The following is a 112,250-nucleotide window of genomic DNA, read 5'->3' on the forward strand; positions in this document are numbered from 1 at the left end:
ATGAAGGGAAATATTTGCTCAAGGATCTGCTGAGGTCAAATAGCAAAGGTAATTTGTGTTCATAAATGGTTAGTTTTGACTTAAAAATACTGAAAGGAACTGCAGGATAAATGTCACTGGAACTTCTTGTTTTTTTAATACACCTTAAGAAATTAAACAAAGCGAATGCATTCGGTGGCGCCCTCAGGAAAAGTCCAGTCACTTCCTGAACAGTAATCTGCCTGTGAGCAGCAGATAGATTCTCATTGTTTGCCATTTCCAGTTTCCAGTAATGGGAACGATTACTTGATCTAGCCAGTTTCTGTTGAAGATCTGGGAAAACTTACAAATTTTAATGGCAAAATTTTATCTGTTTCCATAAAACAACAGAAAAAACCCCATAACCTGTTTTTGGTACCTGAAGGCATCACCTCTGATAATGAATATTGTTTTATTTTGGAATTAAGTGTCTGTTCTTCAGGAACGAGATGTATCTAGCTCTTCTGGTGATTTTCTTGCAGTGTAAGTTTGATAACTAACTATCTGGGTGGGTACATGTATGTCTGGTTTGTTTGGGCTTTGTTGGGGCTTTTTACTGTTTCCCATTACTGTCTCTCAACCTGTAAGCTTTGAAAATAACATTTCTTTTAATTTTTTTTCCAGGTTCAGAACTTTACACTCAGCAGAGAGGTAGGTAATGATAGGGTTTTTTCACATACAAATTTAAAATAAGTAGTTTAACTAATTCCTCAGTTGTTGGTGTGCATCCGTAACAGTGTTTATCTGGATTTGCTCTACTATAGTGCAGTACAAAATTTGACCATGAAAAAAAAAAAAAAAGTATTACTTGGTTGTGTTTCTTGGTATAGTGTTTAAATGAGAGATGTGCTGCTCATACTTTAATAAATGTTTTGGCGAAATCTTTCCTACAGTAATTTGCTTTACTGAGGCATACAAGAGAAGAGATTGGAGAGGAAATTTAATTACTAGTGTTTTGTTTTGGTCTTTAAAAAACCCTTTCATGCCCATAAGCAAGGAGGTAGGATGAAATTACAGAATATATGTTAAGGGCACTCTTTCCTGCTCTTTTTCTTGCAAAAGAAAAGATCATATCTGAGTACAGAACTTGCGTTCTGAAAGGAATGCGTTTACTTTTTATGTTATCATCTTGCTGACTTCCAGCACGTACACTCTGCACACTTCCTTTTTTCCATCATTAGGGAGAAACGTTTGCTTCTTGTTGTGATGTAGTCCATTCACATGCAATAAAATTTACAATTTTTGCATTGATTTTATGCCCAAAAGTCTGTCTAGCAAGGACAATTTATAAATAGCTGGTGAGTGTCCATGGCAAGGGACTTCTTTAGATGCAGGAAAGTTTTCCTGTTCTAGTAGCAAATTTCTAATACAAATCCTGGCCAAAATGGGCATAAACAAAAGCTGTAAGTTCTAAAGGAAGGGAAAGTGAATGAACTCATAAATCTTTCTTTGTACTTGTTCCTCTAGCTGTGTGAATAAAAACATTAATTATACCAGGATTCTAATAATTATAAAATTTTAAGCTACAATTTATTTATCATTGCTGTGGTTATAAACACAGAAGCACTATAGATATATTAATGCTATTATAAGCTTTATTTCTTAAAGTGCTTATCAATTTTTATTTTTTTTTAATGGGAATATTGTATTCAGTATATTTTTTCAGCGACTAACATATCTAAATTCTGAACTAATTGAAAGCATTGCTTCTGCATATGATTCTGCATTTGAATGAATCAGGGTATGATTACTAAGGACTCTTGAGAGTGTGATTGCTGGACTGCCAATAATGTGAAGTTAGGCATGTACATGTTTGCTTGCAGAACTTGAACCCAAATATCTTCTGTTACGCTCTAGTTATCCTAAACTAGAGATTTAAGATTATCCCGAGCTTGTGAGTTACATGTTTAAAGTGGAATTTGCTGAATGACATAACCCTAACCTTACTTTCCGATAAAAAATACTGGGATAACTCCAGGGATTTCTGCTAATTGGGGATGAATTGGCTTGGGGTTTAATACAACTCTAAGCAGGGCTTTACTGTCATTTTTCAGTTTATTCAGACAAGTACAAATACAAAATTTTGTTCACCTCTCAGATCTCCTGCCAATTAGAGTTGAAGACAGCAAACCATGAGAAATAAGTAAAATCAAGTAGTTGCAAACCTATTCTGGCGTCCCCTGTGTCTTCTAGGGAATTTAGTAGATTTGGCCGTGAGCATGGCCAAATCAATGATTCTTTCAGTCCCTCAAGGCAAAGACTGAGCAGATGGACAGTGTGTGCTGTGACTATCAGTAGTTGCCTCTAGTATATCTGTGCAGCGGAAGGTAAAGCTGCTACCACTGTCAACATCTGTCAGATCTGACCACAAAAATTATAACACCTGCTACGAGGGTGCAATGAATTAATTTTTGTGATTAAAATGTAGCAGCTTGAGATAACAGTATTATGTTGGATGAATTGAAAATAAATATGCTTTTTTTTTTTCCATCAAGTTTTTACTTTCAACAGAGTTGAAATCAAGGTTCAGCCATCTGTCAAAGTAAAGAATGGAGCGCCTATGTCAATTGTCTGCCATGCTGATATTAGCAAAAGTACCGATTTCCAGCTGAAGCATAACTTTACAATTTTTAAGGATGGCAAGCTTGTGTTCATGACCGTATCGGACAAAGGAGATGCACAATATGAAATACCTGTGGCTAGATCTTCAGATACAGGAGACTATGAATGTACTGTGGAAGCAGATGGAAAGGCAAAATCTAGTAACTCCTTACACGTTTGGGTAACAGGTGGGTAACTCCTTCAAACACAGCAGTTTTCTAAAATACAAAAAGAGAACAACCTTCCAGGGGAAGTAATAATAGTCAGTGCTAAATAGGATATCTTGCAAAGTGTTTTTTATCCATGGACATCATAGTACTATGCAAGAGTTTAGTACTAAATCCTAATGTTAAGGCACAGAAAGGAAATCATGATTGCAAGGCTACATGGCAGATCAGTGATAATCAGAAATACAATCTGTGCCTCCTGTGCCACCATCCCCTCTGTCCTGAGCCTCTGTTTCCTAGACTAGAGAAAGTATTATTTGTGAAAGCTGTGCCTATAGATCATAAACATGATGGAGGGTGGGTAGATTACTGGAAAAGCTGGAAATAATGTATAGAGATTTTCACCTTGTGACAGCCATTGCCAAAGCTAGTATTAACTGAGGACTACTTTTGTAGACAATGTTATATCAGTCTTGTTCTTTCATCTCTTATGAGAACAGGGGCCACCTCCATCTATGCTCTTTCTAGCCATGTGTTCTTGACTGCAAGTGACATGTTTCCCCTTGGAGAAGCAACTTGGAAAGAGGTCATTCAGCATTAAATAGGTACAGGGTTGTGCAGGGCCTGTAATTTTTCTTCAGAGGCCTGCGCCCCTATCTAGGTACAGAAGTTGGGATGGCAATTAGTTTCTTTGCTTGCTCATTTCTGAGTGGCAATAGGAAACACCGGGGAGGAAGCGGTCTTACCTTGAAAACTGCAAGTTTCATACTTTACACATTGCATCAAGATTGTACTACCCTCTCGGGGGACATTTTGTTCTTCTGAAGGTGCCTTGGCATGCACCCACACATCAAAAGAACTGTCTTCAAAAACTCGGTTCTTGCAGGTTATTTGCATCTGTTCATTAGCATAAATAACTAACATAGTAATCAGAGATAGTGTTTATTTCGGGATTATGCAACATTCTATTTCTTTTCTTGTTTTCTGTTCTAAGGAATGACCAAGCCAATCCTGACTGCTGAGAAAAAAGAAGTTTTAGAGGGTGAAGTTGTGAAATTACGTTGTGAGCTGCCAGAAGAAGTACCTCCTTTACTTTTCTTTTTCCGGAAGATAAAGATGAATTCAACACCTAAAGAAAAAGCTGTATTTGAACCATACAGAAATTTTTCTGTAATGGAATTTTCTGTTGAAGAAGATGATAATATTTTACAATTTGATTGCTTTGGTCGGAGAAATGTAAAACTCGAATTTGAAAGCTCAAAACACAGCAACACAACACTTGTTACAGTCAGGGGTAAGTTGCTTAGCTTTTCTTTTTACATTTCTTTGCTTGCTATAATTAAAAAGTTGGGTCATGAGTTTATATGTATTCTCTTGCAGAACCATTTATAAAGCCTACTCTGAATGCCAAGCCCTCAAGTAATATCACAGAAGGAGACAGAATACAGTTTGAATGCTCAACTGTGGTAGCCCAAATGCGTGACATTGAAATCATACTCCAGAAAAACAAAACAATACTGAACAGTGTACGAGATGAGAAACTTTTGAAATACTCTGCAGTAGCTACTCTAGAGGACAGTGGTGAATACCTGTGTAAGGTGGAGCAAGGGAGAATATCTAAAACCACCAAACTGAACGTTATTGTGTCAGGTAACACCTCTGTTCATCTTAGATTTTACTCAACAGATTAATATTTAAATGTAAATTTGGTAGAACTCAAGATCCAAGTGTAACCTCCAGATCCAAGTGTAAATTTTTGCTAAGTTAAAGGCTATTAAGATTTAGATGTTGGTTTCTGATTTTTGCCTGCCAGTACTTTCCAACAAAATAATACTTTCAAATAATACACATGAGAAGTGGTTTCAAGTGATTGCTAAATTTCTGTTTTCCCTGAAAATATTATTATATTAAAATAACATGGTAGGGTTTTTTTTTTCTGATTGTAAACTTTCTGTATGTCCTTCATTCTGTAGACCTTGAGATAGGTAGTCGTATTTTAGGCTCAATTTGAATGAATTTGTTCTCTCTTTATCTTGCAGAGTTATTCCCCAGGCCAATATTGTCTCCTTCTATGAGTAAGCTGGATGAAAATAAAGAATTAACTTTGAATTGCAGCATTAGTGGTTTTCAGAAAGCTAACTTCTCTATATTGCGGAAAAATTCAAATGGAGACATCTGCTTGAAAAATTCTAGAAACTTAACAATAATAGTTAATGTGAATGATACTGGATCCTATATCTGTAAAGCTGAAGTAAAAGGAATAGTCAAGGAGAGCAAACCTGTGAGGATAAATGTTTATGGTGAGTTGATACAGAGGCTTCGAACCCAATGGTGGGGGGAAAAAATCAAAATCATAAGCTTATAAATAAGCACGTCCGTTTACAGAAACAGTCTCTAGTCCATGAACTGGCAGGGTGTCTATTAGTTCTTGCAATATTAATTTCTGTGAGATGTGCTTGTCATCTTTAGCTGTAGGGGATTTGGCCTACCATGATCTAATCAAGTCAGACTTTTCCAGGGCTGGCCCTAGGAGAAGGAAGTTAGCATGTCTTCCTTCTGTTCCCTTGATTCTGCTAGGTGCCAAGTAAACTCTCATTCATTACCATTTGCAGGAGCTGGGAATGTTCTGCAAACCTTTCACTCATCAGTTTGATCTGAAACTCTGTCAGTGTCTGCCTTGAATCCCTCCCCCTGACCCTCCAGGCAGAAAGCCATGACAGCCAGAGGTCATCTGGATAGCTCTACTCCAGAAAAGCCAGTTTTTTTGCTATCAATACAACCCCCTCACCAGCACACTAATTATAAACACCCTAGTTTCCTTCCCTCTCATGGAACAAACACAGTCGGTTCTCAAGTCTGTAAAGGGGGATTAACTGGGTTGTGACTCACTGTGCTGCAGAAACAGAGGTCCCTGATTAGGTGCTGCAGGATCCATCTCAGGTAATACATGCAATGGTACTTGCATATATTTTTGCTCTACAGAGTTACTCCTTGGGTCAGAGTTAGTTCTGGAGTTTGGATGATCCACGGCTGTGTCACTGATCCTTTTTTTGTTTTCCCTTACATTATCCTTGTATGCTATTTTATTCTAAGTCACATATGTCCTATTATCTATGGTTTTGTTTTGTTCAAGTCACCCCCTGCTTCCATTCTATCAATAAGGAAGAGCTTCCCAATATAGACTGTGCGTGCAAACTAGCTAAACATTGTATGTTTATATGTTTTCTACAAAATAATGTTGTGTCTTTCGGCCTTATGCAGTGTAATTTGCAAGAATTTCTTCTTTTATTCCCCTTTTAGCTCCAGTCTCCAAGCCAACTCTTTCCGTTGTCAGTGGTTTACCGGAGGTGGTATTAGGGAAGCCTCTACAGTTAATCTGTCGTTCAGTGATGGGAACACCGCCAATAACATTCACATTCTATAAAGGAAATGAAGTTAAGAAAATAGTAATTAATGATACATATGCTACATTCTTGGATGAAAATATTAGACAAAATGACAAAAGAGGATACAAATGTGATGCTAGAAATAATCACTCCAGTGGTATGAAAACTAGCAATATTCTAAACATCACAGTAATAGGTAAGTCTGTTTAATTCTTCTTCTTGTCTGATGTCATATTTTGATTTTTGAAACTGTAGCAGCAAATGATGGACTAAGCAAAATGGATGTGAAATGTTTAAAAATTTTTGCTCATTCGAATTAAAAATAGTTGGAGATCTGTATCACAGACTATTCGTCACTAAAGTAAAAATCCTGATAGTAATCCAAATCAAGTTAACTACAATTGAGTTTATTTTAACATTAAAAACAGATCTGACTTGAAATCTTACAGAAGCTGTTTTAGTAAAATGAATGATTAAAAATTTCAGGACCAGATCTGTTTTCTTCATGTTTGATTTTCGTAGGACTGGATTAAATGTATACATAATGATATTGGAGTTGGTCTATGATTTTACTCACTAAAATAATTGAGGTAGCTAGATTCCTGGTAAAAGATGTAAATCTGCGCTTTTAATAATTCCTCTAAATAGCTCTGTTATTAGTTGCAGTTTTCAGAGGCACTGAGCATATGCTCAACACCAGAAGCTGCAGTTGCTAAGTAGCTGTGAAAGTCAGTCTATTCTTATGCCTTATTAGCAACTAGGAGTTACTGTATATGAGCAAAGTCTCTGATCTACAAATATGTGTGAAGTAGAAAGGGAAAATTCCTCTGCCCCCGAGGGAAGTTGATAGTTGAAGCTTTAAAAAGAAGATGAACTGGCAGTCCACGGAAGAAAGCATGATGTCTGATATACGCTGGGAGTCTTAGCAGTACTCCAAGAAGGGGAATGCAAGTGAAAAAGCTGTGATTTGCAAATGTGCTATTGGCAGATATGAAGAGAAATTGAAGCAAATAATAATTCTGTAGTAGGCCACGTAAGATCGGTGTCAGGACTGGTCAGTCTTAAAACATCTGCATGTGGTTTTCCCTGTCATTACGCGTGTAAGGGAGCATCTTGTCTTGGTAGGATTTTTTAACCAGTGTACCGTGTTTCTGTAGGTTTATTTGGGGCACTCAGAGCAGATGGTAGTGAGATTTCACGTGACAGTTCCTGATGTAGATCCTAGTGGTTCAGAGGTTTGGCTCAAGAAAATTCTGGCGCTGCTTTAGATATGTTCTGTCCCCATCACAAGCAGTTCCCTGTGTGCCCAAAGAACTTATTTGTTAACAACAGGTTTTGCTACAGGCCTTAAGGAAGTTTCTTAGACATCCTGTGCCCAAGATAGGGATTGTACCTTGAATTTAATTTGAAAATCTAAAGACAAACAATTGTAGAGAACAGAGTAGCTGTTTGAGGAGGTATACTGAAGCCTTCTGCACTAGATGAAGGTCCCTAACAGTCACAGGCTTCATGTCGACAGATACTGTCTTGTTGGGGTTCATCTTTAATAGTGAACGAGGTAAGCAGAAATCATAGTCTCCTACCTAAGTGGAAATAAAGCATTGACTGTGGCTGCTGCTCCTGGAGGACCTGAGAATATTCTCAATCTACAGAAGGAACCAACTAATTGTAGGTATTAATCTGTAATAAAAGGAAATAATGATTTGCTTGTAACATCTTCAAAATGTTTGTCTGCTTAGTAGTGTCAGCTCTACCTTACTTGGTTCAGAGTTGGTCAGTTTCATCAGTCTGATGTTGTCAAAAAATTTTACTATCTTGGTAGTGGTTGGGCAATATGTAGTGGAAAATAAGTAAAGCTGTGTATCCTGTGCATATTGTTGACACCTATGTCGATATCATTTGACCAGGTAGTAACCACATACAGCTATTGGGACTGTAAGTAAGGGAATTGGTGATGGCGGATCCACTTGTAGAGCAATTTTAACCCATAATCTTGGCTCCTTGCTACTTTTCTTGAATGTATCAGCAGCATTTTAGATTTACCTAACTTGATTACAGCAAAGTAGTCCAAGACCAGAGCAGACGACTATTCTTGACCTATTGAAAAGAAGAGGGAATCTCTCTCTACCAAGGAGTCTTCAGTTTTGTGTCCTGGCTTGAACCCAAATTGTTTTGGTTTTAATAAGACAAATTTGTGGGTAACAGGCTGGTTTCTCTCTGAGTTTTTAGATTGAGTTGTATGTGACTAGAACAGATACATCCAGAATTGTTGCATTTCTTCTGAGTCAGCTGGATTATTGCACAGTTGAAGGACATGCTCCCCACTCTCTGAGCCCCCAAACAGGTCTTTTAATACAGTATTTGCATTTGCCTAGACTATAGAAGTAGGACTGCACCTTAAGTTCATCAGTTCCACCAGGGTATGCTTTGCTAACATTAGAGAGAAGCTGAATGATAAAACTCTGAAGAGGTTTATCCAGTAAGATTTAAAGTCAAGGTAATTTGAAATAACAAGTAACAAATAAACAAATACAAAGCATAATCTTAGTCTATTAACAAGTGGGTATTTCTTTGCTGGAACTAGTGTATCCCAGCTGTTAGAGCAGTGGTTCAGGATATATTGTGACACTGTTTGGAAGTTCTGAATAGAAAGTCACGTTTTGGAGCCTGGCGAGCCAATCTTCTGCAGGCCACCACTCCTGAGGTGGTGGCTTTGAATGCTCTGTATTCTGTCCTTTCTGTCTGTACCAGAACTGAAAAAAGATTTATGTTTTACAGAGCAATCCTCTCTATCATGGGATCAGTCATAGTAACCCACGTCTTGTATCTAAATCTGCTTCCTGCTTACTATCTAATGCACATACAGCTTTCATGAGTAGCATCTTTTCTTATCAGATTTGGTTTCCTCCTTCTGCTTCTGTACCAGTGTTGCCTTAATGACTCCTCCTTTGCATCTGCCTTGTGTTATCCATGACCCTGCCCCAAACACATTTGTAATATTTCCAGAGAAATTTTGTTTAGCGATTTTAGCAAAACAGATGCTTCATATCCCAAACTTTTTGTGAAGCTACTAACATTCTACGTGCCTTGCATCACAGAATGTATGTACATTTTTTCCCCATGTAACTGTAAGTGCTGCTGCTCCTATGCTAGCTCTGCATATGCTAATACGCTTAATTTGTAAAACAGCAAACTTAAAAACTGCATTTTGTCTATGCATATTCTTACAACTTGTTCAAATACAAACTAACTTCTGTCATTGTGTTTGCTATATTCTGTAACCATTAGAATTTGGGACTTGCTTATTCCTTGATCCAATATCTTCATTGATGATCTGGACGAGGGGATCGAGTGCACCCTCAGTAAGTTTGCAGATGACACCAAGCTGGGTGGAAGTGTTGATCTGCTAGAGGCTAGGAGGGCCCTACAGAGGGACCTGGCCAGGCTGGATTGTTGGGCTGGGGCCAACCGTATGAGATTCAACAAGGCTCAGTGCCGGGTCCTGCACTTCGGTCACAACAACCCCAGGCAACGCTTCAGGCGTGGGGAGGAGTGGCTGGGAGCTGCCTGGCTGAAAAGGACCTGGGGGTGTTGGTCAACAGCCACCTGAACATGAGCCATCAGTGTGCCCAGGTGGCCAAGAGGGCCAACGGCATCCGGGCTTGTTTCAGGAATAGTGTGGCCAACAGGACCAGGGAGGTGATAGTGCCCCTGTACTCAGCACTGGTGAGGCCGCACCTCGAGTACTGTGTTCAGTGTTGGGCCCCTCACCACAAGAAGGACATCGAGGTGCTGGAGCGTGTCCAAAGAAGGACAGCAAAGCTGGTGAAGGGTCTGGAGCACAAGTCTTGTGAGGAGCGGCTGAGGGAGCTGGGGTTGTTTAGTCTGGAGAAGAGGAGGCTGAGGGGAGACCTCATTGCTCTCTACAACTGCCTGAAAGGAGGCTGTAGCGAGGTGGGGGTCCGTCTCTTCTCCCTAGTAACAAGCAACAGGACGAGAGGAAACGGCCTCAAGCTGCGCCAGGGGAGGTTTAGGTTGGATATTAGGAAAAACTTCTTCACCGAAAGGGTAGTCAGGCATTGGAAGAGGCTGCCCAGGGAAGTGGCTGAGTCCCCATCCCTGGAGGTATTTAAAAGACGGGTAGACGTGGTGCTTGAGGACATGGTTTAGTGGTGGGCTTGGCAGTGCTGGGTTAACGGTTGGACTCGATGATCTTAAGGGTCTTTTCCAACCTTAATGATTCTATGATTCTATGATTATCTGCTGATATTCACTATTGTATATTAAATGTTACAAGAAAGATACAATACAGTTAGCATACAATAGCATAACTCTACATAACTATGAAAGCATAGCCACATATATTGAACTATAATTATTTATACTATTGAACTGCTGAGTGTATTATTTCTGAAAATTAAATAATTTGTAGGTTGGCGCCTGAGGGGCATCCAAAGGAGTTTAAGAAAAGAGGCTGACTGACTTCTGTGGAATGGATATAGTTTCCTTCTGTGTCTGCGTTGTTTCTTTATAGTGCCCTCTCTATTTCTGGGTGTATGAAAATATTTACTAGAGGATGCTGTCTGGCAGAGACTGTTCAGAAAGATTAATACTGTGCATTCAGTCTCTGTTTAACTAAGCATTGTGATTTAACCCCAGTCAGCAACTGAGCACCACACAGCCGCTCGCTCACCCTTCCCCGTCCCACAGTGGGATGGGGGAGAGAATCGTGGGGGAAAAAAAGTAAAACCCATGGGTTGAGATAAAGACAGTTTAATAGGACTGCAGAGGATGAGCAAATAATAATAGTAATAATAATGGTAAAAGAATATACAAAGCAAGTGATGCACAATGCAATTGCTCACCACCCACCGAGCAATGCCCAGCCCGTCCCCGAGAAGCGGTCCCTCCCTCCCAGCCAACTCCCCCAGTATAAACTGAGCATGACGCCATACGGTACGGAGTAGCCCTTGGGCCAGTTGGTGTCAGCTGTCCTGGCTGTGCCCCCTCCCAGCCTCTTGTGCACCGGGCAGAGCACGGGAAGCTGAAAAGTCCTTGCCTGGTGTAAGCACTACTGAGCAACGACTAAAACATCAGTGTGTTATCAACATTATTCTCATACTAAATCCAAAACACAGCACTATACCAGCTACTAGGAAGAAAATTAACTGTATCCCAACTGAAACCAGGACACTAAGCATTAAAGCAAGTATCTCTACAATACAACATTTTATCATCAAAGTTATTTCTGATAGTGCTAATATTTATTTTCTTTGTGCCTTCCTCTGTAGTACCAATCAGGAATGCCAGCTTGGGCAGTATTCCATATGGAGAAGTGGAAGATGGCAGTGAGACTGTTTTTCTCTGCTCTGTGAAAGAAGGATCTTGGCCAATCCGCTTCAGGATTTTTAGAAAAACTGATCGTGAAGTTCTTCTATTTGAAAAAAATGAAAATGCAGACAGAGTCGTGTGGCGCAAGGAAGCAATGAACAGGCAGGACACGGGGACATATTACTGCGTGGCTTCTAATCGAGCTAATGTGGATGTGAAAAGCCATCCAATAAGCATCAGTGGTAAGATAACTTTTATGATAAGGTGCATGCTACGTCATCATGACAGGTGACATCATTTTATCATCTGGGATGTTACTAAGTGTAACTCCCTTACTTGTTTTTGTTCCACCATTGTCAGAAGTTAAACAAAGACATCCATTTATAAACATATAAATTTATATGTCTAACTTACACAGAAAAATTTAAGGCTTGCTCAAAAGCCAAAGGAGCCAGATGCAAGCTAAAAGCAACCCGTTGTTGTACTGAGTTTTCAGTCACAAAGGAGAGGCTCACTAGTGAACTTTGCATGCAAGTTTCCTTAAAGTTCTTCCCCAGTGTGCAAGAAGGCCACTTTGTAGTAAAATGAAAGGTCAGGAACTGCAGAAGTTGGTAATGATGACCTGTCACTGTACATGCTCTCTTAAACATGTTTGTCTTATTTCCAGTCGTCTTAGCGGCTTGGCAGAAAGGAGTCATTGCTGCATTTGTCCTAATACTTATCGCAGGAGCAGCAACTCTCGCTTTATGGTGGTTTTTGTGTAAGAAGAAAAAAGGTAATGAATGGTTCCCTTCTATTTGTTTGGTGACAAATGTATTGCAGTTAAACTTGTATTTGTTTCAGGAGCAAAGGCTTGTGGGGTGAGGCTTCAGGAGATGACTAAATATGATTTTAAACAACAAAACATCTACTTAAAAATGCTGTGTGGCCCAAATTAAGCTGTGACTGTGTTGAAGCTTTCCAAGCATATTGGGCAAAATGGGAGCGTCTAACTAATGGTGCTGGGAAGGCACTAGTGAAGCAAAGGTTATTGGAGACAGGCCAGAATTACACTGTCCTGATGCAGTCCTAGGTCTGGAATTCAGTGCCATGCAATCTAGAGGCAGACAGGGCCTGAGGAGGTTTCTGATCCCTTACAGAGCTATGATAATTTGATTTGAGGTCCCAGCTCAGGTATAATTGAGGTACTTCTCTAGTCCTCATGAAACAAATTTAAGATTATTAGGTTGTGGGGCTGTTTTTTTTTCTCCTCACACTGTAATACAATTTCACTTAGGGATTTGTCTTTTGTCATTAAGGTATTCTTCCAGATCTTGTTCTTTCAGAAAATAAGTAAATAGGGTTTATCCTGTGATTTCCAGTACATGGCAAAATATTTGGGAAAAATTGGAGTATCTGAATGTCTCAGACTGCTTAAATTGGCCAGGCTAAAGTCTGGGATTTGGGATCTTAGGTTCTCTGTGAAAGAAACGTTTAAGGGACCTGGGTGATAAACAGGATGTAAGACACTAGGTAATTACTTTTGTGATAGCCAAGAGAAATTATTCTGACTTGGGTAGATAGATAATCACTATATTTTTGGTTTGATTTTTACTTTTAAATTCTTTTACTTGTGCAATTAATAGATACTTTTCTTTTTCTCTGTCAAGCTAAAGGACCATCCATGGAGATGTCTGGGTAAGATGGCTTGCTTTATGGTAATGGTGAAGTATTTCTGTTTAAAGGGCTGGAGGCCTTCCACCATATGAATATAGTTTATTATGGCACACACCTGCAGACAATAGATGGTTGTGTTTCATGTAGCACCTGCTAACACAACAACAGGATGAGGAAATAGTCTAAAAATAGAAAAAAAAAAAGGTCAGCTAAGAGAAATAGAAGAATGTCAGGCCTGCATTTGAGTGCATTTAGATATGGAATTAAAAATACAGAGGTCTTAAAGAAGAGTAATGCAAGAGGGAACATTTTTTACCTTAAAGTCTGTTTGCGCTTCTCTTAAAGACAAAAGCAAATTTTTCATTAACTTCAATAGTTAAGAATGTGTGGTAGTCAGCATAGACAACGACTGATCTTTGCATATCATGTTGTTTTTATTGGCTTGTTTTGGATAATTACATCAACTTTTGTTGATTTGCTTTTCAGTTCTGCCTTGGCTACAAACTTGACAAGTGAAAAACTGACAAGACAGCACAATGATGGAGACTACTATTCAGGTAGGATATTTTGCTGTAAGGCTATTAGTGAGTTGGCTTAATTAAACATTTATTTAACACGGTTGTTGTTTAGATAGGGCCCAGTGTTTTGGGAATACAGAAGAATACCAGTAACATCCTCCCAAGTATCTTCTATCATGTTGTCTTTGTACAGTTTTTTATGAGCACATTTCATACAAAGATTGGTGTATAAGTCTGCTCAGACACTTCTACGGGGCAATCAGTTAACAATATTACAGATGGAGAAATCATGGTAAAAGAAAATTATGTTCTGTTTTTGACAGTTTTGACACAGCTGCAAGAAAATTATTTCAGAGAGGAAATTTGAGTTGTGGCACATGGTCCTGTAATGTGCCCACAGTATAGCGATGTTAACTTGCCATGGCTGGGCACCTTTCATTCCAGGATCTTAATGCACTTTACAAAGATAAGTGGACATGTTGTTTAGAGCACCTGATAGAAACAAAGTTACCCCTTGGGTGTTTTTCAGCTGATCATTTAAAAACCCACATTCTTCCCCCTGTATTATATGAATGTCTTAGGTATAAATCTAAAAGTAGAATTTCTCATATGTAAATAAACATAATGACAATAGCAGCTGTGTAACTAATTTATTTGATTGGCTATAATAAATATTTTGTTAGCTCAACTTTTGCTTTAATATTTTAGGATCAGGTTACATTGAAGACACTGAAAATCACATGAAATCAACAGATGAGAATAAAGGTAACTTCATGCTTAAACAATAGATTTTAAAATTATTTTATGATTGAAAGTTGTGATGTTTTCTAATGGTAGCAATCAGAATTTGACAGGTCCAGTCCTTTTCTTTTTCTGTTTGATAGTGGGGAAGACTTTCCTTTGCTGAGCTTAGTTCTTTTTCCTTACATGAAAACTGACAATGATAGGACCCATTTACTAACTGCATTATGAAGTGTAATTAGTTGTGCTGGATTCCAGGCCATCTAATGAAGGATGGTATACAAATACAACTTAGACTCAAAATTTTAAGTTCTATACAACAAATATTCAGAAATTAAAAAAAAACATTCTACAGACTTCTACTTCTTTTACTTGTCTGTCCTTTCTTCATTTCTCGAAATATTTAAGCATTAAACCTAAAAATAATTTACTGTGAAATCTGAATAAAATAACCTGCCAAATACCTTGATACACTATGTGGGATATATATATATGTTCATTAAAACGTGTCATCAAATACTGCATCATCTAGCACATTGTATTCTTCAAGACCAGTGTTTTTAAGACGTTTAGTCAAAGAATAGTACTTAAATATGTGGGCATTGCTATCTGAAAGCATACTTTGTCCCGTATATTTTTGTTTTATATTGATGTGGAAGTATTCTCATGGGTTAGATGCAATTTCTGATGGTTTATAGTACATTTTGACTTGGTTGTCTATTGGACCATGAGTTGAAAGATAGTCGGAAAGGCATCTAGTGTAACTACAGAACAAAGTTAAGCTAAAATTAATCCAGAGCATGGAACTAGACTCCTGTGTAAGCCTGTATGCAACACAGGTGGCAGGAATTTCTAATCGATAATTCTTTGATGCAATTCTGAGTGTGCAGGGCAGCATTGTACCACAAAACTAAGAGAAAGGTGCTGCTCCGAGTTGATTTCACAGGAAAACTTGGAAACAACCTTTGGAAACTCTAGCTCAATGACTCTTGTTTTTTCCATTGTATCCTACCTGTTTCTTCTAAAATGAGCTCTGGTCTAACGATCTGCATGTGTGCCAGAAATAAACGGGTTCAATCCTTACCTACTGTGGACTGGGCAGCTTCATTAAAACCAACTAGGCTATTGCAGATCTCTCTACCAGAAGTGAAAAACAAGTCTATTATTCATATAGCTCTAAAAATAATAGTATCTGTTCTGCATTTGTGTGGCAATAGCTTTTACTTCAGCAAACAAAAGGAAGGAGCTTATAGTCAGTGCATGGAAGTTATTCCACTGTGGCCTGAATAAGTCAAATTAGAACTAGAGAGACACTCTCATGCAAAACAAACATACAGACAGCAGAAACATAGGAACATAAGGCTGTATTGATCATTCAGAATCACTGCTGTTGTAGGAAGCATGTCATTTAAACTCTGTAATTAACTAATATGCCACTTTAAACACTGTTTTTGTTTTGTTCAGCTTTCTTTTTTTCTTCTCTCATGAATGCTATTGGAAGGCTGCTGCAGAACTTTGCTGTTCTAATCATTAGATCTTTCTCTAATTTCTGTTCTGAAAAATCCACAAGCAGTTCTGCAGGATTCCAGTCTGGATGACTGTTGTTGTTCCTCCCAGCTTTTATGGAAATCTAGTAGAAAACCGTTTCCACCCTAAAGAAAAGGCAGAGTAGAAAGCAAGAGCTGATTCTTGTGTCTGTTGTATCCAGGTGGCCAGTATTTCTCAGCCAGTAGTCTTAGTAAATCAGGTGTCTAACAGTCGTCAGGCTTTCTGTGGGCATTGTGGCAGAGAAGCATTTTGAGGAGGAAGATGGGTTGCCATTGTAGATGTTCTAGGGAGAGCTTGAAGGGCAACATAAAAGTGCTGAAATTGCTTATTGGCAAAGCAGAAATTGAGAGTATGAGAGGTGATGAGGGAGGCCATGAAAGACTTAGAGAAGGCTTTAAATGTGAGGAAAGTGGAGAATGGGAAGTGTCCTGCCACAGCAGCCGTAGAAAAGGAGGAAAAGGTAATGGCAGGGAGAAAAGGAGAAGAAAGAGGAGCCAGAGCTGGAGCAGGAATTTGGGCAAATCTCAGATAATTCCCTGCTTCATTTGTGTTGTGCCACTTTTGAAGGTGTTAAATTGAAAGTAAGAGTTTGGGGCACAATTTGCACGTCCCACAGTTTCAGAAATCTGGCTTGAGTTGGTCTACTGCCTTTCAGATTGGGATGACCCTTAGGAATCGGTTGGCCTTACAACTCTTAGCAGAGTGACTCACATCTGCCATAAGTAGGGCCTGATCCTACACCTATCAAAGTCAATGAGGACTTGTCCATTAATTTCAGTGGCAGCAGGATCAGGCCCACAGTTCAAATGAAGTGTGCAGTCCTACAAAGAAACATCTTCTTGATATTTTTGGGGCAGGACCTGACCTTGAGAGTGCTGAGGTGGAGTACACTGAAGTTGAAGTATCAACGCTTGATCCTCACAGAGGTAATAAACTGTCTGGCCTCTATGGTTATGTTTTGGGAGCAACTCTGTGCACATTGCTGCTCCCTGAAACTGGTCTGATATTGGCACCTGTGAATGTAAGAGCAGGTTGTGTTTTGTGTGCATGACGGTTTCATGCCAGTAGTGCTCCTTAATCTAGATGATGCTGTGGCAAGCATGCTGTTGTTCATTGCAGCCCTTCTTCCCCTGGGATCCTCTCGTGCACTCGCCCTTCCCATCCACATGAGGTTTGCGCAGAGCAGGGCTCCCAGCTGGAGCTGTGGCTCTGAGCAGAAGGCAACCTGCTGTGAATCTTCACGTTACAGAGTCCAAATTCACTTAGAGCCATTTGAGGTTAGCTACAGGGTAGGATAATGGAGAGAACAAAGTAGTGGAATTTCCTCCTTTATAAAGGAACTGATTGAAGGGTCAAAGCTGTAATTCACTTGTGATAGGGAAGGAAGAGAGACCAGTGTAGATTTAGTCTCTCAGTCTGGAGAGACCTGGAGACCACCCTGGATTTTGTGGCATGTTAAACAGAGAAGTGAGAATATTAATACCCAGATAACTTTGGCCTTCTGCTTGTAGTTCTGCGGTAACAGTAACCAGACCTCATAGCATGAGGCTAAGGTACATGTCTCTGCAACCTTGAAGGAGAAATATCCACCAAAATTCATTCTTAATACCCAAATGTACACTTCAACCATTCTGTGTCATCTGGAGAACTGGGATATCATTATGCCCTTGTGTTGAAAGCTGTTAAATCTTTCAGAAATTTACAAAAAGTTTCAAGTAGCTAAGGGTGAATAAAACCCATGAGAGACATTTATGCTATGCCCTAGCTTCTTTGCCTTAGCTGAATGAGAAGCAGACTGAGGAAGAAATGGATAAATTTGCTTTTTCCTGGTAGGAAGGACCACTCGCTTATTTCAGAGACCAAAGACATGATTGTTTAGTTAGTAATACAGATGTTTGGGCAAAAGTGCTGACTCTTCAAGCTTGGCAGCAAAGCTGTCCCGGAACAGCTATTCTTCCTTTTCTTTCTCTGTTTTTACTTGCTGGTATCATTCATCACGGAGTTTTCCCTGTGTTCTAAGCATGCTATTTATCCACCTCTGCTAAATTCTGCGCTGAGATACCATAGTAGTTGTACTCTTTTTTGTAATAGGGCTAATACTTAATTATTCTAACTGTTTCTGGGCATGCACTACACAATACAACGGTGTAGAATGGTAAAGATATGCTACTGCATGATTATTTAAATTAAAATCCCTATTAAATGCAAGATTGGCATCTCTAAAAATAGCCTTTTCATCCCATTCCTGATATATAACACTATTCCAGTATACTAGACTGAGTAGTAAGATAGTATCCATGCTATGTAGACTGAACCCCATTAAACTGCAAACTGCAAAATAATGTTTAAAAGATAGTGTGTAAATGAGATCAGATTATTTTAACTGAATGCTGTCTCATGTTACAGACCTGTGTATGACATACAGAACATTAATTGATTCTGTAAGACTGAACTGTGCTGCAAGTATATTGAGATAGGATAGCTCCCCAATCTATTTCTTTTGTTGCACCCAGGACACAAGTGAATGCTTAGCAAATGCATGCTTTGGTTATGTGAACGGCAACTGCACTGCAAGCATTTAATGTGTTAATCTTTCAGAGCATCTTGAGGATGCTGCTTAAATGGAAGGAGTTGTATGAAACCAAGTTGCAAGATTAATTCTTTCAGCTCTGCACTGCCTATCACAATGAGAACAGGATGAGATTTATTCTTGGGAAAAGAGAGAAGCAAAGCCAAGTTTCTTTATATACCCTTGTAATAATCATGTACACCCACAAAAATAATTCAGCCATAGGACTGCCACTGGTACTTCTGCCACATTGATGTTATTGTACAAGTTGTGTTTCAAATCATAATATTCTTTCATATCTGTCTGTGGGCTATGGCCAGTCCTTTTAGGGAACAGGGCTTTCAGATTATCACCTAGCTCCAAATCCCTATCGCACCTCTTTTGATTCCACCTATTTTCTGAATGAAGACAAAGTATATCACGCTTACCTTTTCTCTGGGCACGCATATCTCATCCAGCAGGCTGCACATAGAGTCTGATTCCTTCTGCCTTTTGAGGAACTCCAGATTTCTTTGATCTCTCAGGACTACCTTCAAATTAATTTATCTTCTCAGTCGTTTGTTCCTCCTGCCACTGTTGTCAATGTCAATACTAATGTTCATCTCAGGAGCAGGAGAATCATATTTTGTGTATTGTGAAAGACTACTGCAATAAATGCTGCAGTATCTAAGATATAACACTAGCCTTTATGTCACTTTGGGGAATCAGGAATAATTGAATACAAGTTTACATAATTGTAGCAGGATGTACATCTTGTCTTTGACAGTAAAGAACAACTTACATTTGAAAGCAGTGGTTTCACCTGGTTTTCCAGCCATGTCTGCACTAGCTGTTCATTTCTGAAATATTTTTTAACACAGTATAATGGCGAATAGGCTAGTGCATCAAGAACTTGGTATGTACTATGTTGTGTATGAGGAGCAAAAAACAGGGTTCATTACAGTGTTACTGATAGTGAGTGGTAAGCTTGCTAGAAGCAAAGTTTCATTTTAAAACTGCTTTATTTTAAAACTTCCATGTGGGAATAGCTTGATACCTACTTTTTGAAGTAGGGGTAAAGAGGCTAGGCAAATACAAAGTAGAGCTGGGGCTACACAGTCCAGCTTTTACTTGGGGTAGTCACAGTGGAATGTTAATTTGATATTTAAAGAGGTGGTAATTCTAAAGAATGATTAAATTGAATACTTACAGTGATTATATGCTCCACAAAAATATAGTGCTTATCTTTTCTAAACCTTAGTTGTGCAAAAAGACGGCAAAAAGTGATTTAGACCCTTTATTGTTAATCTGAGCGAAAACAAAGGCCAGTGCTAAAGTAAGATCAGGAAATATCCCTAAAGTGAGAAGGGAGAAACCGCTAATCATGGCTGAGTAAGAACATGCTCCTTCTTTTACTTTTATAGTTGGTTGGTTATCTGCAGGGTGGCAACATCATAAAGTCAGTGGGAACAAAATGTCAAATCATCCAAGTAATTTCTCCTAGCACATTTTTTTCAGTGCTGAGATGACTTTTGGAAGATTAACAAAGAAAATAACATGGGCAGTGGCGTCATATCACAATTTAATGAAATGAGTCTAAAAAAAAAAGGCAAGCTAAGGAAATGGCTCCCACCAAGTCTTTCCACAGAGTCAACGGGAGTAGATTTAGTCTGTAATCGGCTAAAAAAAGTGTTCCAAAACAAATGAGCTACTTCTCATTAAAATTCTGAGAAGATTACTTCTTACTTCACGGGAAATTTAATTGATTATTAAGCAATAGTCCATAAGCATATGAAATGTGCTTCAAGATCTTCAGACTGTTTTGCAAAGAAAGTTCATGCCAAAACTGCAAGTTTGAAAGCTGTGAATAGGCACTCGGTGAAGTGTAACTCCTACTGTCATTGCAATTAATAGCAGTTTTGCAACTCAATTCTGATATGTTAGCTCCCAACATTTAAGGGATGCTTAACAGAATTTTTAAAAATGAAATTAGCTTTGGGAAATTAGGATGTGGTGCCAGAGACACTTAGGTTCTTTAGAGCGATGCAGAACAGTAACAGTCCTGATTCTGAGTCTGGCTGCAGGTCAATATGTCTGAATTCTTTAAATTTTTTTTATAGCTAAACTACAGGAGACTGTGTCCAGAAATGTGAATTTTCTTTCCAGTTTCTTGCAGAGAGGGAACAACCTTTTTTTTTTTTTTTTTTTTTTAACTTTAACTAGAAAAAATCTAACTTCTTGGTTTATTGAAGATCCACAGAAATTGGAAGTGATATTGATAGAATTCTGAGGTTTTCTAAGAGACAGAGTTTAACTGAAATGAATGAATGTTTCTAAACCACTTTGAGATCCTTGAACAGCAAGCATGTAGACCCTGCCTGCATAGGCCTTTATACCAAATGAAGAAAGTGGTTTTAAATGCACAGAATTCTGGAGCACTTTGCTTTACTATGGCTGCTCAGGGATTCTTAATCTACAACCATGCAAGAAATCAAGCAAATTGTTCTAATCTCCTACTAGCCAGAGCTGTGTTTACACTGACCATAGTGAAATTGAGTTCTTGCTGTTTTCAGGCCTTTAGATAAGGCTCTGCCCCTTCCCTACTGGGGTAAGTGCCTGTAGTTTGGTATCAAAACTCTGTGGATAGGTTTTCACAGGTGTCAGATAGCAAAAAAGGAAGAACTTTTTGTTTTCCATCTCAAACAAGAGCAGAGGCTGACAGGGGCTTATTTGTAAACCTTAGGGTCTGAAGAGTATGTGTCTAAGACTAATGTTGCATTTGTATCCCAGCTGTGTCCTAGGAGCTGTGTCTCTGTCTGCTTTTTCTCCTTGCTTTCTATCTTTCCGCAAGCCGCCTTAGCCGTTCACTCCTGCTATGCCCACCCATCTCAGTGCACTAATAGAAGAGTCCGCCACACGGAGGAACTGAGAGGAGACCTTTCCCAGATGGCACCTAAATAGAAGCTGTGCAGTGTGAAATCTGCAAATATTCTTCCGAGACATTTCACAAAGAACAGCAAATTAGATTATTTTTGTGCCTGTAAGATTTAATCAGGCTAGTTGCCAAAAGGGGGTGTAGTTAGTCTTCCAAATGATAGACCTCCTCAGGTCTAGGATCCCTAAATCCTTAGAACGAATCCAGAGAAACTCTTCTCTAGTGGTAGATGGCTCTGTAAAATTAAAGCAGTATCAATTCAAGCTGAGAAGGTTATTAGAATGTTAAAGTCAAATTTAGAAAGGGAAGCCTGTTTTCGTCATCATTTTTGTATAGAAGGAGAGACATCTTTCTCTAAGAACCTTACAGTCTGGGTTTGGGGAGGGGGTGTAGTTGCTTTTTCATACAGACTCCACAGGCTCATTGCTGCTTATGTAACTACTTCCTCTGAAAGTAAAACAGTGTGTTCTGTTTGTTTAAGGAGCTTTTCATAAGGCAAACAAACAAACAAAAAAAAAAAAAAAAAAGAAAAGAAATTGATTCTGTGCCAATACATTTTCCAGCTCCTGTACAGAAGGGGACTGAAACAGTTTATAGTGAAATCAGAAAAGCTAATAATGGTAAGTAAGCTAGTGAAAAATTAAACACATAAAGGAAGCATTTGTATAGAGATTAGGGATAAATTTGTGACTGAATAGTTTAGAAGATAAATGCCATAAAAAAAGAGATCCAAGTCACATGGGAACATACTGAAGGTCAGCTACGAAATCACAGGTGTTGATAAATTGTATAACATCTTCATGGTTTCTCATAAACCAATGATATTTAATGCAGTGAGATTAATATTTATAATGCCTACTTCATCACCCCATTTGTACTGTATCTGCTAAGTAGTTGGGCCGTACATCTGGATCTGAATCTGGAGCTGAACATGCCCTGTTAGGGATTAGGATGCTACCTTGCATTATCTCAAACTGCTCATGAACAACACTTTTCCTCTTAGTTGAGCACGTTTGCCATGCATTATAAAATATTACACTGGTTCTGGATATAACTCCAGCAAATATCTATAAAGCCTCCCACAACAAACTCTAAAAATCTTTAAAGCAATATGATCACTTCAGTAGGGGGGGTGGTTTGTTTTAAGCACCATCAAAAAGTGTCTCAGATTGTATGTGCCAGTCACTCTACCCTTCCACCTCCTGTAACACAGACTTTTAGCAGCTTACTGGCAATTACTGTCTATAAATGTTCTGGCAGTAATGAGTTCAGAGACAGTAGGTTAAAAGCAGTTTTTCATAGTTTGTCAAAGACTAAATCAGAAAGGATTTCCTTTCCTCTCTTTGTGTTAGGAAGTGTAGATTTGTAAATATTAGGGCTGTAAACTGTTCAGGTTTTTGTCCCCATCCATGTTACCAAGTGGCTTTGTTATGTGCCATTTTTAATTTTTGATAGTTGTGTTTTAATTTGCTATTTTTCTATTTTATAAGGGATTTCCCACCTGCTCTGACACAGTATTCTGTTTCTAGGGAATCTTTCATGTGAGGGTCTCCAAGTACTTTAGAAAACATTACTTAATTTTCCCCTGTGAGGACTTAGAAGGCAATTTTAATCTCCATTTTACAGCTGAATAAACAGAGAGATTAGGTCATTTGTTTAAGGCAACGTGTTTAGAGAGTGACAACACTGGGAACAGAATTTCAGAATCCTGACTCCTGGCTTGGTGCTGAGCCTGTACGTTGTACTCATTTTTCACAGCCTTTCACTTCATGTGGGATCACCTGGCAGCATCATGAGAAAAAAACCATCTCATTTTAGGGCTGAACCCGAAGGCCCCTAATGTGCTGAAACATTTTCCAGTGAGTGTGAATTGGACCTGTAACAAGCTGCAGAAGCTGATTGTATAACCCCTCGCTTGCTTTCTGCCAAGGTGTGAAGCTGATTATTACACCTTTCACTATTCCTATTTTTGACATAACGGAAAGTGTTATATACTGGAAGGATGTTTTGTGAGTTGTAGTGTAAACTCAAGGCTGGTACAGCAGAGCTATAATTCAAAGCCCTTTTAAGACTGTACTTGCCATGAAGTGGGAACTACAATAAAATGAGATATGATTGAAAGACTGAGCTGAATTAGCCAGATGATATGCAAACGCCCCTTAATCTTGCAGTCCACCTGCTCTTTTATGCATAACATTCTACAGTTTCAGTTATTCTTGGAAACATAGTAACAGTTTATTGTTTTAATCACGTCTGTTTTTCCTGACTGATACACAGGAAAAGTGTTTCAATTAGATAAGCAGTGCATCACAGCTATGCAGTTGCTTTGGACAGCTATATTACAGTCTATTTAAATGTAAAATTTACTTGGATTTTTGATAGGCTGTGTGACTGCAAGGTGGCAAAGTGTAAATCCAGTGGAGGATCCCTAGGAAATAGAACTATCTTCTTAAGTACTTTAATATGTGTTAATATAAGTGTATTAAAGGCCAGTTGTGAAAGATGTTGAACATTACTAGTGGGTGCAGAAGTTGGTTTACCATTGTGATCTTCACTATGTTTGAATATTCTTTGACATTTTTGAGCAAATGCCCAAGAGTACAATCTACTTCAGGAAGTTAATGGGACAGACAAACGTGGCCTCTGGGGAAACGGTGTGAATTTGGGAATTGATGTCAGCTACACAGCTTGACAAATTTAACACCTAAGACCTATGTAACATTTTACTATTATTTGTTTGTACGTAACTGTTGTGGTTTGGGTTTGTTTAATTAGAACTGAGTGCTTCATAAGCAATTTTGTCTTTTCAAGGAGTTGTCTGTGCATTCCAGAAATTGTGTCCACTAGAGAGGAAGCTGAAGAGCTGTCAGTAGTTGTTATGTCTGATGCAATTCTTTCTGACTGAGCTAAAATATTTTTCCTCTTAGTTCTTCTGAGGGCTCTCACTGCTGGCCCCAGTAAGGCAGATGCCATGTCAGTAGCCAGCTTCTCTTGTATTTTGAGTTCTACAGCTATTGCTTGTCCTTATCCCAAATCATGAATCCATAGTGCAGATAATACTCTGACCTTTCCCAAGCCCCAGGTCTTTGGCAGTGTGCTGAGCATCTGTCATTATTCCATTTCTTTTTATTTTCCTCATATTGGCTATGTTATCTCCTGTTACCATCATTTTAGTGTCTCCGTCACGCACTATGGTAAGACTTCCCATCCCATCTGCTGTGCTGCTTTTCTTATTCTGAGTACCAGGCCTAAAGAGGTGTTACATGAAAGACAGACAGACAGAAACAAACTGTCAAATGCACATTTCAAATCTCAGAAGACCTGCATGTGGTTAGCTACAGTTAACCCATTAAGAGTAGGAAAAGCAGGTCATTTGCAAAATTCAAGTCATCAGGTGTATTTTGATTGAAAGTCAAATAATAGTACTGTAGATAGAGAATAGCAGTCTCTTTAGTTGGATGCTAGATTTCCTCTGATATAATGAGAGGTTTCAGGAGGATGCTGATCACCAGCATTGTCTCTGGAAGCAACTCAAAGAGATGAAGTTGTCCTTGCACTGTTATTGAAAGGTTAGTTTAATTCAGAGAAAGAAGATATAGTGTTCAGGATGTTCACCCAGGTATTGATTTAAAACCTTTTCTAGAGCACTAGGCTGTTACTTTAGTATTTTACATAACATACCTAAAGCTTCAAGCCTCAGCTTTAAATCAAACCTTACATCCAAATGGCAGTTTGGGGAATGGTCACAATTAGTACCAGTCAGGTCAATAACACCTTTGTCTAAAAGTCCTTCACACATATCAGGATGAACTACTTTCCTTAAAATACTGCTTCCTCTGGTTGCTCTATGAAAAGACCAAAGTATATTGGGAGTCAGGAATATCCAGCCCAGTCCCAGAGCTGTTGGTTTTTGTTCAGAAGGAACTGAGACAGTCCGAAACTTAAGCAAAACAGGCAATGTCTAAATCAACAGACTGCCAAGAATGATAAAATGACTGTGACCCTGCTGCCTGCTTCTCCTGTGTGGAGTCCCAACAGGCTAGGCTGGCAGCTGATGCCCTTCCTGAGGGAGGGGTCAGGGTGTGTCAGATACTAAGTTCAGCTGGGTGGCTGGAGGCTCTGTTAGATGCATGGTTTACTTCCATCACACCTTTCATCTCCCCAAGAGGCAGTAGGGGCAGGAAGTCCAAGGATCTCCATACTGGTTCTTTATCTCAGCTCCACCCCTTCCCTCAACATTGATCCCAGTTCTTGGGGTAGCACAGTTCTGTTCATATTGCTGAGAAGACTAGAGCCAACTCCAGTTCACAGATTTCCTTATGTTTTTTCCTTACATTTTTTCAGGGCACTTCTTGTGAAAGACAATGTATTAGCACATTCTTGCTCCTTCAGTGAACTCTGTCTTTGCTGTGTATCAGATCCAAAGCTCACAGAAGACAGGCTTTGCACTGATCTTGGTGTGCACTGAACTGAACTCATAGCGGCTTATTGCAAGATAACTATTCCTAATTTATTAGGAAAATGCAAATCTAGTGAACAAAATGCGGAGCCAGCCTTTATGCTGCTAAGTCTGGAAAAATGAATTGGTCACTTGGAAGCAACTGCAGTGGTGAGACAGGAAATTCTAAGACTCCTATTGCAACCAACAATGTACTATGGAAAAATAAATATATCCCAGTGGAAAGAGGCATGAGAAATCCCCATTGCATTCAGTGGTTTGGAACAAACTATTAGAAATCAGTTCTAGCAATCAGGAAATCTGCTCAAATACTTTCCTGCTACTGAGCCTCAAGCTTAACACCTCTGTACTTAGCCAGAATTTCCCACTGAACACCTTTTCCAGCACAGAGAAAGCTCAGAGGGTCTGGAGATTGATTATGTTATCCAAAACTCGGGCCTTATGAGCACATGCTAGTTGCATGCAGTCCGAAATCATGCAAATAACCTGTCCCTTCTCCAAAATAAAAACTCTTTGGCTCTTTAGGTTTCAAGATGTGTTCTAGACCAAAGCCTGGATCTGTGAGACATTGATTCCAGAGCCAAATTCTTACAATAGCTTCAGCCAAAAATTAGGCAAAGCCAGATGGTTTCAGTAAGACACAAATATGCAGGGAGCTTCTGACCTTGCTTGAACCTAAAATGCAAAGCTGAATTGCGTGCATGCCCCTGTGTAAGAGCTGTTCCCAAGCTGCCTGCCAAGATTCTCTGTTAGAAGTTACTGCTCCAACAAAAGGCTTGGCAGAATGTAGTGTGTGTCTGCAGTTCAGCACCTTCAGTTGATAATCTAGCATCTTAGCTTTCACCAGTGTTGGAGGTGGGTTTGGGATGGATTATGAATTGCAACTGTTTAGGCATATATTCTCTTCCCCATAACCTCTAGCAATGAGAAAGGGCAGAGCAGGTGGGGATGACAGTGTCTTAAATTCCTGCCATTAATGTATTCCTTTGTAAAAATATGTTCTTTGAATTTAAAACCTCATCAACTAAAAGCAATAGCAAGAGTTTAAATCCATCAGAAATCCATAAAAACACCTACCTTTATTAGACTTTGGAATCTTTTTAGAAATCACCAGCACCAGACCTTCAGCTTTGATTCCTTTCATGAAATATGCAGCTTCTTGTTTGCCCTGCTATGGAAGCTTGACCAATTTTTCTGTATATGACTAGAATCCAGCATATCTCATTTCCCTGTTTTTGTTAGTAAGGGAAAACCAGGTGTCATTTGAAAATCTCTCTGTTCTCTTTCATCACAGTAAAACCAGTGTGTTTTAAGTAAAAAAGACCTCATATTTTTAACAGGAATGAAATAAAAAGTTTGTGAAAAGACTGACATTGCCAAGAATCAGCAAAAGCACCATATCATTGTGGTGTCATTAGAGGCTACATGCTGGCTTACGTGACTGGTACCTTTTAGAAATCATATAGCCTTCCAGTAGCACTTTCAAAGGACACAGATTATGACATTCTCCTGGTAGAGATATGATACGTAGCTAGAAAGCCACACTATTTTGAATCTGGGTGACAGATAACAAGGAGGCGGGATATCTGTTCTTGTGACCTAGTAGCATTGGGGTAGCAAACATCCCGTTGTGTGAAGTTTGGAATTTATACAAAATTTCTCATTTCCTCCTTCCTGTAAGCACAATACATTGTGACAGAGGACTAAACTACAGCTCGTTAATACTTCACTTCATAAACCTTACATACAGTTTTGTCCACTTAAAGTCAAGCTTTGATGTAGCACTGGGTCAGCAGTGTTTTTGTTCACTTCTGTCAGCTTTCAGGACATGAAAAGCTTTTAGGTGTTTTCCATGTAAGTTTTTATTTTGTTTCTTATCAAACTGGCTAAATATATAGGGATCAATCTTGCCAAATATTGCGATTAATTTTATACTGAAATTAAGTTTATGCACTGGTATAAGGCGCTGTAGTCACCTCAGTTTTTAATCCTTTTCCTAGGCTAAAAGTTCTGGGTAGAACTGTCTTGGAGAAAACTCGTAGTGTGCAGTGCCAGCGACATTCATGTAGTCTCTCTGTGTTTTAGGAATTGCAGCCTGACTGTATACTGTGTTCATGGTGCTGCTTTCAGTGAAGCAGAATCACAATTCTAATGTAATAAAAATGCAGATGGTAGAAACTGTACAAGCTTAACTGTACCACAAATGTACATGGATGTAATCATAAAGGAGAGAGAAAAAGAGACTTTAGCATTGTTATCTGCAAAGTTAGATTCACCTGTGTTCGGTTTTCTCATTACTTCTGCTGGCGGGCAAAGGAGTTTCTAAAAGACCTTTATTAAGGTCTCTTTATGGTAGTAGTACTTTTCATAATATCCTTCATTTAATGATTTCGGAGAGCTTTTCAAAATTTACGTAAGTGTTCTGCCTATGGGAGGATTGGTGTTGTTATTTGCTATTTAAAAAAATACAAGCTTAGAAAAAATATAGATTCAGAGACTATCCCACATTTATAGAAAAAATACTGGCAAGATTAACCAGAGCCCTAGTCCAAACCCTCTGCTTTCAGCCTTAGATGAATTTCCTTGACAAAACCTCTCTCCACTGAATTTTATATACTTTCCAAGAAAATGCCCTTCAAGATTCAGCACTTACTTTTGTCACATGTGAAATATCTTAACAGATCATACAAAAGAGCACTTTTAACAAGACTTGAAGTCCTCTTCTAAAAGAAGAGTTACTTTCCTCATGTCTCTAGATTGTCTCACTTTGAGGGCAAAGGAATATTTATATTTTAGTATTTGAAGGTATTCTGTGAAACTTCTGAACAGCTAAATCCACTTTTAAAAAAAAAAAGCCTAAGATCTAATCTTAAAGTTCACTGATCCTATATGGAAAGAGCCTGCTAGCTCTCAGGCTTTCCTTGGGAATGAGCATCTTTTTATTAATAAAATTTCAGGTGTCTTTGCAGGATCTAATTTGGCTCTGAAAATTGTATCCTATACCGGATTTCTGCAGTACGTTATTTTCCTGGCAAGGAATTGGAAGAGGAAGTATAATGCTCATGAGAACTTGCCTCTAAAAGGAAGATTCTTTTTTGTCCAGTAACAGCTTGTGCTCTCAGTAGAGACTTCTGCTGTAAACCATAATCAGGAAAGCTGTCAAACATGTACTGTTCAACATGGTCTTTGAAATTTCTGGTCCCACCCATGTACTTGAATTAACCTAGTGCTTGGATACTTCTTAGGACCAGAGCTTGAACCTTAGTTGTAGGTAGCAATTTTACATCATTGCAAAGTGAACAAAAAAAGTTAGATTAAACATAAAAGTCTGTTTTCCAGAACATAGAACTGGTTACTCTGCAATGTACCATTTCATAATTCATACATTGTATTTTATTTTGCAGATTCTGTGGAAAACAGGCATTCTGTAAGTATACTTTTTATGCAAGCAGTTAAATATAGGGAGATTGGATTGAGATTATTGTGTATCTAGTGAGACAGTGTTGCTACATAGCTACGTAGCGTTGCTACGTTTTAATTGTTTATTTGTTGTTCAGGACCTTTACTGGACAGCTATTGGGGCAATCCCTTCATACATATTCTTACTAATCAGGCTTTCGGTACTATCTTTATGGAATGGTCTGTTTTAAAAGTCCATGGAATGGACTGGTATTTGGTAGTGCTAGTAACAGGAGGTAGATGAAAAATAATGGTCTTCCAAGAAGTTGTGTTGAGCACCTGCACAGCTGCGGATATGTGTGTGACAAACACTCATGCTTACAGAATGGCACAAGGTTGGGGATGGTTGCTGCTTGCTTCAGGTTCCTGATGGACCTGAGGCACTCAAGATTTGCATGTGAAAACCTGCTAAGCTGGTTAATGTATCACCGGGGACAGAGCTGTTGTTCCATTCCCATCTGTAAAATCCATAGGGTGTTTAGTGCCAGTGAATCTCCTCGGGCGTGCCTGCTCACATGCACACACATACATTCTGTGATTGGAATACCCAGAGAAGCGAGGTCCTTCCTAAGACGTGAAATGAAGAGTTAAACTAAGGAGGAATGGCTGATCACCTGAACTTGCAGAAGTCACTTCTATTCACTGTCTGTGACTGTTTCCTTCTGGATTCAATTTCATCCACTGGTACAGCAAGCAGGATGACTCTAAGGGCTGGTGGTGAAAACTGAGACCTTGTAAGAAATTTTAAAGGCAAGCAATTTCTTACCTCAGAGTACATAGCTATGTCACAGTTATGCTGCTCTAACCAAGAGGTGAGAATAGTACCATCCATAGATGGAGGATCTCAGCTAAACAATTAGGAGTTTTGTGAAGGTTCTGCAGGTGGTAAACAGCTTTATAGGGCTAAGAAGCCAGTGAAAAAAATATGGATTTTTTTTTAAAAAGAATACATGTCTCGAATGAGCTGTTACTCTGCTCTCAAGAGATCTAAGAGGCAGGGAACTTACATTTCAGGAGTACTTTTATGAATGTTAGATAAGCTATGTGATCCAACCTCAAACCATGCAGACTGGGTGTCTTTTCTGCCGTCCACTTTGTGACTCTGGAACTTGTATTTTAAAAGAAAAAGAGAGAGAGAGACTCATAAATAAGAATCACAATAGCACAGTCTACGTCAGCTTATGGCATCCATTTGAGTTTTGAAAGGCTTCATCAGCACTCGCACCCCCATGGGATAAAAAAGCAGCCCATTGTATTATTTACAGACACTGGCAGTGCACTGAAGGTCACAGATTGTGTTACAATAAACAGACATGTATTAACAGGCCAGTAGGGTTTATAGTATCATTGTCTCTCTTAGTTTAAAGGTTTGCTTTTATTCTTTGCTCTCAATTTTCTAAAAATAAATGGAGCTGAACCCTCCTCTGGGTTATACCAGGCATTCCTTGGAAAGTCACGCAGAAGAAAGTTTGTCCCTGTCCAACACAAAAGGAAAAATTGTCAAGAGTGGCTGTGATGATAGACATCTGTGTAAGCTCAGGGAGGAGTTTTTACCTTTTTTTTTTTCCCCACACCCTACATAATTTACAATGGACATTGGATGAAAGACTAAAGTTTTATGAAGATTTTTTTGTTTTCTTTTCCTGTGGCCAAAAGTGAGTAAAAAGTCTCTCCTGGAAGTATAATGAGGCTGCTTCAATGAAAATACACTGACTACCCCATGTAAATTACTTTCATCATAATTAATTGGGCTATTAAAGCTTGCTAAACCAGACAATCTATGACGTAATTTTAGGTTCAAGGGAGAAAAGTGTCAGCTGAGGGCAGTGTTTTCTTTGTGTTGTCTGTACAAACTCCTGTTAACAGTAGGAAAATAATAAACTATTTACTCTGTAAAACTAATCCCATTTTCAGAAACACCCCAAAGAAAAGTCAGCTTTATAACACTTGCACATCTTACTTGAGTTTTCCTAGAAGTAGCCTTACTCAGTTCACATCTGTGACATTGTCCCCTGCTTAGATACTGTTCATGTACTTAAGATAGTAACTATTCCTTTTTTTGAATTATTAGTGCTTTAAAGGACATAGCAAAAAAAAACAGATTCCCCATCTTCTGCTGCTTAAATTCCCACTTCTATTTCCAATAAAGCCTGTGACAAAAAGCAGCACCATCGCTCTTTTGAACTCTCCAGAGGAGTGACCTAAAGTTGGACTGGTCAGATAAATTTCCTTATAGATTTTCCATCCCCTTATTTGCCTCTCAGCACTTTTCAGGCAACACAGATGAGTACAGAAGAGGCAGGGAGCCACTTAAGTGCTTTCTGTCATTATTTTCTTGCAACTGTTTTTTTTCTGTAGCTCATTTTCACACAGTGCTTAACTGTGAGGTACCTCAGAGGTTTGGTCCAAATGAGGAGTTGTTGATCCTACTCATGAAAAGGAAAATGCTTCTTATAAAGTGATCGAGTGGCTTAAACTTCCTCCCCAGCTGTTCTGCTTCTTTATAGCCAAATGAAGTATTTGGCTCAGAGGTGAAGTTGCTTTCCATCTGCTACTCCCTTAATTTGTGAGTGAAAGGAGGCCTTCAGGAGCTAGGCTGGTCAGCTGTCATCTTGATCGCATGAAATGCCAGATGGATTACTTAGCTATAGTGACCTGTCAAAAAGCTTGTAGCATTTGACTCTGCTTAGGAAGTAATAGGTATTCCAGAAGTGTGGGACAAAGGGCACCGCCGCAGAGAGAGTAGTGTTCTGCGAAAAACTGTGTTTTCAGAGACAGGACATGCAACCTTTCTGTTTCAGCAATGATGGCGGAGACTCAACATCAGATCCTGCTGTCCTTTCTACTCTCTAAATTCAAATAACTACGTGGGTTCCACTCCTCAGATATAAACTCTGTTAACTTACTCAGTTCTGCATTGATCTTCCAGAAGTCACAGGCAAAACAGAGTACTGCACTGTGGAAAAGAAAGATGAAGCAAATCATTTTAATGAGTGCTAGCCCTGCTCTTGTGCATTTGCCCCTACATAGTTTCTGTCAGAATAAATATAATCCAGCATGGAAATTTAGGAACTTTGCTTCATCTTCGCTGAGAGACCATTAAAAAATTGAGCTCAGGGCTTCAGTAAACACTATGTACTGACAATAAGTGTTGTGTTACACAGAGGCATTGAAAGTGTTTGTATTATGTCAAGAAACATGGTGCGTTAGAAAAACAGTCAGTTAAAGTTTGAATTATTTGAATTGTATAAAGGCCCAATTGCAGTACAGGTTCTGACTGATTTGCAGTCCAGAGTACCTTGAACCTGAATGTCTTGGACTTTTAGGTCATGTAGAAATGAACCTAAAGTTTTGGGTTGGGGGTTGCTTCCCTCTTTCCCTTCTGTTTCAGAAATTTATATCTTAAATGCCATCCATAGGAAGTATTTGCAAAAGAAATGAATTACTTAGAGAGGAACTGGGAGGAGGTTTCCTTCCTGAAATCAGTGCTGGCAATCTTTCCAAGTTATTTAATGGTCCCAGTTTCTGAAAACATATTGAAGGAAATATCTTAACAATGAGATAGCCACTTCGCCAAATACTAATTGGTATTGTGTCAAATTTACCTCAGCGGTACATTCTGACTTCATATCTCCTCCTCCCCTATTACCTCTTAGATGTGTGCGTGTGTTGGTTTGTTTGTTTGTTTGATTCTGTCCTAGGGCTACATGAGGACTGGCAGATTTAGTCGGGACGTGCTGTACTTTTAGCTGCCTATTTGTTCAACCTCAGAATGTACCCTCTGAGACAGAAACCTGTACAATTCAAATCTATTTGGAAAAATTTCGGGGGTTTTTTCAGCTACTTTCTCATCTTACTCAAGTGATCCCAAAAGTATTTGGTAAATTCTCAGTGGTAAAGGAATTGCTTCACATTGCCAGCACAACATAGCGAGCTCCGAAGGGGGACCTGGCATGTATCTAACTGTGCACGGTAACATGGCACAATAGTTTCAGACAGGAAATGAAGACGAAGGATGTGTCCATTTAAAATTGGGGGGGGGATTTCAGGCAGTCAGGATATGAAAAACAAGGTGATACTCTGAAATAAACATTGAATTATAAACCAGGAATTCCTGCCTCTGACTCATGGGGCAAATCCTTTGGGGGTAAGTCCACAAAAGGAATTAGGCGCCTCAGTGCTGACAGACTAAACTATTAGGTTAGAGGCCATCACGTACTCTTAGCAGATATTTGTTGGAGGAAGGCTTGCTTTGATAACTGATGTCAGGAAAGACCTGACCGTTGTGAATCCTCAGTGGACAGAATTATTTCTGTCATATAATGTAACGACAATGAAGTTCGGGATCTCTCTTTGCCCTTTCCCATTGGCTACCGTAGAGGACTCCTCTATCTGCGTGCTGCCTTTTGTGGTTCTCAGTGCCAGGTTTTTATGTCCCTGCTGTGTACTGAAGATAACCTATTCAAAGGAGCAGACTCTTGTAGAAACATGGTGTCTAAAAGTTGAACACTGCATTGCTCACTGTTGAGATACCCAGTGCTTCTTAGGAAGAGGTTTTCATTCTTGTGCGACTGAAGATGGGGGCCTAATTGTGGCAACTGGGCACCTACTAGTAAATAAGGGATCTGACTTTCAGATTTGTTGAGTGCCAGCAGCTCCCATAAGAATCCGACTTCTATCAGTAAGAGCCCAGTTGCAGATGTTGGTGATTAACAGTGTTGCAGTCTAGCCTGTGATTGTTAACCTAAATCTCCCACTGTCTTATTTCCTTTTTTATCTGATAAAGATAATACTAATATCTCCCCAGGGAACTGTGAGTATTTATTAGCTCATTGTAGAGTGCTCTAAGGAATATGTTACTATATTTAAAGTTTTTGTACTGATCAAAAAGGACAGGAGAGGGCAGGGGGACATTTATATTCATACTTTTTTTTTCTTTTTTGGTCTTATTGCCAACAGAGAATACAAGGGCATCCTGATGCTACTTAGAACAGTCATCTCAAACATCAGCTGGGAGAAGAAAACAAGCCAAGATGGAAGATGTTGCAAATGTTTCAAAAGCTCTGCAGCACTTATTTATGAGTTTGCCAGGCTCTTCTTTTCAAAGTTTATTTCCTCAGGGGGAACAATAGAGCTGTTCCTAAAGCATTTAATGGAAAAAATTACAAATAAAAATTCTCATAGGAAAGTGGCTCTAGAAACCACTGACCTAGGTTCCCATCTTTAATTTCTCCTGCTAATGCAATTTTGCCTTTCTAGCCTCCAATTCATCATGCTCTGAGGAAATAAAAGGGGAAGCTACAGCTGAGGAAGTACATTTCTACAGTGCAGTAACTACTGTGATGCTAGTAGGATGTAGAAATATCTAAGCTTGCTTTAAACTAGCTAACTTGGTCATCAATCAGTAACACTCTACTGTGGCAGATCAGAGCTCAGCACAGCTTGGCCACCCACGTAGGGACTTTGACACGATCTTGCAGCTTGCGCTGAACTCCCTGTGCTGCAGCAGCTGGACTGCTACCGGTCTTGGAGCCAGCTAATTTATAGCTCACTTGGATGCTACACTTCAATGAGGGCCTAACGGAAGAGCGAGCTCTGGGCTCTCTAAAAACTTGAATAACTGTTCAGAGATTCAGTATTTTACTAAGTGCTTCTATCAGTAGAGGCACAAATATTCTTTATTCTTTGCTAAATTGCTTTTCCCCTTTAAAAGTTCTGATGCTTGTTGGTTAGTTTGGTGTGATGGTTCTTCAAGGAATGATTGCCCATCACAGTTATTTTGGATGATGCAAAATATAGGTCTTGAGTGGGTGGATATACTACACCCAGGTCAGTGAGTTTGTACCTGAAAATCCTGTTATGTATAATCCTTATTCCTTTGATTTTAGGAGAAACCTGAAGTCGTACTTGTGTCCAGTTTGTCCCGTATGGAACTCCATACCTATCCTTTTTCTCTATAGTATGATAAACCACTAACATGGATCCAGTTTGGACCTGGATCTAATCTTTGCAGCCCATGTTTATCTCAGTTGCATTAGTTTAGAAAAAGAACACAAAACAAAACAGAAAAAGTGCTGTCCCCAACCCCTTAACCAGCTGGTCTTTGATACTGCAATTGCTCTCCTTTTCGTACTGCAGATTAACTTACTACAAGATCTGGGCCACAGGTAAGAAGGTTCTCATTTTAATTAGAAAATAGTGAAAGAGAGGACATGGATTTGTATATACATATATAGTTACTGCTTTAAGCATTGCATCAAAGGCGCAAAACCAGCAAGAAATACAAAAGGGTTTTATATCCTCATTCCAAACATTTAAATTTTCAAGCTCCAGTTACTGGCTAATATCTCTAATTTATTGTTCCCTATGCAAATGTTGTTTGTATCAAAAGCCTTTCACGAATGACTGACTTCACAGCACTCTTCTGTTGACAAATGTTCATTCTAGCATCCCATGAGCGTCCACACAAATGCATTAGTATAAGGAATGTGAAAAGGTATTTTAATAAAGAAAACTCTGAATTGAACTTTGCACTGGATCTCGCATGTTCATAGTAGGGACCACTTGCAAATGAATGCCTGTAAAATTTTTTATTAGCAATGAACCATATAGATACATTGTATAAATTTACATATGGAAGATGTCATCTCTGCAACAAGTAATTCCAGGCACTTAGATCTGTTGTTATGAACCAGTTTAGCAGCAGGTAAATGCACTTAATTGGTTTAAGAATGGAGCATGGGAGTGCTTGCGTTCATATAAGTCCTTTGCTAAATTACAAAGATAAAAGTTCCTCCACAAATGTTTCCACAGTCCCTGGCACAGCTCAGGAAAGCACTGGTTTCTGGGAAGTTCCAGAATGTCATCTGGGCATGATGGAGCAGCAGTGGGACAATTCACTGATCTATTTCAGCTTGTCTCTTGGCTGGAATAATCCTAAACTATTTTGGATTTAGCCTGTAATAATAGTTATTTGCTCTACTGAAACATACCTGAACTGTCCACTTAGAGTGCTGTGCACTGCTTTGAGCACTTCTGTTTTGTTTTACAGATATACCAAAAATATTTTAAAATATGGGACATTAGATCAGCACACATCTCCAGTGAAGACAAGGTTAATGGGCCCATGAAGTAAACTGCTACACAAGGAGTCCAAATGTCCTGTTATGAGCGTGTCTTCCGGATGCCAAGCAAGCCTCATTGTCCCATTGGAAACATTTGGGAAATAAGTCTTGAATCCGTTACTGAAATGGATTAAAGCTCAGATTAGAGCTCAAACAATACGTAATTGAAAAACAGCCACAAAAATTCAGATTTCTGTGTTGTCACCAAGTTGAGCTCAGCAAATATAAAATGAGGTGTGTTGCTAAATACTTTTTGAGAAGACAAAAGGGATGGAACATCCCCTGACAGCACCGCATCCTGCTTGCACTAAGCACGCTCAGGAAGAGGTTTACCCACTCCACTGCCTTACTTGGTTAACTTTATATTTTCGCTATTGCAGAGCAGGGGCTTTAGGGATGAGATACAGCAATGCTTTAAATCAACAGCCTCTCCTTCCTTGCCACTGATAATTTTTTCTCATTTTCAGCAAACTAGCAGCTGCTTATTGTCTTGTCTAATGTAAGTATGCTTCCGTGTGCCCTTTCGTGGGAAAATCAGTGGTGATGTGCTGCCCGGTTCGCGCTGGCAGCTACCGGCCAGGGCCGCCCGGCTGCCACCGCTTCGGTGTCACCGGGGCCCTGCCGCCGCCTTGCTGCTCCGCCCGCGGCACCCGGCGGCCTCCGGCGTTGATCCGGTGCTGACCCCTGGCGGCAAGGGACCTGCGGGGCGACCGGGGTGGCGACGGGTCCCTCCTGCCTCCGGGGTGGCCCCTGCCGTGCCTGAGGACTGCCTGCATCGGGCTGGAGGGGGCTCAGGCGGGGCAAGCAGGGTGCCGGTGTGCGGGGGGCTGCAGGTCCGACCCCGGTTTCTGGGCCAGGTTCTAACTTTCTTACGCCTACGTGCATAAACTGAGCCTTATGACTTTTATTCCTGCAGCGGTATGATCTCTTCATCTGGACCTCTGCCACTCTTAAAGAACAGTTTTCAAAACGCAGTGTAAACCTCCCAGCCATGGCCACCACCTACTCTCGCATAGGTTAGTGCATTGTTTGTAAATGCTGGGGCACTGCTTCTGCACAGAGTAAACACCCTGTCCATCGGTGGGTGAATAAACCCCAAATTTTATTTACTTTTCTGGGGTGTTACGTGCTTGTTCTAACTGCTTCTTTGTGAGCGTGGTTCAGTTCAAGTTCTTAATGTTGCAATGCATCACTAAGCTGTCTTGCATCATAAGCCCCCAGCTTTTGGGGGCAGGGGAAGTAATGCTGTCAGACTGGCTACAGCCGTTCTGTTGTGAGGGAGAGGACAGGTACAGAGAAAGGAAACAAAGTTTGAGAAAAACAGAGGTATCAAATGAAAAAAACCCACCAATTAAACTAGAAATCAAACTGAAGGTAATAAAGTATCAGTACAGATATAAAAAGCTAGCACATGTTGTTATTTAGAATTTCAAGGCCTTTCTGAATAGACTGCTGAAAGCAGAATAAACATCACTTTTACTGTTATTTGGAGGTAATAAAGCAAGTTGTCATGTCTAAAGAATCACAAAGAACGGGGCTTATTGTCTTCATGCTTTGAAATGCTCCACTCTGAATCACAGGTGCTCCCATGAAAAAAAGCTTAGAGAGTCTAGCAATCATGAGAATGTGGCTTGCATGGGAAGCTCCAATTAAATGCGAGCATTTATATTTATACAGGTAATTTGTTTTCTCACCAGCCACAGAGTGGGAAGGCTGAAAAAATTCTCACCATTGCAGGAAATAATCACTGTAGTTAAGTTTTAAATTTAATAGCAAAAGAAATCACGGTTTTCTCAGGGAGGGAGTCACCTGCAAAGTCTGATGACAAACAGAATAACAACATGAAACTGAAATGAAAGATTTAGCACAAATCAGCAAAGGTCTAGGCAGGCACTGCGAAGGCACTCAGAATATGCCCCGATCGCCCTGGGATCTGCAGTAGCACTGAACTGTGCCAGAAGCTGTAACGGTGATTGTTAGAAACGGACCTCACTCGGTATCCTGGGTCTGACCACATTGTCGAGGTTAAGAGGAATTCAGATCCAAAAGGTATTGTTTGAGGAGTAGTTCTGCAAATAAACTATCACTTACAGTAAAGATAGAACCTGGCACTGAAATTAATAGATTAGTAATATATTTCTGTGTAATCTTGAATGTGTAAGAGTACCAGATGAAATCAGGGCCTCCTTTTGCGTAATGAAAATGCGGCAATTTTTTCACGGAACAAAACCCAGGAGTGACCAGTGTGACAGCTCACCGTCCTCTGGTTACTGCCCTGATTTTTCTGTAGTTGTCTTTTTGTTTTAATGTTTTACTTGGGAGATAAAAGGAGATCTTGGCATGAAGGCTTATTACAGGGAAGAAAGAAAGTGAAAAGAAGATAAAAGGAAAGAGAGGGGGGAGTGAGCAGGGCTGGGGGAGAGAACTCCCCCAGACTGTGGCAGGTTTGGGAAGGAACAGCCCATCAGCCCAGTCACCTTAACGGCTCCACACTTCACGGTGTTGGCGATGCTCTGGGGAATGTGCTGTGGCAGAATCAGTGCTGTGGAGGTGGCTCGTCCCAAACATTCATGTGTTTATAGTAGTCCTGTGACCGCTAGGACACGTAGAAAATATACCTGTTAATAAAAAGTACTTTTGCAGGTAACAGCACCATTGATCCAAGAAGACAATAGGTTCATTTCAACTGCTGCTGTCGGTGTGTTAGTCCTGCACGGGGACGCGTAGCCACGAGGCACTGAGGGGCCTGTCGGATAGGCAGCTGCTCTAACAGATGATGATATTGACATTGCGAGTGTGTGCCTTCAAAAGAAAACATCATATTACACTGTTATTTAGCTGGCATAATCCAAGCCCCGTTCAGTGCTTGGAGAGGAACTGTGGCTGCTGAAATAGCCTGTTTCCACAAAGCTCTTATCAATACTTGCATAGGGAGAGCTTGGCTTTAAATCCTCTGCACTCGCTTTTTATTTATTCATTTTTTAACTACACGCAGAGCCAAGTGTCCACTGCAACTGACAGTTTCACTTTGCAAATCAATGAGACAGTGCTACAAGGGCAGAAGTCTCGCCTGTGAACTTCATATTGTTCAGAGCGGCCAAACCGATGTCCCTGACTGACTGCTGTCTTCATGGAACTAATCCGTGCCAAGTGCCTGAACTCCCCTGTGGCTCTCACCATCCACCCAGGCTGTTCCCTAGTGGGACCGTCTGCGGTAGTTCAGGCTCCAACCAGCAGTAAGTTGTGGAAATGTGTCCTCTCCCAAATGCAATCCCCACTTTCCAGCCCCAGCTTTTCCTTAGGGAACTCTGCTCTGTTTGGGGATAAGTGCTTCCAAGGCAGTGAAAACGTGAGCTGCTGGTCTGCCCTTAGGAGTGGAGGGGACAGAGAGGTTGACATCAATGGGACAAAGATGAGGGCTTCGGCTTAAGTGGGGTGAGTCATGGTATTACTGGAAGGAGTGAACTTGGCATTCCTGCTTGATAATAGACTGAGAGTCTAATGGAAGAAAAAATTGTCAAGTCTATGAAGATGTGGTCAGAGTGTAAGTCAATTAATGAAAATTACAGCCACGCAGGTTATTAAATTAACATGAGATTGTCAATAGGAAATATAGATCGCTTTTGAATAATTTTAAATTATTTAAAGCACGGTAATAATGAAAATCTCACAAAGTCTCCATAATGCAAAACTTAGTTTTGATTTTATTAGTTTGAGTTGTTTTTTATATTTTTTGTTTCAACTCCATGATCATTAAGGAACGGGAGATTTAAAGAGCAAGACATTCTTATTTAGGAATGCCCAAAGCTACAAAAGCTGTTATGAGGTAAAAGCTCAGAGGTGGCTGGAGATGAGCTGTGATTCTGCAGTGTGATCCATGGCAGAGCTGAAATCAGGTAAAGCCAACTGTGTCTAAAAGCAGTCCTTGCATGCAAAATGATAGATCAAATTTTCTAGCCACTGACTGTGCCCAGATCAGCCAGTCAGCTGATCAGGACTAGATGGCCCGTATTGTTTCAATTACTTTGGCCATTAATGACAATACTTCTCACAAGCACGTTGGACCTGCTGTGCCTGATACTCCTGTAATTCTCACCACATGTGGCCACTGCCACTGGAGCTGTGGCCTCCAGATAAGAATTTAGGATTTTGCACTGCCCTGGACTCCTGGAAATGCCTGCATATAGACAAAGAGAACAGGAGTGAACTACCTCCCTGGCTGCAATTTCCAGACAATTTTGGTGAACAGAGCTCAGCCCTGACTCAGGGTATTCCTCAGGGCTGGAAGAAGAAATCCAAATGTACTTATAGCATTCGTTGGCACTCTTGAAAAACTGGTTCCACCTGTGGGTGCTGAGCCTGTAACAGCCTCCAGACAATCTGTCCCCCCTGGCTGGAAGTCAGAGACCTTAAGGGAGCAGAGAGGGGAAATATGCAGACTTATGAAGAGAGGTTCATGTTCCTCCCAGGGACCTTGGGGACCAGTTGATCTCTACAGAGTGACGGTATGTTCAGCATGACTGAAAGTATTAGCTGGCTCAGCCCTGAAACCTCAGAACATTGTGTACGCTGCTTAAATCCAGTTTAGTCACTGCTGGAGGCAGGCAAGGCTGCCCTATTAGAAAACAACCCTGACACACACCTATGCTTTGTCAAACAAGAAACACTGAAAGGGTTTTCTTTAACTATCTTTATTTCCTTTTCCTTTCTTTTTCTTTTTCTTTTTTTTTTTTTTCTGAAGCTCATCTTTTCCCACTGACTTGATTTCTTTCTGACTGTTCCAGGATGAATCACACGGTCATAGAATCATAGAATCATAGAATAGTTTAGGTTGGAAAAGACCTTTAAGATCATTGAGTCCAACCGTTAACCCAGCACTGCCAAGCCCACCACTAAACCACGTCCCTAAGCGCCACATCTACCTGTCTTCTAAATTCCCCCAGGGATGGGGACTCAACCCCTTCCCTGGGCAGCCTGTTCCAATACTTGACAACCTTTTTGGTGAAGAATTTTTTCCTAATATGCAACCTAAACCTTTCCTGGCGCAATTTGAGGCCGTTTCCTCCCGTCCCATTGCTTGTTCCTGGGGAGAAGAGACCGACCCCCCCGGCTCCAGCCCCCTTTCAGGCCGTTGCAGAGAGCGATGAGGGCTCCCCTCAGCCTCCTCTTCTCCAGGCTGAGCCCCCCCAGCTCCCCCAGCCGCTCCTCCCCAGCCTTGGGCTCCAGCCCCTGCCCCAGCCTCGCTGCCCTGCCCTGGCCACGCTCCAGCCCCCCCGTGGCCTTCGCGGGGTGAGGGGCCCCAAACTGAACACAGGATTTGAGGTGCAGCCTCACCAGTGCTGAGTACAGGGGGACAATCACTGCCTTAGTTCTGCTGGCCACACTATTCCTGAAACAAGCCCGGATGCCGTTGGCCCTCTTGGCCACCTGGGCACACTGCTGGCTCATGTTCAGCCGGCTGTCAGCCAACACCCCCAGGTCCTTTTCCGCCAGGCAGCTCCCAGCCGCTCCTCCCCACGCCTGCAGCGGTGCCTGGGGTTGTTGGGACCCACGTGCAGGCCCCGGCACTGAGCCTTGTTGAACAGTCCTACCTGTCTCTCTGTATACCAAATGGGACTGTGGAAATTGGACCTGACTAATGCCCCCTACAAGGAGAAAATGATAATTGATGCTTTTTAATTACAAGTTTCCTGCATTATGGTCTAGTTTTTCAGCTTGTAATCATTAACAGTATAACAGAGACTTAAGTAAATTGTTGCCTTTTGCTCTTTTGTAGCATATATAGGTCAGATTTTCATGTTTAACCGTTATTATCTCTGACACTAATTAGTGCACTGACTGGCTGACAAAGGTCACATCTGTGTTTTCTTCATTGCATACAAACATGGATAGGGCTGTGTGCTCACACCAACTGATTCTCCTAATTGCTGGAGTCATTTCCACCAGGGCAAAATCACTAGTTTGACTTGGTAACTGCTTTACACCTACTTTGTACTTATGTCAGTGAAAGACAAGGTTGAGGGCAAAGCAGTGTCAGCAGTCATCTCGTCCACAGCACATGTCCCCTGTTCCGCACTTCATAAGTCATAGCAATCACGCTTCACGCATCCTTGGCTTTTCAAGCTCTGTGCAGTTGCAGTCAAAGGGATGAAGCTGTTGCCTTTGCATGAGGAAATGAATGGAGCTTTTATTCCCTGTCTTTGACCAAAGCACTTAGATGGTTTTAGGCCCAGCGGATTGTTTCTAATAGCAGGCAAAATTGATCACTCAGGTACTTTGATGCAGCCCTTTATTTACAAAGAAAGTACAAAATTCTGTTTCCTTGAACAGAAGAGGAATTAGACAATAGGAGACACTTTCTCTGCATGCAATTTCAATCCTTTCAGCCAGCACTTTATCCAGAAGCACTCCACCAGCTTTTTTTTCTCAAGGTCGTTCTTGTAGAGTTTATCTGGTTCTGCCTGGTTTTGAGAGAAGGCCGCTCCTGTCAGACCATAGGAGCACACAGCTGCTCCAAGCACTACCCTGCTCCCCGCACCTTCAAAGCCCAACATTTCAGTCAGGAGAAACCTCGAATGCATTAGCTTCTCCTCCAGGTTTGCCCTTTTGCCTTCTTTCTTAGGGTGGCTGTTCCTGTTTCAGCTGCCTGCTTCTGTATGAGAGCTTGTTTGTTTCTTATACAAAAGAATATCCAGTGAAAGGCAACATTAAACCCGTTGGGGTCATAAGCTTTTGCCTGAACCCTGTGTCTGGATGGCATAGGGTTAGATACGCAGCATGTGCCTTTGTGCTGATGAAGAGTACGACCTTTGCACACTTACTGTCAGTGGTGAGGAACAGGAATATGTGATGGAATTGGGGCAAGATGAGATTCTCACTGCCCAAGTGAAGTTTTTACTATATACTCCCCTTGCCACTAGAGAGAAATACCCTGTTGACCAATAAGCAGTATGCATTGCTAATACTGGGTTGAATTTCTCTGCGTTCTTGCCCTACTCATCATATTTAACCTTGGATTTATTTGTAGAGAACTGCACGGAAAATCCTGTTTAAGAAAGAAAGAAAGCCTGGACATCATGAGTTTTCTTGCAATATTGTCCTGGACAGCGTCCAATCTGTAAATGAATGAACACCGACATCTAAACCATCCCCAGGGGAGGTTCAAGATCCATGTGAGTTCAGTAAGAGGTTCCTAAATAGCTGTAACAAGCCCATACTTCAAAAGAAATACATTTTGCTATTTTTAAAACATGCGACTTTTGGAAGGCTTTGAGTATAAAGATTAATTCTCTGTCTAAATGCAGTAGAAGGCAGCACTGACTGGTGAGTCTCACTCAAATCTGGAAGGTTTTAATATTGTCTGGAATCTGGATTTGATGTTCTAAAAGCTTAAGGTATGACTGTGTTTACTTTTTTCCCCAGAGCAGACGGTGCACGTACTTACAGATTCCTTAGCATATCTCACTGGATTAATGTGAAAAAAATTTTATCTATATCAGACTCAGAGATGCTGGTTGGATAGATTACTGAGCAATGTTTAATTGAAAGATTTAATGATACTCTGAACAAGACATGACTCACTCTTGAACAACAGAGAACAGCTCCTACATATGAAAAAAACCCAAGGTCCTATGGAGCCAGGTGTTGCTGCACAGTGTGATGCTATTTGCAGTAGGTAGCAATAGAAGACGGCTGTGGAAGCTGAGCAGAAGGCTCAGGGCAGCTGGGCAGGTTTCAGGATTATGCACCAGGTCACTAAAATTACAAAGTGAAGCTGAGCGGAGTATTCTCAGTGCCTGGCATTAGACATCTACCCTGGATGTCTGAGCTACGAGGCTACTCTGCTCTCCAGTACAGTCACTGAGAGTCCTGTTCTGAACTGCTCTTTGGAGGTGCCTGTCCCTTTTCATTGCCTATAACAGGTAGTCTAAGGAGCACAGATTCCCTATCAAGCCACCTGAGCGATTAGCACAGTGAGATGTTATTTAATATGTCTCTGTGCCGAGGTCTTCCTCCTAAAGTGGTGTACAGTTAATATTATTGGAGAAAAGGAGAATGTGAAGTCCAGAACAAGAATTCAATTATGGAGGCACTGAGAACATTTGGCTTCGGAGCCTGGGTCCAAATCTGTTAGAGAAATGGGCTGTCACTGGTGTTTGGTTGTAGGGAGAGAAGGGAAGGATTGAATCTTGGCTGTGATTATTTTGGGTGAATGGACAAGTCCTGAATGCTTTGTCAGAGGCAGTTCTTTAACATGGGAAAATATCAGTCCTGTGTTTGCTTTCAAAGTTGTGCTTGTTTGTTCTGGGGTGTAACTGCACCTTTGTGTTCTCATTGTTTAAGCCCAGTCTCCTCAGCAAAAGTCAGTGTCTGACTTGCCCCGTTTAAAAGAAGACCTTGCCCCTATTTTATCCTAAAATGCTGGACTGACTGGCATAGACATTTGAGTTTATTCTATGATATGCAGATATGGGCCACAATGATGCTACTGCTCAGTTGAAGGTTACTAATTACTGTCACAGAGGTTGCAGTTCCTGAAAACTTGGCAAAGTTAATGTAAATAAAGGTTCTAGCAACATTCAGGTTTGAAATTACACTGTCTAGATCTGCACAACAGCCTAAATGATATCAGCCTTACGAAAACAATGCATGTTGTTTACGCCTTAGAACGTGGGAAGTGCCCTGACCAGGGGTCCACCTATGCCAGTTCCCCATCTCAGCTGGAGAAACCAAAGTCTCTTTGGTGTTTTATGCCTCTTTTGTAATGAAGAATTCACTTCATGCTGCAATTTCTGATTCCGTTTTACCAGGTATACATTCAGCTCTGGCTCAGATGTTAATGCTCTCAGAACAAAGACATCTGAGCAATATGTCGCTATTTTTATGATAGTGTTGATGTTTTGAGCTCACGCCAGCACGATCCAGGAACAATTCCCATTAAGTCTATTGATGTGAGTCTTTCCTCGAAGGGGACACTCAGGAAACCTTACCTGAATTATCTTTTAAAGTAGATTAGCTAAATTCTATTAAACCCTATGCAGATATTCATATTCAGAATTAAGTGACATTAATCTGATTTAGTGTACTTCACTCTGAAACTGAAGAAAGCTAAATCAAATGAAGGCCATTTTAATTCTGAGTAACAGCACTCCTGCCAGACTCCAGTGTAACTTCAGCAACCACTTTCAAGTCACACTTGTCATTAATTCAGATTAATTTTTCTGACTTTCCCTGTGAAGACAAGGGACAATAAAATCATCACAGGTGACCTGACCATATGTTCTGCTTCCCCCCTACCCCCGCCCCCCAAACACTATGGACCTAGCTCCTCCTGAATATTGGACAGTCGGTTTGGAGTTCTGGATCTGAAGGTTGCCGTTCATTTCTAGTCTATTGTCAATGCTCTTTTCTCTTTACTAACCGTTTATATTAAGTAGAACCTTAGCATCTGTCCAGCAAGAGGAGAAGGGTACTCACTGCTGGCTGGTGTTAATGTTCCTGCGGTAGAGCTGTGCATGTGGAAAAGTTGCAGTGTGTGTGCCTGGTTTAAATATGTAGCTTCAGCTGTTCTGTATCAGGAGTACTAAATTTACTTGTAGATTTAAAATAGGTGAATGATTTGGCAGCTAAAAGGTCAGGACACTTGCTGTTTACTTTGTGCTTTGCTTTTCCTGATTAACAGAAAATTGTCTGTAGCATCTGATGTTATTGTCAAGGATTTCTGGTGTAATGCCTGTGCAGACAAAATGTAGAATAGCGCCATTGTATCCCCTATACCTTCCCCCAGCTTTGTATTTTGTCACAGTTGCACTTTGAAGTACTCCAGCACTCAGGCAGCATATATTCTAACTCACAAAGGTCTCTGCGGAGGGAGTATTGACTTCTCCATCATGTGCAGATCAAATTTCAGGCTTTTAGAGTTTTGTGCATTTGCCAGGTACACTGAAATACAGATACCAGCTCTTGCAACCTTCATGTGACTTTGGCAGCACGCACGTGGCTATTCCGCATGGCACATGGACTCACCTCTTCCCCAGAGATGGATGGCACCACGGCTATAGGTATGCACCAGCCATTTTCCCTATCTGGATTCACTGTCAGGGGTGAGGTTAGCCTATGTGAGAAGCATCAAGAAGGTTTTGCAGGCCTGAGAGACACCAGTGCAAATTCACAGCATTCAAACTGTTTGCCCTCGGCTGCATGGCAAAGCACCTTCCCTGGGAACAGGCCTGCCCCTGGGGGTCACCTTGGCAGCACGGTTCTAGCTCCGCACGCCCTGCTGACCTTGTTTTAGCCTGTTCTGTGAATACACTTGACCCCCTGGCAGCCACGAGAGGCTGTGCTGTTGGCTCCTACCAGTACGTCAGCCCGCAGTTGCAGGGAGATAGGTGGAAGTTAGAACCTCCTCGGGCTCTGGAAATGTGTCTTCTCTGAGCGTGTGAAAGGACTTGATGTGAGGAGTAGTACAGACCTGTTTGTCCACAGATACTTGGCAATCTAAAAACCTTTAATAAATTTTACAAAAGAGAGAGAGAGGGAAAGAGGAAGATCACAAGGACAAATGAGAAGAGGATCGATCCTCAGCTCAGCTTTAAAAATGAAGCAACAATTAAAAAAAAACCCCACACAGAACAATGTTCTTTAGCACAGGAAGCAACAAGAGCTCCCAGCTTCTGCAGGTCCCAGGGGATTTCAGAAGCAGAGTTGGAGCTAGGCTCAGAGAGCTGGCAGGGGAGGCTTTCCGAGGAGGGTATGACCTGGCTCTGCTTCTTTGTGCCACCGAGAAGCCAGGCAGCAGCACTGCTGCTCAGGGGCTGGGATCGGGGCGGGGAGAAGTGACGGGCTGGAGGCCAAGATGGGCAGATTCGCAGCTTAGAGAATTCAGGTGCAAAGTGAAGCTCATACTCCCTTCCGCACAGTGCAGCCATTGGGCAGGGGAAGAACTGGGAGGTGCTGAGGATGCTATCGTTTCAGCGCTTGACAAGGAGAAGACGGGCGCACAAGCGCTGCGGAAGGAGCGTGGCATTCAGGAAGCTCATCCTCTCCTCCGTGCCCATAGTCAGAACCAGCTGAAGCCCACTGGGAAGCTTGGCCTTTTGAGTGCTTGTTGGGTTGCTGTACACATTGAGTGGGCTGGGGGGCTCGCTTGTTTTTTCCGTGCTAAGCCTCTTTCCATTGCGCTTACTATTGCACAGATAACGAACAAACAAAATAACAGTAAGGCTGTTCTCACACGTACACACAAAACCACATATGCCAAGATTCACATGTTCAGGCACAGCTGCTGCCTCATTCATTTTAAAGCTTCTCAGCATAAAATTGCGAGCAGGCCTGTGCTGCAGTTCTCGGGTCTTCCCCAGGAGATCCGATGGCAATGAGAGGTTTGTGAAAACCATGTGGAAACTCAAATCTCATGTAATGTTCTTTTCTCACAAAAGTACAAGCTTTAAACTGTCCTGAGCTGTGAAATTCTGGTGGGGACACTACAGAGAAATGAACTGAGCCTCACAGTAGCTCTTGGAGAGAAATATTACTTCTTATTTTACAGCCTGCTCAAGCACTGCTTTTAAAAGGCATTTAAATGTCTCCCTCACATATTCGGAAAGATTAAAGTAATTTTTTTCAAAAGCAGCTCCTGACTATATATACCTATTTCTAGAACCCGCAGGCCTGTTTTTTCTCAGAATGACTGCATATTTATACATAGGATACTGAAATATTAAAAATAAATAAGCATTACTTTATTCTCTTGTCTTTTTGTAGGATGGGGGGAAGATAGATAAATTATCCAACAAAAGGATTTACTCTTACAGCACTGAATGATTCAAAAAGTCAGAGATTCTTCCTTTTTCCCTCTTCCGTCTGACTGGGACTTGCCTTTAGAAGAGGATTCCCAAGAGGCCATACGCCCGATGAAGCTCAGAGGCAGGTAACCTGGTCAGACACAGCTTGTGCCTAGCTCTTCCCAGTGGCTGGCTCCAGCCTTTGCTCAGCACCTATCACTCTATGGAAGAAGCCTCTGCTGAGCACCTAACTTCAGGTGCAAAAATATTTCTCTCAAGGTCAGGCCTTTTAGGCCATATGTTGCCTAAGTTAGGTGCAAACAGAGGGCGGAAAAAGCTTCAGAAATTCTAGTGAATTGTTTATAGTTGAACAGAGCTAAAACCAACCCATCAGTCACAGTTCCAGCCATAGTCTCTGTTCCTGCAGGGAAAACCTGTTGTTAAGAAAACAACCATTATCTTATCTTCAGACTTTGGAAACATTAACATTAGCTTTGTATAATGATTCAAAGGTCTGCCTATATGCAATGACAGCTATGAAAAGAAACCTATCCTAGATGATTGAATACACTCGTACATATATTTAAAATATAATGTTGTCTTTTTAATTAAAAAAAGACTGCAGAATAAATAAAGGTGATGCAATGATGTTCACACAGTGCAGCCTTTTGCTGGATTCCTTCAGCTCAGGGAGACTTAAGAGTGCCGAGTTTACTGCTCGGACATCCAACAGCTTGAAGGATCTGGCCCTCCATTTCGTGAACTCAGGCCTCTCCTCACAGAAGCAGATTTTGCCGGGTGCTGACCACTCTCGGTCACCTCTGGTTTTACAGTTACATGCAGGAATCCTGGTTTTAAAAAGAGCTACTAAGAGCCTTGAAGAATCCAAAGATGCCTGGCGATAATTCACTTCCACAAGCATTGAATTGTCCCTGAAATTTAAAGAGAAAAGCAGGGTGCTACCTGCACCTGCTTTTGAACTAGACTACAAAACCTAGTACCTACCATATATATAATGCCTAGTGTAACAGGACCCCGAGCCTTGGCTGAGCCGTAGCTGTAGGTAAGGCAGTAAACTATTTGAAAATTAATATTGTATATTTAACTCTTCACATTAGCTAGTTTGGAGCAATTTGAATTCTGCTCACATATCCCACTAAATGTTGGCTAGTAAATAAATTAACTTTCACCTCATCCCCTCATAAAGCATCATAAATTTGAACACTGGTATGAAATAGAGTCTGAAAGATCTCGTAGGATTCTTCGTGTTTTATTTCCAACTGAAATTGTTAAAGAGAAGTGAGGAGAATTCACACAGCCAAATTAATCCATGGGGTGGCTAAAGAACCTGGGTAGCTAAGGCCAACATGAATCTGACCCAGTGTAAAGGTGTAATCTCATTATTAACTGTCTTCAGAAGCAAGAGCAATTAAGTGAAGGGTAAAAGCAGTGGTAAGGCTGTCATTTATTGCATGAGACCATTATTGGGAAAACAACCTTTTGACAGAGAGAATTAATTTTTTTTCTCAGTCTGCTGCAAATTGAGAAATATGAAAAGTAAATAAAATGACCTCTGACACGCTACGTTTCCTAGGATAACCGCCTAGCTGGTTGGGTAACAGATAATTTTTGGCCATTTGTATAACGTTTTGATACCAAGCAGCTTTATTTTGCCTGCTGGCATATACATCTCCCGACGGCAGCCGCTCCTTCTATGAAACGATTTGGTCAGAGGTGACAGCAGTCAACATTTGCCCGCAAAACCAATACACGGAGATTGTAAGAGAAACCCCGACCAACGGCAGCGCCTTCCCGGAACCGGCTGCTCACAAACGCGGTCACGGCAGAACGGCGGCACCGGGCGGTTTGGCACCAGCACCGGCGGCAGGGAGCGGCCTCGCCCGCCCGCCCTTCACCGGGGCACTTGGTTGTTATTCGTGGACGTTTCCCAAGCGACCGGGAGAGGACACAACCCCACAGCCCCCCGTTACCATCTCCCCGCGCGGCTCCTCGTTGTGGGGAGGCGCTTCCTCGCATCGCCTCTTACCGGCTGCCTGAAACTTTGGCAGCGGGCTGCCCGCCTGAGGGGAAGGGCCGGTTCCTCCCGCCCGGGGCCACCCCTCCGCCCCGGCCGCCCGCCCGGAGCGCCGCAGCCCCGCCGGCCGCCCCCGTCCCCTCACGCCCGCCGCGCCCCCTCCGCCCGGCCAGGCCGCGGCCCGCCTCACGCCGGCGGCGGCCCGGCCCCGCCCCGCCCCTCCGGCCGGCGCTGCGGCGGCTCCGGCAGGCCCGGCCCGGCCCACCGCGGGGCCCGGATTGGCGGCGCCGGGCAGCCCCGCCGCCACTCCTCCCACTGCTGCCGCCCGGCGCGGCGCTGGTGGCGCGGGCCGGGGGACGCCGGGGCCGCGCCGGGCAGTGCCATGAGCCGCGGATAAGGTAAGCGAGGCAGGGCGGGCCCCGCCGCGCCGCCTCGGCCCGCTCCGGGCAGCGCCCGCGCTCCTCGCCGCATCCGGCGGGGCGGGAAGCGCCGCCGCAGCAGCGCCCGGCGTGAGGCGCGGGAGCCCGGCGGGGTCCGCGGGGCTGGGGGCAGCGGGGGAGGAAGGGGCGCCCGGCGGCGAAGGGAGGCGGAGGCGGGCCGGGCCTAGGGCGGGGGGGCCGGCGGCTCCCGGGGCGCCCCGAGGGGCGGCCGGGCCGGGCAGGGGCCGATGGCGGCCGTGAGGGGCCGGCGGGCGCTGCTGCCGGTCCGGCCGCGGTGCCGGCCCGCGGGGAGCCCGGGCGCTGGGGCGGGTCCTGGGGCTGCGGGGCGGCTGCCTCCGGGCGAGCCCTGCCTGGGCCGGGGCGGCCGGGTCAGACGGGGCTGGATGCAGGATTGATTTGTGCTGTTGGGCAGGGTTCGGCGGGATGGAGTTACTTCCCCCTGCCATCAGTGTAACTGAGGTAAAGGGTTGGCCGAGGTAGGGTGTGCAGTTTGGCAGGAGCACTGCTGAAGTAGAAGTGATACCTTAAAAACAAGCAGCAGAGGGAACAGCGGTAGCGTTTATTCTTGCTGGAACTGGGTGAGGATTCCTAATTGGCTTTTAGTATCAAAGGAGAGAGGTTCTCTCCCTCCTAAAATTGTTTCCTTCTTTCGTGTCCTAGATATCGGCTCTTTAGCTTCCGCTTCTCTTTTAATTCTCAGTATCATTTGTATTTTACCTCTCTATTGCGGTGCAGTGTCTAAATCCGTTTACTGTGTCTCTTCAGCATGTGCTAAAGTTGCTTCTGAATGTCTGTGCTCAACTTCTTGATGATTTGTGTCTGTCAGCAAACGTTTTACGGAACTCCTGCCTATAATTTAGGGGAGTTAAGTATACCGCCGAGTTTAATTTAAACTTTCGTATGTAACTTTAATATTGTAACTGTAAGATAAATTAGTGTAAGACTTCAGTGCTGTAAGATTATCTTCTGTTAAGATGCTTTGTCATACTCCTCTGTCTTCACACAACTCCTCTTTCAAGATGATCTTGCCTGCATAACTCGGGAAAAACAAGGCAGGCTCACAGTCTCAGGGGCGTATTTTACAAGAAGATGTAGCTTTTTTTTTGAATTTTAAAATAACTTCATATTCTTAAACTCTGACTAAAATTCAGGCAGTGTGAGTGAGTACCCTGTTTCAATTTTCTCTGAATTGAAAATGTGCTAAATTAGAGGAAAAAGCACTTTAACTTAAGGAAAAGAAAGTAAACTAATGTTTTTGATGTTATAATTGACTTTTAAAGACTCTGACATCATGTTCTTTTATGATGTGTGAGAGGTTGCTGTTCTGATTGACTTCAAAGCTGAACCAACAAGCTGCTCTGTTGTGGGTGGCATATTATTAATACTCCAAGTAGGTGCTGAGGTTTGAGTTAGCGTTTCTAAGGCAGGGTTGGGCAAGGTGCTTTCTCTCTTGAGCAAAAGACCGAGAAGGTAATTTTGTGCTCAAAGACATCTTATACTGGACTCTCCTGGAGTGTGGTTTCCCCTGTGAGTTGCATTGGTAAGCTGAGTACTTCTCTTGTGAACTTTGCTTTTGGTCCATGCAAAGAACTTCTTTAAATGACCTATATTGCTTTTATTTCAGAGAAGAAAATCAGTTAATGAAATCCTAAGTGAAAACTCAAAGGACACAGCCCAATAAAGTACATATTAATTGTATACTTCTTTTTGCATGAAAACAACACTTAGTAGTTTCAGACACTAATAGCAAATGCTGAGTTGTTTGCAACTAGAGAACTTCTAAGACAACTGTATGACAAAGTAAAGAATGTGGAGCGGGAAACCTAGGCAGAATGTATAATGCCAGTGATTTCCCTGTTGTGGTAGATGTGTAAACAAAGTAATGGGAGATAGGAAACTTATCTAGTAAATAAAAGGATAATGTAATGGAAATAAGTTTAAAATCATGTAGCTAGAGGACTGAAGATGCCTTGTTGTATTCAAACAGCTTCTTAGTTGATAGATTTGGGATTGTGCTTCTCTAACCTCACCTTTCTATGTGAACTCAACCAAATCCATTAGATGGAATCAGAAGACATCTCTTCTAGCATGTCTGAAAGGCCACCAACCTTATACTGTGCGCGCGTGCAGGTGACTACTCACAAGAACTGCAGTGAACATACATAACGATATGTTTCATGTGCTGTTGTTCCCTTGTCCTGTTCTCTGTGTGATATTAAGGACGGAGCTTTAGCCTGTTACGGCCCGTGAGATGAGTCCCTTGTGGTACTGAGTGCCCAGCGTGTAGCTGATACCTGCCCAGGAGCTGAGGAAAAATAAAGCTTGTTTATTAGGATAAACTGTAGGTTTCAAAAGAATGGAGAAGAGGGTAAGTAAATTCTGATCTTAAACACAGTCTCAGAGCTTGGAAAAGTCCCCTCCAATCTCTGGATTTTTATTCTTTTCTTTTGACAAGCTAGAAATTGTGGTATCAGATGTCCGCAGTAAGTAGTAATGTTAATTCAGTGTGCTCTAAAACACTTATCCTTGAATAAAGGCATCATGTTGTAGAAGCCCTAACTGCTCTAAATGAAGCAATCGGATGACAATGTATGTTGGAAAATAAGAGCGTGATGTAGGCTTAGAGATAGAGAAATAAAGATAAGAGTTAATACTGTGAGCCTTCATGAGTGTGTACTTGGTATTGGAAGAGATGTAATGTATTCAGAGTATAAATCAACTCTGGAAATGCATCGGGATGCCACATGTGCCCAATAAAGGGGATGAACAATGACGTTTCTTACTCTAGGTAATGTAAAGTGGACACTAGAAAGAATGTGTTGTGATTTCAAGGGGGAGGATGGTAGAACAGTGGAATACTGAGAGAACAATACTATGTGTCAGGACTGCTGAAGAATGCAGTACTTAAGGGGCAAATGAGGGAGTTAAGTAAGGCAGTGTTGGCTTTGTGCCTGCTAGATAGTGAGAGACCTGTTCAAAGAAAAGCCTCGCAGAGAGCTGATGTACTGTCTTGCATTGATGGCCCAACATCTCTGACGGTCAGAACCAAACTTGCAATGCTGCATGCAACTGATCTTATTCCTGGTGTCCTCTCCTTGATATACGGCCAGAAGTTGACCCTGTTTTGAGCAAGAGGCTGGACCAGACTCGCTCCAGGGGTCTCTTTCAACATAAATTATGTTGTGATTCTACAACAGTAGTATAGAGGAGAAATGACAAGCAGAAATGTTAAGTCCCAGGTTACTTGTAGGGCAACATCTTTGTCAGATTTTAAAATTACAGGTAATAAGCAAATAAGTTGTTTATTGTATTTTAAACTTTCACTTATGTTTCTGGAGAAAACATCCACTTATTTGCACTGGCAGGTGACATCTAGGAACCTAGTTCATGAAAAACTTTTCATTTTCCAAGGTGCTGTGCAATGATGGGAAAAGATGCTCTCTTCTCTAAAGAGCTTATATTTCAAGAGGCAACAGATGACTAAATGAAGGAAACAGTGAGACAATATGAACAGGCAGTGATTTCAGTGCATTAATAATACAATTATTAAGCTTTTTTAAGGCATCATGACAAAGGAGAGACTTAAAAGAGAATTTGATGGAGAGCAGTTTAGTAGCTTTATGGATTTTTGTTAGACTTGTTTCCTGCAGTCTAATTCTCTTCTCCACTACTTTTTGTGTGCAGAAAAAACTTTTGTTCCAAGTTCCTTTTTTATTATTAGTGTGTTTCAGCTATTTTAACCTCTTCCTGGGTTTTACAAAGCTAAGTTGATGTGCAGGCTCCCACTGAGTAGTCTCTTCTTTCTTGCCCTGTGACAACATCTGCAGCTCATATGGCCATAGCTCATAACTCTGCGTACCTCACCAAAATTTTGCTAAGAAAACACAGTCTGCAGTTTTATATGAAAATTACCACGTTCACAGTGTGATGTAGTGCAATAGAAGTCTTCATGTGAAAAAAGTAGTACTCATGTGAACTAATTATGCTGAAGTATGTTGTTTGTAAAATAGCATTAGCCTTCATTATGTATGTGCAAGGCCTTGACATAGGTGTTTGTGTCTGTAGGTATCTACTCAAAAATCCCCTCAGTGGATTTACAGAAACCATGTTAATCAGCTCTTCAAGAAGAGTAGGTATTCTGTAAAGAAGGATCTTGTATGGGCTTTTAGTTTTGATTTTTAGCGGTGTACTTTGAAGATAGACAATGCTGGGCGTTCTCTGTACCAGATACATGCTATACTGTTAAAACCGGATATTTAATTACCTTAGTTCCATCTTAATCTCCTTTTTGTTTTATGATAAAGATTTGTCAGTTAGTATGCCATATACAAGTCCTTTAATGCTGGTGTTTAGGAGAATGAATTGGTCTGTGTGGTGGAAGAAAGGACTATAGCAAACTGCTGAAGCAAGCAGAGTGGTGCATCTTCATAGTTCTCAAACCATCCTGATGTGAAGGCATGGACATCTTGTGCTATTTCTTCCTAGTGGAAGGCTGGACCCGTGTTCTGAGAAATAAGCAAACAACTGTATATGCTGTGGAATTAAGCATTGATGTTGAGGGAAGGAAGGGATATGAAGGAGAGGAGGAAAAATGAGATTGCTCAACTAGGTTAGGCAGGAATTTTTTTTATTATTATTATTTTTTGAAGAGATCCTCTGGAGAACTCTTCTGAGACTTGACTGGTGGGAAACAATGCACAAACTCCAGGTCTACCAGGATTCTTCATGCTTGGGATCTTCTCATTGATGTCTCTTGCTGTCTCAGATACGCTGTTTGCTGTCTGGATGTTGTGTTTTTGAGAAATTGGTGAAATTAGTGACATGGAGACAGTTGTCTTAAGTATTTTCTATTGTTGCTTCACTATTTCTAAGTGTTTTCTATTGTTGCTTCATGCCTCTATTGCGCAGGTCTGTAGGGGAGGCAGCATCTTCATTAGCCTTACTGGAAAAGGGCATGTAATACAGAAATGAGCTTGTATTTGCAAAATCTTTTTCTTATTGCAGACTGGAATGGAAACTGCAAATTTGAAGATACGTGCAATCTGGGAATAATTTTTCTAAATTCAGCTGAGTAACACAACCATAGATAGCTTGAAGGAAAAGGAGTATTTAACATTTAGGGAGCAAAGGCAAAACTGCACAGTACAGTGTTGTCTGTCCCTCAGAAAAGTCTCTCTAGTGTAAGAGCAAGATGTAAGGCCTTCAGAGGCACTGTGGTAAATACTGAAAGCTTTAGGATTATCAGTTAGTATTCCCCATTCTGTGTTTATTCCTTCAGTGCCCTGATGCATATTGTTATGGTATGTATGAAGCTGCTGTTGATTGCTGATTTAAAAAAAAAAAAAAAAAAGCATACCACTTGTTTCATTATTGTAGAGGATTGTGGTAAATGGTTCAGATCCACAAAGTAAAGGGTTTGGTTGTTTTTTTTTTTTGGTACTACAAGTGGTTGAATTCAGCATCTTTTCTGGATGTGTGGGACAGAATCCCAATTATTGTGTTGTAAAAATATATGACCCTTTGTTCTTGTCAGAATTGTCAATTATCTGTTCTTGGACAGTTTAACTTTTTTTAAGCTTCTGTTGACATGGCGAGCCCAGAAGTTTGAAGGCAGAAAGTTAATAATTATTGGTCAAGATCCCATTTCCAGCCTGAGGCAACAAAACATGAAGATTGCACGTTGGCTAGGAACATTTAACTTCACCCAACGGCCTTAGCCTCTGTGTGCCTGTTCACTCGGGAGCGTTGTGAGGACTGAGATTGAACCACCTGGAGAGTTAGCACTCAAGTATCGTCTTCAGAACTGGAAGTGAATGGAGTTGCTTGGATTTGGGCTAAGCTTTGCACAGTGTAGGTCTGAAAGTACCTACTCACTTGGCAAATGAAATTTTAAGTCTTTTAAGGTAATATTTAGGTTCTTTCACACAAGTCCTTTACTGGATTAATTTTGCACTGGAGGCTGCCATATGCTAACTTAGTTTCGTGAGTTTTGAGTATACTTACAGAGCAAAATCCCCTCTCTTTGGCAAGCATAGTAACAACATGCCCGATGTAGCATAAGACTTCCAGTTCTGTAATGCAGTTACTTGCCTGTATTGTTGTTCCTGTGCTATCTGCCTTCTCTGTAGTTTCTTGCTGTGGAGCAAGGCTGTTACAGTAATGAATTATTTTGGATCCCCAGGGCTATGGAGGTATCCCTTTTAAGACCTGATTAACAGATGCATCGCCATTTCCTTTAATGGACTTCTTGATGACCGGTATCTCTGGAAAATAAAAAGCAAGTGCCTTAAGTTGAAATTGCTCAATTAAGGCATCTGAGAGGAGTTGCTTAAAAACTTCCTGTGTTAGCCAATGCTGGTCCTGCTCCTGTTGGAAATCCTTAGAGACTGGAAGCAAGTCCTGATAACAGCGTAGGTTAGAGTGGCTGAAATATCTGCAGCGTGCAGTAGTCCCCGTAAGTTTTGCACGTATTTTTTCTTCCTGCTTCACCCCCTGTGAGGAGAGGAGCTCTGAGGAGTTGGGGTATTTACCCATCATCTTTATTCTCTGGGTACTCAGAACTATTGTCTCTGATGAAGCCGATTGTTAGTGTTTTTGGAGAGACATGAGAATATAATGGTAAAAAAGGGTATATTCTCTGATCTTGCCTGTCTTGCCTTGCTGCTCCTCAAAATTCCTAGCTCTCTGTTCATTGTCTTTCTCTCCTCTTTATTTTAACTCTCTCCTTTCTGGACAGCAAGGTGTGTTATTCTGCTGTGCAAAGTCCAAATCAATACACAGCAGAGTGGTTAAGTTAGTGTTCTAAAAGACAAGACGACTGATGGACAAGGGATAACAGAAGATCAATAAAACATAGTCAACAGTGGTGTTTTCCCATAAAGGCCAGGAGGGGAGCGCAAATGAATCGTTGTATGAACTGGGCTTTAATATTCATTACCTAGTGTCTCTGTGGTTTATAAACTGTTATGCTCTCTGACCCCACTGGTGTTGGATGACAGCAACATTGCAGAAGAATGTCCCTCAGTGCTGGTGAACGTATTGCATGTCCTGGACCACTTATCGTGTCAATGCAGGATTGTTATCCTGAAGCTGTGAGAAGATAGATAGGATGGGCAAGCTTACAAGAGGATCTCTTAAAGAGTATGAAAAGGCATATTCAGGAATTGGGGTGCTCTTCTAAAGGACCAGTTTGAGTCCTAAAAATTGCTATATTGGGTTTTACTAGCTTATGAAGAGGACTGGGAGCTGTAAGACTCTAGATCTTACTCTGGATTTCATGCGTTTTGTTTAAATTGCACTTCAGTTGTGAAATCGGACTGCAAAATATATGCACAAACCAAGCTACTATCTCCTTCGATACTGGGAATTTCAAAGCAGATGACAGAGGACCAAAACGTAGATGCAACCTGTCATGAGCTGCAATTAAGTTCTGATCTGAAATTAAATAGAGAGCTGCAAAACTAATTTTGTTTCACTGGAAGTCAGGATTAAGACTGAGGAAATAAAAATGTCTGTTTTATGAGCCCAGACAGGCTCAAAGAATAAGGCTTCTTTGAGAGGAGGGGAGATAGTCATGCTTATACACTTGTGATTGTGGTAGCTTGATTAGGAAATATTGCTTAACATGTGATACTAAAAGCAGACAGTGAAAGCTGTCATCTAGGTTTGGTGCTCTCTGTCTCTTGGCTTGTAATTGCAGTGTGTTGTGTTACCTTCTCTTCTGAAACTTCCGAGTATCGAGAACCTGCCTGCGCAGGGCTCTGCCAGGTTTCCGAGAGCGTCCTCTAGCCGAGGCCAGGAATGATAAGCCCGAGACCAGAAATGATAATCCCGAGTCGCAACCGAGTTGCAGAATTCCCATAGCATTCCCATACCCCCTGCTCCCTGCCCGCCGGTCACCTCCCACCGCTTGTTCCTGTCTCCCTGCCCCAAAGTGCCCAGTGCAAGGTGAAGATTTCTGCTCTGGGTGCCTCCCAAGCTGGGTATTTCCACTGTACTTGCTTAATACGTATCTGTCATTTCTGTTGCCCGGAGGGGCTTCACGTTCTTTCCTAATACTCTTGTGTAATGTTTGGGGTTGAACGCATAAATAAATGTATTTTGGTGGTAAATGAAAGTGATCCATATGTTCCTTCTCTTGTTTGTAACTGCTGTGAAGTTTGATAAGGCTTATCTTTGTAAGACCTTCTCAGTAGCAGTTCTTTTTGTCTAATCGCTTTCACACTTCTTCCTTTTCAACTTGGCTTGAAGTATTAAACAAATGAATCAGGAGAAGGGGGAAGAACTAAGAGGGAGATAATCCGAAATGTCTGTCAACTCGAAAATGTGCTGGTTAATAAAAGCTTTGCCAGGTCTTTAATAAACCTTCTGAGCAAATGTGTGACGACTTTACAAAAGTATTTTCATGGAAAAAAAAATGGCTACTATTCTATTTCTCTGTTATTTTAGTGAATAATAAGAGATGTGGATGGAGAAAGGACCAGCTGTGCCAGCAAACTATCTCCTGTTTTGTAATTCCAGTTATCATTCCCTTTATGACAGCAGGCTGAGTTTTCCAAGATGCCGTAACACTGCCTAGAGGTTACAGGCAAGCTGAAGATCTGTGCCTAACAGTTGCAGAAAACTCTGTGAGTGTCTGAAAAGATTCATTTAGATGTGTGTTGTATTTAAGAGCATAAATATTTGGTTGTGTGGGTCTTCATTTCTTTTGTCATGCAGCTTTGAGGTGTGAATTGGTTAATTCTTTTTAAGTATTGAACAGGTCTTATGAACCCTTGCTTTTCTGATGAGCTGGGACAACTCTTCAGTTTCACTTTTATTGGCCAGATTTTAAAAATTCTATCTAGATATTTATTATTCTTTCTATCAAGCTAAAACTTCACAATTTAAATGACAAAAATGAGTAAATCACTGTGCTGCACCATAAGTGTCATTTTAGTACTTTACTTTCCCAGTATATATTTTGTTAAATCCGCTCCTTGCGTCCAGATGCCCTAAGTGGTGTATTTGCCAATGAAAACTGCTATGGGATGACTGTCCTGCAAATTTCTTTCTAGTCACAGAATGGGTATGGTGTGAACAGTGGCTTTTCAGGCCTCTTCCTCCAATACCCCAAGCCAAGTAAGTGCTGATTTGTGCAATCTGTTCAGATCTCAGACTATTAAAGAAGGCATTGTCTGCTGTGATCACACTTCTGACTCCTTCATGGAGTTCAGTACATTTGAGGGGGTATCAAGGCCGTTCCATGGTTTAACGGAGAGGAGTTTGTCTTGCGGTGTGGTGATGAGTGCAAGTTGAACAGATTTCCATCCCATGCCTAGATTTCCACTTGTACTGGTTTTTTTCAGTTTCCCCAAAAGAGCAACCAATCTTGTCTATAAAGCCTTAATTATATATAGCGTGGCAGAGACTGCTCCTTAGGGATGGGTGCAGCTTCCTCACGCTTCAGTCATCACTGTTTTGTCACCTTATCCTGGAAGACAACTGTAGCTGCCACCCGTGCTTGCCTTCTGACTTGACCTCTCTCGGCAATTAAAAGCCTGGCATAAACAGCCGCACCCCCGATGTATGGTGATGTATGAGGAAGTGAGTACGTATGTACTCACAAACTTATTAACAGTGTATGTAGTTTAGAGCTTGTGTAGCCGATTGACTCTGTTGATAAACAAATGCGAATTTATTAAGCATGTATATAAGAACGTTGCCATATGTCTGAAATTAGAATTGCCTGCATAGTACTGTAATTGAACAAGGCAGGATATGGCCCAAAGATGCTTATTTCCTTTTGCCCTTTTGAATCCATCTGGTGGCTTTTGCTGTTCTTTTATCTCCTAGCAAATCAAGACCTTAAAATTGATGACCTAAAATTCATTTCCTTGAAGCTACTTTAATGACACTTCTCTTTCTGTGCATGCACAAAATGTAACCCACATACAGTGGAGTGCATTTGTTCTTCCCTATTTTATCAAGTAGTTGAGACTATAGACATTATTTCTGTCAGCAATAGTAGAAACTTTTACAGTGCTGAAGGCATTTGCTGGACAAACATAACACTGGTAATACCTGGTTATTGAATAGCAAATATCATAAGATGAGAAAGGGAAGATTTTAGCCCTTTTTTACATGGAAGTAACTGCAAAGGAGAATGACAGTAGAGAGTTTGCATGAATACTGCTTGAATTTAAAGTAGAACTGGGATTCATCTTAATTTAATATTTTTTTAAGTTCTTTTCTTCTTATTGTGCTATGAATTCAGCAGGCAACTGGGGAATTGGGGTAGGTATTGCCACAAGACCCCCACCTTCTGACCTTTTCATTTTCAGCCTGTGGGGTTGTCGGATGAAATTCCTGGAGACGGCTACATGGATTAACGTTTGCAAAAGTGAGATCTGTGTGCGTGTTTTACAGCTCCATATGTAGTCGATCAGAATTTAGTATGTGCATCTCTGAAATAAAGAGGCCTGGAGGAATGGTTTCACTTACAGATGTTGTCCCATCATACTGGTCTACCTGAGGTCTACTTTCCATGAAGATGAGGACCTGTGTCTGTGTCTGCATGCTGTATGAGTGAATTATACCATATAGGAACAAATAATTGCTTTCTGAGCTGTGAGAGAGTAACGGCTGGCTGTGTTGCTTCCTGCACTATTGATCTTTGGAAACTACTTGTCGCCACTGAGAACACTTTTCAAGGAGTGCTGAAAATTTCAGTACACTGTTAACTAAGTTAAGCTTTTAGAGAGGTTTGTTTTGGTTTTGGGTTTGTGGGTTTTGTTTTGGTTTTCTTATGTTTGTGGCCTGATTCACACAATGAGAAACCATGTTGGGGTACATCCATACTGCTGAAAAAAAAAGAGAGGAGAGCACTGTTTGCGTTCTTCCCAATCTTATTTTGTTTATTTTATTTTGAGAGTATTCACATGACAAATTATCTTTCTAGGCGTGTTAACAGTACCCATATTTTGAGAGAGAAAAACAGGGTAGGAAGGATCCTCTCATATTCTTATTGCTGAGGGGTGTGAACAAAAGGGCTTTAAGGTGCGTAAGGACCTCCCTTTGTCATCACAGTATACTGACTTTCTTTTTCCTTAGGAGAAATACGGTGTCTTTATATCTACTTTTATGTAAAATGATCCTGTTAATCAACTTCGCTAGCAATCTGAATTTTCTTTCATGTATATACCTGCCATAGTTTCTTAGCAATTAGGATTAAAAAAATACGTTGTGGGAGGTGCTCATCATTTTCTGACTCAGTGGATTTCAATAAGTCAAGCCTGTAAAGCAGCTGTTAAGGTCAGGCAATCTGTAATTGACCTGTCATGTGTTGCAATTAAAATGTATCACAGCTTTTAGAAATAGGAGTTACCTCAGTCGCTCTCGGGGAAAAAAAGAAAAAAAAACCAAACCACCAGAAAGCTTTAATATATTAAACTGATCCATTAACTATTGCTCTCTTCTGTGTCTAATGCAAGAAATGGAGGGGAATGCAAATCAAGCTAGTGGCTTTGATTTTAGTAGCCTGTTTTTGGCACAGCTCTCTTTCATGTTCTGGATAACAAAGTCCAGGGAAGATTCTTGCCAACGTCTGTCAATGAATTAAGTTTATACCTTGAAACGTTTTGAGTTAGAAATACTATGTGAAAAATAAGAAAACACATATTTCAAGGAGAACACACATGTGGATGCTTTTGCCGCTTATTTCAACTTCTTTTGCCTTAGTGCTTTTGCGGATTTTGTAAAATATTTAAATGTACTGTAATAAAATGACTAGGAATTTTATGGTTGCTTCAGCCCTGTGCACTTGAGTGTGGTTTTTTTTGTGTCTGTCTGTCTCGCTTATAGTCTGGTATTTTTAACCATGGAATGCTTAAACCACTCTTCAATGCAAAATTAATCTTTGAGAGACTATACTGAAATGTATATGACAGTTGTAAGGCTCTAGAAGCTTTCTGACAAGCTGAAAAAAAACCCAAGACGCCTTATGTCTTGATAGCTAGTTGGGAAGCTGCGAAAGTCTGGGTTGTCTGTCCTAATGTTTTTAATTGAGCCTCACTTAATATTTCTTTGCTGATCGAGGTTTGACAGTGTTTCTGCACTGGTGTGTTTGGTCTGGTGGATATTTTTTTTTTTTTAGTAAGCAAAAACTTGGTCTTTAGCATGGGGAAAATTCGGATTTTTAGGGGCTATCTACGTTCCGTTTCAGTCTTGGGAAAATATTGGTATCTTGGATGTTCTGTCCTCATCGCTCTGCACTGCGTCCTCCAGTTGGAAAGCTACAATGCTGCTGAACTTTTGCATTTTAGTTCCTAAGTATTTGAGTTGAACATAAATCTGAATGAAATGAGATGAATGTTGCCTTAAGCAGAGAGAGATGTCTGGTACTCGCCAATTCTGAATTTGACATTTTGTTTTCTTGCTATTCTTAGGACAAGGTTTCTTCAGTCGACTTTGCATTTTGTTAACGTTCTATGGATCCTTCTATGAATTAGAAGTTAAAGAAATTTAAAGCATAGAAGCTATTATTGGTAGTTCATGATCTCTGCACGCTTATTGCTAGAATAAGATGGTTGTGTGATTCTTCAGCTGCTTGAACTTGGTTCTTAGTCTTTGCTATTGCCATTTTAAGAAGTTAGTGGTTCTGTATGATCTTACTTGTTCAAAGTGCTGTGTGAACACTGTTCTTCAGTGAGGTAAGTTAAAGCAAAATTTTTCTCACTGTCCTAATAACATTGAAACTCAAAATAACACGATTACATGCTCAGGGCTTTCAGACAAGTCTGGAAATCTGGTCCATAGCCCATTTCCTTCCAAAATCAGATCATGAAGAGCTTTTTTGTTCACGTGGTGCTGATTTATGTTTCTTGCCTTTGCAGTTTCCAGGTAGCATGAAATGCTGGTAATACCTTTCTCCATTAATTTTTCATGGAATCCAATGACAGGCAAGGCTACTCAATGAATGGCATAGAGCTGTTGGCAAGACTGCCTCTCAAAGTGCTAGGAACAATTTCTTTACAAAACCTTGCAGAACAGGCTGACTTTTGGGTTGAATTACTTCTGAATTACTTTTGTCTCACCACTTCTCAAACTCAATTGCAACTCTGAAAAGACTTGCATGTTATGAAGTCCTATTTATTGACCTTTTCCTAAGCTTTTCTGTCCTTTGGACCCTCTGGGGATTATGCTTTCAAAAAGTTGTGAGAAATCCTGTTCTGTTCTATCTGGAATGCATTTTCTGCATTTATCAAAGACACTTTTTGCTTTCCTTAGGTAGATGAGATGCAAAGAAGTAAGCCAATATAATCAACAGGCCCTCTAACAGTAGTTCCCTATGTTACTAGCTGTAGCTTGCTATGTATCTTCAGGTACCTTAGGTTAATTAATTTTCACGTGTTAAGTACAAACTGCCTTTCTAGTTAGGTATGAGTACTTTTTTATTTGTATTAAATGCAGACGTAGCCCTCCTCCTTCCCATGGACAACTTAAGCTTTCTGAAAGTAGCCTCGCTTTGATTAGTTGTTTTTGTTTTGTTTTGTTCTGTTGCCAACTGCCCGGGGATCCAAAAGTTGAAAAAGTACCACCAGAGCTGGAGGATGTGAAAGATCAGAAACCAGATAATCCTCAGATAACGGCTGCATTGTGCCTGGGGCATGCCAAGGTCCTAGGCATGTGAAGTCCTCTACATTTCTATAGGGCATTCTGTATTTCTTGCACTTCTCACAGTGTCAAGAGTGGTTGCAAAGGCAACAGCAATGACCTGGCTGTATGGGAAGAGCTGGAGATCGTGTGCTGCTTCTGGCTGAAGTGACCTTGGTAAAAACCCAACAGACGTCAGTGTAAGTGAGTAACCTTCTGTAGACAACAACGTGGATGTTTCTTTTAGCTGAGGCACGTTGACCCATCCATTCCTAATACCCGTGCAAAGGCACATGCACAGATGCATGGCAACACAGGATAGCAAAAAGTCGTGCTGACACTTGTGTATATGAAGTTGTGAGGACTTTGCTGGTAGAGAAGAGGGCTCATCGAGTGCATGCAGTGTTGCAAAGATACTCCACTTGTTTGACTTGGTCTGTGAGAGGTTGAGTGGAAAGATTCCTGCCCCCCCACCCCCTGTGCCTTTTTCCTGCTCTGCTGTTAGAACTTTCTGGAATATGGGGCATCACTGGTCCATCATGATTCTGTAGATCGCTCTTTTTTTTTTTTTTTTTTTTTTTTTTTTTAAGAGTTATTACCTTGCTGCTTAGGAATGTGTGCTTGGTCCAAACCTAAATACTTTTAAGTATTAAATGCTTTAGTCCTGTTTAATTAAACCAGAGAATACCACCTTCTCTAATTTCGAAAACATCTCTGAGAAATAAAGAAACCATGATTGTGTACTATGTTTTGTCCTGTCAGGTAAAAAAGCCTTAAAGCACCTTGCATGCTAATCCTCTGCAAAACAGTAAAGTAGAATGAAGGTTGTACATATGAAATATAAGATTTGAAGAATCATTAACAATCCACTGGAAGAAAAATCATTTCTTTAGATACCTATGGGGTATGGTTTGTAAATCTGTAGATTCCATTCCTTTTTTAATAATCTTTCGTAACTACATTTTACATGGGGACTTAGAGTTTGAGTCATTAACTGGTGCTGCTCATCTGTGTATCTGTGTTTAGCTTCATGTGGACAAGCATATTTATTTTTAATATCTTTTCTGCTGTTTTCATGTGAAGGTGTATGATTGTTGTTTTAACTTCGCAGTTGCTGTGAATATTGACTGAATTTTTTTGTTAGTGAAATGCACGTAAATGTAAAAAATGTCCTTAAACACTCACTTGTTACCTGTAGGCAGTTTTACCTATTGATGAGCATTTGGATTGTTGGGAAAAATGAGCCTGTAATACAATTCTGATAAGCCCTTTTTAATTTAGGATTCAAGGCAGCTTATTTTACTTCATTTTGGAAACATGCTTTTCTATAAGTCACTCCATCAAAATTTCCCTTACAGATTTTATAGTGACCTTTAATTTAATCAGTGATGCAGACAGCGTTTTCAACTGCGGACTAATCCGCAGAGGTTTTAGATAGTCTTTCATCAGATTAATGAGGAGTTGATTTTTTTTTTTCTTTCCACCGAGATAAGAGGGAAGGAGTTACAATGCTGCGTAGTTTTATATTCCACCTCACCATTTACCCTCTCGATAGGATGCAATTTTTTTATGTGTAAGCTTTTGATGTTTTACTTCTGTAATAATAAAACATTTTCTATTGAGATGCAGAACTTCTGTAGCAGCAGCAAATTCTGATTTAGCCTCTCCTCCCTTTTAGAAGAGAAGAAACGCAGCAGTTATGTATTTATTGCTCAGGACTGCTTACGGACCAGTGGGTTTTTTCAGAGTGACTCTGAAGAGAGTGCTTCAGCCAGGTAGTATAGCAGTTTCAGATGAGAAAAGTGGAAAAAGCTGGCTTTGGACTGTGACAAAAGTTTGCCTCTCTCTTCCTGTCTGAGTACGCTCTGGTTTTAATGTGTTTATTCTGAAATCCCTTACTGCAGGATTTTCAGACCTAGGTCTGTAAATCTTTGTTTTTCTGGGGCATTTCTCTTCTTGCTCATGACCAGATTAGTTTTTTGGGTAATTTTGATGCCAGCAACTAGTTACCTGGAAAAATAAGTGTTTGAATGTACTTTTTAAAGACAGCAATATATGATAGAGGAAATGACTAAATCTCCAAAGTCTATGATGGAGGGGGAGAGAGGGAATTTGGTTGTGGTTTTGTTATTGTGTTCTGTTGCGGCAATTAGGGAACTAGTAAAAGGTCCCTGTGAACTGTTTAATGTTGAGTGCTTTGGAAGGAAAAGATGCTACTTGTTGCTTGCAATTATGAATGATAAAGAAACAAGAATAAAGTAGTTCATAGGAGGAGACCATGTGAATAGAGAAAGTAGAATGTGCTAGAATTTTATTTGTTCTCATTGTGCCAACTGGGAGTAAACCTTCTTTAATGAAATTAGACTCTGGTGCAGTTTGAATGTGCTGCAAAGAGCAGAGGAATATGTTATTGAAAGTGTGTGAGTAATCTGAAAAACAAAATCATAGTTTGAGTTGACTACATGGTAAAAACAACTTTTTGCTATTGCAACAGTTCTGTTCACAGTGCTTTACTAACATGCATAATACTCAAAGTATTGAGGAGCTTCATGAATAGTATTGCAATTGGTTGGGAAACAAACATTAGCAGAGGCTGTGTTGAAATTGAGCTCTTGAAGAGCTGCATGTTAAGAAGCAGTTTCTGGGCTCAGCTTGTAGCTAACATTAATACTCACTCCATACCTCTTCCAGCTTCTCCTTTGAATTTCAGAGAAGCAGTTCTGTTGCAAAATAAAATTTGACCTATGGCGATTGAAAAGTGCTGCACTGATACGATGGCAAGGTGGCAGCCTCTGTCTAGGCATGTCATCGGGTTTGTTGAACCGCAGAAGTCCTTCTTGCCTCAGTGTTGATGGGCTTCAGCTCCCAGCTCTGGCAGCTTGGAAGTGCTGCGCAAACTCCCAGAGGCGTGCTTTGCTAGCTAGTTTTCTGTCTCACGTTTTAGCAGACTTGCTGCTGCCCTGTTCTTAATCTGGTGCTGATGCATGTTGCTTCCTTGGAATCAAGTCCTTTCGGGACTGTGCCTTCCTTCTGGAGTCCAGCAGAGCACAGGCATCGTTGGGTGAACATGGCCAGAGGGATGAGGAGCCTGGGAGTCTCTGCTGTCCTGCAACTGCGATTCAGTCTCTTCGCAGAAAGCTCCTAGTGTTTCTGTGTTTCTATATGTTCTTGTTTTAAAAAGACTAAATGTCGCAATACGTAGCGAAATAAAGTGACTCTTCTCCACCCACGGTTTACTGCTCTTCAATGAGTTATTGCATGTTTTGTTTTAAGCTTTAACTTCTTTTATTTCTTCTGTTAGGGGAAATGTTCAATTTCTTATAAATATTGCTTCACTTCAGTCTTCAGAGAAGCATTAAATAGGAAGAAGTTCAATTTTTCTGAGTTTCTGGCCAACCTTTAACTGCTTACCTTTTTGTGTTTGTCAAAATTAAACTGTAGTGCAGCTTTGTGAAGTTTTTGGTGTAAGTGATGTGTCATGGAAGAATAGGAAAGAAGAATAATTAATCTTTTATCGGTGAAGGCAGAGAAACTAATGTGGTAGCTGACCTTTCTTAGGTCTTTGGGGAAAATGTTAATATAGAATAGACTCGCTTAGCGAACATTAAACAATTTTTATTTGATTATTTTTGAAGCATTGTAAATACAAGCTTGTATTAAGGACCTCGTTAGCAGCGCCTGTCTTCAAAAAAAAATTCCAGTAATTTTGAAGAGTTCTTATTTGCCATTGCAATTTTACTTGACCTTTCTGTCCTAGACTTCAGTAAACAACCCCTCTTATTTGTCTCTTTGATAGGTTTATAGTTTTCATGAAAAGTATAATCTCATTGACGATACTTTAAAATCTTGCTTAGGATCTTTCATTTAAGTATCCCTAAGTGTACCTAAACACTGGTTATCTAACTTGGCTTATTCTTACCTTAAAAGCATTTGCACAAAAGCATGTTTTTTTATGAGGCTCAGAGAACTCTTGATAGAGGTATTTTAGCTGTTAACCAGCTGAGTTGTGACAACCTCGTTGACCTCTGTTAGAGGTATGTGCTGTGGAAGGTCTGTGTGTGTATATCCCAATCCGTACTGGGTGGCATAATCTATTTTGGCTGTGATCCTAGTGTTGACTTCTGTTGAACACAGTGGACTACATTCTTTTAATAGTACTTGATATTGATATAAAATGTTTCATTTCTGTGCTTAGATTTAAAACAGGTTTTATTGGGGTTTTGTTCCTCTCCCCCGCCGTGCCCCGGTCCGTATCTCAAATCCTGTTGTGTGAACTTGAAAGGTGAGGCAAAATTTCCTTCTTGCTCTTGTTGGAAAGCGAGCTTTGAAGTATTATCTTCAGCCTGGGTAACTGGATCCCTGACACAGGGATTTCACGGGGATGTTGTGTGGTGGTAATTACCAACGCTTTCTATGTAGTTCATTTAAAAGTAATGACTAGTGGATGTAAAAGGAATAATAGATGTTAACCGTGGAATACATTAACTCATGGAGATGCCAGGGAAATTTAATTTGTTGTAATTAGAAATTTGAATGGGCATAGGAAAGAATGTTGAAATTTGACTTTTGTATCCTTTTTTGTCTTTTATGGTATGAATCTGCTGAATGAGATGAAATTTATGTGACAGATAATGGCTCAGTTCTCTGCCTCAGTGAGATAATTCTGGGCTAAATACATGGGAATTGGCTTTCTCTAGACTAGTTGTGTGGCAAAGTAGTGGTAAGGGATTACTGGAGATGCAAACTTCTGATGATTTAAAACGTTGCTTAAACAAAGACTGTAAGTGATAAGGATACTAAAACTGTGCATTGTTTTGAAGGACCTGAAATGAAGACTTCTAGGCTCTTAACAGAAGGAATTTTATCTGATGCTGAGATCTGTTATTTATTTTTAAATAAGTATAAAGAATAACAACAGTCCTTCCATATCCCTCAGTGTTGGAAGGAAGATACTGGCTAAGCCTCTAGCGAAACAAGTGGAATCTGTAATTTCTGAGAGCAAATACGAATTTCGGATCCCATTGGCTTGTGCAGGTATTCCCAAACGGGGAAGCATTTACCATGCTTCTAGCCTGGTTTGGGAACAGTGGCTTAATGCATTAGGGTGGCCCTGTCTATGTTAAGGTGAGATCTGTCACACCACAGAGATGTTGTAAAGATAGTCGAAAACTGTTTTACGGTACTTCTTCTTTCTACCAAATGGAGGATAGATTTTGAGTATGAATCGTATGTGTCTTCAGTCTGACACTTGGAAATGACTATCGAGTAACCCAAAATAATAACGAGCCCCATTAATCCTAAAGAAGTACTATTTTCCCCAGTCTAGGTGATGGCAGTTTGCCAAAGCAGGAGGTGCCTGTGGAAAGAGTAATGGCACAGAAGGATTATTGGGGGAAGCAGAGACGTAACCAGTTAGAAACATCTTTCCCTTTGAACAGTGATGGCAATTTGCATGAAGTCAAATTGTGGCATTATCAATAATCAAATTAGTGGCTTCCTGAATAGCATTTAGGGCCTGTTCTTCTGACGCAACTGACGGATAAACAGGGGAAAGTATTACAATGCTTATTAATAACCTGTAAGGCTTTTTCTTTACTTAGCAGGAAAGGAATTTCTGTTTTGTGGAAAACACTTTCTAGTCTGTTTAGTAGCAACAAGCAGGGAAAATACTCTGAGAAGTTTTGAACCTTGCTGCAGATTTTTATGAAGCATACCCATTACCCCTTGTGTAGATGTTGCATTAAGTAATAGCAATGAGATTGGAATAGTTGGCTGTTGCAATAGGTGAATTTAGTTACCCAATCTGTTCTGTTTCCCCAACTGAATGATTACGAAAAACATTGAATTGCTGTACTGAATATCCCTTAATTAGTAAATGTGGCTAAATTGAACTGTATATGGGTGGGTAAAATAAGCGTGGTGTACGCAACTTTGACCTGTTCCTTTAAGTTAGTTCCTAGTTTGCTGCTTTGGGCATTGGTTGAATCACTTTCTAAATTGTTAATGTGAAAATAATTGCTTTGCTTTATCTATGAAGTTGATAGTATAATTGTCTAAAACAGGCACTTCAGTGTCTTTTAAGTACGAATGCTTATAAAAGAAAGTTTGCTTTTGCTGATTTAAGTATGACTTCCTGTAACTCCTGAGCTCTGAAAGCATATGCAAACAGAAGTCACTCTCAACCTGGTCTCAAGAACTGGAAGAGAACTGGTTATTGTTTTCTACCTGTGAGCTATAAAATGATAAAACTTCAAAAAAGGCTAAAGGCACTCAGCTGGGGACTAAAATAGGAGGAATTTCTGTGCAGTTCTGAAGCAATTCTATTCCTTGCTGTGATGTAAAGTTTAAGCGGGGGGTGAATAATTTCGAAACTTTTTGTTAGGATCTAATTTGATTCTCTTTTCTAAAATATTACTAATTTTCCAAATTGACTCAGTTTACACTGATCTTTATCTGGGATATGAAGTTGCCAAATTAAAGGAGGGCAAGGAGAAATTTGGTTACTAATGATGTCAGTGGTGTCTGAAAGGACCTGCAGTGATCTGGAGGCTGCTTGAAAGGCAAAAGGGCCAAATCCCCTTCCCAAAAGGTTTATGAAGGCATCGTTTGGTTGTTTCTTTGGCCATAGGAAGAGAGTTGCTAAGAGCAGATCTGTAGCGGTATACCCCCACCCCCATGCTAGATTTAAATGTGCAATGCCAAAAGTAGCCCAAAGAAGTGAACTTCATGAAAGCGGATCATTTACTCACTGGAGCTGAACTCCTGTTGCTCTTCCCCCATTCCAGACTTTCCCCTTGACTTAGCTGCTGACTTGTGGTTCCTGTCCGAGATAAAAACATGGGTCCTGAGACACCGTTTCCCACCTTCCAAAGAGGCCTAGTCCTGCATAACTCCTCTGTGTTCTACTTACTTTCCGGGTGGGTACAGCAAGTAGGTAACCGTCCTTGTTAATTGAGGAACTCTATATAGCTTGCAGAATCCACGCTATGCTAGCGGAAGGCCAAATGTATGATGAGTAGAAGGTATTTGTTTAAAGTTGTCTTACTGCTAGTCTGGAAGTGCACCAGAGTTTGCCATACAGGGTGAGAAAACAAGTCCAGGTGTGCATTTTGAAGGATGGGGTTGTGAACCGTGAGAGGGAGTAAATGCTCAGTTAAGTGTCCCAGTTAATCCTAGATGCACCCAAGTTGCATCCTAGTTTGCAGACAGGATACAAGCAGGCTTATTTTGACCATCTGTATTTTTTATGTGTACCTATATTCTGTGAATTTTATAATTGCCCATACCCTTCTAATCAGCAGCGAAGGTCCAATGCTCTAGCCTTCTTTTGCGTGTGATCCGCTTTGTGAGCCTTATCCTCCTTTCCATGTGTGCATGGGCTCCCTACATCCCCTGGCCGTGGTTGTAACCGGGGTGTCTTGTCCGAGGTCAAAATTCAGCCTTGCCTATTTGCAATGCAGAATTAAGACCACTGAAGGGTTGCAAAATTAAGTTCTACCACAAGTAGAAGTCACATACAAGCAAAAATATTACAAGAGCTTTCTTCCTTTGAGTTCTCTTCTCCCTGCACTGTGGATTGAGCTTTTCTGTGGTTTGCTGGAAAAACTGTAGCTTTAAATGTTTGCCTTTAGCTGAGTGGCTTCTGCTTTACACATTGCTGATCTCTTTGTTAGAGAGCAGAATGGACATGAGCAGACAACAGGTTCTGGATATCTCATGCCCAATGGTCAGTATACAATAGTTGAAGTAAACAAGCTGTTTAGACACCTGGTAGCACCAGAAATACCTTTCCCTCCCCAGTTTCTGAAAAATTAATGTGTTTTTGTGAAGCATAAGCTTGATTTCTTCAGCCGTGAAACACTTCTCACCTGGTGAATGAGAGGATGATTTGTATGCCCTCTCTCGGTGTAAAGCAAGCCGGCAGCGCACCGTGTGTTTTCTCAGTGCTGTGAAGTAGGTGGTTTCTGGGGCTCAGCTGAAGAAGGGTGGGGTGTGTGTTTGTCCACCGCAGGGAAAAGGAAGAGGGTTTGCCAGGTCTGGAGAAGGCTGTTTATGCTGTTGGGCAGAAGGACAGATTGCACGGGTGCTCGGCTATTTCTGTAAACACTCCCAATTAGTCATTCTGGGTGTAGGTAAGAGCACATGTTACTGTAGCGACACTTATAGAAGGTGTCATGGCCTAACGTGACCCAACACCTGCTCTCTCCCTGGGTGTCCCTGTTCGTCAGCGGGCGCATCGTGGCGCGGCGGAGACGTGTTGTCATCTGGGTGAAAACGCGTCCGCGGCTCCTGCACTGCGCTGCCCCGCTGCTCGGTAGGAAAGGGCTGGGCAAGACGTGTTTTCTGTTCCCAGGCAGCACGTGTGCGCTGTTCGCCTGGCTGGCTGGTTCCTGTCGTTGTAGCAGTTTAAAAGCGATGCCTGTAGGTGAGGATTATAAACTGCTGTCATGTGGGCGATGGGGGTGCAGTGCCTTAACATGAGAAGTGGAAGTGGCAGGAGTTGGTTGGCAGCTCTCTCATTCCACCCTGCAAAAGCATCCAAAGTTCAAACTTCTGGGGGAAAGGAATTCTCTTCCGAGCAGCCTCCTTCCCTTCCAGCTAGAAGTTCATGTTTTGAATCATTTGAAGCCTGAGGATCTAAGATTATTATTCAGGCCTGCCTGCTGCTTAAATAAAACTGATACCTTACATCTTCAGAATGAACAACAACAACAACAACAAACTAAAGAGGCAGCCAGAGAAGGTGGGGACAAAGAGGTGGCTTTCAAAAGAAGGATCAAGGAAAACCTATGTTTCTGCAAGTATTCATGTAATCTGCAAGCAGTCGGTTTGGAACTGGCCCCTTCAAACAGGGAGGCTGGGAACGCCACGTCTTCAAACAGCTGGGAGAGGAGTTGAGGAGTAGGAAAAAGGGGAAGCAATGAGTGAGGAAAACGTAGCCAGAAATCAGGAATAAGTGAATCCGTTAGAATGATTTAAGGGGTAAAAACGTATGGTTCAAGAACCTGATGAAACATCTTTGTTATCAAAACTGAACACCTAGTGGAAGAGCTGCCAGTAGTAGTAGCAGTGGAAGAAGTCATTGATGTTATTGTTGTATTTGCTATGGAAAAGCTTCTCAACATCTGCTTTGAAGAAAAAAACGCAAATCCTTCGCAATAAAAAAGAGAAATTGTGCTCAGGAATGGATTGGAAACATGGGCCTGCCCAGAGCAGGGGAAAATCTCCCCTATCCTGTGTGGGGAGAAATTACTCTCAGTAGGATATCTGGTGTGTTGAGAGGGGTTAGCGTTGTTAAAAGCTTGGAATAACGTAGAGAGAGTGCTACTGTTGTAATCCCAATTGATATTCAGAATGCCTGTAATTAAATATCTGCTGTTGGCCAAAGCATGTGTTCTTTTAAATAAACAGCGTTACAATATTTCTCCTTTATTGTATGCTGTTTTTTTAATGTACCAATTGTTTGAAAATTTGATACAAGATATGGCTTTGAACAGCTGTGCTTGGGAAAAGCACGAACTGCCTTGTAGCAAAACCAGCCTATAAACAGGGTTGATTTAGAAAGTTCCAGCAAGATCAAAGAAAGCTAAAAATTATTATTTATCCAAATAGAAATGGTTGTTCCTGGCAACCAGTCCCCTCAACTGAAATATCACTTGGGCCAGATGTTGAGGGTATTGGATACTATGGAGTTATCTGGTATGTCATGGGCTGAGGATGCCAAAGCGCAAGCAGTTGGATTATGTTAATGTTCTGCTGCTGCCCTGTTGATAGTGCTGATTTAAGAATGTGCTTTTATAAGACATAATTCATGGTATAGTAGCATGTTTAAGGGTACGCAAATATTGGCTAATGAAGAATTTCCTTCCTTTCTATGTTAACTAGTTAATCATGATGTAAAAAAGATCTTGCTTGTTCAGAAAGCAGTAAAATCTTTATTCAGTACATTTGGTGTGTGCAAGTAAAATTAATCTATGTCAGGTAATTAGCACTGCATTAGCGCAACATGGCAACTGGTGTTTAAACACAAAGTAATTAACTGTACAGTGTAAGCATAGTGTGCTAAAGAGCTAACCAAACCCATGAATTTCTAGCTGATTGAAAATAACACACTAGAAATGCTATGTGGGGGGTGTAGTTCATATTTTTCTCCTGTGTTGCTAGATACCAACTAACTGTTGATACACGGTTAGTGCCGAATGGGCAGAAGAGAAAGGGTCAGACCTTTCAAGCTGATGCCAACAGCATCATGTGCAAGTGCAGCTCTTGTGTGGGGTTTTTCTGTTGTTTTTTGGTTTTTTCCTTCCTTAGTGTACAGTGTTGTAATGGCTCCATGACCTGGAAGCTGTGTAGGGGTTTTTGTACTTTCAAATTTTGGTTTGCTAATCTTGGAATTTCACGACTGGCACAAAATGTTAGAAATGTGTGATAGCTGATGGTCCAGCACTAGGGAAATGAAAATAAGGTTGGATACATAGCTTGTCCTTCATAGTAGTATGAAGTAGTATGAAACTACATAGTAGTATCATAGTAGTATGAAACTACATAGTAGTTTCTTCCCTCCCCAAAATAAATTTGGGTGCATTTGTCTAAATAAATGGGAAATTTGCAGTCTGAACTGTGTGAAATGGAACTGTGTCCATAGGAAGCATGGATTCTGTACGCTAGTCGTTCCCAAGTGTGCTAATCCAACAGGGAAATGAAAGACCAAGCTTCTTACCACCTGTAACACCAAGTTATATATATATATATGACTGATAAATGCATATCTAAACTTCTGAATAACTCAGAGTTCTTACTGTTGGGGTAAATAACTGTTTGACCCACAGACGTGGCAGGAAAGGTAACAATCTGCTGAGTCCTAAGTGGGCTGAAGTACACCTCCATCGCTGAAAGAGAGTTCTCTGTTTAAAACTGCTTACTACTTCGATATATCAGATGGATTTTGGGGAGGAGAGAAGAAAACAGTTCCATGATAAAAGCTGAAGCCAGAATCTGATCTTGAGGCAGAATTTTGTCTCTTAAGCAGTTTGTCAGAAAAATGGGTTACATATCAAGTGAAAGCATGACTTGCGTTTGAAAGCTTTTGGTTCTTTGAACCCAAACTGGCTCCCTGATGTATGCAGCAGAACTGGGACTGAAAACTGAAATTAAAATTCCCGGAGGCTTTGCATGAAGCAGGATAGAGTCCAGCTCCTTCTGTATAACCTGATTGGGAAGCACGCAAATCTTAGAAGAAGCAAGGGATAAACTAGTCAACAATTTAGGAACCATAAAATGGACAACTATAATGAGTAGGAAGTTGTGGACAGATATTCACTTCTGTTCCAACATTACTGGATAAGCTGGGTAGCAAAGATCTGCTATTTTAAAATGTTTAACTCGGCTCATTTTACTGACAGGTTAAAAAAATGTTGACATGAACAGCTCCATTAGCAAGTATAAAGGGCTGCAACCTTTAGTACGAAAATGATGACAAACAGGTGGCACTGGCTTGCTGGATAGTACAGTCTGATATCACAACTGTTTGTGAAGTGCACATTTCTTTGCCACCACATAATCATTCTTCTGAACTGCTCTTTAAACGTCAGCAAAGGCCTCTCATTAATTCAGCTTGACAGTTTGATTACAGCATTTTAACAGCTTCTGAAAAATAATTCAGTTACTGAAGTGGTAAACTTGCTGCCTTGACAATGAAGATAAAGTGCTGCCTCACAGCCGGAAAGGCAGAGCTGATCTGGTAATTCCTGATCCATCTTGGTGTATGGTCTTGGTTTAAATGTGTGCTACTTCCTCGCCATGTAAATATATGCTAGGTCCACTTTCACGGGTCAATAAAATCCTTGAAATAACGTGTAGATATAATTGATGTAAAAGGCAGGTATGTTAGTGTATCTCTCGCATAAGCAGCCTGTGTGCACCAATCTGATCAGAGATTGGTATTTTCAAAAAGTACTATTGCTGTGTCAGTGAGAAGAACGGTTGCCTCTACTGAAATGTCCTTACACATTTTTACAGCAAAACTGCTTGCAGTAATAAATTCTTTGGGTATATGTTATCTGAGGTAGATCTCAAACATGCTGTATCTGGGGAAGTCTGGCTCGTCTTTTTGACAACAGTTAGTTTGATGCTGTTCCTTATTGAAATGTTTGAAGCTGCTTCATTTTGCTGTTCTGGGATTCTGCTAAATTACATTTGTAAAGGGTGTCTAGTTCTGGAATTCAGGAGGATAACTTTTAAAATTGAGTTCTCTCCAATTATGCTTTGTTTTGCCTGCAATTATTGGACTATTGTGTATCCTGATCATTTGTCCATAGCTTGCAAAACCTGGAAAGACAAAATCTACATGGAATCAGAATCATTTAGGTTGGAAAAGACCCTTAAGATAATTGAGTCCAACCATAAACCATGATAACACACACGATAGAATACAATTTAAATCTCTACTTCTATAGACCAGTTCAAACAGGTATACAAGAGAAGGTACTGTCGCACACACACAGACTTTTACATATTTTTGACCTCACTTTGAGTTTCAAATTTGCTTTATTTAAAAGAAATAGAAAGCATTAATTATTGTATGTAGAAGGAACAGAGAGTTAGGAGTGAAGAATTTCAGTGTGCTGGGCTGGGACGGGGCTTCTGGAACTCAGAAGTGCATCTAGTGGGGAGAATACAAAGGTGGTGCATCAGAGATGAACTGCAATGTCAGAACACTGGAAGGTAATTTTAACAGCATGGCACTTCTTAATATTGCCATTTTGTGCTATGTGAAGATATGTTAACTAGCAAACAGTAACCTAGATCTGTAATTTTGAGCGTAAGTATCTTCTGCTTGTTGTTATTTATTTTTTTTTCCTACCTCAAATTGTGTCAGATTCTTCCTTCAAGATCATCTAAGAAGGTCTGGTAATGCTCTCCATGCCTATCCATGATTGCCAATTGTCCTAAGCATGTTTTTCTCCATGTCTTTCTTTCAATCTGTTCTTGCATTCAGTGATACTAAGAATGAGGTAGTTAAGCAGATGTGAAGGGGGTATTAACTAAAATACAGATATGTTTTGTGCAATGAAATAAATCTACAGTCAATTTCTTTAGTAACAGTCCCTAATTTGACTAGACAGCTTTAAATCCAGTGAGGTGAAAAGTGTCCAGATTGTTTTAATTTGCAACTGGCTGACCTGTTGCATATAACCCGTCTCTTATGTTTGGCTTAAAGCTTGTAAATAAGGTTGTTTGAAGGGGGAAAAAAAATGCATTTAACATAGTATTGCATTTTCTTCACAGACTCTGACACATCTCTGGGACCTGCAATGACAAGTCAGAACAGTAGCCATGCAGAGAAAACTGGTGAAATGTCCTCAAAGCAGTCAGCACCAAAAGTGCAGGTCCAACGATCTGTCTCCCGAGAAACCATCACTATTCATTTCTCTGCATTTGGGAAGGAGGAAGAAGAGGAGGAAGAGGAGTTTAAGGAATTTCTTGATGAGGAACTAGATGACCAAAGCATTGTAACAGCACTTGAAGCCAAGGAAGACCTCTGCTTTGAGCATACCGGCCATGATTTTTCTGGTCCAGCTACCTCGCTTAACATGGCCAACTCTGCATCACTGCTGTCCTCATCGCCTGCGGTTCTGCCAACTGCAGAGACTGTAAAGCTGTTGGATTCTCCTTCCACATCCCAAGTATTCAGTGCAGTGCCACTAGTCCTGTCTCCATCATCACACTCATGTCATACAGTTAGCTTATCGGGCGCACCACCGCCTGTGGAACAGAAATCCAGCCTGTCGTCTTCCCCATCCTCATCCCCTTCCAGATCAGTTGTCTGCTCTAGTGGATCATCCACAGTTTCTAGTTCAAAGCCTTTTAAGGGTTTAGTCAAGTCCCTTTCAACAGATGTGGAACCAAAAGAACCCACCCCACCGATGCGACATAGGCAGTTAATGAAAACCTTAGTGAAATCTCTGTCTACAGATACTTCTAAACAAGAATCTGAAGCTGTGTCTTACAGGCCACCCGACTCGAAACTGAACTTGCATCTGTTCAAACAGTTCACTCAACCTCGAGCTACAGGTGGTGATTCTAAAACTGCCCCCTCATCTCCATTAACGTCTCCCTCTGACACTCGTTCCTTTTTTAAAGTACCTGAAATGGAGGCTAAAATTGAAGATACTAAAAGACGCCTTTCTGAAGTAATCTATGAGCCTTTTCAGCTGCTCAGTAAAATAATGGGTGATGAAAGTAGTAGCCACAGGCCCAAAGCCTTATCTTCAAGTGCTTCAGAACTCTCAAACCTTTCCAGTTTAAATGGCCATTTGGAAAGCAATAACAACTACAGCATTAAGGAAGAGGAATGTGATTCTGAAGGGGACTTCTATGGAAGTGACTCTAACCTAAATAGGAACGATCAGTCAAAAGTGGCTGAGGAACATGCAAAAGAGACAGAGACCAAAAGCTCTCAGTCTGCAAGCACAAAGGACGTGAGTTCGAAAACTTCACTCGTACTTGAAAAATGTTCGTTGTCTGCACTAGCAAGCAGAGAGGATGAGGAGTTTTGTGAACTGTATTCTGAAGACTTTTCCTTGCTAGAAGATGAAAGCAAAACTGATAAACCTACTGAAACTTCGCTCGATCCAGAGGTGACTGAGGAAAATGGTACTTTGCTCAGTAGTGAAGATGAAAATAATCCATATGTGCAACAGCCTAAAATACCAGTGAAAACTTTATACTTCTTAACACTGTTAGTCTATGCTTACTTTATTATCCCTCTCCCTGGCTACTTAAGTGGACTCTTATTTGGAACGGCCCTTGGATTTATGATAGCTGTCTGTGTGATTTGGCTTCTTACTCCACGTACTCATGAATATCTCAAATTTCATAAAAGTATGAAAAAGCGATGGAATACAGGAGCTCTGGACATCAAAGAACCTGAAATACTGAAGGTGAGGTCATGGCATTTTGTGTGTGTCTATGCGCATTATTTCGGGTAGAAGTAGTAAACTAGATTTATTCTGAAGGTATAAATGAGCTGAATTATCCCCATTTGTAAATAGAGAATTGTTTTAGGGTCAGGTGACTTTGGCAGGGGCACAAATGGTTTAGTATCCAAGAATATGTAAGACTTCAGTGTCCTTAAGGATTAGTAGAAAAACAGAATTGCTTCCAAAGTAAAAGGGCAAATGGTTTTGCTGATGGATTTGAAATGATCCAGCTGAACTACTGAGAGCAAGTAGTGTCAAAGTTTAGCGTGTAAAATAACATTTGTGCTTGAAGCTGCATCTTGGGAGATGTATTTTGTTCCTGGGGTATCGTACTGTCTAGGCAGTAATTTGTCTGTTTTATCTGTTCAGTCTAAGCAGATTCAGAAGTGTTCAAGTAAAGCATGGATAGTTGGAGAGCACATGAATTCTCCTCAAACATTAGCTAATTAGAATGGGAGGAGGAGTGAGTGATGAAAGGCATGTACTTATGGGTTATGATGTCTGTGGTTCGTGCTGATATCTTGAATAGTGTACTTTATAATATGGCTTACAGTTCAGGAAAATGTGTGCCCAAGAGCTGGGTTTTACATCAAGCTCTTAGAAAATTTATCCTCCCTCCTCTTTGCCCTTCCTCATCTCCATTTCTTGTTCAGATACTGCAAGTTGCTGTCACTTCGTACATCTGGCATGTTGCCATCTGTCCAGTTGTGATCCATGCAACCACTCAGTTACTTCAGTGGCTTCATGCTTCTTCCTTGTCACTGACCTGCCTCTCCTAATCTCCATCGGTGATGAATTAACATAACATTTTCCCAATTGCAGAATTCTGAACAATAAAGCGTCCGCTAGTTTCTGATGTGCAACACAAGCATGTCAGAATGATAGCGGTACAACCTTCACTTGATATCACTTGCTTATCGGAGTATTTGTGAACGCTTTCTTGTGTTTGTGTAAATATTAAATCCATCCTGAGCTTTCTGAAGGTGCATCTCCAGTTGTGTAACAACACAAAGGTTGCATGTATGTAAGTTCATATGGTATTGGCTATATGCTGTAGAATCTATAGTGTATTGATAGCTAATCTCATGTATCTTTAGGTAACTGAGAAGTTAGAGAAAATGGGGTATAGAAGCCAACCTTTGCTGAATACAGGCAGCAATTGCATGCCCAGCCCTGATGCTATCTTGGTATTCCCTGTTTTTCTTGAATGTTAGGAGTTGTGGTCTTTATTTGCTGTTGTGAATGGAGACTGAACAATCCTGTCTGCCCAATTGATTTACGTCCTGCTGACATGTACAAATCTTCACAAGATTGAAGTTCTGTTCTTGTTAATTGGGTGCTGAGACTCTGCGTATAAATTTGCCTTGATACTTGAAAGCTGGTAAAGATCCTCATACTCATTGTTGGCTGGTGTTAAGATGGCTCTCTGAGGTGTTAGCTGTTACTCAGGAACCTTTAAACTATATTTTAATGCTTTTATCCAGGAGATACATTTGATGAAAATGGCTGTAGGCAAGAAATCAGCTGTGCAGAGAAGTCTGTATGAATGTAGATTAATGGTTTGTATGACCTGATAAGTATTTCTTGCGCTCATTAACACACAAAGTAATCGTCCTTAATATGTAAAGCCCTATAAAAGGGCTTTTTAATGCTTCAGGAGTTTAAAAACCGGCTCAGTGCCCATATTGTAGTGGAACATAATGTAATGTGATTTAGCAGATTGAAGTTGTTATTCCCACCTCATACAACTATTTTCTATTTGCCTCTGCCAAAATGAGCACTATACAGTTTAGATCCTCTGAAAAATGAGATAAAGATTTAATCTGTAACAAAACTCATGTGAATATAGGAAAATCAGACTCGGTGCTCTTGCATAAAGATGTTCTCTTCAGGACTTGTTGGTCTTCCATTATGGCCTGAACTGCTTTCATGCCATGATGATAAATGCTATCAGTAAGATCCCTTTATGGGGCTCTAGGAGTTGGGATTCTGCCAAACTGCTGTCAAGCTATTTTTATACAAGTACGTGTGCATTCTCCCCCATGTAAATATTGTCTGAGAAGTTTGCATTTCCCTGGTTTCAAGAACTAGTGGAAAATTCCCCTCAGCAATTGCTGAAATACCTGAACATTAATATTTTCTCCCCCAAATGTGTTCCTTTGCAATGTGAAAGAATAAAACACTGTTGTGCTGATTAGCGTGTGCTTCTGCAGATTTCTGTACTTAGTTCACTCAAATGTCTTCGGTATTGGAGGGAGAGCACCCCCCCAACCAGAAAATGCACACAAACCCCCTGCATCTTCAGCGTATGTTTTCTTATCTCCCTCTTCCCTTAGTCTTCAGTTCTTGAGCTTCCTTTTCCTTTTTTTCCTCTGCCCACATTTTTTCTTCTTTAATGCATTGGTCTTCTCTAACTTCCTTATTGGCCTTCTCAAGGGTGCATTCCCTTCTGTTGTGCTAGCTGATACAAAAACTTTTAAGTAACAGCTAAAATGGAGATTATAAACTTACCCTTTCCGATAGAAAGAACTTTTATGAGAAGACCGTGTTGGCAGTGCCTGCTGGAGAAGTGAAGCTTTTTGAGCCACAGCTGTACAGAAAGAGGAGGCTTTTTACCACGTGCTATTCCTGAGGGTCACCCAAGGGATTTCATGTTTGATAGTGGTCTCTGGCAGACAATGTGTTTTCCAGTTAAGGTGATGGCTACTTCTGCCCACCTTAGACCTTTTTTGTGTCTTTAGATTCCCTGTCAATAAAAGCTCAAAAACCTGCGTTACATTTTTCCTCACCAAGCAAAATACTACTGAAGTATTGTAAAATAGTGGTAATGAGAGGGTTACTGATACAATTAGTGCGAGTTGAGTGATCAACAGTCTTTCAAGCATTTCGGTGCTGGAGCATTTGATTATATCATTTAATGATAATGGACATTAATCAATCTGTTAAAATCACTAAGAAACTCTGGGCGCAGTTTTAATCCAGATTTGGGCTTGTATTGTAAAGTTTACTTGCTGATTCTTTTATGTATTTGAAAATATCATAGAAGTAATGATTTTTATTTATTTTTACTTGCAGACTTGGTCTGTGCCCCCAACCCCCTGGATCCTTCGTAAGGATCTTTTGCAGTTTCCCCCATCTCCCCGCTCAGGTTAAGGTATAACAGACCCGAGATCTTTAAGTAACATTAAAAAGTTGATGCTCTATGGGGCCTGACTCTGTGGTTCTTACTCGCATGAATTATTCTGCTGAACTGCAGTTCGAATAAAAAATTTGCAGCCCAGGGTCATGAAAGAGGAAAAGTAAACCGGGGTGGGGCCTTTTAAAGCCGTTTTATGCAAGTGCTGCTGTTCACAGGCCCGTGCGTTCCCCGCAGCGCCGGTGTCGCTGATGGCACTGCTGCGACAGAGGGGACGTGCCGCGCTCCGCAAGCCAGCGCCGCCTCTGCTGCCGAACAAACAGGCCAGATCCTGTTAGCGCAGGTGTGGGGTTTTTGAATAGTAGCTGTGACCTTTGCTCTAAAAGCCGTGCTGCCCAATATTCTAACCGGATCGTTTTTCAGGTTAGTTACCAAACTGATGGTGAGGCACTTTCTCCTAATTTCAGCTGTGAATTCAGAGCAACTGCTGACCTTTCTAAATGGAGATCACAGGATCAGTGTAAATGGCAAGCAGCTGCAGAGTAGCATATGACTATGGTCATTGTCCTCCCTGAATTACTAAATTTCTTATTTTAACAACTTCCCTAGTACAAAAAAGACCCATCATACAGTCGCTCCTCTCCTACACAAGGAAATCCATTGTTGTTTCAGTAGTTTGGGAAAATTCATCTGTTGCTAGCACGTTATGGTAACATAACTTCTCTGTTTAGATGCATTGCAAAACGGTTTCCGTAGGCTGTGAATCTTTTGTTCCAATTTGTTTTTTGCAAAGAGAGTGGCAGAGGTATTTCTGCTAAAATTGTTCTTAAAATGCACGAACTTTGGAATGAATTTTGGGGTTTCTTGGATAACCTTCTCAAAAATGGTTTTTATGCTAGATAAAACAATTTACAAAAATGAAAGCTGCAGGAGTGAGAAGGCAGATGGTGTCGTTTCCCCCTTTAATACTGTTAGATATATGGGGGAAAAAAATCCTGCAACTGGCACGCATTTTCAGATTCATTAATAGAGTGAAGAATCATCATTTGGTGAAGTATTAACATTTCACTCTCAGCCATGCAGTGTTTCTCTGTGTTACAAAATAACTTGAAAGTTGAGTGCAAAAAGGAAGCGGTGCATCCTTAGAAAGTAGGAAACTAAACATTTATGTACAAGGAGGGTTTTGTAGTAACGTGGTATGGTATCTCTTTCATCCTGACTGTTGGCTAGGTACTGTCTGAAAATAAAACCCCAAATGCTTGAATTTAAAATTGTGTATCTTCTGGTTTTTGGGCTATGCCTCAAATACATGAAGCAGCCAATCTCTTCCTTGTATAGAAATCGCTATGTACGCTGCTGTTTTAGGCGGGAAACGTATTTATCTTCTGTCAGTTCTAGATTTTGAACGTTCAGTACCCGAGGCAGCTGGAAATCATTCAAAGTCTTGGACAGGTTCTTCAGTCACTAATAACCTGATGGTTGTGCTATGAGAAGCAGCGTTTGCACTTCTGTTGGGTTTGTTACGTACCGTGAGCAGGGGAGGCGGCAGGACGGGGTTTGAGAATTGTGGGTTTGGCAGATCATACAGCTAATTCATTTGTTTGAAGTGGAAAGCCTGGGCGCATGGTGGGGATCAGAAAAGCAGGTGGGACTTTCCAAGGCTCCCGAATGCTGGAAGAGAAGCAGAACCATGCAAACTGAGGAAGCAGAGATTGTGTTTTGTTTATTTTTGCCCTTCAAATTCAGTGTGTCTTGCTGCTGCTGGGATCAAGGTGGCGATCTTCAAAAGGGCCTTTCCTCTGCTGTTTAGTTGTGTAGGGTAAGGGAATCTGGCAGAAAGGCTGGTACTGGCACTGCTACAGAAGAAACGGGCTAGGAAAGGCGCTGGTCTAGCGGATGACATACCAGATGGATTCAGACCCCTGTGCTACCAGAGGGTCACTGGACTTGGTTAAGTCACTTAACGTAGGCTGGGCCTCACACCTTTTTATCGCAGATGTGGCTATGGCATCTCAGTACATGCTGGAGGGATAAAATTAAACATGACTATAAGGGTCTTGGGTAACAGTCGTATAGCTGTTGAGAAGGTATAGCAAAGTTTGTGCATCTGATGTGTGTCCCAAGGTGTTCATGTCATCCCAACTCTCAGTTTTTCATCTTCAAAGCAATGTTCATGGATTTTTACTTCTCGCTATGGTACATGGCAGTCAAGAGAATGATGTGTAAATCATGCCTTGTTTTCATTGCTACGTGTCCTCTGCTCAGCTGAAGTGCTGGTGTCAGAAAACTCCAGCCAGTTCCATCTCGAGCGGGATGTTAAGGAAACTTCCAGTGTACTCTGACCTTCCTTCTTGGGTCCTACACATACCTGGAGGTTTCCAGCCCTCCTACTGAAAATAATGTCATACCTTATTAGTTACAAAAAGGGCTCGTGTGGCTAAGCTTCATATAAAGACCCACTTTCCAAGTATCCTTTCTCTTTGTGCCGGTTTGTGTGGTGTGTGGCTGAACCGCCTTGCAGGAGAAGGCAATCAACTTTTGAGGCAGCAGATTTTCGTCTGCACGTTTGCCTGGCTGCAGGCTCCAGACTTCGGTGTCTGAGCTGGAAATAGCTCGGAGATCTGATCCGGGGGGCAGGTGGGAGTCTCTGCAGAGATCTGTGCGCCATATGGATATTCCAGTTCTGCACAGAATGAATGGCTTATGGTGGCTTTAGGCAACTCATGTGATGTCCTTGTGCTTCGGTAAGTCCAGCTGGAGTTCCTGGCTGAAAATTAATTGCTGTCTGCTCAAAGATGTCTTGGCTTAATAATTTCTAGGAAGGAAATGGGATGTGCTCAAACATACATCAACCCTACTGTGCAGAACCTTGATGGTTTATAGAAGACTTTCTCATGCATTGTATTTCCTATATGGTAGTTGTATATAACCCAATGTAAGCAAAAAATCCAAACACAAAGCTTCTTCAAAGAGTATGTGTTGGTATAGGTATTTCTGTTAATAAAAGAGGTAGTCTGCTTTGGAGCTGGGCAAAGATGAATGACTTAATCTTTCCTGAACATAAAAGAAATGCTAATTTTTCTAGGTTTTTCAGGGTTTATAGTGAAAATGGAGCTAGATGTTGGAGTAAGCAAAACATAGCTATCACTGTTACTATGGCACCTAAGAAAGTGTATGCTGTCTACTTTGAGAAATTATATGGCACTGAAGTAAATGAGCATTAAAATAAATTTTACATTTCTATGTGTGGGTAGAAACTTCTTTAATAAGTTAAAATGTAGCAGTAATTTCTGGGATCTTCTGCATACGGTAGTTACAACTTTTTTGTTTTGAAGCATACTAGGGACGCTTGTGCAGCTCTCTCCACTCCCCAGCAGCAGATGCTCTCCCCCCTACTACCCTCACCTAGGTATTTATAAAGATGCCATTTTATCTTATGCTCTAGGGTGCATCTGTTTAAGTCCATCTACTTTGCTTTCCGTTGACAATAATGAATACTGAGTATGCCGAATTAAGGTTTTGATGTGCAGGTAGAAGAAATGATCAAAGTATGTTGTAGGGCAGGTTAAGGGAAGGAAAACTTGTCTTCCTTGAATGAGTATTCTGGCTTGTCTTCTGCCCCATTTATCATCTTTCATTTTCTGTAAGCAGGTGTTAGAGGAGTAACATCACCCCCATGGTTAGAGTCAGCACTTACGGGCTTGTTACAGCAGGGCTGGTTTGTTTGTTTTCTGTTTCTTTCGCTGCACGGAAATAAATGAGATTTAATCCCCACATGTATGACTCCTGTGTCGTAACCAGGCAGTTACACAGCATGTTAAATGATGTTAAATGGTGATGGTGTGTTAAAACAAACTCCATTGTGGTCTTCCCCTCAGTCCTTAATTGTTGGTGATTAAAATGTCAGTGCTGTCTGTAAGCAGACAGACTGTTTGCTCTGCCTTGACTGTTGGTGATTAAAATGTCCGTGCTTGCTGTAAGCAGACGGGCTGCTCTGCAGCATGCCCTTACTGGCTGCCTCGTGGCTCTTCCCAGCAAGCCTGCGTCTGCAGATCTCGCAGCGTTTCACGAAGGTGAGGTGCAAGAGCACTGCACTACATATACAAAATTATTTACTCAGAAAAACAAATTGTGTGCTTGGGCTCCAGTCCTCATCTCGTGCTCTGTCAGTTTGGTGCTACCTTACTTGGGGTGTTTACTGCTTTGTTGTATTAGTACCGTAAGTGACATAACTTTGACAAAAGCTTGGATAATTATTTAAAACTTTGATGTACATGCTGTACTTGGTTTTCCGGCAGGTTAAAAGCCTGTTAACAAGTGTTTTCTTCTCTAGGGATGGATGAATGAAATTTATAATTATGATCCAGAAACATACCATGCTACATTGACTCACTCTGTCTATGTGCGACTCGAAGGAAGCACCTTAAGACTTTCAAAACCCAATAAAAATATTTCTAGAAGGGCTGTGTACAATGAGCCAAAGCCTGAAGTCACATATGTCAGCCAGAAAATTTATGAACTTACGGAGAGCAAGGTGAGTGTGCCTTACTTATATGTGATTTTAACAAAGAATACTTTGAAACTTTTTTTTGAAGTTTTGAAATTTTTTTTCACTCCTAGTTTCATGTGCTGTCATGTAAACAAGACTGTTGTCATGACTAAGTTGCAAAAGATTGTGCTGGGGAGGAAGATTGAGCAGGATTTAGAAAAAAATTACGTGTTTACGCAGTAAAGGAAAAGCATACTTTTCCTCTCTCAGTTCAAAGCAGGAATTTAACACATGGGAGTTAAGAGAATTGTTCCCCATACATTAGATTATTGCGTGACTGTTCTGAAGTTTATACCAAAATGCATAATCTGGTGGTTGTCTCTATCCCAAGGCAGTTTGGACAACATTTGCATTTCACTTGAAGGGGGAATGTACATTGTATATGGATGTAAAAGAGGAGAGCGGGAGGTGGCTGGAACAGACACAACTTGCTATTGGTACCCACTGTCTGGGGAAGGAGATTGGGATTTTTGCAGTTGGAAGAGTGCATCGAGAATAATGCTGGGACAGTTTTCCTACATGTTATTTGCCTCCCTCAAATCTGTGAAGAGTTGCCATGTGAAGTTGATTCCATTGGCATTGTATTAAGTAATACATCAATACCCCATTATTAAAAGAATGGATTTTTTTAATGTGCTGCATCAATAGAGGGCCTTGGCAGTACAGATGTAGGAGGAAACTATGCTTCAATTGACTGTGGGAGTTAGAGGGAGAGAGGGACCAAGGCGACAGTGAGAAAAACCTCCCTTCATTTCCCTGAAGCAGTATGGGAAAGGAGCTTGCTGTCAGCTCTGTTTTCTGTTAAAGGAAGATGGTGAAAAAGATAAAGCAAAAACTTAGATTCCTGCCTATTGCAGATTTGTTTTCCCATAATGAAGACAAGCAAAGCTATCACATGCTACAAGAGCACTTGACTGACAGTTGTTCTCCATGGTATCTTAGAAAAAATTCCAGTATTTCCCCCTGCCCTCACCCCCAATTGGTTGCAAAAGTGTTGGGTGCTCTGAATATAATAAGCAAATTATGGTTATTCTCCAAGGTATTTACCCACAGTTTTTGGAGAATGTGGGTAAATTCAGCCCCTAGATTAGAATTTTTAACTCTTACTAATTCTTCTCATCACTTGCATTGTCTCAATTCTTTCTGAGTATACCGAATTTAAAATATGATTTATAAATAAAGGAATAAAATCACTTTTGTTCTTTGATTCTTACATACTGGATGTGACTATTGCCAACTTCAAACACTCAATTTCATGAGATGGGCCTGAAAAGTTGAGTTCTAAAACTCAGTTTAGGATCTCATTACCTACCCCGTGGTCACAGAAATAAGGTTCTTGTTTTTTCTATTTTTTCTGCGTAACTACGAGAATATGGTCTTTTAAATGAAAACTGAGTTTCTCCACATGATTGTAGAAGTCTAAGCTACTTGAATGGTCCTTGTTTTAATTCCAAGGCTATGGCTCACCAAAGACCTAGTGACAGCAGTGGATTGGACAACAACTAGCTATACCTTAAGAGTCAGTTAAACCCAGCAGATCCAATGTAGGGTCTGTGTCTGTCATGTTTGTATATTCTTTATGCGACTACAGAAACATAGAAGATACAACTGAAAAATAAGTTAAATTAACCCTTTCATTTATCCTTCAGATTTCCCTGGTTCCTAAGAGTCTGGCACGGAAACGGATTTGGAATAAGAAGTACCCTATTTGCATTGAACTTGCTAGACAGGATGACTTTATGGCTAAGGCCCAGACTGATAAAGAGAATACAGACGAAAAGTTATCTGCTGAAAAAGTGGACTTGAACAACGAAGAATCCAAGAAACCTCAGGATGGAGCAAAGTACACTAGCCAAAAGGATCAAGTGCTTTATCTCTTTGGAAGGACAGGTAGGGAGAAGGAGGAGTGGTTCAGAAGGTTCCTTCTCGCATCCAAGCTGAAGACTGAAGCAAAGAAGCCATCCAGTTTATGTGGGAACAAGCCAGGTATGCAAATTTTGTATTCTAGTGAAAGCGTCTATTAAAAGAAACAAACCAAAGTTATGTTTTCTCAGTCGTAGTTATAGCAACTGTGGAGCCATAGTGATCTTTACAGACAAATAATGCTAAAGACACTCTTCTGCTCCTTATCTTGGCCTCTCGTTCCCACCTTCCCACCCTGCCTTTTCCTCTCTTGGCTGTATACTTGGCTATATGCCCTCAACTATTCTTGCTATTTTTAGACTGTTTTATGTGAATACACTATTTTTCAGTGACTGTAACAACTCCTTTAATTTTTGTTAAGATGAATTTTTTTAATCCTGTTTTTTTTCTTTCTCTACTGTTGGAGATGATGTCAATCTTTGCAGTATTAGACTTAGTCCTCTTATAACCTGTTCTTCCTCCTCCAGCATTCCTTCCACTCCAGTCTCCTGTAAAGACTAAATATCTTTCTCATGGGTTAATGTCACAAGCAAACACATTTTTGTGTTTAAATAAAATATCTCTCTGAACCAACAAACATGTTAGTCTACAGTATTGATCAAATGTTTGAAATAGTAATTTAAAACCACCCTCTGATATAATTTTAAATCTGAATCACTCATGCTTTTCTGTCTTTATCTAGTCTCTGAGAAACTTTTTAAAAATGAGTTAACATCATTATTTCTGGCACATAACTTCTTGAAATGCAAATGCAAAATTAATGGCTAATTAAAATTCTACTAGTTACATGCTTTTGACAGTCCTTTTAATTGTAACAGCCTATAATTAAATCAGGAAAAAAAAAAAAAGTTTAGTTATAGGTACATTTTAATCACCTGACCTTGATTTTAGGCATTCCCCAGCAGGGCTGTTGGGAATTCTGCCATATGTTATGCATATGTGAGTGTCCATATTTAAATACGCTATTGATCAGCTGAATTTTCCAGTCCTGCATCCTGCTGAGTGCTGAATCATACCAAATATTGACTACTTTGGCTTTAGGACCATCTAAGGACATAGTAGTGGAATTTACTTTTACCCTTCAAAATGAGAAAGCCCTACTCTGAATGGCCTTTTTTCAGAATAAATTATACCTGCAAGCTCATTTTGTTCCTTTAAGTGTTTGATCATACACTCTAGTACTTGACTGTCAGGTTCCTTTTCTCTTAAACAGGTATTATTCCTTTTAATTTAGGGATCTTGCCAGCACACAGTAGAACCGATAGTCAATCTGGAGTTCTCACACACAGCCGAAGCAGCAGCAAGGGAAGCGCAGAAGAAATTGCATCCCAGCCGAAGCACAAGGAACTGGCTGGCCACATGCGGCAGAAAATGCTTCTGGACTACAACATTTACATGGCAAAGTGTGTTCCACATGAAAAGAAAAGCCCTTCAGGTAGTCCAGTCCTCAGTGCAGACAGCAGCCCTACAGCTGTGAAAAAGGTAATACTTTTCCCCCAAAAGATGCATCAGATGTGGTGATATAGTTTACCTTGTTAACTACTACTTTAAAAATCAGTTCTGTAGAAAGAAAAATTAATTTAACTACAGGGTGGACCTAAACTTCTTATAAAGTCAGTGTGGGTTTTCATGCTTGCCATTTCCCTGTTGACAACAGTTTCTCCTTAATGTAACATACGAGTTTTTCATTGATTTAGTTTGATTTCTTATCTCCCAAGAACATCGGTGTTTTTTTCTGGCTTTTGCAGTGTTTTGTACTTAAAAGATTATACAGCTGAAGGCAATATGGCTGTAGATTTTCTTCTTTAGGAATGCACAGGTGTGTCCTAAAAACCATTGGTCACAAAAGAACTTGTGTCTTATGCTTAAGATTAAAACAAACCAACCAACAAAATTCCACAAACCTCACTTCCCAATAGTAGTAAAAAGTTAATTTTTTCTGTGTATATTCTAAAGTAGATTGAACTAAAAGCATATTTTTTGAGGTCCTGGCTTGTTGAAACAATTTAAGTGGAATTTTTAGTACTTGGTAGTAAAATCAATCTTCATTCTCTGGTGATTGTGGGGAGCTAAAGGCCTTCTACCATTCCTGAGTGCATCTGAGCACCTGATTGGGACAGAATTGTCATATAACACAAGTATAAGTTGGATGCTGTTCGTAGCAGCACTGTTTTTCAGCGCAGACAGTACACCATAAAATCTGTTTTTCAACCCCGCATTTGGCTTCCCTCATGCACTCTGGATCACATGAAGCAGTGCTTTTTGTCCTGGACCCGAGAATTGGTTTTCTGTTGCATGTTTCAAAAAGAGCTTAACCTCCTCAGTTCTTGTCAAGAATGATGTCCTGGCCCTGTGGCCATCAATAGGGTTAGGAATTTGCCTTTAGTGTGTATCTGATGGTCCTCTGATGACATTGGGACAGTTCTTACTGCGGTATACCTGCTGCTTGGGTTGATTGGGGGACAGAAATGGAATTGGCTCTTGTATAGACTGCAGCTTGATTTGGACAGCCTTGCTCAAAAAGACATAAGGCATGGATGGATGGATTGTATGGTTTCCATATTTTAAATGTTTTTTAAAGCAATACTAAATGGCTGATGTGTTAGTATTGTGTAGTACATAGCAGCGTAATAGCTAACAATGTCTATAGCTCTGACTAATCCTTTGGCCTCTTGGACTGCATTTGATTCACTCTTAATAAAAAGAACCTTAATATTAAGTACAACACTCTTAATAAATGGATCCTTAATGTTAAGTACGATCACCACTCATTTAAAAGATGTAATTCAATGTCCAGAAAGGAGTAGGAGGCCATGGTATAGCATGCGAATAAACACATCTTGTGTTCCCCCAGGAAAAAAAGATATTCTAGCTCCCGACAAGCCCTGAAGCAGTGATGAATTCGCTGCTGAATCTGGCACGTGTCAGAAATCGCTCTATAAATAGATTAACAGCGCTGGCAGGAAACTTGCGTCACAGCAGAAGCTACTAACCCAGCAGGTCCGCCTGCGCGAGGCTGCAGCCGATTGCAGCAGTCATTGCCAAGAAATTATGTTCAGAACTGTAGCGTCTACCTGACTCCTCTTAGAAAGCACTGCCTTTCTGCTGGCTTCAGGATTTCTGCCTGTAAAAATGAAAAGCAAATTCTCCTTTTATTGCAGGCAGTTGAGAGCTGTTAAGTACGGTGTGTCTCCTTCATGGAAACCTCCTGCTTTTAATGAAATACATGATAGCATGTACACACCCAAAATTATTTCAGCTGCCTTTGCTTTCATGTCTATAGTCAGTGATGCAATATTTGAACATATACCTCCATGTGTTTTGAGACCAAGACATAATCCTCTTAGACTGTAAACAAAACCTTTAATGCAGCAGAAGGAACAATATGGTTTCCTGAATCCTGTATACAAACACTGGAAGGAAGAACTTGTTTCCCTGTACTGCATTTGTTTATCATCTGTTTGTGATGTTTCTGAATTGGATTTAAGGATGTAAGATTGGGTCTTGTTTTCCTATTTTTTGATAAAACAAAAGAGTAGGGTAACTGTTCTTCTAGATCCTGTTGGGAAGAGAGAGTGTCTCTACTACAGACACATTTCTAAGTCTGCCCACTCTGAGCTTTTCTGCTTTTTCTGCCAGAGGTTAAGTTACATACAACTTTCTCATTTCATTGCCAGAGGTGAATCTGTATCCATGTGGTCTCATTCAGTCTGTTGCATGTCAGGTTGATGACAAGCAAGCTCATGTCAGGCCAGCTGATGTGGTTGTAAAGCTGCTGTCTGTGCTGAACGTTAGTGTTCTTACCTAACCCAGGCTATAACGCTGAACTTCCAGTGTAAATGAGGTCTTTTCTGACCTTAGTTTATAGAATTTATAGAGCTGAATAACCTGCTCTGTGTTTCCAGTTACCAGATGCCCATGTGGAAGCTGAAGAAGAAGAACAGGAGGCCTGGGTGAATGCTTTGCTTGGAAGAATATTTTGGGATTTTTTAGGAGAAAAGTATTGGTCTGATCTAGTGTCAAAGAAGATCCAAATGAAACTTAGCAAAATAAAGGTAATAATCTGGAGACTTGCACTACACATTCCTTATGGAGGAAAATGAACACAGAGTCTTTGAGTTTTAAAACAGTAGAAGAAATGCTTATTTCACACTTGTATGTAAAAGACAAGCAAATAAATCTGATGCAGAGTTCCAGTTCAGCTTTGCTATCCATTTCACAGTAGGATCTTGGCATGTTAACTTTGCTGCTTCAGTTTCAAATGAACTACAGCTGGATTAACTATTTGTGTCTGTGAAGTTTTTATGTTAAAAGTGGAAGTATTGTTGTATTTACTTGAGGGATAAATAGAACTGCTTGTAAGTTGTGAAATCTGCTTTGGGAAATAGCAAATTGCCTTTAAGATGGGGGAGATCAGGGAACCACAATTCTGATGTGCTCCTGTTAACTTCAGACATACACTGCTTGCAGGAGAGCTCAGTGGGAGTAGCCGTCAGGGAAAGAGCTGTCCGTGGGGTGATGGGATGTAATTGTGCATCAACTGCATCAGCTCAAAGGGTGAAGGGAGGAGTGGTGCTTTTGAACGACTTTTGGGTCTTCCCTTTGCATTCTGTAATTTCTGAACAGCAGCAGTTAATCACAGGGCTCTTTAGCTCCTGATGTTTGGGGAGGAGTTTGCCTGTTCCTAAAGGCAAAGGAAGATGTAGTCTTGCAGACAAAAGCTCGGAAATCTAGCTGCCAGCACCAGCTGTGAGATAGCATCGCTTGTGCTTTGGGAAATAAGCAGTAACCTAATTCTGCCCTGGCTGTTTCCACAATTTTGACAGCAGGGTACCCAAGCATCTCATTGGAAACAGTTTAAGTGGAAAGACTGGGAAAGGGGGATGGATGTATCTTTGATAGGTTAAAGCACTATCTGTTCACAGGAGAGAGAATTCCTATCAATTAGAAATACTTACAGTAAATAGATACCCAAATCATTGGATTCTGTGCCTCTATTATACTAAAATTATGATACAGATTTAAAAGCTAATGTGCTATGAAAGAATTTGGCAAAGATAATAGCGGAGACACTTATACAACTGCAACTATAAAATATGTGACCGAATTTAAAATCCAAAGAAGTCTTTGATTTTTATTCAGAGTAAAATAGGATTTACACTTCATTCTTGAGCTTTTTACATGCTTTGACTAAAAGCTGCATGCTGGAGGTTTAAGGCCAGCATCTGAACTTCAGCATAGTTTTAAAAACATTCCAAGTTCAGATACTGAATCTCTCTCTAAAATATTATTTCGAAACTGATAACTGCGAAATCCTAGAACTGAAAGAAATTTTTGTAATCGTATTTGTGTTCTTTCACTGGTGGCTTTTCAGCTCAATCCATTCCTTAAGTTTAATGACCTTTCTTCTGTCAGCAAACAATGATGTTTACTTCCATAACATGGATGTGATTTTTACATTCTATTCTTTTAGCTGCCATACTTCATGAATGAGCTAACTCTAACCGAGCTTGACATGGGGATAGCAGTGCCGAAGATCCTTCAAGCCTTCAAACCTTCTGTTGATCACAGAGGTAAAATACATGCTTCCTCTTCTGGTTTTGCCAGGTTCATGCCTTTGTACCCGTGGAGAACAGAATTTTGGTCTGTTTATCTTGTGTTTTAATCAGAGGAAGGTACACTTAATAAGAGCTTATTCTGAGGAGATACTGAGTGGTCTGTATCTCCAATAGTAGTGGCATCAGGCTTGGTATAAACATAATTCTATAGATATGGAAATATGATCGTGTCTTTCCATTGGAAATAATTACTGAACTAAACTAAAATTTGCATGCAAGAGAGATGCAGGCTTGTATCTGATACTCTTTCATGGACTACAGAGAGCACTGCACATCTTCTCAAGACAGATCTGATTCTGTACCATAGCAGAAAACAGATTTGGCTCTCTTCGAGAGCAGTTGCCCAGTTCTGAAAACAGTGATTCAGAAAATACAATTGTAATGACTCAGAAACAAGAATACAGTGTTGCTTTGAAAAGAAACTTCAGAACACAGCATCATTTTATGCCCTGAATATTAAATATGGATTTTTTTAAGCTGAAGGACTTTCATACTGCTGCTTTATGAATCAGAACTACGTTTTTTTCTTCTCTATTCTTTCTGGCTTGCATATGGTCACAGGAGTATATTTGAGGATACTCGTGTCACTTAAGTAGTTTCACAAAAACACAAACTTGGGTTAATGTTTTTTTAGGTTCAGAAGTGTTTGTTCTACACGCTGAGGAGAGGTAGATGCCATCTTTCTTCTAAGGCGTGTAATCAGAGCAGTTTTGAATTTTAAATTGGTTCTGAGTTTATTAAGGGTTTCTTAACTTGTCTCCTCCCACTTCATTCACTCCTTCAGCTACCATATTGTTACACTGGGCTGGAGAAGTGAAAGAGCATTACCTAACTCAAGGTGGAGAAGTTTCTAATTGGTCTAAAGGGAAATATTTCCTTGGAGGACCTGTTCTGGTGCAGCTATGGATTGCATAGCAAACAACTTATTTTTGTTTTAAACTGCTCTTTCAACTCTTAGATGAGGATATCAAAATCATTTCTAGGTGGTGCTAAAACCAATAAACTGGTAGTGAGATGGTAGGAATTTAATGAATTTACAATACTTCTTAAGAGTGTTAAGAGCCTCTGGAGAGGCTCTAAATTACAGGCCAGCAACGAGCCAAACTTCAGCAAGTCTCAGTAGCGTATTTAGAACAATAACAACAAACATGGCCAGAGCAAAGTTTGAACAGATAACTAGCTGAAAATCGTAACAGGATCAATCTTCACTAGCTCTCCTGTGCACAGTGTTTCTTAGGAACAGACTGTCGTGTTTCTTTCTGGAGTATCTTCTCCGAGCATGAGGGTATTGAACACAGCAGGTATATAGTGCCGTGTCCTTCCTTGCAGTGCTGGTTGGAGGAGATTGCAGTGCTGAACTCAGTGGGTTTGAGGGGGTTTTCTATTCACTGGAGTGGTTTTTCTCTTCAATATCTTAGTTCCGCTCACTGTTCTTAAAGGTCAAGCAACAGTGGTTCCCCAGGATGGAGAATTTGTGATAGAATTCAGCTGTGCACAGTATTAGATAACGAGCCAGTTTCTGCTTAGAAGCAATTTAGGTTTCGTCTTTGCTCATACATAGTTTGGACCTGGTCTTTTTAAGGTTTATTTAACTGTAGTTTTGATGTAAGACTCATTTGTCTGCCGCTCTTACTACAGTGCTCTTCTCTAACTCAGATGAATAGTTATCATCGGAACTTTGCAAGAATACCAGATGCATGAAATTTAGGAGGAAATAAGTGAACTTTATCACGAATATTAAAAATGTTGTGCCACTCAAATCACTGACTAAAAGCGTGAGAAGGTTAGTAAGCTCTAACCTTTCCCTTGTGAAAGTGTGAACAAAACAGACTTTGGGGAATTATTAAAATTCTCCTGGACATACATAACATGTTAACTAATGCTGCCTGTTGTATCCAAATGCTATTGTTTGCCCTTATCTCACTTGGGGCTTGCAGCTCTTTGGGGAAAAGCCTTATCTATAAAACACTGAGTACTTTGCTCTCAACTTCTTGAAAGTATGTTTTCCATTGGAGCTTTATAAACAAAGCATGTTTGAAAAGAGCAAATTGTTTTGTTGCCATGAGGAATAAAAACTGTCTTTTAAGAGAAATAAAAATTGAATAGATGGAATAAGCTCACGTGCAATCAGTATTCGGGGAACTAAAACATATTGCTGCTTCTTGTCGAATGCTTCCTATGTGGGACAGCGGGTTCTCCACAGTACTTAGGAAATCCTCCGGTGTTCCCAAGAGCAAAGTGGCTTCACCATTGGTAGAAATTTTATTTTGAGTTACAGAAAACAAGGTGAAAACTTTTTAAAATCGTTACATGTATGATGCTTGCTAGGTTGTTGCGTGGTTTCTTTTTAAATGAACTTACGCTTTGGGGCTCTTGTCAGTGTTTCCCTTTGCCTAGATTTAAACATTTTTTGAATTCCGTTCTCTGTTCTCATAACTTTAGTTGTAACCAAAGACTCTAGTTCTAAGTCATGAGATGGGATTTAGGAGACTGCTGAACACTTGGCTTCAAGGAATCGCTGACAACAGCATTTAGAACAATTAACTCCTTCAGTTTCTTGTTCAGTTAAACTGTGACAAGCAAACATTGATGGTAGAATTTGTAAACCTTCTAACTTCTTTCATATTGCCGAATGACATGTGAACTCTTAGTATCAGAGTTTTTAAAAACTTGCAGTGAATAATTTCTGAAATAACTTGTTTTGCTATTGTACTTAAAAGGACATAAATAAATAAGGGGATGAAAATTAGAAATGGTTGTTGTCATAAGGATAAATGTATTTGTTGGTAAGTTGACCTATGAGTAAACCATACATGGGGAAAAAAAAAATCCTAAAACTTCAGGCCAGTGTCCAGAACGAACACTTTTAAGAAATTTTTTTTTAAAGTGTTTGAGACAGTCAATCATTTGAGGTAGCCTTTTGTGAGGCTTTAAAATGCAGTTACTGATTGTGATGTTCTTTGTTTCATCCATACTTTTTTACCTGTGCTTGATTACAAGGAAAATAAATTTTTTATTATATGGCTCCTCTAAGTAACTAAATTTCTTAACAGACAATGTTAGGACAAAAAAAAAAAAAAATCTTGTTTCTGTTAATACAATCCTATTTGGGTGACAGCATATGCTGTAGTATTTACTGTACTTCTGTCAAGCCTAGGCAACAAGACAACTCTGAAAAAATTGTACCATCTGCCCAATTCTTCACCCCCTCTCCCTCCCCTACCTTCCTTTTTCCCTTGGGAAAATGCGTACGAACCTTTTCTGGCCAGAAGGAATTTTCCCTCTCAGTAATGGCATCCCTTGCTTAATTTGATCTACTGTTAGAACAACATCGATGTTTGAAGCATGCTGACTCATTGGTTATCCAAAAGGTCTGTTTAGCTGTTTTCTTGTTTCTGATAATGTTACTGCTACTTCATTACTGTAAAGAGGAAAAATCTGCATAAGCTTGTGTTTGAAGAATAATTTGGGTTAGTAAAGAAGCAGCTTGCCTTTAGTATTGCTTCCAATGTGTAATCTCATAGCGTATCAATGACGTGGTCTTTGGGAGCTGTGTGTATTTTTGTTAATATAAATGGGTGGGATTGGGGACAATGCCATTCTTCTGATGTGTTTTTGCAGAAAAGAAAGTAGTTGTTCTTTAGCTGATAAAGTGCGTCTTTTCTAGATCAATCAAACACAAAAAGTAGTTACCATTATTTGCTTCCAAATAAGTAAATAAAAGTAGAATGCATTAGTGGTTGATGTACCAGTTACCAGTAGGGCGTACTGTGTGCAGCTGCCGTATCTGGAAAACGAAGAAGCGTAACCTATGCTTAGTGGCATCTGATTTCTAATCTCTGGATTACAAATACCCTACAGCTTTTTTTAATCGGTGGGACTGCACGGTGTCACTTAAGAGGCAGGACCTAATCTTGCAGTTATTCCCAAGACAATTCTTTTGGTGATTGCGATAAGTGAATAGTCTGCCCAGACAATAAGATTTAACTTCATACTACGTGTCTAGAATTGTTCTAAGTGATGACCCTGTTCGCTGTGAGTTATAAGAATGCCTATAGCTGAGTTACTGAGCGAACCTGTTCATACTTCTTTGATACACCATTGTCAAAAGCAAAAGAGACTGCAGGTTGTGATGTGTGACAAGCAATAGTGCTCTGGGATTTCAAGTTTTGCTTCATTTGGACAGCGTAAGTAATATGGAGGAGCGTCCCCATTACTGTTTGGCTTGGAGCAGTACTATAAATAGTTTTGAAGTGAATCCCTGATTGTATTCTATTTTCTTTATCTTGATTCAGATCTCTTAAGCAGTTTAGGTGTGCGTAAATCACGCTCTTCTTTTTAGATCATTAGCTGTACTCGCTGATCTGTCTTTCAGCGTTGCTTTGATTCATATCTGAACGTTCAACTTTGTTGCATAACCTTAATGTGAACAGAAAGCTTGCTTTGATAAGCTTTTAACTATTTGTGAATTAATGACTTCATCGGTTGACGAAAGTATTTTTCTCTTTGGAAAAAGTGTGATGTATAAACTTTTTTAAAACAAATTTTTGCTTGACATTAAAATAAAGTGATTTTGACTGTTCTTAAAGTGACATCTTTTTGTTGTTGTTGTTGATTTTAGGACTTTGGATTGATTTGGAAATGTCCTACAATGGATCTTTTCTAATGACCCTAGAGACGAAGATGAACTTGACCAAACTTGGTAAAGAGCCGCTGGGTGAAGCGCTTAAAGTTGGAGAGATCGGCAAAGAAGGGTAAGGTATTAAAAACAGTAGAATCAAGTGAGAGCTTTCCTGGTGAAAAAGTGAAATTTTCTTTGCGTATATGCAGCTCTGGTTCTGCAATAGATTGAAAGGAGCTGGGGGTTTGCATACACGTAAGTGTAGATCTTGGCCTTTCTGTGCAACTTTAATGTTTGATTACACCATTGATAACCGTCTTAGGAAAGGCTTTTGTAGTACAATCAATTTTTATATATATATTAGTAGGATTCTAAAATGTTCTGTGACTAAAATTTAGTTTTGTCTTATGCTTGGTTTGGGGTCTTAGCCAGTAAGACTTGAATATTGGAGATACATGCAGATATGGAGATAGATACACGTAACATGCTACTACAGCATGGTATGTAATAGTAAACAACTGTGGAAGGTAAATAGGCTGTAACTGTTATGTAAAGACTTTTTCAATAGCTTTATTGCATCATGGGAATAATCACGCCTCTACTTTAGTCTCCAGTTTTCCTCATATCCCACTTCTATTTACCCGCTATGTCTAAGTGAAATGCCTTATAGATGAACTAATTAGAAATCACATGTACACTTACCTAACAAATACTAAAAAGTATTTGTGCTTTCCCTCTCATTTTTATGATGTTGTTTGAATTTCATCAATCTGTCCATGTGTATTAACCTGGTGAGTGACACCTGTCAAATAGCCATCCTGTCAGCTGTGGAGTGTTGGTTCTCTTTGTGCTGTATTCTCTTTGTACTTAAGAAATCTGCAGTCCCTGAGCAGTAGGTGGTCTCTGATTTAGTGTACAACCAGTGCCAACAAATCAAGAAAGTATTCTCTAAATCTGGCCATTTGCTTAGATAGGAATAAAATGTTGTGGTCTTTCAGAATTAAGATACTATATGCTTTGTATACTCATGTCATAGCTCTGACGATTTATTCTGAGATATCTTGAAGTAATATTTATAGCAGCACTATATTACAGTGCAGTCATGACAAGAAAATAAATGTGCAAAAACTAATGGCTGAATGATCTCATACACTGGTAGAAATTCAGAGGATTTAAAATCGACCTAGATTCTTGTTATCACTGCTTGAAATAAATACTTCTGAATTCACATCAGTGTAATTGGTAGGTGTGATTTTTGAAAAATCCCTTTAATCTTGTCCACCCAAAAAATGGGGGTTAGAAAAGGAAATGTCTGTACAAATCAAATTCTTCCTTTTCTTCCCCATCCTTTCAGGATTTTCTTTGTGTATTTTTATCTGTCCAGTGCAAGAACAGCCTCAGAAATAATTAGTGAACGCATTGATTTCATATTTAAAAATCAGCTTGATTCTAGCTGAGCAATAGACCCCCAGCAACACAAATGTCTGTAGCTAAGCAACCAATTACTTGAAGGTATAACCATTAGCTGTATTGCTCCCTGCACATGGCTGTGATCTTTCAGATGCTCAGGGCCAGGTACCAGGCCAGATTTACACAAAGAGCAGTCTAATGTATTCTAGTTTGAAATTTTTTTTTTTTTGGTTGCTCAGTTTTATTTTTTTTTTCCTTAAATGCAATGGGTATTATAAACAAACAAACAAATTAAAGACTCTGAGAAATATAGAACAGTTTGATTCTTATCTGTGCTTTCCATTGTGTTAGTTAATTTTACTGGCTTTTTTAATTATCAGTTGACAGTTGCTGTGACAAATCAACTATTCTGCATGCGCTTGCATCCACAATCATGTTGTCTGTAAGTGATGCACGTTGGTTGCTTACGCTCATTTCTGCCCCTCAAGAGCCTAGAACAAACGACCTCTTGAGATGCAGTAACCACAAACTCATGTGAGAAAGGCATCTACTCATCCAGAAAGAGGAGGGTGGGGGAAACAGCACTGAGTTTTAACTGTCCTTGGATATTGTCAGTGTAAAGCGAGACAAATGGTTCAGCGTTGCAGTCCATTCTATCGCTGCCGCTGTGTTAGCATTTGAAATTGAAGTGTGCTGTTACACGGTTTGATAATGCTGTCTTGCATGCACTCTCAGGAGAACGCAGCTCTCAAAAAGGGTGGAAAACTATTTAATTACCAATTTTATAAAATTAATACAGTAGCAGGTTCTACTGTACTGGAGATTAGGCAAAGGCAAGCAGGCTAACCCAAAGTTACCGCAGTTTCTTACCCCATCAATCCTTTTTGCTGTGTTGGTACCATGTAAAAACAAACCGACAAATGGCAATTCATAAAACAGCGTGCGGTCTGCTGAGGAACAATACTGTAGCTCCAAAGTGTTTTTCTGCCAATGTTTGTGTCATATAAATGGTCCATTGTACGCAGAGATCCCTTGAAATCTCACTCAAGCTTATTTATTGTTGCTTTGTTTAATGCGAGGAGATCTTGTGGCCTTAGCCAGTCGGTGCATGCTTGTGGAGGCACTTCAGAGGGCCCTATTACCTAGGCAAATAAAACACCTTGTAAGAAGGTGACACCTTTGAAGGCCTTGAAAATACACTGGGCATGCTTTGAATTGGGTGGTATGACGCGCACGGGAAAGTGCAGTGAGGTCACACCCAAGTAGAAAATTTGTAGTTTGAATCTGACCTAAAAACGTGAGCTTCTCGCTGAGAAACAGCTCCAGCATTGCTATTTGGGCCAGTGACATGAACCATCCATCACCCGCTAAGTCCTCAGAGACGGCATTCAGTTTGGTGTGCTCTTTCACTCTTCTGGAGGTACAAAATGCATTTCTGGGTAAGAAGAAGAGGTTTACCATTCTGATTCCATAGCCTGGGTAGCAAATTCTTCAGTGTAGAGAGGTCATGGGATTACTGCTCCAGTTCTGAAACAGGCGGTTAGGAAGGAGTGTTGTGCACTGTGAGCTGTACTTGAACTGTCCTTTTACATTAGGACTTCATGCAGCAACTAACAGTTTGTTCGATGTACAGAGTAGCAGACAGTAGCCTCAGTCCATGCCCTGTGTGAGGTTATTAAATGCTTCAAATAAATTTCCAAGAATACACACACACACACACACAGCTATAAACTGTATTCTGAACAAGCTGTAGAATATTATAATCCTGAGTATAGTCCCTAGGGCTAAAACTATGTGCTTTTGAAGCTTGTGTTGTATAACTATTGCAAGCTCTTGCATTTGGTAGAGATCTGTTAATACTGAAGTGCATTCACTGTATCCTTCCCTAATTTTAATCCGTTTAAAAGATTTGAAATTTTTTTCTGTGATTGTGTACATAAATTCTTCCATAGTTGAAGCCTGGGAATTAGTTACTACTGTGTGATATTTTGTACCCTAAGAGCAGCACTTGTTTGATTTTATTACTTTACTTTTTTCCTCTCTTCTCCCCATGACATTCTTTGCCTTATTCCATCTTGGACTCTCTTCAGAAAAAACAAAACGAAGCCTTAAATCCTGTAAACATCATTCACTGTGTCAGAGGAGCTTAAAAATTCACAAGCCCAAAGGTCAATTTCCCTACAAATGTAGTAGGGAAAGGAATATTTCCAGCAAAAATACTAAAGGGAGATTATTGCCTAAATTTGTATGGGACAAAAGTGTCTCTGCAAAACATCTAAGAAATATTACTGCCCAGGGTTATGTTAGACTACTTCTGTTAATAAAATTGCCTTTTTTCTGCACGAAATTGGTAAGTGATGACACACACTGTAGCTACAGTAAGGTGAATCGCTAAGTTGAGACAACTTTGCTCTGCCAGCGTGAGCGTTGTGCATTTCCTTTGGGAGGCAGACGACAAAGATCTGATTCTCTTGTGCTTTGCCCCGTTACCATTGCTGGAGATATGTCTACGCTGCAAAAATTGCATGTGTGTGTGAGTAGACAGAATGGAATTTATTGACTTGGGTTAAAAGTGCTGTGAAGATAAGGTATAGACGTTGTGAAGGTAAGGTGTATGTGTTAGCACCTCAGTTAACATCTCCAAGGGATTCTGGGATTCAGTTGGTAGAAGATGTAATTTTAAGTTGGAGTCCTATGTCTGCTTTTAGTACAAGACAGAATTGCATGTTCTCGCCTTTCAGTTTAAAAGCCTGTCTTTGCCAGAGTTTTAAAAACAAACAAACAAAACCCTTCCAGTCTACATGCTGCTCAACTTTCATGGAAAGCCACAAGCAGCAACAGAGATGCTTTCAAATACATTTCAGATAATCTCCATGTTTGATTTGAATATGTAGAATGGCCAGTCCCCTGCTATCCTCTTTTATGCAGGATTACATTCCACTGGAGAAAACAAATTTTCTGTTTTGAAGCTAGTTCTGACAGACTGGCTTCAGGGTAGTTTTGGTTTTGTTCTTTTAGATAGAGTTTATAAAAAAGAGGAGAGGAGGGGACATTTCAGAATCTCCAATAGAAATACAGGTAGCGTCAGCCAAAGCTGTACATGATGAATACCTATGTAAGAATATTACGTTTGACCTGGAAATTGCATTGTTTCAGTTTCAGGCCAAGGGCGTATTGTCTTGCAGACAGTGATGAGGAATCCTCCAGCGCTGGGTCTTCAGAAGAGGATGATGCTCCTGAATTGGCAGGAGAGAAGCAGGTGACTCCAGGAGCAGAAGGGTGAGCTGTCCACATTGTGCTTCTTAGTCCTTTCCTCCCCGCCGCATTTCTAGACTTAGTGTAACTGGTATCTTGGTCCAGTCCTATAATGCTCATTGTCACACAGGATGTCGGAGCATGCGTATGTCCAAGCAATTAAGCAAACACAACTCACCCATTTCTAGAGCAAAGAGCAGCAATCAAGCCATGAGTGAAAGCAAGCTGCTCTGCTGAGTGTTTTACCAGGCTGGGAGCATTGCTCACCGTACAGCACTTTAGTGGAGTGACCTGTGCAGTGCTCCATTTGACACCTCCTAATTCCTTCACTATCAGATTACAGAGAGAGACAAGTCTTTGGGCCAGAGAACCTATGGGGACCTTCCCCAGCGTGCCTTGCCTGGTAGCAGAGCCAAGAACAGCATTTTGTGTGTGAACTTTAAGCACTTTGTTTGTATACAGTATTATACCCATCCTGATCCTGCTGATCCCTTGTTTCCAGTGTGTTCTTTTCTTTAAGAAAACAACTGCTATTCAAGCCTTGCTTTCTTGCTCAGGGTTTTGTGTTTTGTTTGGCTTTTTTTTTTTTTTTCTTTTCTCTCCCTTTAAGGGCTTTGAGTGTCTGGGCTATGCAATACTGCCCTCTGATGCTGTGCAATAATTTAAAAGAAAATTTCCTAATGTCAGTTTTGCCACGTCATTCCTTGTTTTGGCTGCTGTTCTGATTTTTTTTTACTTTTTACATCTGATTGAAATTATGCCATGAGATGAGATATCTATAGTAACACTGAAATGTCTCAGGCAATCACAATGTTTACTATGTCTGAACACATCTCAGTGATTTTACAGTGAATATACCAAAAGGCTCCATGACATATTCAAAATGTTCAAGGGAGTTTCCTTTTCCTCCTAAAACCTTTTGAAAACTATGTGATGGAATTACTTCAGTAGATGCATTTCAGATCTTTAAAAAATATATAGATCCTATAAAGAACTCTTAAGGACAAAGAGGGAGAACAAAGAATTTTTAAGTAAATTACTGAAAGAATTTCCTTACATCCTTCAAAAATCTGCATTACTACCACTGTAGAATCTGATGAGAGAGTAACTACTTTCTCTGGGTAAAGTTACAGCTAGTGTAAAATCCAAAAGTTGAGATTAATTCACCGCTTTTATATCAGCTGAGGAGTTTCTTGTCATATCTCATGCTAAGGAAAAAGTTCTGTAAAAGGCTGGATAAACATGAATTTTTTGCAGGATAGGAAAATGTTATTTCCTGAGCAAGGCTATCTCTGCTACGTAACATCAAGAGCTGCAATTAGGTATAATATAGTGTGTGAAAATATCAAACATGCTGTTCTTAGAGTGTATATTTCTGAAATGGGATAGGTGCGAGAAAACACACAGTCAGTCCTTAAAGCATCTGGTTTAAAAGCTAGGATGCCCTCTGACACTATTGCCAGGAAAAGCAGCCTCTTTTTGCAGGGATAGTTAACCATTTTTGGAATATCCTTCCACCCACTGCAAAAATCACCTTCCTCTTCTTTTTCACCACCTTTATACTCATTGTAAATGCTACAGTACCTGAAAATGAAAACCTTGCTTGTTCGACACACACCGTTAAATACATTAGACATGATGGTTGAGCCTTCTATGCTGACATGTGCATATGTCTTGGTGCATCTGTGTCTTGACAGTTTTGTTAGAACGCTAATAGACAGGTTGTCACTTCTCATGCCAGCTTGCTGGCATAAATGATGTAAGTATATTTGCAATTTTAAAAAATGTTGCATTTCCAATGCCATCTGGGAAGGAGGAGTGTTCAGACTGGACAGATATCTGCCAGACACTTGTAGTTGACAGAGTACGGCTGCTGTGTGCAGGCTCTAGTAGGTACTGCTTGGACATGCAAATACGTACCTGTTTAGAAGTTTTATATCAAAAACTCTAACGATTTAATAAGAAATCTGTGGGTGTCTTAGCAAACAATAGGTTTAAGAAAATTACCTTGATGTACTCTCTTTCTATTCTCTATCTAAAGGTATGTTGGAGGACATCGGACAAGTAAGATCATGAGAATTGTGGATAAAATTACTAAGTCAAAGTACTTTCAGAAAGCAACAGAGACTGAGTTTATTAAGAAGAAAATTGAAGAGGTCTCCAATACTCCATTGCTGCTAACAGTTGAAGTACAAGAGTGCAGAGGAACACTAGTAATTAACATTCCGCCTCCACCTACTGACAGAATCTGGTAAGAGGAACTTAATGCAGAACGGGGCTATGTTTCAGGTGTGTGCTACCCACGGGATTGCAACTAAGAAAAAAGGTAAAGTGTAGCTGAAATGGGTTCTGGAAGAGGTGCAATACAAACCAGTTGTAAATGAGGTAGGAACTGCTATTAAGAGAACATTGACAGTGAACACATTTAAGTATATGCTTCGTTGGCATGTTTATAAGAAAACCTGTTCTGTGTACTCTCCTAAGGTATGGCTTTCGAAGACCTCCCTACCTGGAGTTAAAAGCTCGGCCAAAACTTGGAGAGAGAGAAGTGACTCTGGTTCATGTAACTGACTGGATAGAGAGGAAACTAGAACAAGAGTTTCAGGTGTGTTTCCTTTACATTTTCATTTAATTAACGATAGTTTTCGTCTATTAGAGGGGTGGGTTTTTTTTAATTTTTGCATGTCCCCTATTCCATTCAAGACTAGTCGGTATCCTCCACTGCTGCTGTTCAGTGGAAAAGCTGTTAAGAACTCAGCTGAAACTGACTTCTGGGGTGGTTTCAAGACCTGGATGTGTAGACCTGGATGGAAATCTGTTTTAGCACTTCTCAGAATGATTTTAGAGATGAAAATGCCATTTCTTTCTTACTAGGTCAGAATTTGTAGTACCTAAATAGAAACATGATCCTAGGTGTTCTTAGGTAATAGAGGGCCAAACTGTTGTCTAAAATCATGAGCAGATGAGACAGTAAGGTGTCCGGTTACTACTTCCTTTAAGGTAAAATCATTTTAAAAAATCACATTGATCATAGTGCAAAATAGGAAAAAAATCTCCAAATTTACAAATACTTGTAGGATAGGAAAACAGTTTACTGACCAGATTCATTCCCGACACCAACCTGTACAATCAACCAGAAATCAAAGCCACTGATTTCATTAAAAGTACAGTTTGAAAGTATATGGGTAAGAGCTGAGGAAGCATCAGAGTTAAGAAAAGTGGGTATGTTTGCTGTAGTGTCATTCCAATTTAATGGAAAGTGCAGAGATCTTTGTATTTCTGAGCTTCATCTACAACTGTAACACAACTAAATGGCTCGAGTTAACGGACACTGTATGGCTTCAGTACAGGCATTGACTCAAACAATGTTGAACTCAAGAACCTTTTATCTGGAAATTTGTTGCATTTTTTAACTAAACAAATTGGAAAACTAAGGTTTCAAGTGGCATATGAAATGTAACGATTTAATCGCATCTTTTTCACAGAAAATCTTTGTCATGCCAAACATGGATGATGTTTATATTCCTCTAATGCACTCAGCCATGGATCCCCGCTCCTCTACATGCCCTCCTAAAGAGCTGATCACAGAGGCCCCTGATCAACCATGACATGTGAAGACTCTTGCAGTTTACAGTATTATAAACGTTATTCTCATGGTTTTATAAACTGTGCTGTAGTTCTCATCCTTAACTTGTGCCACTTTCCGCCCCCCAAGGACTGCCTATAACCATACCTTTGTGCTCACTTGCCTGGTTATTGTTCCTGTGTACTTCAGCTACATGAAGTTTCATTCCATTAAGTAGTTGATTTATTTTTGTACCAGCTGCCATCAGGATTTTAACTCGGAGGCTAAGATGACCTGTTCTTTGGGGAGGGAGGAGGAACCTAACTGTAATAGATCAAGGAGCTTGACGACACACCTTTTGTTCAGCTTATGTTTTCATGCTATGTTAATGTGCATTAAAGCATTGAAAGGTTGTTTGGCAGCAAATGAACTGCGTGCCAAATGGAAAAAATCCTAAATAAGGAATGAATTTATAAAACTGGAAGAATATTTTTCTTTCTCAGGCAGTTGGAGGTGTAGAATGAACTGTTTTCTGTTCTTTCACTTCTGCAGTCAATAGCTTGTGTCAAGCAATCGAAATATGAAATGCTTTCCGGATAAAAGAATGTAAATTGGATGTATAGGTAATATTGTGATTCAGTGTGGTATATACATATTACTTTTTTCATACAGAACTTGTGCTTTTTTTGGGAAGCAAGTAGCCATAAAACACACACAACTATCAGCGAAGGTGAGACTGTCAAGATTTTTGTAAACGAGGAGAAAAAAGTTGGTAAAGCCATGAGACCAAACCATAGCAAGCCGCCTTATAGTGAGGTACAATCACCTTGGTTCGTGATTAATTCTGAATGTTTATAAAGACATGAGCACACACATGAAATGTCTAACACCGCACATTACCAGAAGTACCGAGTTACCCTACTGTGTATAGAGCCTCTTGCTACAGTGAAACACACCACGTTTTTTCTTATAGGAGAGTTTGTTGCTGTGAGTCTTTTCCATTGCACTGTGTTTACACACAAAGCATGGGACCAAATCCTCACGTTACAGCCGTGCAACTCCAGGCATCAAATCGCTTGATGTTTGTGAAAACAGCCGTGACTGAAAGATTTTGACCCCCATGCATTGGTTTTTTGGACTTTGTGGAATAGGAATTCAAGCATTGCAGTTATTCAAGCTGATCGCGGTGTAATTAAAGACTGTTTCTGCTAATTAATGGCCAAAACTAAGGGGGGAGGGGAAACTGCCTTTTCTTTCTGTCTGGTATAGAGTCAAGACTAAACGTATGCAGTAAATTCAATATGTGAACACTACATATCCACTATTTAACACATGTAATATTTTTCTGATACTCGGTGTTGCCAACTGTTCATGGATGTCAGAAAACGTTTTAGTTTACAAAGAAGGTGAGTTTTGGCTCTCCTTTTATAACATAATTTGCTTTTTTTTTTTAGAAGTAATTTTTTAAGAACTTTTTTGTATGTTGTGTTGTCACATTTGATGTAAATCAAAATTTCCATGTGTAACTTGATGATTTACCATCTCTAAATGAAGCTATTATATTGAAGGTTTTTTAAACAGCACCTTGCCTGAAACATAAAAGAAAACTAGCATTTAATATATTTAAAATTAATTCTATATTTGAACACCTATTTTGGTTACCTTTAATTGAAATATTAGTAGGTTATATTTCTTACCTGAACTCCTCCTTGACCATTCCAGGCTGTGTATATTCTGGGGTTTGCTCTGATTACGTAGGCATTATTTGCCTTTCATGAAGTCTGCATGTCTTGTACGCAGGTCTTTTATATGATTTAATTTCTATGTGCAATAACTAAAGTCAAAAGACTAGATGCACTAATGTGTAAACAGATTTAGACTTATTACACAAGATTGTCATATTGCACTTCATAAACTGTGGGTAACTACAATCTGCTTGCTTTGTTTTATTAAATAAATTTATCCCATGTCAAACAATTATTCAGTTGTTATTTGTACATAGTGCTTAGCCATTATCTTCTGCAAGTTGTTTCAAAAACTTCATTAGAAAGGCAACTTGCTAAGACAACACACTGTGCTATGTGCTTTCCAGATTTTTTTTTTTTTAATATATTATTGGGTCTACTTGGTGGTTATGGCCTATGATGATTTTAGGGTTAACCAACACCGAGACTGCTCTAGCTCTAAAAGGAAAAGCTTAAATGGAGTAATTTTACTATAGTGAAGAGAAACTACATTTCACTGCAGCAGCTAGTGATTCACAAGGAACATGCTTTAAACCCCTATTTTTTTCATTTTACAGCTGTGAAAACCTTGAAATGATTACCAGGACTTACAGACCAGAGGTGGCATGCAGCACCCTCTGTGGTAGGCTTGCTGGTGAAAGCCTCTCTGAGCTTAAGCATCTTTTACCACCTTCCTGGATTCAGCTACTCCTCTTGCATGTCCGATCCTGCCACCAGACTGGGTATAGATGTAACGCTTCTATATACAGAACACCTTATGTACCTCTAGCCTCCCTGCCTGCAGGACAGCACAAGCACAGCTGCTAACAGAAAAGATGGAGGCCCTTTAAATAGCTGCAGCTTAGGTCACTGGCATCAAATTCCCATTTTGTTTCGAGTTCTCTTCTGCTGTGCACATAAAGCACGCCCAACACTGGATGCTTTTCTCCTACTTAATAGCTAGCCTCCTTCATCCAGGTGCTTTACTCCTGCAACAGCTCGGCAGGAATCCCAGGACTTCTGCTACTTGTTCCAAGCCCCCCTTTACAAGCTGAACCCCGAACTACTTCAGGAAAAGACGCGGGCCGCCGTGGCGGCAAGGCCAGCAGCGTGGGGCGCACGCCCGCCCCTTCCCGAGCAGGGCACCGCCCCCTCCCCCGTCAGGCCGCGGCGCCATTTTGCGCGGCGGCGGCAGCGCGGGCAGGGCTCGCCCGCAGCAGCTGTAACTTGCTTTTAAAAGCGCCACCCGGGTCGGGCCGGGCAGCCCCAGTTATGAACAAGCGCTTCGCTCTAGCACTGCAGCTTGGCCAGCGGCGCCGCGGGCAGGGCACCCCGCCGGCTCAAAGGCAGTGCGCGGAACGCGCGGACACGCGCGGAAGAACCAGGCGGACACGTTCACCGGGTGCACACAGCTTTATTTGCCAGGCCTCTCCCCGCCGGTCACCGCACGGGCCCTGCAAGACACGGAGGGAAAAGAGGGGGTTACAGACGCCGTGCACCGCAGCCGCCCCGCGCGGGGGGCGGCAGCCTGGGCGCTCAGTAGTAGGTTTGCTTCATGCATGTCAGCAGTCTAACACGTGTCAAGAGACATCACCGCGGCCCGGCCTGCCCGCCCGCCCACGCCTCCCGCCGCCAGCTCTCACCTCCGCTCGCCGCGCTCACAGAAAGGCCGAACCCTCCCGTCGCTTCCCTTTTGTAGAGCGACCGCCGCCCGGCACCCCGCCCCTCCTTGTCTCACCCAATAGGATTCAAGGACGGGGGGCACGTGCGGATCCGCATAGGCGGAGCTGTGGGACGGGGGCGGGGCTACCGCCCACGGCGGCCGAGGCGGGGAGGCGCTGAGATGGCGGCGGGCCGGCTGAGGTAAGGCTCTGAGAGAGCCTGGTCAGCCCGCGCTGCCCCGGCGTGCTGCGTAGCTTTATTCGCCTTTTCAGAGACAACGTCACTCTTTTCTTTAGTAGTTTGCTCTAGCACTTTGTCACTGTTAAGAAATAGGGCGTAGTATTACAGGTGTAAAAGCTGAGGTCCCGCTCGCACCTCATTGCTGCCTGCCTCAGAGGTGGTTCCTCGGGTTCTGAGGAGAGGTGCCCGCGGAGCGGGAGGGCGCAGGGCAACGCTCGTCTTCCCGCCCCGGGTGGCCGCCTCAGCCCGTGTTTTTGACGTTTTTCCTACCTCCTGTGAGGCCGTTGGGAGGGACTTGTGTTAAATAAGTATAAATAAGTACAATTTGGCAGCGGCGTATGCACTGTTTGCGTAGCTGAAAACCTCCTCCCTTAACGTAGCATGGCGTGAAATTCCGCTTGAAGCTAATGAAATGGTACGTAAAGAGGGGGCGATGTTAGAACGGTCGCCAGCCGATTTCCAGAGGCGAGGAGGGGCGGCAGCTCCGTGCCCAGCCGCGGGAAGGCGGGGGCCGTGGGAGGGGGAATGCTGCCCCCCCGTGGTACCTGCGGCGCCCCGGGCCGGCGGCCGGCCGGAGGCAGCGGGGCCAAGGCGGGTCCCTGCCGTGTCCTCCGGGGAGGCCCCGTTCTTACACAGCATCGCGTCTGCTCACACAGGCGCGGCTGCCCGCGTTACCTGCCGTGGTGTGCGGTTACGAGGGCTTTCTGTGCGTGTGGGAGAGCTCTCGGTGTGTTCCTGGTGCCTGCTGTTGCCATGGCACGCACAAAGCAGGGTGGTAGATGGTCTGCTTGTTCTCTAACAGTGTGAGTGCTTAAAATCCAAGACCGCCATAAAGAAACCCATCTGTCGGTACCGGAGAATGGCAATCTCGGTGTGGCTTGTAGCTCCAGGATGTTTTTATGTATTCAGACTTGCAGGTTAGATCATAATTATGTCTCCTGCCCATATAATCAAAAGCACGCTTATTAAAAGAGGGAGCTGCCAGAGCTGATTTGTTATGCACATATTGCATACTTAGTACTCAGTGTGCTCTGCAGCTCCATTAATGATACCAGTATTAAAAAGCAAACAATGTGTAGCAAGGACAAAGTGGCTTTGTTATATAAATAGGCGCCTGAAAGCTAGGCCTTTGCCAAGCAGTGCAAATTTATTCTCTTCTTAAAGCTTCTTCCATTTGGTTCAGTA

General features: G+C 40.8%; 2 protein-coding genes across 17 annotated transcripts; both read left to right on the top strand.

Moving 5' to 3' along the window:
- Positions 1 to 261: 261 nt before the first annotated feature.
- Positions 262 to 35,893, top strand: PECAM1 (platelet and endothelial cell adhesion molecule 1). Of its 9 annotated transcripts, XM_082327028.1 has the most exons (16): positions 262 to 501; positions 643 to 669; positions 2,514 to 2,807; positions 3,781 to 4,080; positions 4,167 to 4,436; positions 4,826 to 5,086; positions 6,087 to 6,368; positions 11,464 to 11,745; positions 12,171 to 12,278; positions 13,153 to 13,180; positions 13,646 to 13,716; positions 14,386 to 14,442; positions 16,824 to 16,892; positions 22,013 to 22,069; positions 29,313 to 29,335; positions 34,327 to 35,893. In XM_082327028.1, the coding sequence occupies exons 1-16, from the start codon at positions 468 to 470 to the stop codon at positions 34,354 to 34,356; spliced, it is 2,193 nt and encodes a 730-aa protein (XP_082183154.1). In that variant the 5' UTR covers positions 262 to 467; the 3' UTR covers positions 34,357 to 35,893. The 9 variants fall into 9 exon arrangements, 8 of the variants coding, with proteins under 8 accessions (XP_082183154.1, XP_082183155.1, XP_082183156.1 ...); XM_082327029.1 differs by lacking the exon at positions 29,313 to 29,335; XM_082327030.1 differs by lacking the exon at positions 22,013 to 22,069.
- Positions 35,894 to 36,048: 155 nt separating this feature from the next.
- On the top strand, positions 36,049 to 109,392 carry TEX2 (testis expressed 2). 8 transcript variants are annotated; one of them, XM_082327022.1, is made up of 13 exons: positions 36,049 to 37,507; positions 43,519 to 43,663; positions 77,669 to 79,323; positions 86,832 to 87,032; positions 88,697 to 89,033; positions 90,205 to 90,452; positions 92,876 to 93,025; positions 94,444 to 94,543; positions 99,210 to 99,342; positions 103,776 to 103,898; positions 105,916 to 106,125; positions 106,359 to 106,479; positions 107,360 to 109,392. In XM_082327022.1, the coding sequence occupies exons 3-13, from the start codon at positions 77,695 to 77,697 to the stop codon at positions 107,480 to 107,482; spliced, it is 3,375 nt and encodes a 1,124-aa protein (XP_082183148.1). In that variant the 5' UTR covers positions 36,049 to 37,507; positions 43,519 to 43,663; positions 77,669 to 77,694; the 3' UTR covers positions 107,483 to 109,392. The 8 variants fall into 8 exon arrangements, with proteins under 8 accessions (XP_082183148.1, XP_082183147.1, XP_082183150.1 ...); XM_082327024.1 differs by lacking the exons at positions 36,049 to 37,507; positions 43,519 to 43,663 and adding exons at positions 50,614 to 50,707; positions 52,970 to 53,117; XM_082327023.1 differs by lacking the exons at positions 36,049 to 37,507; positions 43,519 to 43,663 and adding exons at positions 50,614 to 50,707; positions 59,291 to 59,376.
- The last annotated feature ends 2,858 nt before the right edge of the window (positions 109,393 to 112,250 follow it).

The sequence above is a fragment of the Platalea leucorodia genome, assembly GCF_965183815.1.
Source record: "Platalea leucorodia genome assembly, chromosome: 14".
Taxonomy (NCBI): Eukaryota; Metazoa; Chordata; class Aves; order Pelecaniformes; family Threskiornithidae; genus Platalea; species Platalea leucorodia.

Bases quoted from the DNA above. Each gene is read 5' to 3' on its own strand.
- PECAM1 (XM_082327028.1), top strand. From the start codon at position 468: ATGTATCTAGCTCTTCTGGTGATTTTCTTGCAGT. The intron at 4,437-4,825 runs GTAACACCTCTG...TTTATCTTGCAG, and splicing joins ACTGAACGTTATTGTGTCAG to AGTTATTCCCCAGGCCAATA. The intron at 12,279-13,152 runs GTAATGAATGGT...TTCTCTGTCAAG, and splicing joins TTTGTGTAAGAAGAAAAAAG to CTAAAGGACCATCCATGGAG.
- TEX2 (XM_082327020.1), top strand. From the start codon at position 77,077: ATGAACTGCAATGTCAGAACACTGGAAG. The intron at 87,033-88,696 runs GTGAGTGTGCCT...TTTATCCTTCAG, and splicing joins ATGAACTTACGGAGAGCAAG to ATTTCCCTGGTTCCTAAGAG. The intron at 99,343-103,775 runs GTAAGGTATTAA...GCATTGTTTCAG, and splicing joins GGAGAGATCGGCAAAGAAGG to TTTCAGGCCAAGGGCGTATT.